Genomic DNA, 144,179 nt, shown 5'->3' on the forward strand with positions numbered 1-144,179 from the left:
TCCTTAAAGTTATGAAGACAACAACATTTAAGTAATCATTTAGTTTAAAACTTAATCTGAGGGATGCCTGGGTGGCTCAATCGATTAAGTGTCTGCCTTCAGCTCAGGTCAGGATCCCAGGGTCCTGGGATCCAGTCCCACATCAGGCTCCTTGCTCAGTGGGGAGCCTGCTTCTCCATCTGTCTGCCACTCCCCCTGCTTGCTCAGTCTCTCTCGCTCAATCTGACAAATAAATAAATAAAATCTTAAAAAAAAAAAAAAACACAACCCTTAATCTGAATGTGAGGCTACTTATAATATCCCTTTTTCTGCACTGTGTGAATGATCACATATTTTACTAAAGTAATATTAGTGTGTGTAATTCTATATGTTAATATGTAATACATGGTATTATAAGCACCATGTTATCTTTCTAAAAATATTTAAAAAGATTTTATTTATTTATTTAAGAGAGAGAGAGAGAGCAGATGAGCACAGGGAGAGGGACAAGCAAACTCCGCACTGAGCACTGAGTCCCACAGTGGGGCTCAGTCAGACGACCTTGAGATCACGACCTGAGCCAAAATAAAGAGTTGATCACTTAACTGACTGAGCCACTGAGGCGCTACTTTAAAATTCTAATAATATTGAATCCTGAACATGTGGCTCCAAAGGTTTTGCCTGAGGAAGGCTTATATTAACTCCATCATTATATAGAATAGAAAAAATAAATATTAATTTTAAAGTTTTAAATATATTTTTTAAAGTTGTGATTGTCTTAGATATCCACTGGAGTAAGTAGTATACATCACAGAATTTTGAAGAAGGAAATCCAGAAACCCAAACATTTGTAAAATATATTTTTAAAACTATAAAAAGGGAACCACAGCAGAACATATGAGCAGAGGAATAATAACAAATGCATCTATTATATTTAAATTGATATAAGTGAACTAAACTCATATGATAAAAATTTAAAAATGGAATTTAAAGTAAATAAACTAAAGTTGTAAAGTAAATAAACTAAAAGTTGTAAAGTAAATAAACTAAAGTTGTAGATGTCATATCCACAAAACAAAGAAACTCAAAGTTTGTACAAAAAACATTCCAGACAAATGAAAACAAGTAAACAAAAACATAAACATCATAACTTTAATAAGGTGTGTGATTGAATTCAGGATTATAAATAAGGAAACAAATAGTTGTTGCAAAGATGGACACTCTATAATGATAAACTTTGTATCCATAGTGCAGATCTAATAGTTATTACTGTCTAAGTGAGAATAACATAGCATTAATATTATAAAAGCAACAACTGTAGGGATACAAGGAAAATCAAACAAACAAACAAACAACATATTAATTGGAGAAGACAAATTTACCCCTCGATTTTGGCAGATATAAGTGATCAAGAATAAGCTTTTAGAAAGCCGAAAATAATTAAAAATTGAATAACTCTAACCAATATAGTAAGCAAATGCACACATGACCCCAGGAGCCCACACCACTGTACCAGAGCATCCCTTTGGTATATGGTACATGTAACTTGTTTCTAACAATAAAATATGACGAAGGTGATGAGTATCACTTTTGTGATTTGTTACCTTATATAGCAAGGGTGAAGTTATTTTGCCAGTGTAAAAAAGTCCCAAATCAATTGACTTCAAGTTAATCAAAAGACAGGTTACCTTGGGTGGGTCTGATCTAATCAGGCAAGCTCCTTCAAAAAAAAGTTAAGAGGTCAGAGAAGAGAGAAGTCACAAAGACGCTCTACCTCTGGCATTGAAAAGGCAAGCAGGCATGTTGTGAACTTCTCACGAGAGATTAATGTTTCAGCCACCCTGAGTCAACAGAATAAACCCCTACTCAAAATACGGTTTCAATATTAAGACTGTTAACACCACACATGTACCAAGAGAGTATGAAAGTTTTATTACAAAATTGAGGCTTTATGGTGAGAGAAAGGTGGGCTTCCCATGCTGCTCCAAAAATAGCTTAAGAAACAAGGAAAGGAGTCTGGCTGGCTTGAGAATTTTTAATGTGGTCAGGGGATGAGGGCGTGTGAGGGTTGCCATTGTGAGAAGGGACTGGCATCGTTTGACTTTCTCGCTGGTGGCAGAAAATAGGACATGCAGGGTTTCCTTTCAGCTTTCCCAGATTTGGGGCAGAAGGGGACAAGGGAGGCATGAAGCTTAAAATCTGTCAGCAAACCTCAGAAAACCGGAGCCAGACTTAGTAAAATTCACCTGTGATATTTGACGGATGACTGAAACATACTATTACTACGTGATTAATAGTAAACTTGGTTAAGTAGGTCAGTATGGAGCTCTGTGGGGCCTGTAACCTGGGGTTAGGAAGGAAGGTACAGGATCTGTCGACTGCCTCGAGAGCCCAATATTGTGTGTTCTTACAAGTGACACAGACACTTTGATTTCTCTCAATAATGTCTGTAACTCCAGAGGGGGAAAAGGGGTGTCCTGCTGAGGCCTCGTCTTGTGGCTTTAGTAAGTGTCGAGACATGTGGGAACTTGATTTATATTTTGCGTTTCTATAAGGCAAGAGATTCTCAGGGTCTTTGTGCTAATCTTTGGTATCTATTCTTTATCAGGGTCATCCCAGTTAAGGGGTGAAAAGCAAGAGCTTTCCGGTGAGGCCCATCATGTGTAATAAAGAGTGTGAACACCCAGTGGTATTCACTCTATTGATCCTAAGTGGCTTCCAAGGAACCTGAGGGTTCTGGAGATGAGTGACAACCTCCTTAACTGTGGCAACTGGCAAGAGACTGAGGACAGAGGAAGCTACCCGCTCCTGCACGTGGAATATGTCAGACACCCCAGGTGTGGCTCATTCCTCTATTAAGGAGGCCTTAGTAGCTGAGCTTGTGGGATGCTTCTTCTATGGCTTTATGTGACAGAAGGTCACAGGCTCAGGGTCCGTGGGAGCCTGTGTTTCTAGGAGAAACAAGGGTGTTTATAGTAATTACACTCTAATCATGTGTAGCAACGGGCTAAGGACTGTAGTTTCTGGCATCTGATGCCTTTGGGCAACTTGTGCTCAGCACAGAATGTATAAAGAACCCAGAGGCATGAGAGGAGGTTGCAAAAGCCTCTATTATGAAGAATTGTTTAATTGGGGGGGGGGCAATTATGGGAGTTCCTGTTGTATTGCTATTTGGACACATTCAAGAACTTTTTGTTGGAAGGGGCTCCATTTATTGTGGGCTGATTTGCAGGTAACAGCATGAATGGGCTTAAGTAAAATTTGTGAGTGAGGAATAAGTTTCCCCCAGAACCCATGCCTAAAAAATGCCTTTAAAAAGTTGTGAATGCTGAGAAGGTCAACAGCTGTTTCTTTTCTATTTTTCTAAAGATTTTATTTATTTGAGAGAGAGAAGAGAGCATGAGGGGGGGAGGTCAGAGAGAGAAACAAACTCCCTGCTGAGCAGGGAGCCCGACGTGGGACTCGATCTGAGGACTCCAGGATCATGACCTGAGGCAAAGGCAGTCACTTAACCAACTGAGCCACCCAGGTGCCCCTCAACAGCTGTTTCTTGACAATCTCAGAGATTGAGTAGCTCTTGATTTACCAAGTAATTTTTAGGAATTTAACCAAGTTAGGGAACCTTGCACTATCAGGCAGCATTTATTCTTTCCAGGTCAAATTGGGCTGTTAGTTAGAGAAGCCATAGTCATATCACCTTTTCACTAAAGAGGTCTTCTATAAGACCTAAAATTGTAGGGAGTACCTTATTTAAATTTAGTGACATTACAAGTGAGCTCTGATACTAATTAAGGTCGTCAAGGTTTGCCATTGATGCATCAGAGCACATTCTAAATCTAATTCAGAATCTATGTCATACAGGTGCAGCAGCCAGTAAGAGGCCTTGTATCTCTTTATTCTCTTAGTAGATTGTTTTAATAAATGTTGGGTTGGATATATTTCAGAGTATTTTTCCTCTGCTCTATTTGTAAGTTTCTCCATCCAAAGAGCCTCAAATGAGTATCACAAGGGTTAAAGGTGTCCCCCATGACAATGGCTACCTTATAGGGTTGAAGGGCCCTGGGCTTAAGTCAGATTTTCATTAACCCCTTTGTTGTGCCACAGGATGTCATGGGTGTTTCCCTCTATGACCCTAAGGATCAGGATCTAGGCATGGACAGCAGCAGTAGCCAAAATAAGTATGGTCTTGGTAAGTCAACTGCTCTGAGGAGTTTGGACCTCAGCATACTACCTAATGACTGCATTTTTACAAGTGGATAGGCCTATATCTCACACAGGGTGAAGACACTTCCCTGGTCACTATGTACACTGAGGCCAACACCTGGCTAAAACACACAACCAGTTGGTCACAGGTTAAAGGGTTTCTCCCCTAAGCCCAGTGTCAGTCAAAGCTACGTTCTGAGATAGTGCATTAGTCAGGGCTCTCCAGAGAAACAGAACCAAGAGGAGATCTATCTGTCTTTATGTAGATACTTGCTTATAGTAAGGAATTGGCTCATGTGGTTATGGAGGGTGAGAGGACCCAAGATCTGCAGAGTGAGTTGGCAAGCTGGAAACCCAGGGAATTGATGGTATAAATTCCAGTCTGAGTCTGTGACTGGAGGCAGGAAAAGACCAATAACTAAGGTCAAATTCTTTCTTACTCAGTCCCTTTGTTTTATTCAGGCCCTCAAGGAACTGAAGGAGGCACATGCACAAGGGGGGGGGGGGGGCACGACGACACTCCTCTTTACTCAGCCTATAGATTAAAATGTTAATGTCATCCAGAAACACCCTCACAGACACTACCAAAATAATGTGTTTGGTTTTTTTCAGAATAATGTTTAACCAGATAATGTTTAAACATAGAATACCCTATGGTCCAGTCAAGTCGCATATAAAATTAACCATCACAGATGCACAGGTTAACTCCAGACCAAGTAACATGGCTCAGGGCCACTTTAAGGAGGGCCCTAGTTCCGTACTCCTGTCCCTAAATACCAATTAACTCCTGCAACCTGTGGTATAAGTGAACTAAATGTACAACACAGGCTTGGTAGGACCCAGCAAATGGAGCGCAGCCCAGTCACAAGCTTGCCATAGGACAGCAGGGCTAATTACTAGCTAGAGCAAGAGCAGGAAGACCCTGGTGGCAGTGGTCATTGACTCAGCATCCTGCGAACAGCACCAATTATTATTAACACCTGAATGAGGGGGACCCAAAATTGGCTTGCATGTCACAAAATGACACACATACCAAGAGAGTACGAAAAGATTTATTGCCTATATAGTGGAGGCTTTTCCAACAGGTGAAATGCTCAAGCTGGTTGGAAAATGGCTTGAGAGAGCAGGGGAAGGAGACGGGCGGGGGAGGGCGGAGGCGGTGTTCTTGTGATTAGTGGTGGGGCTGAGATGAGGGTACTTCATTGGGCAGGGGCTTGAGTGTTTTGAATCTCCTGATCTCCTGCCAGCGCCACAAGGGGGCAGTACCCAGGCTCTCAAGGCAACTTGCTCAGGTGCGGGGTGCTGCGAGAAAAGAGAGAAGCCCTCAGACCCGCAGCCAGGGGAACCAAATCTGCCAACAATCTGAATCAGTTTGGAAGAGGACCGAGAGCCAGACCTGTGATACCCTGGGTGTAGGACCCAGCTAAGCTGCCTCAACTCCTGACCCATGAAAATTTACAGGTCACAAGCTTGTATTGCTGCCAAACTTGTGATAGTATCAGAAAAATGTGATAAATCACAATTCTTGAAAACAAAGGTTAAACCATTTTTCCCCCACAAGCATCCATAGAGGTGTTCACAAAAATGATGATATATTAATCCACAACATTATCTGGTAAAAATGGAATGTAACTGGGAATCGATGACAAAACTGGAAAATAAAACAATTATAGGCAAGTATTCTTTTAACTAAAAAGTTAAAAGTCTTAAATATCTTTTGAGTCAGAAGGAAAGTCAAACAAAAATTATAGACAATGTTGAAAGTAACCAAAATTAGAATATTCTATTGAAAGAGGACTCAACTACCTCAATTTTGACCTCAAACTTTGTAATTAAGTTCTGCTTTCCAGCTTATTTCTTAACTCAGGTAAAAGATCCTGTGGGAAAAGCATCCCCTGATGGGATCCCAAACTTCCCCTTCAACAGGAACTCTCTTGAGCTGAAAAGACCCTGACTGTGATCCAGCCTTAGACATTGGCTTGTTTCTCTGTCTTTGGATTTTGTTAGTGGCATGTGGCCAAACCTGGCCTGTTTGAGACCCCAGCCAGTGCTCTTGCATCCCTGTGCCCCCAGTTCAATTCCAGAGCTTTGGATCCAGATTTTAGGTGAGGTGACAGAAAAATTCATAACCTTAAACACTCATGTTATTAACAGTTTTCAAATGGAATGAAAATAATCAAGCTCCAACAGAAGAATTAAAAAATAATAGAACAATGAAATAAATCTAAGGAAAGTAAAATGATAGATAATATAAGCGCAAAATTTATAAATTCAAAATCATTTTTTAAAAGAGTAGAATTTTTTAAAAGACCACGAGTTAGTTATTTCTGATAAACAACAAAATATGTAAACGTTTACCACACAGTGAATTAAAAAAAAGAATAAAATATTGAAAAATAGGAAATGTAATGGGGATATCATAAAAACACAGCTGATTAAAAGAATTCCAAGTGATTATTTAGATCAATTATATTCAAATAAATTTGATAACCTGTATAAAATGAGTAATGATGATGATATCTGAGAGAAAAGCCATTCAAAGCGCTGCTCTCTTATAACCTCACAGTTTCTAAAAAGCTGTGCTCCCAGGTGGATTTGCTAGGTAATTATGCCAGTTAAGAAATGGATAGTGCTAATGCTGTTAAAATTTTCCAGAACTTAGAAAAAGAAAATTGCAAATTCTTTGAAGACATGGGCCAACTTTAAAGCAAGACTCCAAAATGATATCACAAGGGAAGAAAATTATGAATCAGTTTACAATTAAATAAAATGAGTCTATGCTCAACTCTGTAGATATTTAAAACGCACTTAAAACATCACCATCCATTCTTTTTTAAAGAGCTCTTAAATATAGGAACAGACACATGTTTTTGTTAGAGGCTGTATCATAATGAATCCCAAAGCAAAATGCTTAATGGAAAAACATTGGAAATGTCGCAGTTGTAGACAGACACAAGACAAGGGTTTTCAATCATTGCTCTAAGGTCATTGCACTGCAAGACAGAGGTATGTTTTGGAGAAATATGATGTGAGAGATGTCACCTCCCCACCTTGTGCAATTCAACTCAATTGGACATTTTTATTTGACATTGCTCTGAATGAATTGCCCAACAAAATTAAGAAGAAGAAACAAGATATAAAAATCAGAAAGTAGATGGTAATAATAATTTATTTACAGATGATATATTTACTTTGTAATTTAAAAAAAATCAATCAAAAACTGTTATAAATAACATGAGAGTTCATAACATATCTAGATAGCAAATTAATATACAGGAATCACTAGTCTGCAACACACAAACACAAGCAATTAGAAGAGGAGATGGGAGGATGTGTAATATAAAATAGCTATGAATAGAACCCCCCCCCCCAAATGCAGATCACTGTGAGTAAAAGTTTGAAACACTAGTGAGAAACACAAATAAGGCCATGAGCCGTGGAAAGACACACTTAATCTTGGGGGTAAATAACTCAATAAAAATGCAAATTCTCCCTCAGCATTGAAAGTTAATGCAGTCACAGTAAAATAACAGCAACAATTTGGAAAAAAATAAGGGGACAAAGGCAAGGTTTTCAAACTTTATATAAAGAAATAAGAAAGCAAAAATAAAAAAGAAATTTCTGAAGAAAAAATTATGGAGGGAAAATTGATTCTGAGGAGATGAAGTAGACACATTCCTCCTACTAATTAAAACTAACAACCCCGGACATTACACATAAAGCAAATATAAGAAGTCTCTAAAGAGGAGTGGCTAAGATCCTTAGATCGAAGGAAGAATATGGTGGTGAGTTCCCTGGGTTTTATTTTTCCTTCATATATCTCAAACTGAATACCGAAGAAGTCAGCAACCAGGAAATACCAATGAGCAATAAAACAAAACAAAATCCAAAAAGAGCACCCAAAAATAAAAGCCCAAGGAAAGTCTTCAGAGTCAGGTCCAAAGTACTCCAGATAAAGTACTTTTGATAATAATCATTCTGCAGCAGCCTGCACCACAGAAAAACTGTGGCCCCACCTCCCTCCCTGCCAGCAAAGGTGAGAGGGGACCTGGACTCCCACCCTTACCAGGCAGTCACAGGCACCCCAATCCCCAGCACTGGTGTTGGATAAAGTATTCCAGTGCAGAGCCAGGACATGATGGTCCCCAAGCTCCTGGGAGCTTCCTGGGTGTGATTTGAAACTGGCCTCGTTATTTGGGGCAGGGAAAGAAGAAGAGGCAGGTGTTTCAGATGGGGAAGATGGGGAGGGATCAGGCTCAACAAACACGGAAACTTATGCATAAAGCTTGTCTTGGGCTGCGCAAGAAAAGATGTCTGCAACTGCCTGCCACATTTTAAGTTTGTATAGAGCCCTTGACTGGGTTCAGTCATGTACCTTGCAGCTCTCAGCACCATGTCACCATCTCAAGGCTGTGTCCTTGGTGGAAAGGCAAGCAGAATACACATTCTGAAGATGAGAAGAGTGGGGAGTCTCTGACTGCCTGGTCCAGCTCACAGATCAAACAGCACTCATGTCCTCTTGATGACATCCCCTGACACTCCACTCCCCAGTGACCCACTCTTACAATTGCATATGCACCTCCTTTCCCTCCATTCTGCATTGTGCCCTGAGATGTCAGCAGGAGTTTCATGGGGCTCTGGGTCGCCGTTTGGCAGCTACCTGGCTGCACTAGAGGCAGATGTTACAGCAACAATACAGGCTCATGCAAAACAAACACAGATTAAGACAATGATTCCCAAAATCAGAGACAACTTTTTCCAAGAGCTCCATGATCTGAACCACTGCTACACTGGGGCATTCACTTATGTCCTCATGTGGTTTAATAAAATGATATATTAGCAGACTCATGGGTATGAACACATGCATTGTCTCCTTCTGAGACAGCTGTCATGTTCATCAACATCCTATAATGGAGAACAGTTCTTTTCATCTGTGGCCCCAGTGTTCAGTGTCCTGTTACTATCAGTCAAGACTTATTGGGTGAATTTAGTAAGGGCTTCTGTATATGTTATAACACCCTCCAGGACAGTGGAGGGAACAAAGATGGCAACCAAATGATAAACCAGTGGAAAACAGAATGTGCCCACCTGGCCTTGAGAAGAGGGAGGCTGGCAGCTTTTTGGAATGTGAACAAATGTGCATACCATATATGCTGGGGAGGCAGAACAATCAGGTTTGAGGAGATGGACTGGACGTGGATACGCTAGACAGGACTCACATTTTCTCCACTCTTTCAATGGTGTGTATTCCATTCCAGGTACAGAGCATTTAAACATGTCCAGCTTGTAGCAGGACCGTGGGATCCCAGTGGAGATTGAGTAGTTCCCCCTCATCCAAGGGTGCAACGTAATGAACCCATTGTGAATTCTAGTAGGTAACGCCTTTCCCAGGTGTGATGGGGCTTGGTGTTCTCAGCAGCATAACATGTTGATCCATGGTGAGAGTGGGGGCAATGTTTTTTTTTCCTGTAACTGCTATCCCTTTATGGTATTTGGTGTCTCAGCAGAGGTCCCCAGCCTGTCACAGGGAACAACAGGCTTCACTGGTTGATCATTCAAATGTATTAAAGATAGAACAGTACTTTAGTCCACCCAGCTAAGGTGGTTTTACCTGTTAACAATTTAATTTGCTGCTTTAAATATTCCATTTTTTCCTTTTTACCAACCCTGTTGCTTATTGATTTAAAGAAGATGTTGGGGCGCCTGGGTGGCACAGCGGTTAAGCGTCTGCCTTCGGCTCAGGGCGTGATCCCGGCGATCTGGGATCGAGCCCCACATCAGGCTCTTCTGCTGTGAGCCTGCTTCTTCCTCTCCCACTCCCCCTGCTTGTGTTCCCTCTCTCGCTGGCTGTCTCTATCTCTGTCAAATAAATAAAATCTTTAAAAAAAATAAAAATAAAATAAAGAAGATGTAACCTCATCTAATGCCGTGTTCTTTTGCCCCATCTTACATATCATGACTTCTGAAATGTAACCCCAATCACTGTCTGTTCCATGAGGGTATCCCTACATAACTCAGCTTCTGTAATGCCCTAATGGCAGTAGCCTGGTTTGCACATCGACAGGGGAAAGCTTGGGTCAGGCCGAATGCAATGTCCACACAAACCAAGGCATATTTAGAACCCTCACTCAGAGGGAGCGGGCCAATATAATCAATTTGTCAATCCCTTACCAGTTGGGAACTCCAGTGGATGGTCCCAATCTCCTTTGGCAGTTGCCTTGTGCATTGTCTAAAACACACAAGACATGGTGTTACTACTGCATTAACCAAGTCACCGTACTTCAAGGGCACATCATCACGCTGGCAACACACCACCTTACCTGGGCACTTCAGCGGCCACTCTTTCTATGCACCCAATCTGCGATATCTACTACAGGGTCAGTTGCTACAGTTTGTACACAGCTAGGCATCAGATTTTTAATTGCCAGGGAGTGTCAGTGGCTTATGAGCCAGGATGTGCAAAGCAGTGAGGACTGCCTCAGGTTCTTGCAGATGGACTCAAATGCCTTTTCACATATCTTGACCCTTTTAAGGGCTTATATATAATCATCTACCCCTTGGCTTCTTATTGTCCAAGTCAGACAGTTAATCTTTTTAGAACAGCCCAACTCTCAGTGCAAAGGGGTCATCAGTCAAACCACTCTGAGTTCAGCCCACTGGATGTTGTGGTTCCTTCCTTCCTGAGAGGCCCCACTCAAAGTAGCACTCTGCACACTGCTGGGAGGTGTCACTCTGTAGGGATCTATCAGGCTCCTGCCACCTTCCTGAGCTGGGACCAAAACCCTAGGAGCACTCTCCCTTTTGCTGTCTCAGCCACAGTGCCTGACCCACATCTTCCAGAGTCACAGACACATCTAACTCAAATGGTGGCCCTGCTTGGGGGATGCCCAGAGCTCTAACCTGCTTCACTGGTATTTTTCCTCCTCAAAGGTGGTTTGTTGCTCTATCCCTACTCCCATATGTGCCCTTTCTTTACGAGGTAGTATAAAGAATGGGGCACTAGGAAGGGTAAGAAATAAAATCCCTACAAACCCCAAAATTCCTGCAAAAGCTTGTATCTCCTTTACATTTTTAGGGCTTGGATAGGCTTGTATCTTATTAAACTCACCTTCTGGGACAGCGTGAGTTTTACCCAACCAAAAGACTCCCAAAACCTTATAGTAATGCGTGAGCCTTGAGTTTTCTGTGGTTTCACCATCCATCCTCTCCCTCACAGATGTTTCAGCAAAGTCTGCAGTGTGTCCTACAGTAGGGAGATGTTTTCACATGTTGATATTATATTATTAATGTAATGAGCCCATTTTACTGATGTGGGGAAGGAGCAAGGGGTCAGCTCTCGGGTTACCATCTCATGACACATTGTGGGGATGCACAGGTAGCTTTGGGGAAGGTAGCTGTGGGGAATAAACTTGAAAGGTTTATTACTGTCCCTTCCACATGAAAAAAAAGGTTGATCTTAGCTATATCAGAAATTTGTCAAAGTCTTTTCCTTGAAAATAAAGCACTTTCATGGGAATACTTTTGGTCAAAGCACTGGAGTAAAACAGTGTCAGCAAATGGTGAAGGACTTAAAAATGGTTACGGTTAAGGATATGATGAGTTTACTATAAAGCAACTGACAAGTGAATTTATTTCTGTGACATGCATTTTAAATTTATAAATGATAACATTATATCAAGATATATCATATTTTTGGAATTTTACATAAACAAACTCTAAAAGTTTATCATCACCCCTTATTTGACAATGTTCCCCATGAAATTTAACATATACAAAAATTACTTTAAAAAATTACATAGTTGTAGAAAGCTGCTTTTTTAATCAAGACTCAGTTCCTTGAGTAATCAAAGACCTGATAAAAACAAAACACAGAATCTTTGTTTTCTAGGCAGATTACATCAAAAGTAAAACCAAACCAAACCAAACCAAAAGCTTTGTTATTTTTTTTATTAAATAGCAGGCTGTTAATCTAAGACAACTTTTTTCTTTTAACAGAGAGAAAACCAAGTTCTAAATTTGCACCAGTATACTTTTGGTATTAAAATTCTTTCTAATTTTTTTTTTTTTTTTTAATTTTTAACTCTGTGGGCAGTTATCTCTTGGAGTGTTTAAGACAGGACAAATTTACAAGTTTAAAGGATGGAGAAAGATGTCAAGTTTTCTCCTAGGAGCTTTGAGGTAATTGCTATTTAAAATTCTCTTTTGTAATAGGGGTCGGACAGCATGAAACATTTCATTCATTTCTTCATCACAAAATCTCTTTGCTCTCCTCATTTTTCCACAGACTCCACTGCTTAGTGTCTCAATCAGGTTTTGTTACAAGTGCTCAGACCTTAATCTGAGGCAGATTGTGCCCTCTTGGCTTTGCAAAATAGCATGCTAAGGTCTTCACTTCTCCCACCTTGTTTGTTAACCCTGAAGCCAGCAGAGTAGTGGGACACCCTTCTCTAACCTCAGTTCCTCCAACTTTCTAACCTGAGCTTCAGCCTCTGGTTGAGCATCAGTGGCCAGTGGAACTGCCCACAGGAGAGGCCAGCTCATTGTGTCAGACATGCATTTCCCGGGGCGCCTGGGTGGCTCAGTCCTTAAGCCTCTGCCTTCGGCTCAGGGCGTGATCCCGGCATTATGGGATCGAGCCCCGCATCAGGCTCCTCCACTGGGAGCCTGCTTCTTCCTCTCCTACTCTCCCTGCTTGTGTTCCCTCTCTCACTGGCTGCCTCTCTCTGTCAAATAAATAAAATCTTTAAAAAAGAAAAAAGAAATTATCTTAAAAAGAAAAAAGACATGCATTTCCCTTCTTTGCCACCGTGCGCTAGGTGCAGGTCCTCCAAATGCATTAGGCCATCTGACATTTTCAGGGCATCCCTGTATTCACAGAACAGTTTAGAAGCATCTACATACAGGCCACCCTTCCCACATAGAGGTCATTGCCAAATCAAGAATTGAATTCCCCATGGATACCTCTTTCCCAAAACCCATTTCTTCTGTCACCTAGCTGGCTTGGCAATTGTTGATTCACAAGCTCCTCAGGAATTTCCCAGGTGTAATCTAAAACTAACCCTAATATGCAGGGCAGGAACAGACTGATGAAAGAGGCAAGCCATTCCAGGTTGGGTAGAGGGCAGGTTTAATGAGCAAAGGGAACTTACATATGTCTTGGACAGCTGCAAGATGAGTGGATGTCTGCACCTGCTGGCCAAATCTTAAAAGTTTATATAGTCTTAACTGGGCTCAGTGAGGTATACTGTTCAGATGGCTTCAACACCACATCACTATCTCAAGGCTGTGTCCTTGGGGCAGTTTCTGGGCTGGAAAGGCAAATTGAAAGTAAATTCCAAGGATGGTAGAAGGGTAGGGAGCCTCCAACTTGCCCAGGGTCCAGCTCATGGGTCAACCAGCAGTCACATCCTGACAATGACCTCCCCAATAGATGTCATCCCCACCAGCTCTTAATGAATCTCCTCACCCTTGGTGTCATCGGAGACAATGAGTGGGTCCATACTTCCAACATCATTCAACAGTAACAAGTGGGCTTTCCTGTTCCCCACTGGGTGCTGTCAGTTGAGGCCAGGTGGAGAGTCAGGACTGTGGATCCACTGTGCAGTAACAAGAGCTCCTCTCCTCCCAAGTGTCAAAACAGTCTAGTGGACAGCCTGGATTCCCACATACACCTAGAGATGATGAAGTAGTGCCCTACCACCACCCCTTGGAATGGTGTCAGAGGAGTTTGGTAAAAAAATAAATAAATAAATAAAAAATCTAAATAAGATCCAGAATCTTGTAATGTAATACTCAATATGTCTAGAGTTCAGCTGAAAATCACTTGTCATACCAAGAGCCAGGAAGACCCCAAACTGAATGAGAAAAATTTAAAAAGTCAATAAATGCCAACATGGAGATGAAACAGATGTTGAAATTATCTGACAAGGATTTCAAAGCAGTCATTATAAAAATGCTTCAATGAGCAATTTACAAACATGCTTGAAACAAATTTAAAAAAGAAAAACATAGTCTCAGCAAAAATAGAAGATATGAAGAAGTATCAAATGAAAATTTTAGAACTGAAAGTTATAATAAGCAAAATTAAAAGCTTGAATGTGAGCTCAACAGTAGGAGATGAGGGAGACAGAGGAAAACAACAGTAAACTTGAAGATAGAACACTAGAAACTACACTTCGTGAACAACAGAAAGAAAATAGACTAAAAAAATGGGCAGAATCTCAAGGATCTGTTGGACTCTAACAAAAGATCTAACATTTGGCTCATTTGAGTGGAGAAGGAGGGTGCAATAGACTTTCCTTCTCTTGAGTTTTCTAAATGATGATTATAATTGGAGCAAAAATAAGCACTACACACTTAAAATAACTAAAAGAAAAGAAAATAACTAAAATAACAAAATTGACGACATCAGATTTTGGAATGGATATAGAAAAACTGAATCACTCATGCAATATTTGGGGAAATGTAAAATGGTACAGACACTCTGGAAAACAGTTTTTCAGTTTCTTATAAAACCAAACAACTACCATATGACCCAGCAATTACACTTGAGCACTTATTCTAGAGAAATGAAAAGTTATGCTCACACAAAACACACGTACACTGATGTTTTTTGCAGGTTTGCTTATAATAAACCTACCTGGAAAGATGCCCTCTAATGAGTGAATGATGAGACAAACTGGTACATTTATAGCCTGGACCACTACTCAGCAATAAAAGAAATGATCTATTGACACATGCAGCAACTCGGGTGAATCTCAATGCAATGATGCTGAATGAAAACAAAAACAAAAACAAATTAAAAAGACCCCACCCAATCCCAAAAATTTGTATTGCATACATATTGTATGATTCCATTTATATATAATTCTCTAAATGACAAAATTACAGAGATGGAAATAGATTAGTGGTTCCCAGGGCTTAAGGATGGTGGAGAGGGAAAGGTATAGGTAGCAAGAGGGAGGGAAATAGTTGCCTGGTGATGAAATATTTCCGTGGTGATGGAATAGTTCCATATCCTTGATTGTGGGGGGTGGTTACACAAATCTACATGTGATAAAATGGCATAGGACTGTAAAAACACCTTATATCAATATCGAATTGCTGCATAAAAATTTTATTTGTATATTTGACAGAGAGAAAGAGCACAAGCAGGGGAAGCAGCAGAGGAAGAAGCAGGTCCCTGCTGATCAGAGAGCCCCAATGTGGGCCTCTACCCCAGGATCCTGGATCATGACCTGAGCTGAAGGAAGACGCTTAACCCACTGAGCAATCCAAGAAAGGAAATTATTAGAAATTTGAAAACTTTGTATGAACACTTTCCAACAAAAGTAAATGCTTTACAAGTAATTTCCTGTAATTATTGTAAAATTTTATTCCATTTTTAGGAACCCTTGGGTGAACATAGTATATTTTAGAAATTACACTTTTGGGAAAAATGTAAAACAATTAGAATTTTTTTTAAAGAAGATCATTCTTAAAATACAAACTACATTGTATAAAACCTCGTACAAAAAATAAATAAAACCTCCAGCAATAATAAAATTCATGGTAAGTATATGTTTTCATTTTTTCCTTCTTCAAAGCTATTTTATTTATTTATTTTTTAAGTATTCTTACCCAAAATGTTTAATGGAGCTCGGCAATCTAACTTCCAGTTTTTAGAAAACATGAGGGAACAGAGGAGAAAGGCAGACAAAAGCAAAAGGCAACAGACCAATCCAGAATATGGAAAACACGGCCCATTTATCTAAAAGCCGCTATCATGGGGGAAAAGGAGAGGGAGTGTTAAGACATTGAGACATTTAAGAAACACACCAAATGCAATTCATAATCCTTAACTAAATTTTGGTTCACAAAAAACATCTTCAGAAAATAATTTCGGGATGAGAAAATCTGCATACGAACTGGCTATGAGATTAGGCTATGATATAACAAATTACTGTTAATTTTGTTAAGTGTGATAATAAGATTGTGATTATATTAGAAGAATAACAGTAATTTTTAGAGATTCATGCTAGATATTTATGGGTAAATGTCATGATATCTAACATTCTTTGGAATGTTTCAGAAAAAAATAACAGGTGAAGCAAATATGATTAAGTATTAATTGTTGAATCTAGATAGTAAGTATATGGTTCATTCTATTTTTCTACTTTTCAGTTTGTTCGCTTTTATAAGAAAAAATGAAGAAAAGGAATTAGAAAATGAATTTTTTAAAAACTTATATACTAAGAAAGATCCTACACATTAATACTATTCCTCAAATACTATGCTAAAACAAACAACTCATCCCCTCAGGGCTTCTGCATATGTGTCCTCTCAGCCTAGAACACTCTTTCCCCACATATCCACAGGCATATTCCTTTGCTTTATTGTTACTAACCAGTGAGGTCTTCCGAGACTACTCTCTCACCTTACCTTGATTTTTTTTTCCATTGTCCTTAACACCATCTGACATTCTAGCTATACTGGTTTTGTATTTGTCTCCTGCCACTAGTATATTAGCTTCATGAGGGCAAAAACTTGCTTTTGTTCACTGCTATATCCTCAGAGCCTAGGACTGTGCCTGAAACAAAGCAGGCACACAATAAAATACTTATGGAAAGGATGGATGGATGAGTATTAGTATTTACTGAGCACTTAGGAATGTACTGGACTCTATGCTAATTTAGCACTTTACATTACTCCTTTTAATATACTGACCCAACAACTCTTTAAAGTAGATATTCATTGGTATTATTATTAACCCCCCTTTACAATGAAAAACAAAAAGAGACACAGAAGTCAAGTAATTTTCCCAGAGTTACAAAGTAGGATTTGAACTACGCAGTAAGATTCTATAGCATAAACTCTGAATATGATATTGCTAATTGCTGCCATAGAAAAAGAAATTCTGAAGAACTAATGCAATACTAAAAGATATGTTTTATAACTTAACTACACAAGGCTTGTAATATAGTAAAATGAGCTTACAATACTATATATGTAAGGAGTTCTATACTTTAAAGGACACTCAAACCCTCTGCCTGGAAAGGAAGAGAGAAAAAATGATTTTACAATCGTAGGATGAACATTATTGCCCCGATGAGAAGGTAAAAAAAAAAAAAATTGCACTGAATTCAATAAAGAGACTCATAGAAAAGACTATTCTATCCTTTATAGAAAACATTTTTGCAGAAATAGCTATCTTATAACCTATCTTACCTCATGCTATACAAAATTACTATATTTTAACAATTTAAGACATCAAAACTCAGAAACCAGCATGAACTTTAATTTTTCCAAAAAACCTATTTCCCAATAATAAATACTATAATGTCTTATTTCAGGATCTTGAATACCGCAAAAAAACAGTTTCAGAAGGTACTCTTTCCATGACCTAGGCAAAAAGCAGAGCATACTAGCCCCATACTATAGTATACACATTGGAACAATACTACAGTTTTCAAAGTATTTTCCTATTTTGTCTTACAAATTTCTTATAAGTTAGAAGGGAAGGTTTTATGATATTTCACAAGTGAGAAAACTAAGCTTGGAGAAGTTAATTTATTAATGTGGTCCCAGAACCAGAAGGAACAGAATCCAAGTCTTCTGACCCTTGACCTAGTATTCATGCCATAGACTTAGGCAGGAGAATTTAAGTTAAAATTGTCTGGCAGTTCAGGGGCTCCTGGCTGGCTCAGACAGTAGAGCATCCAACTCTCGATCTTGGGATTCTGAGTTTGAGCCCCACGTTGGATGAAAAGATGACTTAAATTTTAAAAAATGCTAAAAAAAAAAAACCTGTCTGGCAGTTCATAAACATATTGGTTGTTTAGCATATTTATATAATATTTTGAAATGTGCAGAATTAAAGAGTTCTTAATAATTGAGAAAAATTTTAAGAAAAATATAAGAAAAAAGGGACATTAAAGAAACTTACAGAGGCAAGTAAAAGGGAAATAAGCCTTTAAAAAATATTCAACCTCGCTAGTAATCAAAAACATGCAAATTAAAACAAGAACTTTGTCTATAGAAAAGATTTTTTTTTTTTAAGATGGTAATGCTCAGCAGAGGCAAACACGTATGAGAAAAAAGGAATTCTAAACCTCGCTGGTTTCTGGAGGGCAATTTGGTATTCTTTTTTTTTTTAATGTCTTTTATTATATTATGTTAGTCACCATACAGTACATCCCTGGTTTCTGATGTAAAGTTCCATGATTCATTACTTGCGTATAACACCCAGTGCACCATGCAATACGTGCCCTCCTTACTACCCATCACCAGTCCATCCCATTCCCCCACCCCTCTCCCCTCTGAAGCCCTCAGTTTGTTTCTCAGAGTCCATTGTCTCTCATGCTTCATTCCCCCTTCTGATTACCCCCCCTTTCTTTATCTCTTTCTTCCCCTACCGATCTTCCTCGTTCTTATGTTCCGTAGATGAGAGAAATCATATGATAATTGTCTTTTTCTGCTTGACTTATTTCACTTAGCATTATCTCCTCCAGTGCCGTCCATGTTGCAGCAAATGTTGAGAACTCGTTCTTTTTGATAGCTGAGTAATATTCCATTGTATATATGGACCACAACTTCTTAATCCAGTCATCTGTTGAAGGGCATCTCCGTTCCTTCCACGATTTGGCTATTGTGGACAATGCTGCTATGAACAATGGGGTGCCTATGGCCCTTCTCTTCACTATGTCTCTATCTTTGGGGTAAATACCCAGTAGTGCAATGGCTGGGTCATAGGGTAGCTCAATTTTTAACTTTTTTTTTTTTTTTAAGATTTTATTTATTCATTTGACAGAGAAAGACAGCCAGCGAGAGAGAACACAAGCAGGGGGAGTGGGAGAGGAAGAAGCAGTCCTCCAGCGGAGGAGTCTGACATGGGGCTCCATCCCGGAATGCCGAGATCACGCCCTGAGCCGAAGGCAGATGTTTAAAGACTGCGCCACCCAGGCGCCCCTCAATTTTAATTTTTTAAGGGACCTCCACACTGTTTGCCAGAGTGGCTATACCAACTTGCATTCCCACCAACAATGTAGGAGGGATCCATTTCTCCACATCCTCTCCAGCAATTGTTGTTTCTTGCCTTGTCAATTTTTGCCATTCTAACTGGCATAAGGTGGTATCTTAGTGTGGTTTTGATTTGAATTTCCTTGATGGCTAATGATTTTGAACATTTTTTCATGTGTCTGTTAGCCATTTGTATGTCATCATTGGAAAAGTGTCTGTTCATATCTTCTGCCCATTTTAAGATTTGTTTATTTGTTTCTCACGTATTGAGTTTGAGAAGTTCTTTGTAGATCTTGGATACCAGTCTTTTATCTGTAGTGTCATTTGCAAATATCTTCTCCCATTCCGTGGGCTGCCTCTTAGTTTTTTTGACTGTTTCCTTGGCTGTGCAGAAGCTTTTGATCTTGATGAAGTCCCACAAGTTCATTTTATCTTTTGTTTCTCTTGCCTTTGGAGATGTGTCATGAAAAAGGTTGCTTTGGCTGATGTCGTAGAGGTTGCAGCCTATGCTCCCCTCTAGGATTTTGATGGATTCCTGTCTCACATCGAGGTCTTTCATCCATTTGGAGTTTATCTTTGTTTATGGTGTGAGAGAGTGGTCAAGTTCCATTCTTTTGCATGTAGCTGTCCAATTTTCCCAGCACCATTTATTGAAGAGACTGTCTTTTTCCCACCGGATGTTTTTTCCTGCTTTATCAAAGATTAGTTGCCCAAAGAGCCGAGGGTCCATTTCTGGGTTCTCTATTCGGTTCCATTGGTCTATGTGTCTGTTTTTGTGCCAGTACCATGCTGTCTTTGTGATCACAGCTTTGTAGTACAGCTCAAAATCTGGCATTGTGATGCCCCCAGCTTTGTTTTTCCTTTTCAACAGTTCCTTGGAGATTTGGGGCCTTTTCTGTTTCCATACAAATTTAAGGACTATTTGTTCCAGTTCTTTGAAAAATGTCCTCGTTATTTTGATCGCGATAGCATTGAAAGTGTAGATTGCTCTAGGTAGCATGGACATTTTAGCTATGTTAATTCTTCCGATCCATGAGCATGGAATATTTTTCCATCTTTTTGTGTCTTCCTCAAAGTCTTTCAAGAGTAATTTATAGTTTCTAGAATATAGGTCCTTTATGTCTCCGGTTAAGTTAATTCCAAGGTAACGTATGGTTTTTGGTGCTATTGTAAATGGGATGGATTCCCTAATTTCTCTTTCTACGGTCTCGTTATTCATGTATAGAAATGCAACTGATTTCTGAGGATTGATTTTGTATCCCGCCACGTTACTGAATTGCTCTATAACTTCTAATAGTTTGGGAGTGGGTTCTTTTGGGTTTTCCATATAGAGTATCATGTCATCTGTGAAGAGAGACATTTTGACTTCTTCTTTGCTGATTTGGATACCTTTTATCCCTTTTTGTTGTCTGATTGCTGTTGCAAGGACTTCTAGTACTATGTTGAATAATAGTGGTGTGAGTGGGCATCCTTGTCATGTTCCTGATCTTAAGGGAAAGGCTTCCAGCTTTTCCCATTGAGAATGATATTTGCTGTAGGCTTTTCATTGATGGTTTTTATGTGATTGAGGAATGTACCCTCTATCCCTACACTCTGAAGGGTTTTAATCAGGAAAGGATGCTGTATTTTGTCAAATGCTTTTTCTGCATCTATTGATAGAATCATATGATTTTTGGCTTTTCCTTCTGGGTAAATTCTAAGACACTGATTGATTTGCGAATGTTGAACCACCCTTGCATCCCAGGGATGAATCCCACTTGGTCATGATGGATAATCCTTTTAATGTACTGTTGGATTCTATTAGCCAGGATCTTGTTGAGGATTTTGGCGTCCATATTCATTAGGGTAATGGGTCTATAGTTCTCCTTTTTGATGGGGTCTTTGCCTGATTTGGGGATCAAGGTAATATTGGCCTCATAGAATGAGTTTGGTAGCTGTCCTTCGGTTTCTATTTTTTGAAATAGCTTTAGGAGAATAGGTTTTATTTCTTCTTTGAATGTTTGGTAGAATTCCCCAGGAAAACCGTCCAGGCCTGGAGTTTTGTTTTTTGGAAGGTTGTTTATCACTGTTTCAATCTCTTCATAATTAATTGGCCTGTTTAAAAAATCAATTTCTTCCTGTTTCAGTCTTGGTAGTTTATAAGTTTCCAGGAAGGCCTCCATCTCTTCCAGATTGCTTAATTTATTTTCATAAAGCTGTTGATAAAAGCTTCTAATAATCCCTCCAATTTCATTGGTGCTGGTTGTGACCTCTCCTTTTACATTCATCATTTTATTAATTTGGGTCCTTTCTCTATTCTTCTGGAGAAGTCTTGCCAGTGGTCTGTCAATTTTATTAATTCTCTCAAAGAACAAGCTTCTAGTTCTGATGATCTGCTCTACTGTACTCCTGGTTTCTAATTCATTGATTTCTGCTCTAATCTTGGTCAGCTGCTTCCTTGTGCATGGATTAGGCCTGTTCCTCTGTGGCTGTTCCAGCTTCTTGAGGTGAGAATATAAAAACTGCATTTTAGATTTTTCTATTCTTTTGAGTGAGGCTTGGATGCCTATGTATTTTTGCTTTAGAACTGCCTTTGCAGTATCCCATAGATTTTGGACTGTTGTGTTTTCATTCTCGTTGGTCTCCATAAATTGTTTAAATTGATTTTTGATTTCTTGGTTTATCGAATCATTCCTGAGCAGGATGGTTCTTAGTCTCCAAGTGTTTGAGTTTCTTCCAAATTTTTCCTTGTGGTTGAGTTCCAATTTCAAAGCTTTGTGGTCTGAGAATATGCAGGGAATAATTTCAGACTTTCGGTATTGGTTGAGACCTGTTTTGTGACCCAGAACATGGTCTATTCTTGAGAATGTTCCATGGGCATTAGAATAGAATCAGTATTCTTTGGTTCTGGGGTGTAGTGTTCTATATATATCTATGAGGTCCAACTTGTCAAGTATGGCATTCAAAGCTCTTGTTTCTTTGCTGATTTCTTTCTTAGGTGATCTGTTTATTGCTGATGGTAGAGTGTTGAGGTCCCCTACTGTTACCGTATTTTTATCTATATGTCTCTTTATTCTGGTTAAGAGTTGGCTTGTGTATCTTGCTGCTCCCCTGTTGGGGGCGTATATATTTATAATTGTCATATCCACTTGTTGGATACATCCTTTAAGAATAATATAGTGCCCTTCGTGTCCCTAATAATAGTCTCTACTCTAAAATCTAATCTGTCTGATATGAGAATTGCTGCCCCAGCTTTCTTTTGAGGTCCATTGGCGTGAAAGATGGTATTCCATCCCTTTACTTTCAGTCTGAATGTATCTTTAGGTTCAAAATGAGTCTCTTGTAGACAGCAAATGGATGGGTCATGCCTTTTTATCCAATCTGTAACACTGTGGCATTATGGGGGCATTTAGGCCATTTACATTGAGAGTGATTATTGAGAGATATGATTTTAATGATCCCATGTTGTCAGTAAATTCTTTGTTTCTATAGATTGTGACTTTCTGTTCTGTATCACTCTTGGGGCCTTTTTACTTTTATAGAACCCGCCTTAATATCTCCTGTAGGGCTGGTTTTGTGGTTACAAAATTGGTCAATGACTGGCGATTCTGGAAGGTCTTTATTTCTCTATCAATTCTGAATGACAGCCTTGCTGGATAAAGGATCCTTGGCTGCATGTTTTTCTCTGAAAGACCTTTAAAAATGCCTCCCCAACCCTTTCTCTCATTCCAGATAGGTGTATACAGATCTGATGTAATTCTGATACCTTTGCCTTGGTACGTGAGAAATTTTTTGCCCTGGCCACTTTCAATACTGTATCCCTGGATCTAATATTTGCGAATTGCACTATGATGTGATGTGGCGTAGGTTTGTCGTGGTTGAGCTTGGGAGGGGTCCTCTCTGCCTCTTGGACATGAATGCTTGTTTCCTTTGCTAGATTAGGGAAGTTTTCAGCTACAATTTGTTCAAATATCTCTTCTAGACCTCTGTTTTTCTCCACCCCCTCGGGGATGCCGATGATTCTGACATTGGAACGTTTCACTGAGTCAGTAATCTCCATAACCTACATTCCGGATGTGGATTTTTTTGAGTCCAGATTCTATTTTAGCTTTCTCTTCTACTAACCCATCCTCCAATTCGCTGATACGTTCTTCTGCCTCATTCACCCTGGCCGTCAGAGCCTCTAGTTTTGCCTGCATTTGGCTTATAGAATTTTTAATTTCTGCCAGATTTGCTCTCATTTCCACCCTTAGAGATTCTATATTCTCATTAACATTTTTGTTAATACTTTTTTCAAGTCTACACATCATCTTGACCATTGTTACTCTGAATTCCATTTCTGATAATTTGGTTATATCCATATCCATGAGCTCTGTGGCAGATGCCACAGACTAATTGTCTTTTCTTTGCTGGGGGGGACTTCTCCTTCTCATCATTCTGATGAGGAGAGGTTGCAGGGTTGTCCAGAGCCCAAATATTGACTGGGACCTGGCAGTGCGCCCTTGTTTTATAGGGATCTTAGGGATGTGGGCTTCTTGAGTTTTCAGCCTGCCTTCTGGGGCAGGGGCCTGACGCTCTGATACTCAGGCAACCCTGTTTGGGTAGAGTCTCCATGTCCCCTGCAAGGAGGGATGGGGATGGGTACACTTTGAGCTGGTATTTCCAGGCTTTTGTTCTCTGGCGGCTTTCCCTGGGGGTTTGCTGTGCCTCTTCTGAGAGTCAGAGCAGCAGTAGCCGAATCTCAGCCTCTGTCTCAGAACAAAGGGATTGCGGACCTCTCTCCACTGATGTTCTGGCCACTTTAACTCTGTTTCTGTCGGTGCTGCTCAGCCCTGCAGCGTCGCTGGATGTGCGCCCCACACCCGGCGTCCCAGCCCTCACTTCCAGGGCCAGCGCATTTCTGTCCTTTGTGTTTCTAACACCGCCAGCCGCCAGCCGCCCCTGCGCGTTCAGGAGCTCTTGGTCTCGGTCTGGTTCCAGTGAGCACACCGGAGCTCCATTTCAGTCTGGTCGTGCGCGTTCCCCAGCTCACAGTCTCAGTCTGCTCTCTTGCGGGTGCCGGTCCGCGAGTCCCCCTACTCCCTCATGCAGGTGGCAATGGCTTCCCGGCGCCCAAACGCAGTGGCTCCCTCCCCCTTCTGTTTATCTTCGATATCTGTGCGAGGTTTCACGGCTCCCTGGTTCGTACCTCAATACTCAGCGCTGGAGATGTTCATTTGTAGAGATCCAGATGTATCCTCCTGCATCTTCTGCTGATTCCGTGGATGTTCAGGATGGTCTGGTACCTATCCAACTCGACTCAGGGGAGTGGCTGAAAAAGGGGTCCCCTAGTCCTCTGCCATCCTCTGATAATCCTTTCCAAAGCTATTTTAAATATTACTGTTTTTCTACTTTCTTAAAGTTTAAAGCCTCTGTGGTTACTTTTATCTTCAGCTTACTAGTTATTCTTCCCTTCTACCATTCCACAATCTGGAAACCTCAGTAGCAGGCATGTGGTAAACTCATTCCTTCAGCTCTGCAGGAGAACAAGTGTGAATTCCAGCCTGCCCAAGAGTCACAGATAGAATGTTCTCCTGAACTTGTGTGAAATAAGAATTTGGGACACTGGAGTCTAGCTGAGTACCTGTCATATGGCAGACGGACAATAAATAATCACTAAATGAATACAACAAATATTGCCCCTGGAATGTGCTTGCAAAGTCAGCACAAGTCGCCACTGTGGGTGGTCTTCTTAATCTACAATGATGTAATTCATGGTCGTGTACTGCTATTTTTAAAAATTAAGTGATTTTATAAGCCAGTTTTCTATATTTATTTTGACAGCCATAGTACTATCACAGAATCACAGAAAAAAAATTAAAATTAGATAAGCACTATAGGCGTTTTATGTAACAGATATACAATGGAAATAAAAATTATCATTCTTTTAGACTTCACTTATCTCTAACACAGGTAATAAGTGAATCAAGAACAGAAAAACAAGAAGTGCATTTTAATAAAAAGAATTAGCAGTTTTTGAAAAAAAATAAAAATTAAAGAAGACAAGAATTAATTTTCTGAGGTCGATGTTCACTCCTAACCCTTTGTCACTTGAAATGACTTCTATATTGTGTGATTTTGTTTCAAAAATTACTCATGTGCTCTCTCAGGCCAATTTGAGCTTTTCACATCTAAAAATTACAGCCACAGCAAACCATAAGCTTGTTTCCCGAGTTTGGAGAGAGGGACAGTTGCAGTTTTTGCCAGTCTAATAAAGCATTCTACACACCAGACACAATTTACCAGGAGCTTTTATTAAAGAATGAGATTCCTAGGCCTCAGCTCAGGACCATTGATCTAGGATTGCTGGAGATGGAGCCTTGATATCTGCACTTCATCAAACTCCACACGTGGTTCTTAGGCACCCTGAGATTTGAGAAGTGCAGGGCTGCAGCTTTGCTAAAACAAGCATTTTCCTCTCTAGGCAACAATTAAGGCTCTTACAGAGTTGTTACACTGTTGTAATATACCTCCAAGCATTCTCCATGTACCTGTCATTTCAATTAGCATTAGAAAATTTACCTTTCTGTTTGAAGAAACACAAAGTGCTTCACCCAAGCACTGTAAATAATGAATTACAATAATTAGCTGGAGAGAGATTTGACTTAAAATTTAACATTTTCTTGGAATTTTGAAAGCACAGGGAGTGTGGAATAATGTTAAAAGGTGGCTTTCAAAAGGGAAATATTTGTTCATTGAATTTGAATTAATTGGTCAGTTACAGACTGGTTACAATTTTTAAGATACGTGTAAGAAAAATTAATTCACCTCCACATTTCCCCAAATTTCTATTCCAGTCCTACCCTGCCACTTTAAATGAAGCCTGTTTTGCTTTCAGCTTGGGATCCTGCTTCTGGAGTCCAGAATGCTGGGCAGATTGAGCTCCTAAATTTGCCATCAAGGGACCTCAAATGCGCTCCTACCTCAGGGACAGCAAAGAATGCCAGCCAGAGATAAGGAAGCTAGAAGGATGCTTTCTGCACAATAGAAAGAATAATGTGGTGTCCTTCAGGAATATTAAGCAGTATCAGCAGTAACAGAAAATAAATGGATATGTGAAATCTATCTAGGATGACTAAGAAAAAGCAACATGATCAGTTTATTTTATGAGCTTTTCTGTCTTCTCTCTTCATGGTAAAATTCAGCTTGAAATTTGAAGATGGATAGCTCTGTAAATGTGTTTTTTAAGATTGCATAAATATTTTCAAAGGTGGTTTATTTGAAAATAAAATGTTGGTCACTCTTCCTTGCAAAGGAATTTCAAAATCCTAACCTTTGTAGTCAGTTGACATATAAATCATAGTTCCATTTACTGTTCAATCATTTATTTGAAAACCTCTGCCAGGCATGTAAAAAGGATAAAATATTTATGAAGCTTATATTCTAGTTGGCTGTTAATCAAATAATTACTATAATGCAAATGATTTAACATATTTTGGGTTTACAACCTGGACCCAAATAAATTTCAATCTTTCTAATTAAAAAAGATGAAGCAAAACTTTTATATCTGACCTATTTAGATAAAACTATAACTAAAAAATACAAATCATTTTTCCTGAATAGCTGAAATACATATTTGGTTATAATGAATTTAATTAAAATGTAATAAAAAGTTGAATGAAAGTTGTTAGAAGCACAGTATTAGAATCACATACTTTTCTCCCCTTCCACCTTTTGGAAACCAGGTAATTATACTGTAGCAGGAGAACATTTTTCAGACACCCACACTGAAACAGATTTTTTCTAAGCTATTGAGGAAGGAGAGTAACTATGTAACATTCTCTTTCACTAGTGTTTTTTGTTTGTTTGTTTTGTTTTTATAAAATAGTTATAAGATTTTTTTAAATGAAACTCAAAAAGAATCTTTAAAATAATACCAATCTGTTTATCCCATTTAGTATGAGAGGTGGGGCAAAAATTGATGAGGTTGTGGAATATACGTGAGGTTCAGTGGGGTGGAGTCTGGAGCCGATGACCAAGAAAGAATTCTTTAGGCGTCTTTGGTGCAAAATTGGTGGTTTATTAAAGCACGGGGACAGGACCCGTGGGCAGAAAGAACTGCTACCCCGGGGTTGTGAGAGGTGGCTGATTATATACCATGTGGTTGGGGGAGGTGAGGAAACAGGGAGGCTGAGAAAGCACTTTCATATGTTAAAGAAGACTCACAGGATACGGTAGGCCTTCTGGTTGTCAAGCTAGGGTTGTTTTTCCCTCTAGCAAGGCATTAACATTAAGATGCTTGGGAACTTCCTGGAGTCTGCAGATTATACGGACATTTAATTGTATCTACATTCCCTTCCGGAAGCTAGGTTATTGGTAGAAATGCTTCGTTCTTGTAAACTGCTAAGACATGTGTAAACTGGGGGAGAATTATGGGTCTTGCAGGACTGTGATCTCTGTCAGTTAACCATTTGCTTTTTCCTTTCCTTAGTTTTAGGGCAGCCAGGAGTGACGAGGAATGCTGCATACAGCCAGGGTGGGGGTGGGGGTTGCAGGGTGTCAGTTTCTGCTTTGTCCTCAGCCTGCCTTCTGTTCCCTCATCAAAATGACGGGATAAAACTTAACTTGTAGTTTAGAAAATTATTTCAGGAACTGGAAACACTCATGAGGCTGTGCCTCACAGGATTCAAGACATTCAGAAGAGCTGTGGGAGATATCTGGTGACTTTACATGAATGTTGCTATGCAGTGGGATTTTGGACAATTTATAGGTCACCCTGAGAGACTTTAAGAAAAAAGTACATAACCCCAAACCTGACCAGACCATTTCTCATCCCAGTTTTAGGTGGAAAGATACACAGTAGAGAATTTGACTCCTATAAAGAAAATACCAAATTTTTCTAAAGCAGTTATTTCTAGAAAATTCCAAATTCTTCTAAAGCAGCTGGCTCTTGAAAATAGTGTAACAGGAAACTAGATATACTATGTAGAGCGTGGTATATTGCACTGCCTATTTTTTCTGCCTAGAGTGTTTTTCACAAAACTGGCTGCTTCCCCTCTTTTAGGATTCAGTCCATGCCCACTTCTCAGTGAGGCTTTCCTAACCATACCAATTAAAGAAGCCCTCCCTCAACCTTTGTCCTACCTCGGTCACTCTCCAACAAAAGTACATCATTTCCTTTACAGTGCTTGCCACTGTTGGAAAAGGTTGTCTTTATTGATTTAGTGTTTACTCTTCTTTGCCAAAACATAACACTTCTTGAGAGAGGGGCCAGCTCTCCTTAAAGAACCATTGTCATTCTTTTGACAAATATTTGATATGTCAGAAGTTGGGTATAAAATGTTGAGTAGAGAAGACATGATCCTTGCCCTCCTGCAGTTTATGATGCAGTGGGGACAGTGTATTATAGTGCCGCAGAGAAAACAAACACCTAGATAAACAAATATAAAATTATAACTGTGATCAGAGTTAGAAAGGAGAGAAAATGGGCTATGAGAGCCTACAATGAAAAATCTAATTTATTAAGTAGATCAGAGAAATTTTCTCTGAGGAAGAGACTTGAGCCAAGATTTAAAAGAGGAATAGGCATTAATTTAGTGAAGAAAGTCCAAGCTGAGGGAATAACCTGTGGAAAGCCTTTGTGGCAGGACAGAAGCTGATGTATGTGAAAAACTGAAGGAGAGCTGGCATAGCTGGAACACAGGACGCTTTGGAGAGGGAGGTACAGAATAGATTATGGAGATATGCATGGGCCAGAATACATGGGGATTTGGGTGAGTTGTGACTTTAACCTGAGTGTAATGGAATTATTGAATATTGTGGGTGTGCTAGTGTGTTGGGGGGTGTGTGTGTTCACAGGGGAGTATAATCAGATCTGTGTTTTGTTAAGATACTTATGATTGATCTGTAGAGGACATTCAATTGGAGAGATCTAAAAAAGGGTGCAAGTAGACCATTTAGGATATCATGGCCATTCTCTTCAGGAGAAATGATAAAAGTCTGGGTTCAGGTAGTGCTGGTGGGAAAGCAAATAAGTAGATAGATCCAAAAATATAAAATATCAAATCAAACGGATTTGGTGTTGGCTTGAATATAAAGGCAGATATCATGGATAATGAACTTGTTTGAGCTGATGAATGTGTCACCATTTTCTGAGAAAGGAGAAGCAACAAGGAGATATTGTGAGCTATTCGATCATGAGCTGGGTTTTGGCATGTTCATTTGGAGGATGTCATTGGGAGGATGGATAAATTATAACTCCACGTTTTTTGAACTTCTATGAGCGAGAAATTTAGCTACTCCATTTGACTTAAATCATTATTTTTCATCATCACTTTTTAATGGGCAAATGGAATTCCTGATTTTTATTTCCTACAACCTAAACTTCTGCATAATGTATAAAGCACCAAGTAGGCCTAAAATCCAGCTAGAGGAGTTTAACACTAGTGAGAATTGATGAATTGGCTGTTGGTGGTTTTACCTGTAAAAAATGTGGGTTCAATAACTTGGAACCTGCTATCAAAATCATATCTCCAAAAATTAGTGGAAACTTAACATACAATTTCACAGAACCGAGCAGAAATAGTCAAAACTTAGCTGCATTTCATATAGACATCCCAGCCAAGTCAAATAATATTTCATAATAGCAAATTAGAGTGATTATAGCATATCTCAAGTCAAATGGAGTTATGACACCCCTGTAATATATTTAGCCTCCACTATTTGCTATCAAGCCAATAGGCAACAAAGCCAGGCAGAGGATGTTTGAACTAAAATAACACAGTTATGCTGAGATATACGTGTGAAGTACTTTTTAAACACAGACCCAAAGTGTCGGAACTGTAGGAAAACTACATTAGAAGCAATTAACTAGAATTTAGCTAGAAGACATTTTGTTCTCTGTATTTATATCATCCTCATTCTGTACAAACTCTGGGATAGCACACAGGAATCCTTTCAATTTTTTAAAAAATTAACTTTAATGTTACTTTTCTGAATGGTTCCTTATATATATATTTTTAGGATATCTATCTATCTATCTATCTATCATCTACCATCTATCTAATCATTCATCCATTCATTATCCATCATTTATTTTCGTGTGTGTGTGTATTAGCCACTCTAAAGTGCTTAATAACTATATATGCTCATTATAATATGTTTGACTAAAACTCTTATGTAAAATCCAACTACTTTAAACAATAATAACTTTCAGCAACAGTAACACTAGTCTAAACTACTATAAAAGCAGTAATTTAGACATGTTCAAAATATACAAATACATAGGCAAAAAGATATTATTTAATAAATGCTGTCTTTCTGAGTAAATATCAACTTGATAACCTATTTGGGGAAATTCATCAAATAACCCAAACAAGCAATCTGTTCATACATATACCAAGAGGCTAAGAAAAAGGAATTCATTGATAATCTTAAAGAAAAAAACAAAACCTCCCACAATTTACTGTATTTGTTTCATCATAATTTTCTCCCACTTTAGAAAAAAAGATTAAATCTTCCATCATTGTAATTTAATTTTATACTAAAGCCAAATGAGATATATAGTCCAAAAATTTAATCAATCTCTACAAATTTATAACAAAATATAAAGGCAAGCAACTACCAGAAAAGCAGTAGCATGTAAATAACGATGTGCTATTGGGCCAATATGATATATGAGTCCCTTCATTGACAGCAAAGTGATAGAAAAGCAAAATTGAAGGAATGCATGTCCCATTTGGAAAAAGTAGTAAATGATTGGTCAGTTGTGTCCATCGCTGTGAATGGTCAGTCCTGATTATCTCATGGTTACACAGTTGGGTAAGAAGACAGTCCTACTAACAACCATGTGTGCTCTGCTGGATGTTTAACACAGCAACAGTCACATAAGACTAGTGACATCAACCTGACTTAATTCACTGTCCCTAATTTCAAAAGCCTCACATCTTACGTTGAAAAATATTTGCAAGCAGCATATAGAAACTTTTCAACTGAAACTCATTTAGTATTATCTACCTCATATTGAGGAAAGAAGGGAATATTCTAGCCAATCTAAGGAATAGTCATGTTCACAAAATGTGTCCAATGCTTCTTTTTATAATAGCATCTATTATTTTCAAATTATACACAAAAACATCATATTAGAAAATTTGAAAAGATATGGGAAAAATATAAAGAAGAAAATGAAAACCACCCATTATTCTATCTCCAGAAATAGACACTATTACCATTTTGGTATATTTCTTCTCAATCTATTATTATGAATATATACATATCTAACACAACTAAAATCACACCATATATAGATTATTCCATATTGTTAAATATTATTTAAAACCATGAATTTTAAAGTCTACACAATAACGAATTAATTCTGTATATAGGAATATATTTTAACAAGTAATAAATTTATGGGGATGTTTTTTCTTTTCAATGTTCATGATTAAAAATACAGTTTTTGCAACTGTTCTCTACATTTCTGAATTCCTTAATGTTTAAACCATTCTTAGGCATCAATGTTTCACTTTAAAGTATAATAAATCAATCATTCAACAGATATATACAGAGTCTAACAATTTTTTTCAAAATATAAACAAGAAACTTTTGAAATTTTTGAAAAATAATGTGGATTAAAAAAAAGGCTACTTCATACATATCACTACATTTGAAGTCTCTTATTACTTTAAAAAGGTGTATATATTTTCAAAGGCATACTTTTCCAGTATTCTCCATGTTGCGGATGCCACTTGCAGCAACAGTCTGTGTAATGAGGAAAATGCCTGATCTGCTGTATGAGTGGCTGCAGAGATCCTATCTTGTAAATGGGTTCTCCAGCAGGTTTGTCTTCTTATAATGAAGAAAAGTCATCTGGAATAGCTTAGTACTGAAAGGTGTGGTTCACAAATATAGCACCTTGGCAGGTAGAATCTTCCTGATTGTCAGAATCAACTATTAGTGCTGTATAAAATATTACAACAATGTTCATTGAATTGTTGAACACAGATCATTAGCTGAGAAATGCTTAGCTGTAAATTATCTTTATAGTCAAAGTAAAGTGGAAAAATAAGTGAAACAATTACCTAGATAATTCAAATTAATATACTTGATAAAATAAATGATACATGTTTTCAACAATTAACCTCACTTTGATTTTTAAAAGTATCAATATTTAATTGATTCTATTTCAAACTTATCACATGTAAAAAATTCATTAAAACCCTAATGTTTTAACATTAGGATCTATGAAATCCAGTATTATTTACTCTTTTTTATTCTATTTGGTAACTAGTCATTAGTTAACTGTCTAAAAAAACAAAATAAATATTTTAGAAACCATTAGAATAACAACTGTGCTATTCAGTGTGTTAGGGTTCAAAATATGTAGAAACATTTGTATGCAAAAGCACCAATTCAATCTTCTCTCTAGTAATTGGCACCATACAGAGGCCGATCAAAGCCACCAGTGGGACTAAAGTGGGTTGTTTAGGACAGGAGCCAAATAATTGTTTTCTGTTTGTTTTTCTTAAGGTGGTATCTGATAGTTTGCTCCATTGGAAATTACTATTTTCCCCTTTGTAATTCATAAATAGTTATGGGGAGACACTCTGAGAAGAACTCATTTCTCATACTTGACCCCATTTATTTTAGTTCCCATAGATAATCCTTGCCTAGAATAATGATTACTGTAATATATATCAAATGGTAATTCTCCATTTCCATCATTCTTTCTACATTTATTAATTAGAACACTGCAATAAAGAGCTTTCCTTTCTCTCTCATTTCTTTATTCATTTATTTATTTATATCAATAATAATTAACAGGTTTTATTTTATTCAATGGGCAATTATCTGTTACAATTATTATTTTGTTGCTGAAATTGTCCCAGGTTTGGCCAATTGGGTCCTATGTCATTTTGACATATCTCCAACACTTTTTGAGCTTTTCTTTCGTTCACACCTTTTTTTTTTTTTTCCCCTTTTCCTTCCTTGTCCTGGAGCTGGCTATTTTCCAAGGAGCCACATTTCTTTTTATTAGAATGGATAATTTTGTTTCCTGAAAGTACTGGAAAAACAAATTAAGAACTTTGCCTCTGATTCCCCATCCATTCCCCCTAAACAATGATAAAAATTGGCACGTGACTTTCAATTTCTCTTTAGTGACAGAATTAGAAAGAGTACTCATGATTCGACTGACGGTTAACAAAATGGGGGAGCAAATGTCTTCTCCACATCAATCCCTCGAGTATGCTTAATATTAAAACCTTCTTCACCCTCAAGAAACAACTATTCTTTATCCCTAATAGTTAACATAGTAATTATTACCTATAATGTTTCATTCTGATTAAGGAAATACCTTTATCAGAAAAAACTAAAACGTACCCACTAGCAGACGGATCTTTTCTTCTTACATCTGAAAGCACAGGTTCAGAATGGAAAAAGGATTTAAACCACCAGCTGGATTCTTCCACTTTCGGTAACCCTATCAAATAGAAGTCATATTACCCCCTTCTCAAACACATTTGGAAGATTAGAAACAAAGAAAGTAATGAGGGTGATGCTGATAAGAAATAAACCAAATACCTTGTTGGAATTTGTCATCAGGTATAATGTTAACAGGATCAGCTAAAGACCTAACTGAAGAAATACTAGCCTCTGTAGGAAACAAATGAGAATCAATAAACAAATAAGTAATAGGCAAACAATCACAGACATATCGTTTGTGCATAACTTCCAAGTAGCAAACTTCCATGGTTTGGACTCATTTACTCCTGGATCCTGACTTCATGAATCAAAAAATGGATTAAATTGTCAATTAAAAAGTCTGGAAAAGGCATATTACATTTTTTTTAAGATAACTTTTAAAAGGTAAGTCATAATATGTGACTGTTCACTCCACAAAATTTTGATCATAGAGCTTATGATACACCTAGCTGGCAGTAGCGCTCAGGTTTTCCAAACAGTCATCATTTTTCTCTTGTCTGCATACTTCTCATTAGCTGCCTTCCGTTTTTGCTGCATTATTTCAAAGTCCTTCTGCTTTCTCTGAGAGGCAGTCAAGCTATCTTCTTTTCTTTTTCGCTTCCTAATTTCCTGGGATTTCTTCATGTTTTTCTGGCAGGCAAGTTCTTGCTGATTTCTGTGGGCCATGCTGGCCACCAGACCAGGCCTGGAAGAGAGCTACTTGGAAGAGCAATGGTCTCCTAGCACACTCTTACATTTTCTATTAATAAGGTATGTTTCTTTCTATGGTGGACAACTCTGTCTCTCTCCATAGATATAGATGGAGAATTTAAAATATAAATGTCACCAAATTCAAAATCTTAGTACAAAATAAAGAATGAATATTAGTGTACTACATTAGAAATATTACATGTCTATATTTAAATATTCTACAAAAGTTACAAATAGAAATAATGGAATTATTTTTAAAGAATAAATATTTTATTTGTTTTAACATACTTGTATTTTAAACCTGTAAGTCTTTTAAACTATCAGAATATAAAAATAACTTCTATGGATATAATAACACTAAGTAAATGGAAATAGTTTAACAATTTTATAAAAAGAATAAATCAATAGATATTTCCAACTTTTATCTACAAACAAAACTTGAAATTAGAATTTTCTACATATGGGCATATTTTCAATAAATGATCACTTGTTTCTGAAATGATTGTTTCATTCTACGAAATTTCCAAATTTTCCTTAAGAAGCTACACCCTTGTATTCAGCTATGAATATTCACAGATGGATAGATAAATAAAAATAAAAGTGGTGAATAAAAGCTGACCTATTATCCAAGAGAAAATGGAAATTAAAGAATCCTTGAAGCAGCCATGCTACCCCTTCTTTTCTAAGAAATAAACTGTTTTCTTTATGTAAAATTATCAGCTTTTAATGTATTCTATTAAATGCAAGATACATGAAATTAAAACATTATTATGAAATATGACCTTATTTTCACTTATTTCTAAGTGCTAATGGTTTCATCAATATGATATAATATAACATAGAACAAAGAGAGAAGCCTTGACGATATTGATTCAGAGAGGTCTGATTCAATTTGTTCCTATTTTCTTCACTATCACAACCAATTGTCAAGTCTTGTCCCTTAAAGTTCTGACCAGGACAAGATATGCAGGTTACAATATCTCACAAACATCACCTCAAATCACATTGTCTAGGAATATACTCTAGTGATGATACAACTTACTTCGATAATACTGATTTTTGGTCAGCAGGCAACCAATGGAAGGTACCGATGCCATTGTTTTCCCTGTGAACAAACACCAGAGACACAGTGAACAGCAATCTGGAAACAGTGACAGGGAAGGAGAGGCTGTTCATCGCTCAGAGTTTCCTTTTCTTATATATATATATATATATATATATATATATATGCAAAGCAACATAATTTACCATGTAATAAATATCGGATAGAAAGAATTAGAAAGCTTACACAAAATTGTAATCGAATACACTACAATAAACCAAAAAATGCAATCAATGTGTATATTTATTTGGAAAAGCAAGAAAAAAAAATACCCAACTATCCAACTACAAACAATGCCCACAACTTGTTCCATCTGATTAAATCTAAAGGTCAGAGAAAAAGTGTTAACACAGCTGTGATATAGTCACTCACATTCGTTTTCTCCAATTTGTTCTTCTAAAATAAACGTGTTCTAAGTTTTCCTCAGAAAACACACTGAAAGAGTGGACGTGATCCAGGAGGGGCTGAGTTCTGCAGGCCAGGAGCACTCTGCAGTGAATGTGGCCGTGCTCTGGGACCCCTGGGCACACCTTATATTTAGAAGGCTGAAACCTGAGCTGTCGGTACAGCAGAGGGAGGTGAAGCTCTCCGCCTGTCTGCCCTTCAGCACATCAGAGTGCCAACCGGGCCTGCAGACAGCAGGGACAGAGTCTGTAAGGTCATAGCTTATGACTGTTGGTTTCTGCAGGGTGGGAGGTGATGCCCACGCATCCCCTCGGCCTTCTGTATGATCTCACACTGGGGAATGCACCGTGCTAGGTTCCGTGGGGCTTGCCCCGGAGTGTGTGTGTGTGGGGGGGGGGTTATGCGGGGGGCGGGGGGGGGGGAGCGGTGTGTGTGTGTCACTGCAGCCAGCCTGCAGACCAGCTGAGGGAACTGGTCATACCCACAGACACGGTGATGCAAAGCAGAGCCACAGGAAGAGCTCACAGAGAAGAGCTGCGTGAATTGCTGATGTCCTATGGGAAAGAACATGCACTACAGAAATTTACGGAGGGTGAGTTAGAAATTCCAGTAAGATTCATAAAAGACAGATGGCAATCATGGGTAATGAGGGGAAATTAGTGACTTTATGACATTGTATTGATATTATTTATTGATTCAAAAGCTATATTTATATCCTATTTTTGTAAAGTCTCTTAATGTGAACTGTTTGGCCGTTTTATAGACTCAGTGTGTCATGGATCAAATTATGGCTCCCTTTTTCACAGGGGTGGGGGGATTCTCAGTCCTGTTTCAATTTATTTAGTAGCTATTGGTTTAAACCCACAAAATTACTTATGTGGCTAATTTCAAATATATTTGAAACACTGATTTTTGTATGCCATCGTGGTTCTTTCTAATTATATAGTCCTTTACCTTGCAAGTATTATTTACTTAGGTTCTTCTATTCCTGTCCTGGTTAGTTTTGTTAGGGGTTTCCCTATTATACTAGATTTGTCAAAGAACTATTTGTTCTTCTTTTTGTTTCTTGATTTTATATTTCATTACTTTCTGTATTGTTTTTCCTTTTACTTACTTTAGGATTATTCTTATTGTAATTTATTTCAAAATATTTTGTTAACTGCCATTACGACATTTCTTGAATATTTGATGTAAAGATGCTTTTCTTTTTCCAAATACATACATTTTAAAAATATCTTTTAGTTTATTTCTTTTTTTTTTAATTTTTTTTTATATTATGTTAGTCACCATACAGTACATCCCTGGTTTTTGATGTAAAGTTCGATGATTCATTAGTTGCGTATAACACCCAGTGCACCATGCAAAACGTGCCCTCCTTACTACCCATCACCAATCTATCCCATTCCCCCACCCACTGCCCTCTGAAGCCCTCAGTTTGTTTCTCAGAGTCCAGAGTCTCTCATGCTTCATTCCCCCTTCTGATTACCCCCCCTTTCTTTATCCCTTTCTTCTCCTACCGATCTTCCTAGTTCTTATGTTCCATAGATGAGAGAAATCATATGATAATTGTCTTTCTCAGCTTGATCTATTTCACTTAGCATTATCTCCTCCAGTGCCGTCCATGTTGCAGCAAATGTTGAGAATTCGTTCTTTCTGATAGCTGAGTAATATTCCATTGTATATATGGACCACATCTTCTTAATCCAGTCATCTGTTGAAGGGCATCTTGGCTCCTTCCACAATTTAGCTATTGTGGACAATGCTGCTGTGAACATTGGGGTGCATATGGCCCTTCTCTTCACTACATCTGTATCTTTGGGGTAAATACCCAGTAGTGCAATGACTGGGTCATAGGGTAGCTCAATTTTTAACTTTTGAAGGGACCTCCACTGTTTTCCAGAGTGGCTGTACCAACTTGCATTCCCACCAACAATGTAGGAGGGATCCCCTTTCTCCACATCCACTCCAGCAGTTGTTATTTCTTGCCTTTTCAATTTTTGCCATTCTAACTGGCGTAAGATGGTATATCAGTGTGGTTTTGATTTGAATTTCCTTGATGGCTAATGATTTTGAACATTTTTTCATGTGTCTGTTAGCCATTTGTATGTCATCATTGGAGAAGTGTCTGTTCATATCTTCTGCCCATTTTATGATTTGTTTATTTGTTTCTCACGTATTAAGTTTGAGAAGTTCTTTTTAGATCTTGGATACAAGTCTTTTATCTGTTGCATTATTTGCAAATATCTTCTCCCATTCCGTGGGCTGCCTCTTAGTTTTTTTGACTGTTTCCTTGGCTGTGCAGAAGCGTTTTATCTTGATGAAGTCCCACAAGTTCATTTTATCTTTTGTTTCTCTTGCCTTTGGAGATGTGTCATGAAAAAGGTTGCTTTGGCCGATGTCGTAGAGGTTGCTGCCTATGTTCTCCTCTAGAATTTTGATGGATTCCTGTCCCACATCGAGGTCTTTCATCCATTTGGAGTTTATCTTTGTGTATTGTGTGAGAGAGTGGTCAAGTTTCATTCTTTTGCATGTAGCTGTCCAATTTTCCCAGCACCATTTTTTGAGGAGACTGTCTTTTTTCCACCGGATGTTTATCCCTACTTTATCAAAGATTAGTTGCCCAAAGAGCCGAGGGTCCATTTCTGGGTTCTCTATTCTGTTCCATTGGTCTATGTGTCTGTTTTTGTGCCAGTACCATGCTGTCTTTGTGATCACAGCTTTGTAGTACAGCTCAAAATCCGGCATTGTGATGCCCCCAGCTTTGTTTTTCCTTTTCAACAGTTCCTTGGCAATTCGGGGCCTTTTCTAGTTCCATACAAATTTAAGGACTATTTGTTCCAGTTCTTCGAAAAATGTCATTGGTATTTTGATCGGGATAGCATTGAAAGTGTAGATTGCTCTAGGTAGCATGGACATTTTAACTATGTTAATTCTTCCGATCCATGAGCATGGAATATTTTTCCATCTTTTTGTGTCTTCCTCAATGTCTTTCAAGAGTGATTTATAGTTTCTAGAATATAGGTCCTTTACGTCTCTGGTTAAGTTAATTCCAAGGTAACATATGGTTTTTGATGCTATTGTAAATGGGATGGATTCCCTAATTTCTCTTTCTTCAGTCTCATTATTCATGTATAGAAATGCAACTGATTTCTGAGCATTAATTTTGTATCCCGCCACATTACTGAATTGCTCTCTAACTTCTAATAGTTTGGGAGTGGGTTCTTTTGGGTTTTCCATATAGAGTATCATGTCATCTGCGAAGAGAGACATTTTGACTTCTTCTTTGCCGATTTGGATACCGTTTATCTCTTTTTGTTGCCTGATTGCTATTTCAAGGACTTCTAGTATTATGTTGAATAATAGTGGCGAGAGTGGGCATCCTTGTCATGTTCCGATTCTTAAGGGAAAGGCTTCCAGCTTTTCCCGTTGAGAATGATATTCACTGTAGGCTTTTCATAGATGGTTTTTATGTGATTGAGGAATGTACCCTCTATCCCTACACTCTGAGGGGTTTTAATCAGGAAAGGATGCTGTATTTTGTCAAATGCTTTTTCTGCATCTATTGAGAGAATCATATAATTTTTGAATTTTTCTTTCTGGATAAAATCTATGACACTGATCGATTTGCGAATGTTGAACCACCCTTGCATCCCAGGGATGAATCCCACTTGGTCATGATGGATAATCCTTTTAATGTACTGTTGGATTCTATTAGCCAGGATCTTGTTGAGGATTTTGGCGTCCATATTCATTAGGGAAAACGGTCTGTAATTCTCCTTTTCAATGGGTCTTTGCCTGGTTTGTGGATCAAGGTAATATTGGCCTCATAGAATGAGTTTGGTAGCTGTCCTTCGGTTTTTAATTTTTGAAATAGCTTTAGGAGAATAGGTATTATTTCTTCTTTGAATGTTTGGTAGAATTCCCCAGGAATACCATCCGGGCCTGGAGTTTTGTTTTTTGGAAGGTTGTTTAACACTGTTTCAATCTCTTCATAATTAATTGGCCTGTTTAAAAAATCAATTTCTTCCTGTTTCAGTCTTGGTAGTTTATAGGTTTCCAGGAAGGCCTCCATCTCTTTCAGATTGCTTAATTTATTGGCATAAGGCTATTGATAAAAGTTTCTAATAATCCTTCCAATTTCATTGGTGTTGGTTGTGACCTCTCCTTTTACATTCATCATTTTATTAATATGGGTCCTTTCTCTATTCTGGATAAGTCTTGCTAGTGGTCTGTCAATTTTATTAATTCTCTCAAAGAACCAGCTTCTAGTTCTGATGATCTGCTCTACTGTACTCCTGGTTTCTAATTTATCGATTTCTTCTCTAATCTTGGTCAACTGCTTCCTTGTGCATGGATTAGGCCTGTTCCTCTGTGGCTGTTCCAGCTTCTTGAGGTGAGAATATAAAAACTGCACTTTAGATTTTTTCTACTCTTTTGAGTGAGGCTTGGATGCCTATGTATTTTCCCCTTAGGAGTGCCTTTGCAGTATCCCATAGGTTTTGGACTGTTGTGTTTTCATTCTCGTTTGTCTCCATAAATTGTTTAAATTGATTTTTGATTTCTTGGTTTATCGAATTATTCCTGAGCAGGATGGTTCTTAGTCTCCAAGTGTTTGAGTTTCTTCCAAATTTTTCCTTGTGGTTGAGTTCCAGTTTCAAAGCGTTGTGGTCTGAGAATATGCAGGGAATAATTTCAGTCTTTTGATCTCAGTTGAAAGCTATTCTGTGACCCAGAACATGGTCTATTCTTGAGAATGTTCCATGGGCATTAGAATAGAATCAGTATTCTTTGGTTCTGGGGTGTAGTGTTCTATATATATTTATGAGGTCCAACTCGTCGAGTATGGCATTCAAAGCTCTTGTTTCTTTGCTGATTTCTTGCTTAAGTGATCTGTTTATTGCTGATGGTGGAGTGTTGAGGTCCCCTACTATTAACGTATTTTTATCTATATGTCTGTTTATTGTGGTTAAGGGTTCGCTTGTGTATCTTGCAGCTCCCCTGTTGGGGGCGTATATATTTATAATTGTCATATCCACTTGTTGGATACATCCTTTAAGAATAATATAGTGCCCTTCTATGTCTCTAACTATGGTCTTTAGTTTAAAATCCAATCTGTCTGATGTGAGAATTGCTACCCCAGCTTTCTTTTGAGGTCCATTGGCGTGAAAGATGGTACTCCATCCCTTTACTTTCAATCTGAATGTATCTTTAGGTTCAAAGTTAGTCTCTTGTAGACAACAAATGGATGGGTCATGTCTTTTTATCCAATCTGCAACCTTGTGTCGTTTATGGGTGCATTTAGGCCATTTACATTGAGACTGATTATTGTGAGATATGATTTTAATGATGCCATGTTGCCAGTAAAGTCTTTGTTTCTATAGATTGTGACTTTCTGTTCTGTATCACTCTTGGGGCTTTTTCACTTTTATAGACCCCTCCCCCCCGTAATATCTCTTGTAGGGCTGGTTTCGTGGTTATGAAATTGGTCAGTGACTGGCGATTCTGGAAGGTCTTTATTTCTCCATCAATTCTGAATGACAGCCTTGCTGGATAAAGGATCCTTGGCTGCATGTTTTTCTCTGAAAGAGCTTTAAAAATGCCCCCCCAACCGTTTCTCTCATTCCAGGTCTGTGTAGACAGGTCTGACGTAATTCTGATACCTTTGCCTTGGTTCGTGAGAAATTTATTTGCCCTGGCGACTTTCAATACATCCCTGGATCTAATATTTGCGAAATGCACTATGACGTGACGTGGTGTAGGTTTGTTGTGGTTGAGCTTGGGAGGGGTCCTCTCTGACTCTTGGACACGAATGCTTGTTTCCTTTGCTAGATTAGGGAAGTTTTCAGCTACAATTTGTTCAAATATCTCTTCTAGACATCTGTTTTTCTCCACCCCCTCGGGGAATGCTGATGATTCTGACATTGGAACGTTTCATTGAGTCAGTAATCTTCTGTAACCGACATTCTTGAGAATGGATTTTTTTTAGCCCAGGTTCTATTTTAGCTTTCTCTTCTACTAACCTGTCCTCCAATTTGCTGATAAGTTCTTCTTCCTCATTCACCCTGGCTGTCAGAGCCTCTAGTTGTGGCTGCATTTGGCTCATAGAATTTTTAATTTCTGCCAGATTCGCTCTCATTTCTGCCCTTAGAGAGTCTATATTCTCATTAACATTTTCATTAATACTTTTTTCAAGTCTACACATCATCTTGACCATTGTTACTCTGAATTCCATTTCTGATAATTTGGTTATATCCATATCCATTAGTTCTGTGGCAGAGGCCACACTCATTGTCTTTTCTTTGCTGGGGGGGATTTCTCCTTCTCGTCATTCTGATGAGGAGAGGTTGCAGGGTTGTCTAGAGCCCAAATTATTGACCGGAACCCAGGCAGTGCGCCCTTGTTTTATAGGGATCTTAGGAATGTGGGCTTCTTGATTTTTCAGCCTGCCTTCTGGGGGAGGGGCCTGCCGCTCTGATACTCAGGCAACCCTGTTTGGGTAGAGTCTCCGTGTCCCCTGCGAGGGGGGATGGGGATGCGCACCCTGTGAGCTGCTATTTCCAGGCTTTTGTTCTCTGGCAGCTTTCCCTGGGGGTTTGCTGTGCCTCTTCTGAGAGTCAGAGCAGCAGTGGCCGAATCTCAGCCTCTGTCTCAGAACAGAGGGATCGTGGACCGTTCTCCACTGATGTTCTGGCCACTTTAGCTCTGTTTCTGTTGGTGCTACTCAACCCTGCAGCGTCCCGGGATGTGCGCCCCACATCCGGCGGCGTCTCAGCCCTCACTTCCAGGGCCAGCGCATCTCTGTCCTTTGTGTTTCTAGCACCACCAACTGCCAGCCGCCCGTGTGCTCCCGGAGCTCCTCTCCGTCTGGTTCCAGTGAGCGCACCGGAGCTCTGTTTCAGTCTGGTCGCACGTGTTCCCCCGGCTCATGGTCTCAGTCTGCTCTCTCGCGGGTGCTGGTCCGCGAGTCCCCTCCACTCCCGGCGCCCAAATGTAGGGGCTCCCTCCCCCTTCCGTTTATCTTCCGATATCTGTGCTCGGTTTCACAGCTCCCCGGTTCTCGTACCTCAATACTCAGCAGTGGAGATGCTCATTTGTAGAGATCCAGATGTATCTTCCTGCATCTCCTGCTGATTCCGTGGATGTTCAGGATGGTCTGGTACCTATCCAACTCAACTCAGGGGACCGGCTGAAAAAGGTGTCCCCCACTCCTCCTCCACCTTAACTCCTGATCCTCTTTTAGTTTATTTCTAAATCCACTATATTGTCAAGAGAAAATGAATCATGAGGGACTATGGACTCTGGGAAACAAACTGAGGGCTTCAGGGGTGAAGGGGGGGGAATGGGATAGGCCAGTGATGGGTATTAAGGAGGGCACATATTGCATGGTGCACTGGGTGTTATATGCAAATAATGAATCATAGAACATTACATCAAAAACTAAGGATATACTGTATGGTGACTAACATAACATAATAAAAAGGTATTATTAAAAAAAAAGAGAAAATGTGTTATTTTGTTCATTCCTTGAGAGTGTTTTTAGAAATAGCTTTCTGTATATTTGAGAGTAGTAAATATTCTTCATTTACTGCATATAATCATTTTATTTTATTTTACATTAAAATAATTTTTATTTTTGTATTTCTTTAATTTATATTTTTATTAAAACATATTTAAATTGCATTTGTTTCATTTTATTTTTTAATTTAAACACAACTAATTAACATTAATGTATTATTAGTTTCAGAGGTAGAGGTCAGTGATTCATGTCTTATATAGTACCCAGGCTCATTAAATCACATGCTGTCCTTAATATCCATCACCCAGTTACCCTATCCCCCCACCTTCCTCCCCTCTAGTAACCCTCAATTTGTTTCCTATGATTAAGATTCTCTTATGGTTCATCTCCCTCTTCTGTTTTGTTTTTTCCTTTTTTCCCCTATGATCCTCTGTTTTGTATCTAAAATTCCACAAATGACTGAGATCATATGATAATTGTCTTTCTGTGATTGACTTATTTTCCTTAGTATAATACACTCTAGTTCCATCCACGTCATTGCAAATGGCAAAATTTCATTTTTTTTTTTTTGATGGCTGAGTAGTATCTCATTGTATATTCATACCACAACTTCTTTATCCATTCATCTGTCAGTGGACATCTGGGCTCTTTCCATATTTTGGCTATTTTGGACACTGCTGCCATAAAACATTGGGGTGCAGGTGCCCCTTTGGATCACATTTGTACCTCTGGGGTAAATCCTTAGTAGTGCAATTGCTGGCTCATAAGGTAGCACCAAAAACCATAAGAGAGATACCTAGGAAGAAACCTAACCAAAGAGGCAAAGGGTCAGTACTCAGAAAATGATAGAACACCCATGAAATAAATTGAGGAAGACACAAAGAAATGGAAAAGAGTACACTCATGGACTGGAAGAACAAATATTGCTAAAATATCTACGTTCCTTAGAGACATCTATACATTCAATGCAATCCCTATCAAAATATCATCAACATTTTTCACAGAGCTGGAACAAATAATCCTAAAATCTGTATGGAACCAGAAAAAACCCTGAATAACCAAAGGAATGTTGAAAAAGAAAACCAAAGCTTGGGGCATCACAATGCCTGACTTCAAGCTCTATTACAAAGCTGTAATCATCAAGACAGCATGGTACTGGCATAAAAACAGACACATAGACCAATGGAACAGACTAGAGAACACAGAAATAGACCCTCAAATCTATGGTCAACTATTCTTTGGCAAAGCAGGAAAGAAGAGCCAATGGAAAAAGGACAGTCTCTTCAACAAATGGTATTGGGAAAATTGGACAGTCACATGCAGAAGAATGAAACTGGACCATTCTCTTACACTATACACAAAGATAAACTCAAAATGGATGAAAGACCTCAATGTGAGACAGGAATCCATCAAAATCCTAGAAAAGAATACAGTCAGCAATCTCTTCAACCACTGCCACAGCAGCTTCTTGCCAGACCCATCTCCAAAGGCAAGGGAAACAAAAGCAAAAAGGAGCTATTGGGACTTCATCAAGATAAAAAGTTTCTGCACAACAAATGAAACAGTCACCAAAACCAAAAGACAACCACCAGAATAGGAGAAAATATTTGAAAAATGTCTTATCAGATAAAGGGCTAGTATCCAAAATCTATAAAGAATTTATGAAACTCAACACCCAAAGAACAAATAATGCAGTCAATAAATGGCAGAAGACATGAACAGACATTTCTCCAAAGACTGTAAGTGGCCATCAGACACATGAAAACATGGTCCACATCACTGAACATCAGAAAAATACAAATCAAAACCACAGTGAGATACCACCTCACACCAGTCAGAATGTTAGCCACTCAGAAAATGACAGATGTTGGCGAGGATGCGGAGAAAGGGGAACCCTTTTATACTGTTGGTGGGAATGCAAACTGGGCAGTCACTGTAGAAAACAGTGTGGAGGTTCCTCAAAAAGTTGAAAATAGAACATATAGTCATTATTTATATATGTCCATTAGGTTATTACTTAGCTTTGTTAAATTACATACTTACTAACGTGTTACTGCTTGATGTACCAGTTTCTAGTATGATTGTATGATTGAATTCTATCATTTTTAGTTTCTTATGTTTTGAACCTATGTGAATAGGTGCACACAAAGTCATGATTGTAATATTTTCTTGGAAGATCTTTGTTTTTATCTTCCTTTATCAGCACTAATGTTTTAGACAACTTTGGTAGTTTAATTTCCCTAGTTTTTTTTTTTCCCCTGGATTCTAGCAGGTCTGATATTAATATTGCAGCACCAGCTTTTTGTAAGTAATAGGAAGGTGTATCTTTTTGATTCCCTTTAATTTCGACTTGCTGTTCTGCTTCATCTTATAAGCACCCTTTAGCTGTTTTACTTTTCCTAATTTTATATATATACTTTCTGCCACAATTATTATATCTATTGGTTGTCTTTCTTACCATTAGATGTCTTTATAAGTTTTAGAATGTGTGTTTTCAGGTTCGTTTTGAGTGGGAAATAACTTGCATTGTTTTCTCTCCCTCTGTATCACATTCATCCACTACACCATTCCCCCCTCTCCTGGTTAGTGGTATCAAGATTCTACCTACCTGATTCAAGTTTTTATATTTTTCTATTATAACACTACTCACATTTTATAAAGCTATTGTTTCTGTCACACATTAGTATGTGAGTTCCTCAAAGGCAAAGAATACTCTGTTCATTTTTGCTTTAGCAATACCCAGCACAAAACCTGATACATATAGTAGTCCTTGTTCTAAAAATCTGACAAAATCAGCATATTCCTCCTGTGCATGGTAATAAGGATTAGATCCTTGGCTACTAATTTAAATATCATAACAGGGCTCAGATTTCCATGCTGTATCTGTGACATAATGAGACTAATTTTTACCCAATTATTTTCTGACTCGTGTTTTTTTTTTCAATATCTATGTATTAAAATTGGTTATAACCATATTTTCATTGAGATTTTGTCCTAGATTTAAGTTATGCTAATATGTCTCTTTGAGTAAAATAGGAGTGCCTGCTTAACTCTGAGGACCCACTACAAACCAGCGTGGAAGATGGAACTGTCATTCACAAATTTCTGTTCAGAAAGTTGAAAGATGCTACTAATTGATGTCTCATAAAGAGAAGAGAAAAATAGATTTAAGAAAAAAATAAGTACTAATTAAAGTCAACTGTAACCTTTGTGAAAGGTGATTTATTTATCACATTTAAGATAACTATTAGTCTTTCTAATTTTATGGACATTGAATGAAGTAGTAAATAGATACCAGACTGCTGTTTTGTAGAGCATAGAAATTTATGGCAAGAAAAATGGTTAAGCTTGCAGATAATTTATCATGACCCTGTGCTGTCCCAGACAAGTGACCAAGTATGTAGCATGAGATCAATATCTGACCATCCCGGAAGACTTAAATTGTCTATATCTAATTCCAATCTGCAGTTATATAATATCGGAGTGTGCACACAAGATGTCAGGGATTTTAAATATGTAGTAATATCTAGACCAAGAAACATGATGTATTGGGCATAGAGTAATCTATGCTTAATAAGTAATGCTACAAACAAACATGTAGCAGGTGTTTTAAAATGGCATGGCACTTCGCATTAAAATACTGTTTCATTTAATAATTTTTGTGGGAAAAATTACCAATGAGTCACTGAATATCTCTGGGCTTCCACCACTGATAGATAAAGTGGAAATAGTAATATTTTACTTTATTTGAAATCCAATCCAGTCCCAAAGTATATAAGTCAATTGTTTGTTTAAATTTTATATTTCTCTGAATTACATATGGTCTTTCAATCAGTTATCATGGCTCTACAAAACAGAAATCAATCTCCATCTAGAAGCAGAGAAACGATTTATTGGGAGAATAGCGGTCAGTTCATTAAATCAATAGGAAACGGAAAGAGGTGTGGTCTGAAAATCAAGACCATCCAGTGAGATCCTGGGAGCTGACATGGAGTAGTTTTGTCCATGAAACACCTGAGTGGGGAGCGCAGCAGGAGGTGTGACCAAACTGAACTAAAATTGCCACAGGTGCACATCCCAAAAGGCTTTCCTAGGCAATTCCTCTAAAAAGTGGGCACCCTAAATTCTGCCGTCTAGCAAGCAGTGTTTAGTTCTGCACTGAGAAAGTTGTTCCTACTCCCTAAGGGAGAGCTGCTAGAATGAGGTACTACAGCACGTTCACCAGAAAATCCTGGCCCTGTATGCTTCTTACAGGAATAATGAGAACTTGGGGCTAGGATTGCCTTCTTTCACTGACTGTTTGCTCCTAAACTTTCCCAACAAATCCTATTTCTCAACCCATACTATGCAACATTGAACACACTGACCTAAGGGTTATTGCACTACTGGGAAGCCACCCAGAAGGAATCAGGCTTAGAATGTGGCAGGAACTAGGTAACTTGAGCAGGGAAGCACCTGCTCAGGTCACACCCAGGCAGAATATGCTAAGATGCCTTCTTTCCGCTATGACTAATCCTCCAATCCAAGGCACCCAGCGGAACTGCCCTTATTGGCTAAGTTTAGGTCATGTGCTCACATCAAGCTGCATATAAAACAACATATCCTTGCAGCAAAAATTGCTAACCGTTCTTCAGGAACTATTATCTCCTTTTCTTTTTAATATTTATTGGGCATAGTCTACCCAACTGGAGACTACATTTCTCAGCCTCCCTTGCAGCTAGGAATTGGTGTGGGCCAGTAAAAGGTGAGAAGTGAGTGGTTCAATCTCAAGGTCATGTCTTTAAAGACCAATCCACTTGCCCTGGACTTCTTGTGCAGAGGTAAGGGTCATAACTCAGGGTGGCACAACTGTTCTTACATTCGAATGAAATAAAGTTCTCTTTTTAGTTATGTATCTTGTTACTGTTATTCAACTTAATACTGTACCCTGACCCTTAAAATCACTCTGACTTCTGTAGTGAGTGGTACAGAGTGCTGGATCCCCCAGATAGAATGGTTCCTCAGGTGCTGGACAGCCAGGTGCAAAGGCTGAGGTCACCAGCACACTCCATTGTTCCCACTCCTAACAGGGAACTGGCTTTATTGAGCAGTTTTAGTCTCTTTCTTCCAGTAGAGCAATCTCACCCCCACCACCTGCTCTTATTTGTTTACCTGACCTGCAAGTCTTTCTTTTCTGCTCCTTTCCCTGATCCCTTGAAGCAAAGGAGAATTAAGTTCAATGACTTCTTCATGTCTGTGTAACTGCTGGGTGAGATAATGAGTCAGTTGCCAGTTATACAGATAGTCAAACATTTAAAAAAAAAATCAGTCCCAGTCTTTATCTTTCTTACCTTTGGCCCACTTTCTCCTTGATCGGTCTCCAAACATTAGTCACAATGTAAAAACACTGATTGATCACTTATTAATAAGCACTGGTCTTGATTCTTCAGGTTCCCCTCACCGTCTGCAAAGCCCCTGGGCAGGTGAGTATCATCTGTAATAGGCAAATCTGTGAGGGCAACAACCAGAACCTTCCTCAACACTAACTCATAGACAGGAGAAGATGGCTGTCTTTCTTGGTGCAAAGACCATTTCTCAGTAGGCAATCTCTTCAGGATTCTCTTAGTTGCCAGTTTCCAAATTGCGGTCAGCATTTATCTTCTTGTGGTAAGGCATCTAAATGAGCATAATAACTGGCAGAACTTCCCAAGGCTCAGCACCTACATTCTCCAGGACTGGCAGGGCAGATTCTAGAGAGCTTGTGAGGAGATTCATGACAATTACTTCATCAAATGCTTTTGTCTTCCTAAATGCTGAGATATTTAGGTAATCAAATACACTGAAAGTAATAAATACACTAAAGCCAAAAGGATTTCATTTCAATTTTCTCTTGGTTTTATGATTTGAGGCATAAATAAATATTCATAATTATCTAAGTCAGTATTTCTGGCTTATGAATCCTATGCTTGCTGAGTTAGGCAATGATCAATATAACAACTACTTGGAGCCCTATGAAACGGTTTGGAGACATGAACACACTTTCTTTCATGTTTTCTCTAACATCTGTAAGAGCAATAAATAAATAAATAAATAAATAAATAAATAAATAAATAAATAAAGGGATTCTATTTTTTTTAATTTAGATTGCTTTTAAATATCAGATCAAACTCCTAAACATCATTTTTCTTTGTTCTAATCTAATTGCTTCCATTTCCCACAAATCCCAAACCTAAATATGAGGAGGCTACTTATTTTGATATGCACAAAATCCTAATCTAAATGCATGGAGTACCTGATGATCTGACTCAGGGTGACTTAGGCTCTGCTCTCAGGAAAACAGATACATCTGCATACAGTTTTACTGGAGATTTCTCATCCTAACCCCCCCCCCCAAAGACACAAAAGAATGGAAGGGGAGCAGTGAGAAGAGGTGACCTATGACCTTGCATGGGCTGATTTCATGAAGAAAATAAGATGATGCTTCTACATTGTTCCTAACTGAGGCAAGGCACCGGGCCTTTGCCCCTATACATCAATGAGTCTTTGAATGTGGGCTGCCTCATGGGGACACAGGCCAGTGAAAGGGTGAGTGCATTCAGTTGACAGAGATCCTTGGGGGACAGCTGCAATCTGCCATCAAGCAAGAAGTTATGATTGTTGGGGATGCGCACCTTTGTCCTAAAGGGAATCTGGGCAGCGCAGTCAGGTCCCCAGAGGCCACCCCTTACATTGCTTGAATCAAGTGCTTTCAAGACTAAGTTCATCCTGTTTGGGGCTTCTTTTCCTGGGAAAACTTACAAGAGAAGGGGGAGTGGAATGAAGTGTAATTCTTGCCAGGGCAGCTGGACTTGTCACATCAAGAGCTATGCTCCCATAATTTGCTGTGCATCTTGTGTTCTCCTCAGTCTTGGCTAGCACCTCTGCTAGTCCAAATGCTCTACCTGGAGGACTGACCCAAATCTTCATCTTTGATTTTTATAAGCCACTGAGTTTGGGAGTTTGTGTGGCGATGGCATCTTAAGCTGGGGATGTTTGTGTGGGGAAGGCACATTCCCCTGAAAAACCTATTTTTATGACTGGCCCTTGGCTGGCTCCTGGGAACTGAGCTCCTGGAATGTTCTGTTTCATAGGAGTGTTTTTGCATTTTTTGGCCTTGAGTCAAGCTGCACCAGTTGTCTAGAGGATTTACTCTAATAATGTGATTTATGATAGTCTGGGGTTTCAGTAACTGAAGTAAGTCATGCGGGGACTGTATGTGACTGACTCTCAGTAAAAACCCTGGACTCTAAGGCTGCGATGAGCTTTCCTGACTGGTAACACTCCACACATGTTGTCACATCTTTACTGGGGGAATTTAATATGTTCCAAGTGAGGCTATGAGAAGGGACACCTAGAAGTTTATGTCTGGTTTCTCCAGACTTATCTCAATCAGGGGAGTTTTTGGAAGTCCGTCATCATCTTCAGGATCTAGCCAGTTTCAATAGGGACCAGACAATTAGACTAAATAGTTATATCATGGTCACCACTACTCATACATTCTTCATACCTTTAAAGTAGAATTAATATCAACAATTCCTCCAAAGACACAATTTTAAAAGTTTACTATGTTAGCCATGGTATGTGGGGGGCCCGTGTTGGAGGCTTCCACCTGGCTTTTCCCACCAGTAAATCCAATACTACAGGATAATGACTAATATGGTGGTTCTGTCAACCAAGAAAATGACCATTAGGTCCAGTGGACAGAGCAAGTGTCACCCAGACCTGGGTCAGGGCTCTGTTAATGACCTGGATTCTATACCTTTCATTTTAACAAGGATGTCATGAATGATGTTTCTGATCCCTGGGAATCAATTTCAACATAGTCCTTTTGTTTAGAAGTCCTCAAAATGTGGGGCGCCTGGGTGGCTCAGTAGTTAACCATCTGCCTTTGGCTAAGGGCGTGATCCCAGCATTCTGGGATTGAGCCCCACATCAGGCTCCTCCACTGGGAGCCAGCTTCTTCCTCTCCCACTCCCCCTGCTTGTGTTCCCTCTCTTGCTGGCTGTCTCTCTGTCAGATAAATAAATAAAATCTTAAAAAAAAAAAAAGAAGTCCTCAAAATGTCTATGTATTCCCATCTCATGGTGTATGAATGCCCCTTAGGTTCCTTTAGGGAAGACCTAGGGGGGTTATTTTCAGATTCTATGATGTCACGGGACCCTAACTGATGGGAACCCAGCACTCCTTAGATCAATGAGTTCCAGATATGAGAACTATCTAGGATCCAGGCACTAGAATAGGGATAATGAATATTTATTGATGAGTTGCTGTTACAATCCTTGATTTTATCTTAATTGTATAAATTAAGCAAGATTCTTGAGCCTGTTTACCTATATTGGCCCTAGGAGCACCATGTTGTACAAGCCATCTCACTGTAGATAAGGCTCCCTTTGTGGCTACTCTGATCTTACACCTGTTCTGATGGTTACATTCACTGAGCTTTTAATGGTTAAGTGCTATCACCCAGCCTCCTTTTGGGGATCTTGTTATCCCCATTGCAATTAGGGAGTCAATTCTAACAGCACCTTTTATTCTGAGTCTTGAACTGTAGAGAAAAGTCCTCATTGCACTTCTCAGTGAGGCTGTTGCTCCTCTCTCCAATGTGTTCCTTCTCATTTTGTGAAATGGGAAATCTAGTCAGTTGGGTCTTTTGGCCTTAAGTAGGATATCCACTCTAGCATGCCCATTTCTATCTTAACCATCTTCCACAGCAATTCTGGAATTTGTATTTTACTTTGTAGGGGCCGTTGTTGCTTCCAAGAATCGTCCTGACAATGTATTAACATTGTATGGTGGCCTTGCCAGGGTGTTAGATTCTATATCATGGGAAATGTCATCCTTATCAATAGACTATCCTGTTAGCTAACTTCATAACCAGTATTCCTTGACCCAGTACCATAAGGACCTAGTTCCATTTGTATTCGCCCATGTACATGTTGGAAAATCTTGCAGCTCCTTTAGAGTATACTCCTTTTGTACCCAGTAGGCCCAGCTGCCTCAGCTAGCTGACATACCTGACCTGAGTTATTTGTCCAATGACTAGAACAGGAGTTAGAGGGAGATCCTGATGAGGCATGTAGTGTCTTGCAAGCTAGAGGCCTATGCATCACCTTCAAGCAAAAGAGAGACTCTGATTTTAACAAAGAAGTGTTGGCCATTTCCTTAGACACAGAGTTTTGGGATGATCTTGACAGTCAACATTTTTTTAGTGCATTGGCTCAGATGTCCCTATCACAAATTTCAGTGTGGAATTTCTTTCCAACTGGAGCCCTGAGCTTGAAGAAGCAGGCTTGCCAGGGTTGGGAATTCAACCTTCTTTGAACTCCGACCCCCTTATAATTAAGTGTTTGAGACTTCACCTCAGTTTTTTCTGTCTTTTAGTTGCAGGAGATAATAGTCCTTTTATATGCTGCCAAGGAGCCATCTAACTTTCATCATTTACCCTACATCAGTTAGGGGTGCCTAGGTGGCTCAGTCTGCTGAGTGTCGGACTCTTGGTTTCAGCTCAGGTCATGACCTCAGGGCCGTGAGATGGAGCCCAGCAATGAGACCCGCATCAGGCTCTATGCTCTGTGGAGAGTCTGCTTGAGATTCTCTCCCTCTGCCCCTCCCCCACTTGCACACTTGCTCTCTTTCTCATTCTCTCTCTCTCTTTCTACCTTGCATCAGTTAATAATCACTCGCTTCCTTTCACAGATTTTCTCCACTCTGTCAGCGGTATCCAGCTACAGACAGCTCATCCCGTAGCTCTATTAATTGCTACTTCCTCTGACCTTCTCAGACACCTGAGATGCTGCAAATGCTAGTCATCCCCTTCCACCATTATCCTATCCCAGTTCACTATCCATAAACATTTAACAGTAGTCCTGTGTATTCATTTGCTAGGGCTGCTATAACCAAGTATCAGACTGGTTAGCTTAAACAACAGAAAATTATTTTCTCACAGCTGTGGAGTTAGAAGTTCAAAACCAAGGTGTCTGCTTACTTAGTCTCTTCTGAGACCTCTCTTCTTGGCCTGTAGATGGCTGTCTTCTCTCTGCATCTTCACATGGACTTCTGTATGTGTCTGTGTTCTAATCAACTCTCTTATATGACTCCAATCATATTAGATTAGGGGCCCACTCTAATGACCACATTTGAACTTGGTTACCTCTTTCAAAGGCTTATCTCCAGGCAATAAGAGGTACTAGAGATTAGAACTTCAATTTTGGGGGAACACATCGCATAACAACTTGCTTAGAGCATGCTAGGTACTATTAGCCCTCCACCTATCTTCAATGACAGGGTCCACATCAACAGCCAGCTGAAGGGTGATCCAGCTCCAAAATCTCAGCTCTGCTGTCATATTGTCTTTGGCTGGGTTCCCTGGGAAACAGACTCTGAGATGCCCTTGGGGAGGTTTATGGGTCATGCCAGAGGGAAGCCTTAAGCATCATCTGTTCAAACCATCTAGCTCTTTGGTAATTACATTATAATATCACTCAGACAACTTAACTAATAGAAGTAAGACCTCAAACACCAATTGTACACTAAGGATAAAAAATTTAATTTTGGACATGAGTTATCCATTTAATTGAATGTCCTGAATTATATAAATTTTGATTTATCTTTACCCATAAATATAGGCATTGCTATAGCTGGAATGTAATATACATAGTTTCTGCCATAAAACTTCACACACTGCAGTCATTTTTTCACTGATCTTTTGACTAAACTTGCACAAAACAAATTCTTGTTCTGAATTAAAACCAGACAAAACGAGCTTTAGAGATAGAGATACAAGATGCATTTTTAATAACCTCTTATAATTATCAAAGAGCCCAAATCAAGCCAATATGTTGTAAGCATTAGATTGTACATCATTTATCTGAAATAAAAATTTTAAATGAGACCTACACATAAAAAGAAAGAATAGTTTTAACAGTGGTGTTATTTTATTGTACTTTTCATTCTTTATGCCTGATTGAGGATATAATTTTCAACTACAGTGTTATTTCACTTCCCATCCTTGTTTTTTTGTTTTTTTGTTTTTTCTCTTATGGAAATAAATACTGCTGGACTTTCAGGTTAAATATTAACTTTTATAGATAATCCAAAGCTCAAGATGGAATTTGAATTTCAACCCAGGGAAAGCCCCGTATCTTAATGTGTTTCATCATAAGAAAGGAAGGGGGAAATTACCTTTGGCAGTATCTTCACAAGCAATTACCAGAAACCATAGGAAACTCACTTGTATTGCAAATCCATTATGACATTTGTAAAAGTTTTTTATAAAACTTTTACAAAGTTTTATCAGTAGTTCAAAGTAATCAATAATTACTTTGATCAGTAGTTCAAAGTAATTATGTAGTTAACTATAGAAAGGTACAAACAACTAATGTTAAGTTACTGATAGAGCACTTTTCTAAATTATTATGTCTATATGTATTTAAACACCTGTGCTCAATTACAAAAAAACTGCAAGGAGACATGGAATTTTAGATGTTTCTATAATAAATGTTTGTAAAACAACCGTTGTACTTACAATCTAGGGAAAATATTAGAAAAACACTTGCTGAACACAGAGTTGTCTCAACACATGGCACAATCTTCTATATGTACATCTAGAATACTGAGCTCAAAGGTAAAAACTGATTTTCTTTCATGATTCCACACTGATTTCAAATTATTAGTGAACTTGTACAAATATTTTGAGGTTTTAGCATTTCTTGACCAAGCCATATTTCCCTCCCTAACACATTCCCTTCTACAACTATGATTACCTAACACTTATCCCCACTTTATTTAGAGTCACAGATGTTTGGGGTTTTCCTCTATTTTATCCTAACACCCCCGCCCCCCACCGTCCCAACCCTGAACAACATGGAGTACACCTGGGCCTAGAACCTGGAAGCAAGAAAATAACATTGAAGGACAAATGAAAGAGTAAAACAGTGAGACAAAATATAGCTTTCTTGTCTGTAGTGTTTTCATTCACATTAAAGAAGGGAGAGACAGACACTATTCTTGTGGAATGTGTCCATTTCTAATGGAGTCATAATAGCTGTTGTTTAGTCCACATCATTATTCTGACTGTACAATATTTCTCAAGCATTGTGTGGAAGCAAAATAAACATCCCTGACATTACATTGTTTACAGCCCAATGGGTGGAGATTATTTTACACACAGTCACCTAGAAAGAAGATACTTTGAAAAGAATCTGTAGGCCCTAGTGGTAGCATGCAGGGTACTGAAGGAGAAGCAGAGGGGGAGTCGCAGTATGGAACTGAGCTGGCAAATTTCCTGGAGTAATATTTCTATAGTTCAGATTTCTTTGAGGCTCTTTATTACATTAATAAACCAATCATCCTTTCTGGTGACTTTTCTTATGGTGAAATAAGAAATCCTCATAGCTAAAGTAATTTTTTAGGTATCCCATTGCAAGCAGTATGCTAACTGTAAAATATGGAACTAAGGGAAATAAGGTGTTTCAATCTTTGTCATATTGTTATTCAGACTGCATTTAAGCTGTAATTAAAACACATTTTTCTTTGAATGCACATTTAATATGCTCAGTAAGATTGATTAAATACCTCGAGCAAGCTGATCTTTTACTGTTTGGTTTCCAATGCATTGATTCAGTATCTCACTTGGGATGCTTTCACCGTCTTCATCTCTCGCATATTCCAAATGAAGACCCTCAAGCAACAGAAGAATGTCTAAACACAGAATTTGAATAACACATCATAGAATCGCAAACTCTAATAAATTATGTATACTGTACCATTTAATTATAAATTGCTAATCTTTTTAGTAGAACTGTTTACATTTCACAAAATTGGGTAAAAATGTAATTCAGATTTCAGGATTGAAAGCTAGAAGTCAGAGGTTTCAGGTAGAACTTTAAGTTAATCATATAAACCAAGACAAATATCCTTGTATTTAATCCCCACAATACAAAATTTTCATTTATATCTGTTGGTAACGAAGGCTAATGAAATTCAGAAGCCAGTCCATTGGGTCTGGATTTTGCTTAAATGTGCTAGGGTAAGCAAGACACAAATAACTACCCTATGTCTTTATTTCTTCTTGTGAATATAGAGCTATTAAAATTTAAATATCTTTCAAAGCATTATGTATAAGAATCTTTAAATTATTGTATGCTTTTGGAAAGCATGACACATTATACCACTTGTTACCAATTTAACCCAATTAGTGTTCTCCTTTTACTTTTAAATTAATCTCTAGTTGTACATTAGACATCTGTGGAAGATCATGAACTATTCTCAGCCTCTTTTAGCAAATCCCCAGGGACTAGATCTCCTGGAGTTGGATTACCAGAGTTTATAATCATATCACAGGACATGAATGGCTTCCTTCAGCAAACTTCATTAAAACTAACTTCCCTGCATCGTTAAAATACAGTTTGCCTCTGTAGCAGCTTTTCTTGGTGAATGTAACACTTTTCTGAGGCATCCTACAATGAAATTTGAGATTTATTTAGACTTGCTACTAGAATTAGCATATCTTTTCCGCTGCGCTTATGCTAACAACACATATAATGACTTCAAATTCACTATTATTTTATAAAATATAATCTGTAATGGGTTTAGAATAAATATAACAGAATCCACTCTCTCATATCTAATGGGAATACTCTGAAAGAGTTTGTTTTAACTTTTAATTAATTAAATTTTCCATACAAGGGATGAAGTGTTTATGATTTTTCAGTAAATATTTATGAAAGCTCATTGTCCAAAATTCACAAGGCTTCATGCAGACTCATAAAAGAGTTTATGAATATTTCATCAAAAACCAAACCAAAATGAACCACTTTGTAATCCTTTCAACAGCCACAATAATGTCCATGAATTAAAACCATACATATGTTGGCAAGTATTCTTTTTTTTTTCTTTCAGAAAATATATTACAAATGCCTACTTAGGATCAACAGTGCTTGAGATACCATTATCATTTTAGGAGCAGTACTAATGGCTCCATAACTCCCACTTATTGTCAAAATCTTTCAAAAAAGTTGAGGGAAAAAAACAAAATTCTCATACCAAGTTTAAAGATAATAAAGATAATAATTACCAAATCCTGAAACAGTAGTGGGGAACTAATTTTACTATCTAGAAACCATGGATCTCTGCATCATCAAATGACAGACTAAGATTAGAACAAATTTTCCAACATGTAGTAGTTATGTAGTAGTTATTTATAGAGTGGTTGCTATGTGGCAGGCAGTCTGTTGCTGTTTTTGTCTCCAAGAAGCCTGTAGACTTTAAGAATATTGACATTTAATAGAGTGTCACATCCCTATCTACAATAGAATGGAAAGGTAGGGATTGAAATCTTGCTTTTGTTTTGTTTCATGGATATTGTTCTACAAACATGGTAAAAGCCAGTATTCTATCTGTAAATTCTCAGGACCCTTTGAATATTTGGGTTCTTTACCACACAGATACTAATGATCATCAATCCATCCATTCATTCAAAGGTATTTTTTGAGTGTATACCATATACCAGGACTTGTTATCATGCAGATACCTAAGGTTAATAAGACAAAGTCCTTGATCTCATAGAGTCTAGTTAGTAAATAAATTAATAATATAATTTCCAGTAGGAAAACATGCCACAAATAAAATAAACCAAGCAGAAAGAGTGTTGAGGGAAATCCAATTTAGGTATGGTCATGAGAAACAGTCTCTCTGAGGAGGGTTCCTTTGAGTGAACTCTAAATGAAGGAGCAAATTCATATATTACATCAGTTTGAGGAAAATTCCAGACACCAAGAACAAGTATAAATGCTCTGAGATAGGGCAAAGCTCAGAAACAAAAAGAAAGATGATTGTGGATATAATTGGGTGAATGAGGAGGAGAGAAGTAGGGAAGTAATAGGAAATGCAGTCAGAGAGGTGAGTGGAGACCAGTTCATTTGTGGACTGGCAGGACTTGAAGAACATTGATTTTGTTTTATTGTGAACATAATGGGGTGCTATTTATACATTTTCAAAAGAGGCATGACATATCTGATTTTCATGTTTAAAAGCTATTATATAGAATAAAGACTGAAGTTGTCAAAGTGGAAGCAGGTAACTAAGTTAGGAGGTTATTGAAAACCTCTAAGAGAGAGAAAATAGGAGCTTGGAAAAAATGATTGTGTTAGAGTTCAAATTTTATATTTTAAAGGTGCAACTGATTTAAAAAATGCTTACTAGCATTAGGAGAAAATGGTTAAAAAACCAAAACAAAAAAAAAGGAGTACAAGGTCTTAGCAACTGAGCAACTAATGATGTCACTGACTGAAATGGAGAAGATGACAACAAATTGAGTCTAGTGTCTTGTGTTTCAGAGCATAGGGACGAAAGGCTCTATTTTGGATAAAGTCAAAATGCCTATTAGACACTCAAGTGGAGATGAACACAGTTATCTGGAGTTCAGAATAGAGTCTAGAACTGAAGTTGGAGATTCCAGTTCTGGGTATTACTAATGTAACATGGTAGTTAACACCAAGAGCCTGCATGAGATGATCTAGTGATATGGTGTACAGAGACATGAAGGGACCATGGAAAGCTGAGTCCATGGCAGGCTAAGCCAACGCTTAGAAATCAAGCAGAAGAGCAGGAGCCAGCCAAGGAATGGGGTCTGAGCAAATAGTACAGTAGATTTTACAAACTTGGCATCTGAGGAATAAAGTAAGATAAAGGTGGGAAGGAGGAATATCTGCCAATTGCTTCAAAACAGAATCCATTAATTTGCAATATGGAAGCCACTGATGGCTCTGATAGGAGATCTAGGTGAGGCATGGTGAGGACTTTCAGTAAATGAAACAAGAGAATAGCAACGAGGATGGACAGAAGGAAATAATATGGACATTATTTAATAAAACAGAACTCAGAAGCCAATTGACCATAAAGTCAAGGATGACTTGCAGAATGAGACCACAGTGCTATTCTCTAAACAGAAAACACAAAGAATTTATCTCTTTTTAGGAAAATTTGATGTGTTCAGTTTTAAACCTATTTATATTGAGGTGCTTGAAGCACACATGGAGCTGTGAAGAAATTGGGAAACAGGCTTCAAGCCAGGGTTAAAAGATATACACAAAAAAAATAGAACTTTAAGGAACGCCAACACCAACATTTCAAGAATGCACTGGACAAAATGAGCCTGCCCTGGAATATAAGAAAGAGAAGGTTGAGAGAATTAATTGACTTATATTTGATATATATGCTTCTTGAATGGTGATGATAAGCTATTTTAAACTTCCTTATCTTAGTCTTTCCCAAACTTCTTCAATCTGGCTCCAAATCTGTGCCTGGAGGACAGGTAGAGTAATCTGTAGTTCCCTCTGCTGTGGTAAGAAGAGAGAGAAAAGGCAAGCATTCTAAAAGGGTATTCATATGTACTTTTTTTCTTGAAAATTAGTTTCCTTTCAAACACAGAATTCCAACAAATATTGGTTATTTGAGCATGAAGGAACTATAGCTCGATTTAGTGGAAAGGAGATAGATCCTGAACAAACTTATCTGAGGTTGAATTCTGATTTTCCCTCTGGTTAGCTGTATGGTATTTGGCAATTGACTCAGTCTCCTTATCTGTTGAGTGAGGATCATTAAACAAACTTCACTAGATTCCTGTAAATATTACTTATGACAATGTAGATAAAACTTCCACCATAGCACTTGGTGCACAAATGCTTAAGAAATACTAATTCCCTTACTGTCCCTCCCATAGGGTATTTTGAAGAATTTTCACTCCTATTAAATCTAAGCTCAAGAATTATGTTTTCAAACCTATTTTAAAATGTCAAGTTATAGTTGGGGAAAGTTGAGATAACACATGTTGTTCTAGTTATTTACAATTTCATTACTTTTTGTTGCAGTAAAATGTACATAGAGTGGAAGGCACATATCTTAAGTGTATAATTGAATGGGTTTCAATAAATTTATACACCTGTGTAAGCCACCATTCCAGTCAAGGCATATAGACTTTATCATCCCTTTGTGTCACCTCTATCCTCCCCAAATAGCCATTGTTCTGAATTACATCACTACAAATTAGTTATGCCTGTTTTTAATTTCATATAAATGGAAAATACATAAAGTATTCTTTTATGAATGCTTTTCATCACTCATTTTATATCTATGTGTACATACATACACACACACATACAACTAATCCATGTTGTATGTATAAGTGGTTTATTCTTTTTTTCTCTTTTTTATTGCTGAGTAGAATATTCTAGTATATGACTTCATCAACCTGTTTATCCATTCTTTTGTTGGGTCATTTGGGTCATTTTTTTAGCCATTATGAGTAAAGTTGCTATAAACATTCATTTCCAAATCTTTTTGAAGACAAGCGTTTTCATTTCTCTTGGTAAATACTTAGGGGTGGAATTGCTAGGTCATGGGATAGTATATGGCTTCTATCCTCCCTGAAATTTATCATCAGGGTTTTTAATATCATCCATTCTGATGGATATGAAAAGGTATCGAATTATGCTTTTAACTTGTGTTTCCCTAATAACTGAGGATGTTGGGCACCTTTTTCATATGCCTGTTGGCCATTCAAATAATTTCTTTTGTGAAGTGTCCAAGCTTTAGCCCATTTTTACTCAGTTGTTTATCCTTGATTATTGATTTGTAGGAGCTCTTTATTTATTCTAAATACATTTCTTCTATGTGAATATTTTTTTGACAATATGTGTACTCCCTTTTCATCTTCTTCATGATGTCTTTTGATGGGCTAAACTTTTTTTTTTTTTTATCAGGAATGATGCAGCATTTTAATGAATAGTATTGACTTATTCATTGGCCTTTTTTTTTTTAGAATATAGTCTCTGCCCCAAAGGAAAAAAAGAGTCAGTTTCAGCAACAGCAGAGATTGGAAATTTTTCTGGTATGTGTGTTTTTGTGAGCTGGCAGATTTGTTTTAGGAAACTATTTGCAAAGCCTGGAAAAAATGTGCTCCCTCTGTTCCTTAAAAAGGCGAAGAGGTTGGTTCATGTTTGTCATCCACGTGATAATTCTGGCTGGTGGTCTCTTAAAAAATGTAGCCCGGTTCTGATTTGGCATCTAGACAGTGTCTTTAAACTTGAATTTTAAGTCTTTTATAAAGGATGGGCTAAACTTTTTAATTTTGTCAAAGGCCAATCAATCATTTTTTAAAAATTATGTGTAATGTCTTTTGTGTTTTCACTAAGAAATTTTTGCCTATCTCAAGGTTGCAAAGATATTTTATATAGATGTTTTATGCCCTTAGATTTCATGTTTGATATATGATCCATCTAGAATTATTTTATATTAAATATTAATATTAAACAATGTGTTTTCATATATTCTGGATTTTCTTCAGTGGTTAAATTTTTAAATGTTTTACAGTCAGATGATGTTTATGACTAAGTGTGCAATTTTGGGGTTCAAAATATGATCTTTCTTAGAAGCAGACACATTTCTAATCCTACCAGTTTGAGTAGTTACCTTGTAAACGGAGATGTGATTCAATTAGAAAATACTGCATTTTGTATCACTAAAATAAAAAAAAAAAGCAAACTGTGTTTCACATTAACACTCATCAAAAATTACAACAACAATAATATGGGCAAAGTGCTTCAAGGCTTTCGAAAAAACACATGAATATAAAGAAGTAATGATTAGTAATTAGTAATTGTATCTCTAAGTGCTCTTTCTTTGAATCTGTTTACAGCGTCTGAAGAAATACAGATTCAATACCAGAATTCGTGATCTGAAATATATAAAACAATCTACATAATACTTCTTATTTTACACCATAATGGAAACATAACCAGGACCTCAAATTATTTTTATATTAACCTTTCAGAAGATAATGATTTCTAACTTTGAAAAGTGAGAGGAAGTCCATTTTATATCACTCCATAATGAAAAGTGCTATTCCTCTAAATTAAAGTAAGAAAATGACCAATTTAAGTAGTTTGACCATTGTCATTTTGCATTATGCTCCCCACAGTTGTAGTTCATAAATTGTGCCAGTTTTATAATTGTTTTTATTTATAAAAAACTGTATATTGAGCAAGTATCTGTAATTTGACATCAATCTACATACACACTATTAAAACAATGGCTTTTTCTCGCTGTCTACATGATTTTATATATTTTAACTTGGTGTTAGTGATCTACTCAATTTTATCTATCTACCTATCATCTATCTATCTATCTATCCACCTCTGTATTTACACGTCGGTCTCAAGCAGACATGAGTCCAGAAGTCAACCCTCCTACTTGCTCTGACATGATATGGCTTGCCCATACTGGGGTGCAGAGGGAAACTATGAGGAGGCAGAGGGCACCAGGATATGCCCCACGGACACCACATCTGTTTCTCTTGACTACCACGCAATACCTGCCTAATTTCTATTTTTCCTAAAATCTAGTGGATTCACATGACCACGCCTGTTGCTCCTGAAACAAAAGAAGAGCCATTCTGTCCAAGTGTCCTCTCCCTCTGCCAAGACTCAGGGACTCCAGACGCCCACTCCTTGGTACCAAGGGTGTCAGTGACTGAATATGAGGGCAACTGCTGCAGAACCACTAGCACCATTACTTTCAGCACACCGTCTGGGACTCCAGACGCCCACTCCTTGGTACCAAGGGTGTCAGTGACTGAATATGAGGGCAACTGCTGCAGAACCACTAGCACCATTACTTTCGGCACACCGTCTGGGACTCCAGACGCCCACTCCTTGGTACCAAGGGTGTCAGTGACTGAATATGAGGGCAACTGCTGCAGAACCACTAGCACCCATTACTTTCAGCACACCGTGGATGAGTGCAGCAAAGTTGCACTTTTAATTTTTCTGTACTTTTTAATACTGTCTTCCCATCCTGATGCATGCCTTGGTTCTATAGGAGCTCAGCCTGAGGAGACTATGCTCAGAACCAGCACTTCCCTTTGCTCTGACCACTGTCCTTACCCAAACATGAAAGTGCCTTTCTTTCCTTTCCTTAGGATTTGTCTGTCCCAGAAATCTTTGTCAACACCTGTAGAAAGGCCACTGGGGGACCAATGTCACTAGATACACAGATTGTGATCATGGCCAGCAAACTTCCTGGGACTTAAAGGACATCCTGCCCACATACACACCTCTAGAAATAGGGTGTTCACTCTCTCCCTCCAAACCTGCTGGCTTAGTCCTCTTTCCCTGGCTTTCTGCACCCCCTATTCCAAGCCCCAGCTGCTAACACCAGTCTCAACCTCTCTGCTTTTGCAACATCTGTGGATGCTCTTCTGGCACAAAGATGCCCAACTTGTGATGGAAAGGAGGGGAGTAAAGAGATTTGAAGGGAAAAAATGTCTGCAGGATAAATTTAACCTCTCAAATTCATTTTTCAGTGAGAGGGTTAGAAGCTCCCAGAGAATGTACCATTGTCAAATCACTTCAATATGCAACTCAGTGAATTTGTTGTTTTAATTCAAATAGAAAAGGACCAGTAAAGTTATACTTCTAAAACACCATGCAATTCAAAGTAATTATGCTTCATCTTTTCAAATACGTTAAATACTCTCTTCAATTATAATTTCTTAAAATAGTGAGATAGGATTATTGGCTGGTGCAGTCACACCAGGCCTAACTCACCTAAACAGATGAAAGCTTGGTGGCACAGCATTGCTGCTCTGCTCACACCAAACCACCTGGTACAGGCTTTCAGTGACCACACCTGTGATGGCCCCTGCCTCAGGACTCACACAGGTTAGCTAAACTTTCCTATTTACATGAGAATAAATTATATACAATAACCATGAATACCACACAATGATTTCTCTTAAAACTTTAGTTCCTCCTCACTAAACCCAAACCAAAGAGCCTAAGAAAATAGTTCCTGCCTGGCCAGAAGTCTCCTGGTGAAGGCCCACTGCCTCTGGGTGCCTCACACACTCTGACTGGGGACATTGTTTTTTGTCCCCTGTCACTTTCTGAATTTCTCGGTCTCTCATATCTAAATATTAACATTTCGTTTCAGTATAGGCTTTACCAATTCAGAGCTTTAGCCTCTTTGAAATGTTCCCTTGAAATAGGGCTGTTTGCCAGCTTTACCTGTTAAACTAGGGATTATCATTCAAGAATCTGTGTTCTCTGCTGTGATGCACATACTTGTCCATGTGCCCACCACTCAGACTGTGTGAGGGCCTGTGGTGGACACCCTCTTCCTCTGCTGTGTGTCCTCACTGCCCACCCATGACTACAGCCATTGCTCTGACAACCACTTTCACAAACGGTCCCAGGTTTTCTCAAGCCCAGCCCTGTGAACACTGGGGCCAGGTAATTCTGTGTTGGGGGTGGGAGGTTGGTCTGTTCATTGCTGGATGTTTAGCAGCATCCTTGATCTCCACTCTCCAGAAGCCATTAGCACCCCCTCCCATCCTGAGGACTGACCATGTCTCCAGATACTACAAATATTCCCCAGGGAACACAACTGTCCTGGGTTGAGAACCCCAGGAATAAACTAACAGCACCCCACCTGAGCTCCATCATGCCTCCCACTTTCTGGCACCACCATGCGGGATGGCATTGAGAGCCCACCCTCCTGCATCATAGCCTGTGCAAGCAAGGGCTGTCTGGAGGGGGTTCCTAACCAACAGGGGATGGTAACCTGTGGGCCAGTGTCTCTGCTTCTTTTCCACTGTTGATCACTTCTTGCTTGAAAATACTTGCCTTGGGCTTATCATCTTGTACTGCTATAATTCTCCCAAAGAAGGTAGCTCAGAATAGCATCATTATAGGTTTTCCAACCACTATTAGGTGGACTACATTCTGCTAAAGCAAGCCGTTACTAAAATCCTAACTCACGAAGTGATGCGCATCCTACCGATCAATAAGGCTTGATCTAATATCGATCAATAAGGCTTGATCTAATATCTTCAGCCGGAAGACATGAAACTTATCATTCCTGGATATTATAAGTTAAATAGGATATGGATTCTAAAACAATTTTTATTCTCTATTTCTTACAGCTGCCTATATGTTGTCAATCATTTTAGGTTTGGATGAGATTGTTTGGCAGCTAAGCCATTGAATACCCTAGCTAGACAGTTACACATTACATTCTATATATAATAGAAAGATTTTTCTTACTATTCTTGTCACTTAAATTGAGATACTCGCATGTATGCACATGCACACAGGGACACACATACACTCCCATGCACAGATGATGACAGAGAACCCTAGGGAACTCTGCCTCCAGCAGCATCCCATACCCAGGTGGATTTATCTCAGCCACTGGGAGGATGATAGCTATGATTATTATGCTTTTTCTCTGACCATGATCCAAATTTAGCCAGATACTAAGACAGCTGAATGGCTCGTCCATCATGATCAAATTGAAAAACATAGTGGAAACGTGGCTTTTTTTATCCTCAAATGTCTAGTTCTCCTTCCAAGTGGCCTCACTTATTCATACTTATGTAAATGAGATGGACATGAGGATGTATTTGGAGATTCACAATACAGTTCCAAATTTAGCGATGCTGACAAGCCAAAAAAGGTTTCCAACTACAAAAAACAAACAAACAAAAAAACCCAACAAAACAAAACAAAAGTCTTAAAAGACCAGAAAGCTTTTAGCTTAAAAATATCTGGGTTCCCTAAGGCAAAAATATCTATTTTATTAGGTAATGGAACTATGTTTCAGCCTATCAAAAGAAGATATACTTACAAATATGTAAGCGAATATATGTAAGAGAAGATAGAAAAAGTTGTGATAGGAGTGATTGCTAACAGGTAGACATGGAAGCATAGAAAGAAAACGCTGCACATTAGCTCATTACTAAGATACTTTTGCTGGCACAGATGATGTACGTGCAGACAAATTAGATTGCCCATGGTGGGAAGCTGTTCACGTCTGCCCACCTGCTTTACCTTCCACCCCATTTAGAGGGGACTGCAGGATAGTCGGGTACCACTTTTACTTACATGGCTGCTTTAGAATCCCCTTCAGGGCTTACTGTGAGTTGGGAAGGATGGAGTTTGGTTTGTTTCCTTTGAACCCAAGAAACCAAAGTGGTCACTTTGAATATGCCTTTCAAACACAGCCATCTTTTTCAAAGATGATTTTCAAATGCTGTATTCAACAGGTGGTGGCATTTTTACACCTGTCAGGCTTGGGTCCTTCACTGGGTTTTCTCCCTCTGAGGGAGGTCTGAGGGAATCACTCCCCTCTGGGTATCAGCAGGGCACTCACATAAAAGAATGATGTCCATTCCATTGGTCTCAGAAGGAAGGCAGGCTTACTTTGCCAAACCAAAAATTCTGGCTGGTGATACTGAATGAAACCCACATGGTGAACCATTTTGAAAGCCCAAAATTTCCCCTGCATGCTGGCTGACTTGTGGAGAAAACATACTTCTGTTGATAATATCAACAACTTTTACTTTATACAGATGCACTGGGAGTACTTCATCATATTCGAAAAGTTAATAAGCCAAGAAAAGCCTTTGATAATGTAGCTCTCAGAGCTGGAATTTCCCCTGTTCTTTCTGACTAGGCCAGCACAGTGTTTATTAACTTGACTCTAAGCCTTACAGCCTTATATACTTACCATGGACTAGCCATAGAGATGATGCCTTCTGCTATGTCTTTGCTCCCAAGATAATCTGTGCACATGACAAAGTTCAAATATCATTATCTAGGTGCTACTGGAAGGAAATAAAAGGAAAGTTGGAATCACATGACCAGCAAACATTTAACAAGCGTCTTCTGCACAGGAGGCCTTGTGCTAGAGGCAGTGTGGGAGAGACAGTAGAGAAGCAGCACTGGTCTCAGACAGAACAGGGTTTGAATCCCGGCTCTACCACTTGCTGTGATAAGCAGGATGCTTCATCTCTCGAAGCCCAGCTGTCTGCAACTGTAATAATACTGACTTCCAAAGACCTTTATAAGGATTTAAAGATTAAGGCATATAAACCATCTACTCAGTGCTGGCACTAAAATTTATTTCCCATTCTCCTATCTTAAAAGATGGAGCTGCAAGGAGATACAGCAGCTCCTGGGTTGGAGGAAAGTCACGATTCCTTAGGAGGAAGAACACAAAAATTGAGCTCTTAAAATTCAAAGCAATAACAGGTCAGTTACATTAGAGCTAGAAATTGGAAATATTCAAATACCAATTGCAAACTTAGGCATATAATTATGCCTTTGGCAAGAACATTGATTTAGGTATTATAGACCCCCTGGGAGAAAAGGTTTACGTGTGTTTACCTGGCTCCTGGGTATAGGCATGTGTTTACCCAGTGCTTCACACGTGTTTTCACCAGCACCTGCTTCTTGATATTTAGTACATTCTGAATCTTTTATGGAGTCTCAGGAAATGCTAAATTTAAAAAATGTATCTTGTGAGTAAATTCATCCTCTGGCCCAGAAGGAAACTGCTGAGGGTGCTCCCCTTCCCTCTTCCTCTTATTACTACATTTCCTGTGGCCCAGACCTGTAACGGCAGAAGAAAGCTCATTGCCATTGCAGCTTAGTGAAGAGCAAAGCATTCCCAATGCAAAGAGTACAGGGCAGCTGGCTTCCTTGGTCACATGCTGCAGGGGATCATCCTCGAGCTGCTGGGACTGCAGAGGTTGTGTCACCATGGGCCTGCCAGTAGACTTAGTGGGAACAGGGCCAGTGGTGACATGCACATGTCCTGTTTCTTCTCTAGGTTTTATGAATGTGGGGGAGTCCTCTGTCTGGATATTATTACCTTCATGGTTAGGTTGAGCTATACAAATTACCAATATTTGGTCACTGTTGATGTATAAAAATGACTGCTTTGTGTGATCCAACCTGATCTTTCCCACTTAGTCTTTAAGCCTCGGCTCGGACTTTAGCTGCTCAGGTAGCTATCTCCGACCGGCCCACTGGGTTACCTATCCCTCTTCTGCATTTCCAGCGCATCCTGGAAGCTGGCCATTGAACTTCCCTATGTTGGAATTATTGGTGCTTCTGACTTCCTCATTCTTAGATCACTGGACACAGTATGAGGGTGCTGACTTCATAAAGAGGGTTAGTCACTATTTCAAAATTAGTGATTTTAAAACTACTTAAGGCTGGTTCAACATTAGTGCTCACCGAGACTAAGTAGCTAAAGTGACACAAATAACGCACGCACTTAGATCTGAGCCCATACACATACACGTAACTATGTATAAAGTCTTCTTAAGTAATTTTCAGGTTAGAATTTTAATATTCCTATGTGCTATGAGTAAAAGCCATCTGTACCTAGCAGCTTCATTAATTGGAGAGAGGGAAGGGGAGCATTTAAATATGACCTTAGGTGCAGCAGCCCTGGCTGAGAGCTTATGCTAAGGATATAATAGGAAAACATGTCTGTGACCTCGCGGGCTTTAGCATAAACATCAGAGCACAGAATCAGGAACGCCCGGCTCGCCCGGCAGCCAGGAACCGCCGGCTCGCTCAGGGTGGAATACTGCCCTCAGATAACGAGCGGCCAGGAACGCCTGGTCCGCTAAAGGGCAGAACGCTGCCCCAACCGAAACTTGATTGCTCTTGACAATAGCTGGCGGGGTCCATAGAAACATGTTTAAGAATAGGCTCACTTGCTGGACATTACATCATCGAATCCCGTGACCTTCCCCGTGACCTACTACTATTCACTAGGATCGCCCCCTTGATTGTCTTTGATTGTTTATTGCCAATAAATACGCGAGGCTGCATCTGTTCAGGGCGATCGCACTCTTGGCGGTGGCATGCTTTGTGGTCGTCCCCTGCACCCATGCTCTCTTCCGCAAGCTAACCTGTCTGTGCCTCGTCCTTCTGCCAAATCACGCCGTGGCTCCGCGGCCGTGTCCCAGCACTTAGGCCTAATCTAAATTTTCCTAGAACCTAGCAGCAACCTGTTCCACATGATTGAGGCCCAAATCTTCAGAAGTAACTTCCCTTCACAAATCTGCTTATAACAGACTAATGCTCTGCCCTTGGTCAGACATAGAACCCAACTCACCTCCCTAAGGTTCCTGGATTAATAGAGTATGGGTTTCTGCAAAAAAACCCTCTTTTTTTTTTTTTTTAAACCACTTAGCTAATAATCAGAGGTAAAAGTCACTATATCCTCTTTCTACAACAACCGATTTCCAGGAAGAATGTTTAGTAGAAGTAAAGAAGAGACACAGTGCCAGCCAAATGATAAGTGTCCATTTGGGGAATAATCGTACCAGATTTTCTATTGTTGGTCTCAGGATAGAAACTGGTCTGCAATGGGCTCTCCCTTAGACAAAGGTTCTTAGGGCTTAAATACACACTATCTCTCGGCCAATGACAGTCTGGGGCTTGGGATCTTCTGGGGTTCTGGGCTCTGGGATAAGTCCATGGTTTCAAAAGCAAGGATTTTTACCCCCCCCCCCAAAAAACAAGACACTAATGTGGAAAGATATGTGTACCTCTATGTTTATTGCAGTAATATAATAGCCAAGATATGGAAACAATCTAAGTGCCTTTGATAAATGAATGGATAAAGAAGATGTGATACACACACACACACACACACACACACACACACACACACACATTGGAATATTACTTAGCTATTAAAAGAATGAGATCTTGCCATTTGCCACAATATGGACATACCTAGAGGGTATTACGCTAAGTGAAATAAGTCAGACAGAGAAAGATAAATGCCATACAATTTCACTTACATGTGGAATCTAAAAAACAAAACAAACATTTAAACAGAAAACAACCAGAATCCTAAGTACAGAGAATTGGTGGTTGCCAGAGGGGAGGGGGTTAGAGGGAGAGCAGAAAAGCTAAAGGGGATTAATATGTATAAACTTCCAGTTATAAAGTCAATAAGTCACAGGAATGAAAAATACAGTATAGGGAATATAGTCAATAATATTGTAATAACACTGTGGCAGATGGTAACTACACTTTCTGTGATGAGCATAGTGTAATGCATAGAATTGTTGAATCACCATGTTGTACACATGAAATGAATATTACATATGTCAACTGTAATTCAATTTTTTTTAAGTGAGTGTTACTTAAAATAGGGAGCCAAGAGCCGAGTCTTTCAGTGAGACTTCTTGGTTTGAATTCTGGTCTCATCATTTAATAGTTTGTGACATTAGGAAAGTTGTTTAACCTTCTGTGGCTTAGTTCTTTCATCCATAAACTCAAGAGACCAATAATAAGACTGTATGAGGACTAGGGGCCATACTTCCTGTAAAGTATCTGATATGTTGCTTGACACATTGCAAGAGCACAATTACTGAAAGCTATATTAAATGAAAAAAACACTTAAGCACTTAATAAAGGTGGAGTATAATTGGGATGTTGGCCCACTCCCTTTGTATAATATGACTATACTAGTTAACAGAAATTAGTGACAACAGGTGTTATTGTTGCCATAAAAATATAGAAATAATGTTAAAAATTCTTTCCTGCTACAATGAAATTCAGTACCTTCATATAAGACATTCTTCATATAATAATAAAAACATGCATTTTCCTTTTAGTTTTGAAGTGACTTTTGCTGAAGTCTTCTATGTTTCCTGGACTTAAATTTATCTACACTGATTTCTTCACCTATATAACTAAACCATTCTCTGAATAAAAAAAAATAAGAATAGCATTCATCGGCTGCATATTTCATGTGTATTTAATCCTCATGACAAGCCAGGAGGTCCATGCCATTGTTACTCCCATTTTATAAAAACATAGGCATGAGCTGGTGAGTCTTACAGTCGCACAGCTCATGGGTAACTTGAGCACCAATGTGACCATCCTGTATGATCACACAGTACCTTCCACTCTGATTTCAGTCAAAACACCACATGTTCTGCACTGTCTGCCTTATGTTGTCTGATTTCTTCATCTGCATCTATAAGTCAGGAATATGGAGAACAAAGATTTTTAAAGATACCTCACAGAGAATCATCCTGCAAACCAGGGAGTTTTATTTTGGTGACAATGTGGTAAAATATGGTTTGACCAGGAAGTCCCAAAGTTGGAATTTGACTCCTCCACACTCCCTCTAACTGTGCTTCAAATGTTCATCCTTAAAACTCTCTGTGGATCTTGATTAATATGTAGTTATGGGGTCTTATGCTCTGAGGGGAAAAGGGAAATCAAAACCAAAAATTTAGGACAGAATATTTCAGGCTAATCCCTCAATCCCTTTCTACTTGTCCTAAAATTATATGTGTTTGATATTTATAGTTTCTTTTGCCCTTCCTGAACCCGAGTCCTTTGTCTATGTCTGGCAACTTTCCACCTATGGTATTGTAAGGATATAACTCCATTCCCCATGATGGAAACAAAATAAAGATAATTATTTTCCCAACCCCCCTTGTATCCAGAGCATGGAGAAGTGGTCTCAGTCCAGTAAATGTGATGTGCCAATGAGGGCAAGACCAGTGAAGCATCTATTCTGGGAGTTGCAGAAGCAAGGTAAAAGTAACTTTCAATTTTAAACCAAACTGTGGCAATAATAATAGGTGTCATCAATAGAGATGCACTGGCTTCAGCATCCAGTGGTCAGAAGAGTGATGCTGTCATTGAACTGATTCTGATTTTAACTGTAACTTTGACTAATCAATCCATCTTTTATCCTGCCCAATTATGCCTCCTTATCTACACCTTATTCTCTAAACTCCTTGGCAATATTGTGACCTACCTGTCCTTTGCTTAGTCAATTGGACAGATTCTTTGCAAAGTAGGCACAGTTACTCACCTTGGATATCCATATCTCCACTATATGAATTTGCAGTTCTTCCCATCATGAAATAGAATGTAATTTCCCATCCCTGGAATCTGATATGGCATTCTGACTTGCTTAGGCAAAAAGAATATTTAGAAATTAGGAAATTCTCACTTTCCAGAGAGAGTTAGTTGCAAGAGGCCTTACAAGTTTTCTACTAAATATCTCATAATTATTTCCAACCACTATATCAGTGGGTCTTGAAACTCTGCTGGAGCAGTCTTGCAGTCCAGAGGTGAGCCTCCCAGTCAGGCAACCTAGACATGGCAGCTGACTGTGGTATAGCAGAAACCAGAAAGCCTACCAACATGAGTCCAGCACAAATTGTTATGCCACAATATCATGAACCAAATAGCTGGCTCTTTTTTAAAGACACTATGTTTCAGGATGGTTTATTAGACAGCAAAAGCTAACTGATATAGTGGACCTTAGTTGGTTTTTATTATTTACACCTAAAAACCTTGACTACCCTGGCTTATGTGAGACCAATACACAATAATTTGAAGTGGCTATAAGCAGAGGTGGTATCCTCAGGAAGCTTCCCTGTAGCTCACTAGATCACCAGTAAGCTATTTAAGGGCAGTATTGCTCATTTCTAGGAAAGAAGATAGCCTTTGACAGGTCTTCGATAAGAACAGATGCACACATACCAAAAGGATTCTAATGGCCTAAGATAATCGAATGCTTTATTTATAAATACTAAGAAATCAGCTGTAGTTTAAGATTAATCTTGTGTACTTAATGTTATTCAATTTTCAATATTACAAGAATAAAATGATAGTTATCTATTATTACCTACATTCTCAGATGAGGGAGTATTGCTTTCCTTTTTTTTTTTTCTTTTTCAGAAAGTTGATGTTTATAAAGATATTCAGTCAATTATAATTATTCGTGGAATCCATATTTGTGAATGCATTTATTCACTAAATTTATCTGCAACACCCAAATCAATAGTCATGGCACTTTTATGGTCATTTTTGAATGTGCCTGGAGAAGCAAAACATTTGAGTTACCTGATGTGCACCTTCCCAATGAAGTCAAACGAGGTGACTCTCTGCCTTCTTGTTTCAGCTTTCATACTCTAAACAAGTATCTTCTTTGTGGTCTATTAAGTACCCTGTTCTGTTTTGTTTTACATTTTTGTGCTTTTGATTAAAATATTTAAATATTGTGTATTTCAAATATTCCCTGAGCATAGTGCTTAAGTGTTTTCTGTTTAAAATATTCCCTGAGCATAGTGCTAAAGTGTTTTCTAGTGTTCCTAAGGACAAAATTGTGACGTGCTTGTGAAGAAATTATGTGTTAGATAAGTTTTCTTTAGGCATGAGTTATGGTGCCATTGACTGTGATTTCAATGGTAATGAATCAACAATATACATTAAATAAGTTGTCTTTATTTTTTTTTTTAAGATTTTATTTATTTGTGCAAGAGAGAAAGAGAGCACGAGTGGGGGTGGGGGAGTGGAGGGAAGGGCAGAGGGAGAGAGAGAAGCAGAATCCCCACTGAACAAGGAATCTGACACAAGGCTCAATCCCAGGACCCTGGAATCATGACCTGAACTGAAGGCAGAAGTTTAACTGACTGAGCCACCCAGGCGCATCCCACCTACTAGTCTTAATGCAAACAGAATACTGCTTATTCACCTTGGAACTGCCTTCAGTAAATCAAACGCCTCTCTGTTGTTCAGCTGAGAGCCATTCATAAGGCACTTGGTTCTGGCAATTCCTCAGGTAGCTCTAACATTGGTCCTAGAGGAAAAATAGCTACCTGCTCTTTGGTGGGTGCCTCCTTGCATTCTCTGGGCAGCATGCTCCTATATGAACCATTTCCACTGTATTATGGAATTCTTCTGAGCACTGCCTTCCTTATTAGAATGTTTCTCTGACATCACCCAAGACATTAAATGTATCTCAGGTCTCATGATTATTTTATGTCCTTCAGTCATTGAGGCAGTCTCAATTAATGTCTAGTTATTGTTTCTTAAATGATGTGTTCCCAGCAGCAACATCTGGGAATTTTCTCATCTAAAACCCAGTGGTTGCTGTTGGGAAGCATTTATGATTTTTTTTTTACCAAAGCTCTGGTCTGCATGAGTACGCAGCAGACAATTCCAAAATCAAATCTGAATGGGGGTCAAAATGGCCCAATGGCATTGAGATAGCTACCACTTTTTGTAATTTAGACATGGCCTGAAATATAGGCCCCCACTGAAACATAACTTTCTTTCAGGTAATCTTAAAGATAGGAACTAACAATATTCCAAAATGTTGAAAATGTGTTCTCAAAAATCCAAATAAAGATAAGCAAATGCTGGGCTTCTTGTTTGGTTCTGGGGATGGTTAGTGATAGCGGTTTATTTTTTTGTCACTTGTGGAATCTCCTGGGTGGCTCCTGCCCAGGTTATTCCTAAGAATTTTGCCATTTGGGTAGGCCCTTGTACCTTTGCTGGTTGCTTTAAGCAGTTCCAGTTGACCATGTACGTCATTGTATTCAAATCAGTCCCAGCTTGCTCTTCAGTTTCTGATATTATCATACTGTCACCAATACAGCATATTATTGCACTTGAGACCTGCATGAAGCTCAAATCCCTTTGACCAAATCACGACAGTAAATTGCTAAGTTGATATAACACTATGGCAGCAAAATACAGCAGTCTCCCCTTATTATGGGAGATATGATCCAAGACACGCAGTGGAGCCCTGAAACCATGGATTGTACCAAACCCTATATATACTATGTTTCTTCCTATATATACATACCTATGAAAAAGTTTAATTTATAAATTAGGCACAATAAGAGATTAACAACAATAACTAATAATAACAGAACAATTACAATAATACACTGCAACTTAAGTGACTGTTGTTCTCCATCTCCCAAATATCTTATTATACTGTACTTACTCTTCACCTCATGATGATGTAAGAGGATAAAATGCTTATGTGATGAGATGAGGTGAAGCATAGGCATGTGATGTAGCATTAGGCTACCATTGACCTTCTGAAAATATGTCAGAAGGAGGACCACCTGCTTCTGAACCTCAGTTCATCTCAAGTACCTAAAACTGTGGAAAGCAAAACCATGGATAAAGGGGGACTACTGTAAAAGTAAATTAGTCTTTCTCATGTGAAGCAAACTGTAGCTGTCTCTTTTCTGAGGCTGAGATAGAGAACGAAGCATTTATGAGGTCAGTAACTAAGTACCAGCCTCGGTTAGCCTGTTGTGTTTTCTGTACTGTTCAGACCACATCTGAAGCTCCTGAAGCTGTGGGTGGTACAATTTTATTTCAGCCCTTGTAGTCTGCTGTTAGTCTCCATGAGCCGTCACCTTTGTCACAGGTCACAGAAGACAACAAATTCATTGATACCACTATTTCTAGCTTCTAATATATCATTAATTGAAGTGGTAATTTCTTTGTGCCCACCAGGCATTCTATAATGTTTCAAGTTAACCACCTATGTGGGCTTGGGAGCAGTTCTAGTGCTTCCCATTTAGTATACCCAATTAAAACTGGCCTGCGGGTGGGCTTACATGTCTTCCGTTTTACAATATTAGGTAGCAGAAGCAACTCCCAGACAGACATCATATCCATCCCAATACTATATTATTAGTAAAGAAGATATAAAGACAAAATCTTTTCAAAAATGAATTTTCACCTAAATGTTCACCTTAATCCCATCAACTGTTGCATCTCTGTATTTTCAGTATAAGCTTAGCCCATTAAGACTTCAAAATCACAGTGCCTTGGGGCTCCTGTGTTAGAGAGCTCCAGAAAAATCTCTTCTCCCCACCCCAGCCATTCTATCCACACATGCACATACAGCCTTGGGCCTTTACATAGGTCTTTACCTTGATTAATTGGCTTAACCATCATGGCAGTTGATTTCTGTTCAGGGTTCTCATTGGAATCTGTGCCGACGTGTGAATTCCTCCAAACTAGGATAAATAGCACAAATTACTCAGGACTCTTTAATGCCAGGGAACAAAAATGGGGTCCTTCAGTCCTCCCAACCTTTAATAGCGCTATATCAACACAGCTCCACTGATGTCTACTTTATTCATCCCATTTCTCAACAGGTACCTAAGGACTTCCACCCTGTACAGTCAGTCTCTTGACTCTCCCCTTTATCTCTTCTCATTTTCTTGTTAATTAATTTAATGTTCTTGGTATCAGTAAGACCCATGTGAGAAAGCTGAGACAGCAAATTTCATTAGGCTTCTGGAAATGTTAGATTTTTGTAACAGTAAAGTTACATGGGGTACCCATGCAAAAGGGGCTGCCTTAATCACAGCACTTACCCTAACTTGGGTAATAGGCATTTCAGGGTATGAATATCCTATTCATCATAAAACCAATCATACTAACAAAACACAGCTGCTGTATCATACCACTGGTGACCACATAACAACCCAGGAATCAAAGATTCCTCATCCTTGACCCTTTCATCCTTTCTCTTCTCAAAGCACATGTTTCTGTGAGCTAGGGACAGTGTAGCAAATTCCACTTCACTTACACAAACTACAATTTTCACACCAATTATACTATGTGTTTTTTCCCCCCACACACCAAGTAATTCTGAAACACCAGCTGGGTGTCCCAGGATTCAATTCAATTCTGAAATTACCTCAAAATAGCATCAGATCCCACCAATTAAGGGGTTCAGTCCTATAACCCTGCCCTATCACCCAGTGTAGATGCCAATCATAGGCCCAGGTTGTCACACATGCCCCGACCCACTGGTTTAAATCAGCGGTTCCAACATTCCACTTTTTGGGTTTGATTAATCTGCTAGAGCACCTCATAGAACTCAGAGAAATATTTTATTTACCAGATTATCTGGTTTATTATAAAAGGGTATAACTCAGGAACAGCCAGATGGAAGAGATACAGAAGGGAAAATATGTGGAAAGGGGCACAGACAGAGCTTCCATGCTACCTGAAGGCACCACTCTCCCTGAATTTCCATATGTTCACCATCTGGAAACTCTCCAACCCTGTTCTTCTGGGTTTTTATGGAAGCTTCATTATATAGCACAATTGATTAAATCATTGACCATTGTTAATTGATTCAAACTCCAGCCTTTCTTTCCTCTCTGAAGGTGGGAGGGGTATGGAATTGAAAATTCCAACCTTCTAATCTCAATGCCACTCCCCTGGCAACCTGCTCTCATACCTAGTTGTTTTGCAAAAATCACCTCTTCTATGTAACAAAAGATAGTTTTTATCCCTCACCTCACTTAGGAAATTTTAAGGGTTTTAAAAGCTCTTTCCCAGAAGCTGGACAGAACAAATACATATGTCTTATTATAAATCACAACATCACACACCTCAATAACTTATTTTTTGTAAAATATAGGTGAAAGAAAAAGAGAAATTCTAGTAAGGGATAGACAGCTTCTTAGGAAATGCCAAAATCTGCTCAGCTGTGCTGGGTTATTTTCCTAGAAACAGCATTAAAAATCAATGAATTAGGGGGAAAAAAAGACTTTCCTTATGAAGTAGAGGAAGATCCATGAGGATGCCTCCAGTCTTCAAAGATTTGCATTATGAAATGAAGTGTATTGTTTAGAGAATACGCTTTAAAAAGTTATTCATAATTCTAACCAATACTCCTACCTTTAAAGTAGCATGACACCTTACATCTAAAGGCACACAAACACTAAATGCCTTTTGAAACTATATAGAAAAATTTAGAAAATGACAGGCAAAATTTCATCTAATGGTTACTTCATACAGTGTAACAGAGAGAATCCAGGATGTTCTGTCCTGCAACAGATGGTGGACATATGGCCATTGATTCATTATTATTTACACCTTACCCATTTGTTATAAACCTTATTTGTAAATTTTCAAAACTTCATTAGTTTTTTTAAAAAAGAGTTTATTGAATGAATAAATTTCAAAAGGATAGCCAATGCCTTAGTATCTTGCTAATACTTGGGCTTTTTGATTTTTCAGCAAGTTATTTTAAAAATAATTAATATTTTTATTTTTATTAACTCTCAAATCCTATGTGACATAGAAGAGTTCAAAATTTAGCAACTTTTAAACTCAATAAAACTAAAGTATAAATACAAGTGACTTGCTCAGGGTCACCTACCTAGAGAGTTACCAAAGTCAACTTAAGTTGTGTTAGTTATAGGCCACTGAATATTCTTGCGTATTAATCACCATGAACTTCACTGAACTTCAATGCTGTCCATATGAGTGACTAGCCAGCAACTCCAGCTTGGTCCATGCATGGAATATCAGGTGAAGAATTTTATCTTTATACCTATCCTTAAGCCAAAAGAGTCACCGGTGTATATAGTGTTTAGATTAATAGAGTAAAGGTATCTTAGTTATAAAGAGCTGTTTTTCAGTACTTTGCCTTTAGTGTCCATAAAGAGCCATGGAGCTTTATGAAGAGTTATTCAAGGCTGAATTACGTTTGGTTGTTTTTAATCCCAAATCAGTTTTGCCAACAATTTTATTTTACTTCCCAGGATAAATCATTTCTTTGCATTCAGTCATAGAATGAGGTTTTATTGGCCTCTTTAAATGAATTTAGAGCAGTCCAGTGCTGTTTCAGTGTATTTTAGTCAACTTCAACTGAGTGTAGGCCAACAAAAGATAAGACTGCAAGCTGCAAAATAAAATGTGTACATTTATTTAGAGTCTTAGGTATTGCAATCTGGGAAACACAGAGTCTACTGAAATCAAAAGCATGCTCCAGAAAGACAAAGGAGGCTAGAGCTTTTAAAGAGGAAAAAGGGAATTTACTTAAGTTGTTTTGAATGAAATGTGATTGGTACTGACAGCTATAGTTACACTATCTATACATGACTGGTTGCTAGGGCTAGGCTGGGCAGAAAGTCCATTTCTGTCCATTCTAACTTGCAGCAGACGCCTTGGCTTTTAGCTGAGTTCAGCAATTCTGAGAATTTGAGGCAGGAGACAAGGTGCACAAGCCCTAAATTTTCAATGTCCTCCTGGCTCCATTCTAAATACTCCTTTAGCAATATTTACTCAATTTTATTCCTCCATTATTGTAAGCTAAGAACTTTATTTTGTTATTTTAATTTTCTTTTAAAAATTAGGGTTTATCTGCAAGGAAGGGAAATAAAAGTGATATTGAGAAAGAGATTCTTAAAATTGTTGATGACACTTGTTTTCAGAGGCTGTCTTCTCTAACCTTCTTTAGACTTCCTTTCTTTGTACACATCACCCCTTAAAACACTTAAGCAAGGTAAATCTAGTTATTTAAAAATAAGGGAGTAGATTAATTTTAAGAAGACTCTAAGTTCTGATTAAGAGCAAGCACAGACCACAACAGGCAGAGTCAGTGCAGACAACTGCACTGAACAGAAAACTGACTCAGACACAAGAACAGGGCAGAAGCAACACAAATAGGATACTCTCCTGAAGTGCCAGGTTCTGATGAACAAGGGATCCTGCACTGCAGGGCATCCCAGGACCTCTTCTTCATAAAATCACTACTAACAAAAATGTAAGACACAACTAACTTTCTTAATACAGAGAAGCAGACACAGAGAGGTAGACAAAATGAGGAGACAGAGAAATTTATTCCAAATGGAAGAACAGGACAAGGCCATAGCCAGAGATCTAAGTGAAACAGATATAAGTAAACTCCTTGATAGGGAATTTAAAGCATTGATCATAAGGATACTCACTGGACTTTAAAAAAGAGTGGAAGACATGAATGAGACCGTTAACCAGAGGTAAAGAATAACATAGCAAAGATGAAGGGCTCAATAAAAGAAGTAAGAAACAATGCATGATGGAATGAACAGCAGGCTGGAAGGAACAGAGGAATGAATTAGTGACCTAGAGGCCAGAGTAATGGAAAGTAATCAAGCTGAACAAAAGAGAGAAAAACAATTACAAAAAACAAGAATAGACTTAGGGAACTCAGCGATTTCATTAAACATAATAACATTTGCATTATAGGAGTTCCAGAAGAAAAAGAGAGGGAAAAGAGGGCAGAAAATTTATAATGAAGAAATAATAACTGAAAACTTCCCTGATCTGGGAAAGAAAATAGATATCCAGATCCAGGAGGCACAGAGATATCCATCAAAATCAAGAAAAGCAGACCCACATCAAAACATATTAAAAATCTTAAAAGCGGCAAGAAAAAGAAGTCATTAACTTACAAGGGAAAACCCATAAAGCTACCAAAAGACTTTTCAACAGAAACTTTGCAAGCCAGAAGGGCATAGTTTGTCGTATGTTTAAAGTGGTGAATGGGAAAAATCTGCATCCAAGAATACTCTATCCATCAAGGCTATCATTCAGAATAGAAGGAAACAAAGAGTTTCCCAGATAAGCAAAACTAAAGGAGTTTGTGACCACTAAAGCAGCCCTGTAAGAAATATCATAGGGAACTCTCTAAATGGAAAGGAAAGACCAAAAGTGACAGTAAAAAGATAGGAAACACAAAAGCAGTAAAAATGAATATTTCTGTAAAAAAAATCAGTCAAGGAAAAAAGGGATATAAGATATAATAACATACACCTACAATGTGGGGAGGAGAGGAGAAAAAAATGGGTTCAAACTTAACTACCATCAACTTAATATAGACTGCTATATGCAGAAGAGGTTATATACAAACCTAATGATAACTGTATATCAAAAACCACAAAGAGACATGCAAAAAATAAAATTTAAAAAAAAAGAAATCCAAACATATCACTAAAGAAAAACAGGAAAACATGAAAGAGAGAAAGACAAGAAAGGATCAGAGAAAATCTACAGAAACAACCAAAAAACAAGTAATCAAATGGTAATAAATACATTTATCAATGATTACTTTGAATGTAAATGGACTCAAAGCTCCAATCAAAAGACATAGGATGACAGAATGGATAAAACAAAACACATCTACGTTACCTACAAGTGACTCATTTTAAACCTACAGCCACTTGCAGATTGAAAGTGAGAAGGGGATGGAGAAACATCTATCATGCAAATGGATGTCAAAAGAAAGCCAGAGTAGCAATACTTATATCAGACAAACTAGACTTTAAAACAAAGGTTGTAATAAGAGACAAAGAAGGATGCTATATAATAATAAAGAGGACAATCCAACAAGAAGATATAACAATATTTATACACCCAGCTTGGGACCACCTTTCAAATACATAAAACTGTTAATAACAAGCATAAAGGAACCAATCAATAATAATACAATAATAGTAGGAGACTTTCACATTGCATGCACATCAATGGACAGATCCACTAAACAGAACATCAACAAGGAAGCAATGACTTTGAATGATTCACTAGAACAGATGTATTTAACAGTTATACTCAGAACATTCGATCCTAAAACAGCAGAATATACATTCTTCTTGAGTGCACACTGAACATTATCCAGCATAGATCACATATTAGTCCACAAAACCTGCCTCAACAAAAAAAGAAGATTGAAGTCATACCATGCATCTTTTCTGACCACATGGCAATGACACAGGAAGTGAACCACAAGAAAAAATTTGGAGAGACCACAAATACATGGAGGGTAAATAACATGCTACTAAACAATGCATGGGTCAATCAGGAAATAAAGAAGAAATAAAAAAGTACATGGAAAAAATGAAAACCAGTGGTCCAAAATCTCTGCGATGAAGCAAAAACAGTTGTAAGAGAGGTTTATAACAGTACAGACCTACTTCAAGAAACAAGAAAAATCTCAAATAAACAACTTAACCTTGCACCTAAAGGACCTAAAAAAAGAACAATAAACAAAGCCTAAAACCAGCAGAAGGAAGGAAATAATGAAGAATAGAGCAGAAAAAAATGATACAGAAACTAAAAAAAAAAAAAAAGCAATAGAACAATGAAACCAGGAGCTGATTCTTTGAAAAAGTCAATAAAATTGATAAACTTCTAGCCAGACTTACCAAGAAAAAAAGAGAAAGGACTCAAATGAAGTTGCAAACAAGAGAGAAGAAATAAAGCTAGTACAATAGAAATACAATCATAAGAGAATATTATGAGAAACAATATGCCAACAAATTGGACAACCTAGAAGAAATGGATAAATTCCTAGAAATATATAAACTACCAACACTGAAAAAGAAGAAATAGAAAATTTGAACAAGCTGATAACCAGCAAATAAATTGAGTCAGTAATTAAAAAAAAAAAAAATCTCCCAACAAATAAAAGTGCAGGACCAGATGGCTTTACAGATAAATTCTACCAAACTTTTAAAAAGGAATTAATACCCATGCTTCTTGAATTATTTTAAAAAATAGAAAAAGAAGGAAAACTTCCAAATTCATTCTATGAGGCCAGTATTACCCTGATACTGAAACCATATAAAGACACCACTAAAAAAGAGAACTACCAGCTAATATTCCTGATGAACATAGATGTAAACATTCTCAACACAACTTCTTTCTAGATACATCCCCTGAGGCAAGGGAAACAAAAGCAAAAACAAACTATTGCAACTACATCAAAATAGAAAGCTTCTTCCCAGTGAAGGAAACAATCAACAAAACTAAAAGACAACCTACTGAATGGGAGAAGATATTTGCAAATGATGTATCTGATAAAGGGTTATTATCCGAAATATATCTGAGATCAGCCTGACACGTAGAGGAACTTATACAGCTCAACACCCCCCAAAAAATAATCCAATTAAAAAATGAGCAGAACACATGAACAGACATTTCTCCAAAGAAGATATCCAGATGGCCTACGGACACATCAAAAGATGCTCATCATTAGTTATCATCAGGGAAATGCAAATCAAAACCGCAACGAGATATCACTTCATACCTGTCAGAATGGTTAAAATCAACAACACAAGAAAGGGCAGGTGTTGGTCAGGTTGTGGAGAAAAAGGAACCCTCATACACTTTGTTGGGAATGCAAACTGGTACAGCAACTGTGGAAAACAGTATGAGGTTTCCTCAAAAGGTTAAAAATAGAACTACCGTACTATCCAGCAATTCCACTACTGGATATTTACCCAAAAAAATACAAGAACATTAATTCAAAAGTATGCATACACCTCTATGTTTATAGCAGCATTATTTACAGTAGGCAAGATAAGGAAGCAGCCCAAGTGCTCACTGACTGATGAATGGATAAAGAATAGATGTATGTGTATATATGTGTGTGTGTATACTATACCAGAGGAAAGATGGGTGGGGGATGGGTGAAATAGGTGATGAAGATTAAGGCGTGCACTTGTCATGAGAAGCACAGGCTGATATATGGAAGTTTTGAATCACTATATTGCGTACGTGAAACTAATATTACACTGTATGTTAACTAACTGGAAGTAAAATAAAAACAAAAAAGAAGACCCTAGGTTCTGAAACCAAAAATCATGTACTAATGTAATCAAAGATGCCATCTGAATCTGAGTTTTTGCTCCCATGTTTAATTTATTCTGTCACATAAGGTTTATTTTTTCTTTCTGTTTCTCCTAATTTAATTATTTTTATGATTATGAAACCTCTGTAATATTTTTTAAATTTTATATCTAATAAACATACAATATGTTCCCATTTATAATTGAGATTGTTGGACATGAATTCATATGTACTTATCATTGTATACGGAAACTTGGCAATGTGACACTAGTAGAATTAACAGAAAAATGTGATAGCTCTTGTTTATTATATTTAAAATTTACTGCTGATTGGTCTAGTTACATACACAGTGAAATAAAACTCCATATATAAACTATGTTTCAAATATTTAAGAATGTTTTGTGATCTCATTTATAGAACCTACAGTATTCTTTTAGAAACTTCTGGCAGAGACAGTGAAGGTGCCCAATGGTCCTGCATGGAGATCAGCCTGACACGTAGAGGAAGGTGGCCCTGCTCCTAATCTCACCTTTTATCTGACTTGACTCATTTTGGTATTAGATATAATTAGCTTCATAGGTTTTGGGATTTTTGCTTTTGTTATTACAATAAACCAATGTACACTTAGCATTTGTTTGGTTTTGTTCTATCAAACTCTTTTTGTCTTGTTTTTGTAGAAATGAAACTACTGTTCCATCAAATGTTGAATCCCCAGGATACGATTATTTATAGGAAAAAAAAAGAAAGAAAATAAGGACTCTTATTCCATGTTCCCAAATACTCTGCAGATACCCAACATGTTGGGAGTAGGCAAGCCAGTTGACATAAGCTTAAAACACTGTCCAAAAACACTATCATTGTCCAATGTTGAAAATGCTTAAGCTCCTCTACAATTGTCCAAAGATCAAATGCCCCCCACAAACTATCTATCATTTTCTACCTTTTCCCTACAATGAGTAGGGCCATTCACCATCATCCCAGGACCTGTAGACAACTGTCTTCAGGGACAGAGCACATTTTGCCTTTATTAGGAGTCCCCAGAGACCTAACAGGGATGAAGTTTCACTCTTCCTGGAGGCAGTGGGAGCAGGGTCAAAGGGCCAGCTCAGAAACCAAGGCCTACTGCTTAGAAGCTTATGACCTTGGCAAGTGCTTAGCCTATCTACACCTCAGTCTTCTCATTTGTAAAGAGGAATACCAATAAGGTTGTTTAAGAATTTCATTAGATAAAGCATGTAAAGCATTTAGGGCACTAAGTATTCAATAAATTATTTGATAAATTACTCAATTTATTGGATAAGCACTCAATAAATGCTAGCCATAAATCTAATTATTACTAACATTAAAATTATCTATTGCCATATTCTTTATATGCTGCCTACTATATTTACAATTTGAATTCATGATTTATAGTTTTTTCTTCTCCCAGGCTTTAACAAACGGAAGGCAATGCCATACAATATATCTAAATGCCCAGTCAATTTTACAGAACTGATCAGTTGCAAACCAAATGAATATGTTCTGGAGAGAAATGTATAGGTGTAAGATGGTAATGATTCTGTAAAAAGAAAATAATTTATAATCTCAGAGTAGAAAAGGTTTTTCTAACCCTGCCTCACAATCTACAAGCCATAACTGAAAAAAAAATAAATTAATAAATTCTACTAAATCAAATAAAAATTTTTGCATGGTATAAGACACCAAAGAAAAATCAAAAGATACTTGATAAACTGGGAAAAGTACATTTGCAATTCAATCACAAAACACTAATGTCCTTGATATATGCTTTATTACAGAAAAGACCAACAAGTCAATGAGGGGAAAAAAAAGGAAAGGGAGATGAAACAAAGAATTCAAAAACCAAAAAATACAAATGTGTCTTACACTGAAGGATTTCCAGCTCAATCACAATAGGGAAATTCTGTTTAAACTACCTCAAAATACTGTCTCTTGCCCATCAGATTTGGAGTGTCTGAAGTTTGATGATGTATTCTGTTGAAGGCACTTTCGAGCGTTGTTGGTGGGCTGGATATTTGTATAACCCCTGTGGAAGGAAATCTGGCACTATATATTAATTGCAAATACATATTCCTCTGTCCCAGTAATCCTACTTCTCTGTACTTAACCCACATATATGTGCAAGAATAAAAATTGACATACTTACAAATTTATTCTTTCAGCATTTTAAATAAGCAGAAAATTAAAAATTATTCTGTGTCCATGAATAAGGCACTGTGTAAACAAATTGTGATCAAGCCACATAATAGTAAAATTATCATGTAGCTGTTAAAAAGAAGAACATCTCTACTTAGTAATATGGAAGGCATTCGAAATACGTAGAGTGGAAAAAAGCCAAGTTTTCTAGAGGGTGTATGGTATCTCATCACTTGTTTAAAGTAATTGGAGGAAGACTATATATTATTAGTGTTTTTATATGCATAAAACTGCTCTGGATGGTTGCATGAGACACCAAGAACTCTGACCAGAGCGGTCTTGTCAGAGAACTTGCAGTGAATGAGGGTCAGCTGGGTTCTTGGTTCAGGTGTTAAGGCCAACGACCAATCTGAACAGTACAGATGCGTGGGAGCTGGCGAACATTTTGAATATTGTTCCTGAACTTGGGGCGAGAGGCGCTGATGACAGAAAGGAACGAGAAAATCACCACCCCATAATCCTGGCCCAGAGGAGGGCACCCAGCTTGCAGTACTGAGCAGCTATGTGCCCCCAACTCCTGCACCATCTCCTCCCAGCTCAGCCTTGGTGAGTGCCTGCAGCCTGAACCGGCCTTGGTGGGAATATTTACACCACAGAAACAGCAAACACCACATATCAGGGCTCTTTCTTTTCTGAAAGCTGGTAGCTCAACATTTAGCAGCACGGCCCTGGAAAAAGCTATCACAGGTCTCCAGGCCTTCTGCTGAGCTAGGCTGCCTACTGCTGCAGAAATCCAATCTAAAGTATGAAAGGGGTTCTACATATGCTGGTTGCAAAGTAGTGATGCTCTGCCGAGTGTAATCGCAGGAACTGAAGATACCAGTCAGCACCCAAACCACAAAACCCGGAAGGATAAAGACAGGAAAAAGGGTCCTGGTGCATGCAGAGTGGGGAGCTCTGGAGCCCATGGGACCTCTGTAATGACAGGATTGAGGGGAGTTTATATCCATCTGGCTTTAAAGTTACATTCAACAAAGACATGATTGCTGTGGTCATACCCAGAAACACAACAGTTTTACAAGATATGTCTGTCTGTCCCTAAATTTTATAGCATTGTGAACATTTCCTAGTGGACAACGTTTCTGAGTGTGTTGTCATTTCAGTGATTACCTTAGATTATTACATTTCTTCTTGAGAGAGGAGAAGCCTGAATCCCTTATAGACTGTCACTGAAAACAATTTGTAAATCATGAACCCAAGTCATCACCAGTAACTCCCATGGACAGCTGCTGCACTGTTACAAAGCTACCACACAGATATCCAGGTTCCATTGAAAAGGAAATTCAGTATCTTGAGAAAATTTGCTCTTTGAAAGCAGTAGTTATACTATTACACTAAAACTTCAAAGAAAATTGTAAGTTAGCCAGAGGGCAATGTATGGTGAGTGATTTTATTACTTTAGTATCAGGATGAAACAGAATTCAACTTTTACTGCTAACATTTAGGCCATATATACAAAATGAGGTGTTACTTTAAAGTAATTATCTGGATAATTTCAATCCAAATCTCCAGTAATTACATCTGGAATTACACAAAAACAATCTTTCAGAGCACTGATCTCCAAACTGAATTCTGAAATATGTTGATCGTATACTCCCAGTATATATAAAATTATTCATAAATTAAACATGTTCAATGCCATACTGATTGTACACATTATTAAAGATATGCAAAACATAACCACAAGTGGGTGCTTGTGTAAAATGCACACTCACACTCTAGGATAAGATTCTGCCTACATGCTGAAAGGGAGCCAGGAAATGCATTTTAACACCCTGGGTGGTTCTTACACCATGCTGTGAGAGGCAGTGTGGAGTTGGGTATTTATTATGTATCATGTTTGGCTCGTCCTCCACTGACTTTTTATTTTGTACTTATAATCATTTGTCTGAAGAACTATATCACTCAAATTTCTTACTACAAGAAGGGAAAATTTTAAAAGAATTTATTTCCCCCAATATTTATAATGTTTGTTACCTGTAATCTTTTCATTAGGAAAAAAGAAAAGAGAAAAGAACCTCTATGGAATATTTAAGCAAAAAATTGCTCTATTTTAGCCTTTGTAGCTAAAGAAAAAACTAATTTATTTTCTTTGGCTTTGTTTCCTGAAAATATAAGGTGTTTTATTAAAAATTTCTTAAAAACAAAAAATTTTCCAAATGCAAAACATTTATTCAAAACAGAAGAGACAAAAAGCCACCAAGTTTTAAATAAATAAAATGATTAAATGTCCCCTGGGAGATATAAAATATGCCTAAATCATCCAAAAGAGATTTTATATATGTTTAAATCATCTTGTATTAAGTTATATAATTCCAGATAATTTGTAAAATGAATGATTACTTAGTTTTGGCAAGTTGTGACATATTGTAATGTGTCCAATATCAGTATAAGCTCTTTTATTTGAATATATACATTTCATAAAACATGTTTAAGTCTCTGTTTCAACATCTACTTTTAAACTTCTAAGGTATATATAGCCATATCCTTTGAAATGTTCAATTTCAAAAAAAAAAATCAATACTTGAACCTTTTATTAAATTGAGGAGAAATGAGTCTGAGAAAGTAAAAGGGAAATCTTAAATATTCTTTATACATTGAAAATATCTTTCACATGGTAAAAAATTATCAGCAAAAATAGTTGTTTTTCTCTCTGATGTCTCTGCTTAGTAAAGATAAATGGAAAGAGAAAGAAAAAAGAAAGAAAGGGTATTAGACCAAATATTCAAACATTTAAATAGGCTATTTAAATATCTAAAGAAACTAAGATCTTCCAAATAATTCCTTAAAAAACATTTCTTCTAACTTTTAAGAAGATGAGAGGGTTTGTTTTATTTAATTAACTAGTTTTCTATAGAGAGACTACTAGTTTTAATTCTGATTTCTCTCTTAAAAGAACTGAACATTTTACTGGGCTCCGTGGAAACTCATTTTAATTTGGGAATTTTAAATATTAATGTATACAGTCTATAACACTTGAAATGATTATAATATCAAGTAGTTTGAATATAAACTTTGACTTTATTGGTAATCTTTTCTAAGAAAACTACAAAATTCAGAGGTCATAAAAGAAAATTTTGATAAATTTGTCCATACAAGATGTAAGAATAAACCTCTGTATCACATAAAGAATATCAATTAAAAATAATTTCTGCTAAATTACAATGTGTTTATTATGTCTTTATGATAGCTATAGTATTTATTATATGCTATGTGCTAAGCAAATATTAAATTATTTAATCCTCACAAACAGAAGTATAACAATGTTAAAAGTGAAATAGGTTAAAGTTCATTCCTCATTAAGGACATTCACATTTTAAAAAACATATCAAAATTTGTAATCTATCAAGTTAGCAATGCTGTACATTAATATTACACAGTATTAAGGTAGAAAGAATACACTTGCTCATGTACATGTGTCACCATTTTGGAGGAAAATTTGACAATACCCATAAAATAGTTGCATGCATAGCTCTTTGATCCAGCAATTCCAAGTTCAGGAATTTGTAAGACTGATGTAATCACATGTATGGAGCAAAATAAATAAATGATGAAAACAATGAAAGGGAAAAAAAATCCACCTTTTGTGTCCCTCAGTAAGGAACTGGATAAGTAAATTGTGTATGCTCACAGAATTGAATTCTACAAGGGCACCTGGGTGGCTCAGTTTGTTAAGCATCTGCCTTTGACTCAGGTCATGAATCCAGAGTACTGGGATGGAGCCCTGTGTTGAGCTCCCTGCAGCCCGCTTCTCCCTCTCCCTCTGCCCCTCCCCGCCGCTGTGCTCTCTTTCTCTTTCTCTCTCTCATTCACATAAATAAATAAAATCTTTAACAACCTGAAATTCTGTTATATCTATTGCTATGAAAAGATTTCTGGAGTACATTGGATTTTATACAGTACATAAAAACCAAAGTGCAGAACTGTGTGCTGTCAGGCCCAGAGGCCCAGGATCATGCTGGGCACCCAAGCATGGGCACAGACACTATGTGGCTTGGGCTTTATTCCTCTACGTAGGACCAATGTTCGAACATGGAAGGCACATTCATTTTTCATATCAACTCATGTACTGTTTGAAATTTCACAATTGACACGTGTGATAGTAATAAAAACAAAGCAGTAAGAATTGCTAAGATGCTGAGGGGTGTCTGCTCTGTGATAGTGTCCTACCTCCCCTTCACTGTGGTTGGACTCAGGTCATGGTTGTGCTATTTGACGAAGTTGACTGAACCAAGGGTGTATGCTTGATTCTACCTGATCCAAACAAATTCTCTCCTCCAAGGAATTTGTAATTGAGACTAAAAGAGAGCAACTGGTGAGTGTGAAAATTTTATTTAAATTGAGCTGTATAACTGGGAGAAAGCAGCCATATTATTTCCTGTCATGGAAAGAAGCAAGCTAACTGGGAGGAAGGTGGAGGCAGAGAGAAAAAGTTAAGATACATGATGAGGGAGAAGGAGGGAGGGAGAGAGAAGGGAGAGAGGGAGGGAAGAAGGGAAAGAGAACCAGCATGTAGGATATAAGCAGGAAGCAGAGGCCAGGCACCTCGTTTTCTTGTTCTACTCCATGTGTCCAGTTCCTCAAACGTGACTCCCTTTCTTTTCTATGAGTTCCTTTTTACTCTTTTAACAAATTATTTTTCTGTTTAGACTAATGCAGGTGCATTTCTGTTCTTTGCAACCCATGTCCTGAAGATCAAAATGAAAATATAGCAAATTTTAGATCCTGAGGACATTAAACATCTCTCTCTCTTTCTCTTCCTCTCTCCCTCTTTCATACACACACACACACACAGCTATGATTAGATGTGGGACACTACCTAAGTGAGTTACCATAATATTCTGAATGTCACCCTAGGTTTTCCAGTGTTTTTTCACAGTGGAGTAATGGATGTAGCATGGATTCCAAAATCAGGTGTGTGATGTCTGGCTAGTAAGTCCCTGGTCCTCAGTTTCCACACTTTTCACTGGGGGGGGGGGTAATCCAACTTGATACATTGCTATAAGAATCAAATATGACAAAGTGTATTTTAGTCTGGTCAATAGCATATGAATGTGTAAAATCGAATTAGTAATATGGCATTACCTGAGTACTGAGAGGCATAATGCATACATACGCATACACATGAATAAATACATCTGTTTTATTTATTACATATGTCAAATACAAGACAACAGGCTCAAAATGGAGTCACTTATGCTAAGCTCCATGTCACCAAATTGAGACTTAATTACAGTTTTGGTTGTGCCAGAAACGGAATCTTAAACCAGTTAGTCAGAAGTTGCCTGATCAGAGATTTGCAAATGACACTACAGATAAAGGACTGGTATCCAAGATCTACAAAGAACTTCTCAAACTCAATACACGAGAAACAAATAAACAAATCAAAAAATGGGCAGAAGATATGAACAGACACTTTTCCAATGAAGACATACAAATGGCTAACAGACACACGAAAAAATGTTCAAAATCATTAGCCATCAAGGAAATTCAAATCAAAACCACACTGAGATACCACCTTACGCCAGTTAGAATGGCAAAAATAGACAACGCAAGAAACAACAATTGTTGGAGAGGATGTGGAGAAAGGGGATCCCTCCTACATTGTTGGTGGGAATGCAAGTTGGTACAGCCACTCTGGAAAACAGTGTGGAGGTCCCTTAAAAAGTTAAAAATTGAGCTACCCTATGATCCAGCCATTGCACTACTGGGTGTTTACCCCAAAGATACAGACGTAGTGAAAAGAAGGGCCATATGCACCCCAATGTTCATAGCAGCAATGTCCACAATAGCTAAATCGTGGAAGGAGCCAAGATGCCCTTCAACAGATAACTATATTAAGAAGTTGTGGTCCATATATACAATGGAATATTACTCAGCTATCAGAAAGAACGAGTTCTCAACATTTGCTACAACATGGACGGCACTGGAGGAGATAATGCTTAGTGAAATAAGTCAAGCAGAGAAAGACAACTATCATATGATTTCTCTCATCTATGGAACATAAGAACTAGAATGATCAGTAGGGGAAGAAAGGGATAAAGAAAGGGGGGGTAATCAGAAGGGGGAATGAAACATGAGAGACTATGGACTATGAGAAACAAACTGAGGGCTACAGAGGGGAGGGGGGTGGGGGAATGGGATAGACCGGTGATGGGTAGTAAGGAGGGCACATATTGCATGGTGCACTGGGTGTTATACACAACTAATGAATCATCGAGCCTTACATCGAAAACCGGGGATGTACTGTATGGTGACTAACATAATATAATAAAAAATCATTATTAAAAAAAAAAAAAAAGAAGTTGCCTGATCAGCAGTAATTAAACAAATCTGCCTGATAGACCTCTGGTACCCCCTAGAGGAAAGTTACCTTGCCATAACCAATACACACTTTCACCTAGTATAACTTTCTTGTTTCCACTCCTTTCTGCCTATAAGAGACTCATTATCTACATCTCCTCTGGGCTCCTTTCTCTCTGCTAGATTGGATGCTCCACAGTTTATGAGTCATTGAATAAAACCAGTAAGATCTTTAAAATTTATTCAGTTGAATTTTGTTTTTAACACATATAATTTAATTTATTATTTAAAAATATAAGTTAGAATACTATTTATTAATTTTGAAAGAGTTATCATTCCTAAACCTTTAAAGAAAGAAAATAGAATTGTTTTGGGTATAAACAGGGCTTTATCCCTGTAGAACCTACTTATATGAAGACAAGTTCAGGAGCTAGAATTTCTTGGTTATTACCAAATCTATCCAAATAAAACTTCAGAACTGTCGTGTTTGTCAACAGAAAAGAAACCCTATCTATAATAATTAACCTTTATTATTACTTTACAATTTTATTCGTGATTTCTACTGAAAGTGAACTCACTTGTGCATTATCAATAGTAATATGACAATGAATACTTCTCTTATTTTAAAATAACATATCAATATCCCTGATGAACATGGATGCAAAAATTCTCACCAAGATACTAGCCAGTAGGATCCAACAGTACTTTAAAGGATTATTCATCATGACAAAGTGGGATTTATTCCTGGGCTGCAAGATGGTTTAACATTCACAAATCAATCAAGGTGATACACTACATAAATAAAAGAAAGAACAAGTACCATATGATCCTCTCAATAGTTGCAGAAAAAGCAATTGACAAAGTACAGCATTCTTTCTTAAAACTCTTCACTGTATAAGGATAGAGGGAACATACCTCAATATCATGAAAGGCATATATGAAAAGCCCACAACGAATATCATTCTCAATGGGAGAAAACTGAGAGCTTTATCCCTAAGATCAGGAACACAGCAGGGATGTCGACTCCTACCACTGTTGTTCAACATAGTATTAGAAGTACTAATCTCAGCAATCAGACAACAAAATGAAATAAAAGGCATCCAAATAGGGAAAGAAGAAATGAAACTCTCACTCTTTGCAGATGACATGATACTCTATGTGGAAAACCCAAAAACTTCACCCCCAAATTGCTAGAACTCATACAGGTAGTCAGCAACATGGCAGGACATAAAATGCACAGAAATCAGTGGCATTCCTATAAACTAACAATGAAATGGAAGAAAGAGAAATTAAGGAGTTGATCCCATTTACAATTGTACCCAAAACCATAAGATACCTAAGAATAAACCTAACCAAAAAGGCAAAGGATCTTTCCTCAGAACTAACAGTAGAACACTCATGAAAGAAATTGAGGAAGACATAGAGAAATGGAAAAACATTCCATGCACATGGACTGGAAGAACAAATGTTAAAATAGCTATGCTCCCTGGAACAATCTATACATTCAGTGCGATACCTATAAAAATAACATCAACTTTTTTCATGGAGCTGGAACAAACAATCATAAAATTTGTATGGAAACAGAAAAGACCCTGAATAGCTAAAACAATGTTGAAAAAGAAAACCAAAACTGTTAGCATCACAATCCCGGACTTAAATCTCTATTACAAAGCTGTAATCATCAAGACAGCCTGGTACTGGCACAAAAACAGACACATAGACCAATGGAACAGAAGCCAGAAATGGACCTTCAAGTCTATGGTCAACTAATCTTTGACAAAGCAAGAAAGAATAGCCAATGGGGGGGGGGGAATCTCTTCAATAAATGGGGCTGGGAAAATTGGACAGTCACATGCAGAAGAATGAAACAAGACCATTCTCTTACACCATACACAAAGATAAACTCAAAATGGATGGAAGACCTCAATGTGAGACAGGAATCCATCAAAATACTAGAGGAGAATACAGTCAGCAATCTCTTCAACCTCAGCCACAGCAGCCTCTTGCTAGACCCATCTCCAAAGGCAAGTGAAACGAAAGCAAAAATGAGCTATTGGGACTTCATCAAGATAAAAAGTTTCTGCACAACAAATGAAACAGTCAAGAAAACCAAAAGACAACCACCAGAATAGGAGAAGATATTTGAAAATGTCTTATCAGATAAAGGGTTAGTATTCAAGATCTATAAAGAACTTATTCATCTCAACATCCAAAAAACAAATAATGCAGTCAAGAAATAGGCAGAAGACATGAAAAACATTTATCCAAAGAATATATGCAAATGGCCAAAAAACACATGAAAAAATGCTCCACACCACTGGGCATCAGAAAAACACAAATCAAAACCACAATGAGATGCCACCTTACACCAGTCAGAATGGCTTAAATTAACCACTCAGGAAATGACAGACGTTGGTGAGGATGAGAAGAAAGGGAAACCCTCTTCCACTTTTGGTGGGAATGCAAGCTGATGCAGCCGCTCTGAAAACAGTATAGCAGTAACTCAATTTATATCTTTAGCCCAAAGATATAAATGTAGTGATCCAAAGGGGCACCTGCACCAGATATTCATACCAGCAATGTCCACAATAGTTAAATTATGGAAAGAGCCCAGATGTCCATTGACAGTTGAATGGATAAAGAAGATGTGAGATATATATATTATAGATAGATAGATGATAGATAGATAGATGATAGATAGATAGATAGATAGATAGATAGATAGATAGATAGATAATAGATAGATAATGGAATACTACTCATCCATCAAAAAATGAAATTTTGCCATTTGCAACGATGTGGATGGAACTAGAGGGTGTTATGCTAAGTGAAATAAGTCAGTCAGAGAAAGAAAATTATCATATGATCTCACTGATATGTCAGATTTAAGAAACAAAACAGAGGGTTGTAGGGGAAGAGAGGAAAAAATTAAACAAGACAAAATCAGAGAGGGAGACAAACCATAAGAGACTGTTAAGCATAGGAAACAAATTGAGGGTTCCTTGAGGTGAGAGGGGTGGGAGGATGGGGCAACTGGGTGATGTACATTAAGGAGGGTGCATGATGAAATGAGCACTCAGTATTATATAAGACTGATGAATCACTGACCTCTAATTCTGAAACCAAAAATACATTGTATGTTCACTGAATTTAAATAAAAATAAATAAATAAAAACATTAATAAAAAAAGAATGAGTCAAACGTACTACAAATTCTAATTCTTTCATGAAGTAAAAAAAAAGTGTCAAGCAAGAAGTTTTATTACTTCTATTTTTAGTGAAAAGGTAATTTCTATAAACATGCCAGTTAATATACTTTTAAATGGGCATTCATTTATCTAAATAATACACAAATAAACAAATAAATATATAAATAAAGGGCCAATTGCACATAGACAGCATGGAGGCTCTCAAGTCACTGCTGAATGGCATCAACAGTTGTTTTCATAAGTAAATTAGGTTTTGAATTGCTCTCTACCTGGATACAAAGTTCAAAAACAAATCCTGGGGGCGCCTGGGTGGCTAGGTAGTTAAGCGTCTGCCTTAGGTTCAGGTCATGATCCCAGGGTCCTGGGATCCAGCCCCTCATTGGGCTCCCTGCTCAGCAGGAAGCCTACTTCTCCCTCTCCCACTCCCTCTGTGTCTCTCTCTGTCCAATAAATAAATAAAATCTTTTTAAAAAATCCCGTAAGGACCACATTTTTAACTATTTCAAATGGCAAAGATTAAAAACAATCAGATAAATACAAAATTACTCCATTTCTTATTTCAGAAGTGTGAAGAACAGTACAGGATTTACCCAAAAACTAAAAAAGAAGGAAGGAAGGAAGGAAGGAAGGAAGGAAGGAAGGAAGGAAGGAAGGAAGGAAGGAAGGAAAGAGAAAGAAAGAAAGAAAGAAAGAAAGAAAGAAAGAAAGAAAGAAAGAAAGAAAGAAAGAAAGAAAGAAAGAAAGAAGTCTGACTATAGAATGTATCATCATATTGTTATCTGAATTATAAACATAAATTAAGCCCAACATGTCTATATTTTATAATACGTCATTCATTTGTATTCTACATTATTTCCTTTACATTTTATTGCTTGCAAATCAGAGATAATTTAAGTTTAGGTACTTAAGAAAAATATGAGCCCTTTAATTATTATACTTCTTGAGCTTAAAATAATTACTGCCTTGCTATATTCATAAGCAATTGCAATACAACTATATATGGAAATGAGAAGAAGAAGCCTGTGAATTTTTCCTTCTGGAAATTTAAAACATTCTGAAGAAAAGTCTTACCTGGAAATCCTACAACTCTTATGAAGCAGAAAAGCTTTCCTGGCAATTAGGAAAATGGAAATTGGTTTTAATTTTATCTTTGATATTATTTTATCCCATTTCAACAAGTATTTTTCAGATGTGCTAAAAATTATTTAACACAGTATTTTGAAAACATTAATTTGGTATGGCAGGTCTGAGATTTCCTGGGTGAATTCCTTAACTTGTCACTTTCCTTTAATAATAAGTGATCACCGCTGTTTGCAGACCATCAGAGCTACAATATAGTTGAGGGATGGGTTAGAAACTTTAAAAAAAGTTTTGAGGGAGAGTTCAATAAAAAATATTTAAAAAATTAAAATGTAGTCTATTAATTGGCAGAACTATATTTCTTATATTTACTAAAGAAGTTTGGAGGGAATGATTTTTTTGGGAAGAAAAGCATTGCTTTGAGAAGAAAGGCGTCTTTAGAAGAGAAGGAGGGAATTTTGTGAGGAGAAGGGTTGTAGTAAATGGGGCTTGGAAAGCATGTCTGAGACCACAGCACACAACAGGAAGGAGGCAACCTTGCAGGTACAGGTTTGAAAGGAGTAAATGAGAGATCAATGCCCCATTTAACTTGCATGACCTCAGAGTCCAGTATCAGCACAACTTAGAGCCTACTGCTCAGTAAGGCTGCCCCAGAAAGACAACTTGGAAGAACAAAAACCTAGAGCCACGTTTCCTTCACCATTTAGAGAACTGCATGCAATGGAGAGCTCAAGCAAATTCAGATATAAACCCAGCAAAGAAATCTGCTAGTAACTCAGATGAAAGTACTTACTATGTGAGTGTCTGGCCCTGGATTACGAGAGTAAAACATACCATCTCCTTGAATCCTGACATAAACAACACATTTGTTACCATCACTTGAAGTTAGAGACCTTTAATATTTAAGAAAAGTGGAATAAACCCTGTAAATAAGCAGGGAAATCAGAATTCTCTACCCATTCTCCCTTTACTTTTTATATATTTACAGTTATCTTAAAAGCAGAATGGTATCTACCTAAGAACAATTTTGTTTTTTTCTAGTTCAGTAGTTCTCAAACTTTATTTTGCATAAAAATTATCATAAACAAAATCATATATTCCTCACTTTCTATGTGATATAATTTGTTTTCATGAGCAATTTTGAGAACACTCAATTTTTGCCATTATGACTTTGGAGCACAACAGAAGCTTGTGTTTCCATCACCATGAGAAATAAGCCCGTGAATGCACTTGCAGCAAAATCATGAGGGGCTGAACTGTCATATTCCCTTTGGTACTGAAGAGATTTAAAATGTTTTTTGAGAGGGCATGAAATGTTTTCAGACAAAAAAACATGGTAGCAGATTTGAAAGGAAAAAAAGAAAGAAAGAGAAAAAGAAAAAGAAAAAGAAAATCACAATCAATCCAGAAGAAAGGAAAGCAGAATGCTATTTCTAAAAATATGTGAGTATGATGGTAGGAACAAGAATGTGATGGAAAGCAGGACATTTCAGGAAATTACATTTCTATAGGGCTGAAAGTAAGTGCTCACTGACAGTATCCTAAATCAGGCACTTATCTTTTCATACTGGATTAATATAGTCACCCAAAGGGTCTTCTGCATATGGTTCTAATTTAGTCAAATGTCTACACACACCATCAGAGTTACTTTTTTAGAATATAATTCTGATCCTTTTACTCTGCTGCTTAGAATGCTCTGTTGCAACCTTACCTTCCTGGGACTAAATTATGCAATGTTCTGCCTGATCTCACTCTTTCCTCTCTCCCTCACAGCCATGTTTCAGTCATTCCTAACCATATGAAGACACTCAATCATGCACTCTCTCTTATACCTCTAGCTTTTGAAGAAATGTGTCCCAGATGTGGAAGGGATAGGTTAGGTGGTAGGTCAACCCTATATTTAGAGAACAAGGAATAGCCTCCATTGGCATCTTAGATATAGTTTGTTCTCAGAAGAACCTGTGCTCTTCCAAGCTTAGAAGCTGTCTTCCTCTGCTGGAACGTTGGTTATTCTCTACAGTATGTTTGTTCAGTGTTATCTTCCCTGGTAATTTATGAGCAACTTGAGAAAAAAAAGAAGACTATTTTTTAATTCATCTTAAGGTCCACAGAATTCAGTATCAGTTCATAGTAGGTGTACAATGTTTGATTAATTGAATTCAACTGAATGAAATTAAATACAGTTAGAAGAACAGTAAAAATCTTGTTTGTCTCAGAATCCTTTGCTCTACTATTAAATATTTAAAAGAAACATTTTTAACTGAATATTTTTATAAGATATTTTGTGAAAATCTATACCTTTATGTAAGTATTATAGTGATTTTAGAAGTAATAATTTCTATGTCTTAAATCAGTCTTTACGGCACTAAATTGAATTAACTAGGTCTCTGCTTGCCTTGATCAGTTTAGCTGTTCTCAGCCATTGTGGTATCTGGACCCACTATTCTCTTAAAACTTTTGAATTCCCTAAAAAGCTTATGTTTCTGTGGCTTATATCTTTAATATTTATCATATTTGGTATTTAAAACAAAATTTTAAAATATAGATGTACTTATTCATTTAAACTAACAATAATAAATTCACTATATATTAATGTAATATATTTATACAAGAAATTTCCCAAATAGAAATAAGCATTTAGTGATATGAGTGGCAGTTTTTCATATTTACAGCCTCCTTACTGATAGGCTTAATGGAAGACAGTTGGATTCTCATATATGTTTCTTCATTCAATCTGTTGTGTCATGTTTTTATTGAAGAATATGAAAAAAATTTGTCTTCACATATACATATAGTTGGAAAAAATCAAACATTGGTAGACCACTTGATCCCTATGAACTCTTAGACAACACTTTGAGAATTTGTGCCACTAATTTGTTCCTTGGAAGAAGAGCTCTAGGGGCACCTGGGTGGCTCAGTCAGTTAAGCATCTGCCTTTGGCTCAGGTCATAATCCCAGAGTCCTGGGATCCAGCTGTGCCTTGGGCTCCCTGCTCACTGGGGAGCCTGCTTCTCCCTCTCCTCTGCCATGTCCCCTGTTTGTCTTCTCTCTCTCTCTTTCTCTGTCTCTATCAAATAAATAAATAAAATCTTTTTAAAAAGGTAGAAAAAGAGGAGCTATATTGCACTTTGTTTAAAATGTGACCCCTGACTTCTGATCCTGACAAGAAGACATACTCATTTCTTTCCTCTCCTTCCTGCTAAGTTGCAACTATGAGCTCTGGAAATGGACCTAAGACTCCTCTCCCCAACCCAGGTTTATGGAGGCAGCTGGAAGGGAATACCAAGAAGGATTTAGATATAAGTGCCCAACTCTAGAAGCCTTTTTGACCCTGTGGGCCTGAGGATCGCATCCTGCACCCAGAGAAAATAAGGAAGCCAGTGGCAATGGCAGAGGAGATCCAACCACAACAAGCACCCATCCATAAAAGCCCACTGAGGCAATCAATCTCAGACTCCCCCTCCCTCACAGATAGATACCTGAGGTCAGCCCACAGAAACCTCTTCTGTCCCCTCAGGAAACACTAGCAGAGTCCACTAAAAGCACCAACACCACCACACAAATAAAAAAGACTAAAATGGCATTGCAAAGAATCTGAAAATTAAACTACCATTGTAACCAAAGCCCACAAAAATACTTCAAGATCCGTGTGCTAAACCTAAAGAGAATGACAGTCTATGAAAATAAAATATTGAAATAGTACCCAGAAACACCTAAAATAATAATTAAGTGTATAGGTTATGATAGAAAATCACCCATTATACTAAAAATCAAGAAAATCACAACTTGAAATGAAAAAAGATTCAATCAACAACAACTCAACAAATCAGTTGGTGGGGATAATCTGAAGGTTTTAAAAGCAGTCATCACAAAAAGTTTCAACAGTCACAGATTCTCTTGAAACAAATGAAAAGACTATGTGTTACCAAAGAAATAGAAATTATAAAAAAGAATCAAATGGAAATTATAGAACAAAAATACAATAACAAGTAAAAACAAAAACAAAACAAAAATCTCAACATACGGGCTCAACAGAAAAATGGAGGCAACAGAGGAAAGAACTAATGAACTTGAAGATGAACAATGGATATTAGCCGATATAAACAATAGATGAAGGAAAAGTGCATGGAGTGTCATGGCCCTGTGAGATAATAATAAAAGATCCAACACTCATATTAACGCAGTATCAAAGAGAAAGAGAAAGAAAGGGGAATGAATGTACATTAGAAGTAACAATGGCTGAACGTCCCAAATTTTCTGAAAGACAAAAATAATTTGAAGATGATTGAACCCAAATCAGATAAATCCAAAGGAATCCACATTAAGAGCCATCATTATTCTTTTAAAAACTACAAAGAACAATGCCTGAAAGTGGCCAGAGAGAAATGACACATTACCTTCATGAGAATACAAATTTGAATAAAAGCTGATTTCTCATCAGAAACCATAAAGGCCAAAAGGAAGTGACACAACATTTTTCAAGTGCAGAAAGAAAAAAATGGTCATGTGTGATATTCTCACAAACAGGAAACCTAAGATATTTGCATTGACATGACTTTACAGATAAAGGGCTGATGTTCAAGATCTATAAACTAATAACTAATAACTCAGTCAAAAAATGGGCAGAAGACATGAATAGACACTTCTCCAAAAAAGACATGCAAATGGCTAACAGACACATGAAAAAATGCTCAACATCACTGGCCATCAGGGAAATACAAATCAAAACCACAATAAGATACCACCTCACACCAGTCAGAATGGCTACAATTAACAAGACAGGAAATAACAAATGTTCATGGGAATGTGGAGAAAGGGACCCTCTTACACTGTTGGTGGGAATGCAAGCTGGTACAGCCACTCTGGAAAACAGTATGGAGGTTCCTCAAGATGTTAAGAATAGAGCTACCCTATGACCTGAAATTGCACTACTAGGCATTTACCCCAAAGATATAGATGTAGTAAAAAGAAGAGGCATGTGCACCCCAATGTTCATTGCAACATTTTCCAGAATAGCCAAACTGTGGAAGGAGATGCAATGCCCTTCAACAGATGAATGGATAAAAAAAGATGTGGTCCATATATACAATGGAATATTACTCAGCCATCAGAAAGGATGAATACCCACCATTTGCACTGGCATGCTTGGAACTGGAGGGGATTATGCTAAGTGAAGTAAGTCAAGCAGGGAAAGAAAATTAGCATATGGTTTCAGTTATATGTGGAACATAAGGAATAGCATGGAGGACATTAGAAGAAAGAAGGGAAAAATGAAGGGGGGAAAATGAGAGGGGAGAAGAACTATGAGAGACTATGGACTCTGGGAAACAAACTGAGGGTTTCAGAAGGGAGGGTGGTGGGGGGATGGGTTGTCTGGTGATGGGTATTAAGGAGGGCACCTATTGCATGGAGCACTGGGTGTTGTATGCAAACAATGAATCATGGAACACCACATCAAAAACTAATGATGTACTATATGGTGACTAACATAACATTACAATAAAAAACAAAACAAAACAAAATGAAAATAAAACAAAAACAAAAACATACCAAATCAAAAAACAACAACAAAAGAAGGAAACCTAAGAGAGCTTCTCACAGCATCCTTTAGTTTCATTAAATGATGATTTTCAAAATAGAAAAGAAATGATAAAAGAAGAAATTTGGGAGCATTAGGATGAGCAGAAATATGGGTACATTCAATAGACCTCCTTTTTGTGAGTTTAAAAATGGAATTTGATAATTGAAACAAAAATTACAACACCACATGGTACTCGACACAATAAAATTTAAAAGTAAACAGACCTAAATAGAAACAATATTTCCATATTTCAGGTGAAGTGGTAAATGCTGATACCAGATGATTGTGATAATTCATAAATATGTATATAATAATGCTCAAAGCAACCATATGAAAATTATACAAATGAGAACTACGCTATGAAAACTATACAAACTATAACTCAAAAACACTGTAAATAACTAATGATGAAATAAAAAAAATTTAAAAAGCAAAAACCCATGATAAGAAAGCAGGAGAATAGAAATGGGAGAATTTGGTCCAAAGCAAACAAAAAGGAAACAAATAATAAAATAGCAGATTTAAGGGAAAACAAAAATAGTGATAATATAATGTTGTTGAAGATAAACAGAAATACACATTGCTTGTGAGAATGTAAAATGATACAGATGAAATGGAAAGTAATTTGGTAGTTTCTTGTAACACTAAATATGCCTTTATCATATGACCTAGAACAGCAATACCTGTACATAATAGTTCACAGTAAGTTTGTTCAAAATAACAAAAAAATTAAATTCTCCAATCAAAAGACATTGAGTGGCTAAATGGATTTAAAAAAAGACACAACTATATGCTATATGCAAGAGAATCACTTCAGCTTTAAGTATACATATAGGCTGAAAGTGAAGGGATGGGAAAAGATAGTCCATGCAAATGGAAACCAAAATAAAGGAGAAGAAGCTATGAGGTCACTATAAAATAAAGTAAAATAAAGAACCCAGAAATAAACCCATGCATATATAGTCAACTAATATATCCAATCAACTAGTATGTACAGTCAACTAACTCCAAGAACACATAGTGGGGAAAGGATAGTTTCTTCAATAAATGGTGTTGGGAAAACTAGATATCCACATGTAAAAAAAATGAAACTAGACCTCTATCCTACACTACTCACAAAAATTAGCTCAAAATTGATTAGACTTAAATATGAAACTAAAATTGTAAAAACCCTAGAATAAAGCATAGGGGAGCATCTTCTTGACATTGGTCCTGGCAATTAATTTTTGTACTTGACCCCAAAAGTACAAGCAACAAAATAAAAAATAAGAAATGGGACTACATTAAACTAAAAAAAAAGTGTCTGCACAGAAAAAAAATTACATATATTAAGAATATATATAATCATATATAAAATCTCAACAATAATAACAATAAATAGAGAGATATGTATATATCAGATGGATGAAAATATTTGTGAACCATATATCTGATAAAGGGTAATATCCCAAAATATATAAGAAAATCTTACAACTTAGTAACAAAAAATAAATAACCTGATTTAAAAATGGACAACCTGATAGATAATTTTCCAAAGAAGACATACAAATGACCAACGTGTGTATGAAAAGGTGCTCAACATCACTAATCATCAATGAAATGCAAATCAAAACTACAATGAGGTATCACCTCATACATTTTAGGATGCTTATGATGAAAAAGTCAAAAAGTAACAAATGTTGGCAAGAATGTAGAGAAAAAGGAATGCTTACCCACCATGGGTGGGAATGTAAGTTGTTTCAGCCATTATAGAAAACAGTACAGAGGTTCACCAAGAAATTAGTAATAAAACTATCATATGATTCAGCAATCCCACTTCTGAGCATATATTCAAAGGAAAGAAAATCACTGTCTGCAAGAGATATCTGCCCTTCTGTGTTCACAAAAGCATTATTCACAATAACCAAGATATGGAAACTACCAAAGTTCCCATCAATGGATGAATGGATAAGGAAAATGTAGTGTGTATATATCATGGAATATATATATAATGGAATATATTCAACTTTAAAAAGTAAGGAAATCCTGCCATTTGTGGCAAAATGGATGCAAATACATTATACTAAGTGAAATTAGTCAGATACAGAAAAATAAATGCTGCATGATCTCAATTATGGGTAGAATATAAAAAGTCTAACTCATAGTAACAAAGTAAAATGGTAGTTAATGCACAGAATGGTGATTATAATTAACAATAAAATGTTCTATACTTGAAATCTGTAAAGACTGTATTTCAGGCGCACCTTGGTGGCTCAGTTAGTTAAGGTCTGACTCTTGATTTCAGCTCAGTTCATGATCTCAGGGTCCTGGGTTGAGCCCCATGTAGGGCTCCATGCTCAGTGGGGAGTCTGCTTGAGGATTCTCTCTCTCCATCTTTTTCTGTTCCTCTCCTGCTGCTTGTGTGCTCACTCTCTCTCTAAAATAAATGAGTAAATCTTTTTTTTTTTTTAAGACTGTACTTCAAGTGTTCTCTACACAAAAAAATGGCAACTATATGAGGGAAAAAATTGGTGTATGTATATTTAACTCTTTATATTTTTTCTTTACTCTTCATGAAAGTTTGTTTTAATCAAAATTTCTATTTTGATACAATTTTCTTCTTCAATGTAATTTTAATAAATAGTACAGAGAAATGCCATATCCTTTATCCAGTTTCTTCAAATGGCAACATCTTGCAAAATTATGGTACAATTTCACAACTAGGATGGCGACATTAATACAAGCAAGATACAGAACCGTTCTGTTACAAGAATCCCTCATGCTTCCCTTCTATAGCCACATCATTTTCCCTTCTGCCACTACTCCTGCCACCACCTATTCCTATCCTTCAGCCCGGAAGCTATTAATCTGCTCTCCATTTCTATAATTTTGTTATTTCAAAAATATTATGTAAATGGAAACATGCATTTTGTAATGCTTTGAGACTGACTTTTTTCATACATTATAATTTTCTGGGGATCTATCCAAGTTGTTGTATATATCAGTAATCCGTTCCTTTTCATTGTGGATTAGTATTCCATGATATGAATGCATCAGTTAATTAATTAATTAATTAATTGGTCAGCTTTATTGACTTTTAAATTAATTTTATTAATTCTAATGACAGCATATTTTCCATTCAAAACCAGAGAGACCAAAGGAAGTGGCATAATATTTTTTTAATGACTAAAAGAAAACTGTCTGCCCAGAATTCTTTATTGGCAAAAAGTCGATTTTTTTTCAGAAATAAAGAAAAAAATGAAGACATTCTCAGCTGAAAGAACACTAAGAGAATTTGTCACCAGCAGATAACCATTAAAAAATTGTTACGAGTTCTTCAGAGATTAATAAAAGAGAGGATCTTGGAATATCAGGAAGAATGAACATTGGAAAGAGTAATAATATGAATAAAAATGTATTTTCTTTTCTTAATGAGTTCCCAAAATTATGTTTAAATTGAAGAAAATTGTAACACTATGTGATGTAGCTCTATGTGTATTTACAGGAAATATTTAAAACAATTTTATTATAAATGGAAACATGTAAAGGAGTATAAAGGAAGGTAAATTTTCCATACTTAACTCCAATTTTTGAAATGATGACACCAGTATACTGCAGTAAGTTATTCAAATGTAATATAATGCCCAGAGCAATCACTAAAAAGCCATACAAAGAGATATACTCAAAAACACTATAGATGAATCAAAATTGAAATATAATTTTTTTTTGCTAACACATAACAAGAAGGAAAATGAAACCCAAACATGAAAACAGAGAGCAATGAGAAAACAAAAAATAAATTAGTAGTCACAAGCTACAAACATAGCAATAATTATATTAAACGTAAAGGGTCAAAATACACCAACTTAATGACAGAGATAGGCACAGCAGTTAAAACACATGAATAGATACTGTCCACAAAAAACTCTTCTCAAATATAACAATCTAGATAACTTGAAAGTAAAATGAATGAAAATTACAGCAAATATTAATCAAATGAAGGCAATAATGACTACACTAATAACAGATAAGGTAAACTTCAAAATCAGAACTATCACCAGGCAGAAAATGCTATTACATGAATATAAAAGGGTCAGTTTACCAAGAGCATACTGCGATCCAAAATGTTTATGAACTGAACAACAGAACTACAAAATATATGAAGCAAAAGTTAGTAAAATTAAATATATACATTTATATATATTGTATGTTTAAATATGCAATCTATATTCAATATATATTCAAAATGTACATACACATAAGTGTGTATATATATGCAATATATGTATATATATATATATATGTATTTCAAATAATTGAAATAATGTAAAGTGTGGTCCCTGATCATAACGGAAAAAATAAAAATAAAGTTAATAATAGAAAGTAAATGCTTCAAAGATAACATACTTTATTTATTTATTTATTTATTTATTTATTTATTTATTTAGAAAGAGAGTGTACATGTGAGCGGGGGTAGGGGCAGAGGGAGAGAGAGAGAGAGAGAGAGAGAGAGTGTCTCAGGTAGACTCCACGCTGTACACAGAACATGATGCAGGGCTTGATCTCACAACCCTGAGATCATGACCTGAGCCAAAATCAAAAGTTGGATGCTCAACCAACTGAGCCACTGAAGGGCCCCCAAGTATAACACATTTTTATATCCAGAAGCATAACACTAATATTCTTCAATAGTGTGTGTGTGTGTGTGTGTGTGTGTGTGCGTGTTTAAAACATATGCTAGAATAAACTTTATTCTGTGTAGCTTACTGCTTTTTAAACTTCATTTGACACTCACTTTCCATTGGATGAGAACTGGATGAAGAGCAAAAAAAGAGCAATGCTGCCAGAAAGCAGAATGCAGACAGAGGCAGGGTTGCAGGACTCTGGAAGGAGGAAGTTCCCAGGTGGCTCCATCCCAGCAACACATCTCTCTCATGTCTAAAATTAAGTGTCCCTGTGGAGCACGTTTATTAGATTTCTTCACCAGCCTCCCATGTTTATTTCAGGGAGCTATGGAGAGTATTAGGGGCTTCCCTGGCAATGAACAATAATGATAAAAGTTGGGCCCTTCTCTGAAAATAAATGCCAATATGGCTAAAAGACTCCTGTTGCCTCTTAGGCACAGAAGCTTGTAGGGGAATTCAGTTAATTATACTTCAATAAACTTTAACTGTAGCAGAAGTTTGACCCATCTTGCTACATGACCTTGGATATGTCACTAATTTATTGTATTTTTTTTTTCTAATTTATAACTTTGGAAAACTACCGACTATGGCATCTTGCCTCCTAGGAATATTACTAAACTATCAAATGTGAGAAAAATCTGTTAAGAATGAAAGAAAGTAAAAAACAAAACAAAAGAAACAAAAATCCTAAGGTATTAATTTACCTTCCAATTAATGTGGCAGTGACTTTTATTGACTTTCTGCTTCACATCTGTACCATACCTTTCTTTTTTGATGCCATACATTTTTTTCTTACTCCCAGTATTTTAAGGTTGATTTATATGTGGTCAAAGTGTTTTTATAAAAAATTATGCAGGTAAAGATCAAGTTCCACCCTGACAGCATAAGAAACTCCATTAATCTGCTCATCAATGAAAGTACTGAGAATTATTTAAAAACAATAATTGACTCCCTCTGGAAAGAATTCTAAGGGAACAGAGCAAATTAAAAAACATCTATTCAATAAAATATAGGAAAATTAGGTAAGAAAAGTGAGTCTGGGGCACCTGGGTAGCGCAGTCGTTAGGCAGCTGCCTTCCGCTCAGGGTGTGATCCTGGAGTTCTGGGATCAAGTCCCACATCGGGCTCCTCCACTGGGAGCCTGCTTCTTCCTCTCCCACTCCCCTGCTGTGTTCCCTCTCTCACTGGCTGTCTCTCTGTCACATAAATAAATAAAATATTTTAAAAAAAAAAGAAAAGTGAGTCTATATTATTGGAACTATGATTAGTCTCTCTTTCTTCCTCCTAGCTTAGCAAGGTAGAAACCCAACTCCAGACTTGCTACAGTCAAGAACACAAGGGTCCCTCTCTGTCTAGGTCACAGACAGAGGACTATCTTCAAAGGTGGGGTAGAACTTTCCAGCATTTCTTATTTTTCTTCCAGCTGCCTGCTGCTAAGTCCAAGTCTCTGGTGAGTATAGTCCAGAAGTAGGCTCTCCTTTCTTCCATCCAGCTCCCACTCATAAAACAGAGGTACATTGAAAATACTGCAGCCCTTAATAACTTATCCCTGGCTTGTGCCTGGCTTTTCCATGGAACATGTTGGTTCCATGCCAGAAGAGGTGAGCTGAGAGGACCTCACACTTCTGCCCCCTCTCCAAGGAGTGATCAATTACTCCTTTGGGAGTGTCACTCGAAGAGAAGTTTGCCTTTGTACCATCCTCAGCTCCAGAGCCCTGGCTCAGGTATTTTGCCTGGATAGAAGCAAATCATAAAACAGAAAACTTCTAAACTCTTCCAAAAGGCACTAGCTTTATTTATAACAGAGAATGGAGAGTTCAGACCTAAGGACACTTTCAAAAATATTGGAGGTTTTGGTGAAGGTAATTGGGAAGCCAGCTAGTTTGAAGAAGAGAAGGTGGGAATAAGACACTGGGAAATCCCTCTTTGGGTCAGAACAAACATCATACACTGGCCTCAGAACTAATGCCTTCAAATTAGCCACAATTTGTTTACATTACATTGTAGAGCAATGTATGCTCAGTTCATTGTTGGAAGCAATAGAGAATCAGCCAGAAATTAACAAAGTTTAACAGCCAAGAGTGGACAAAGCAGTGCTAGGAAAATTTATAGGTACAAATGTCTATATTAATAAGCAACATACAACCCCATATTTATTGTAGCATTATTTACAATAGCCAGAACATGTAAACAATGTTAATTGTCCATCAACAGATAAATGGATAAAGAAAGTGTTGTATATACATATAAAATGGAATACTATTCAGCCATTAAAAGAATAAAATCTTGACATTTGTAACAACATGGATCACCCTTAAGGGCATTGTGCTAAGTGAAATGAGTCGAACAGAGAAAGATGAATATTGTATGATCTTTTATATGTGGAGTCTAAAAAGAAAAAAAGAAAAGAAAAAGAAAACTAAGCTTAAAGATAAAGAGAACAAAACCTTAGTTGCCAGAGGCAGAGTGTTAGAAGTGGACTGATTGCATATAAAAAACATGGAGGATCTCAACCCATGGCTTAATGACATCAAAAGTCATTTTCATAAGAAAATTACTTACAGAACTCGACTTATTTTCTATTTGGATACAAAGATCAAAGACAAATCTTGTAAGGATCACATGTGTGACTTCTATTTTTAAATGGCCAAGGTTAAAAACAATCAGATAAACACAAAACTGCACTATTTCTTCCTTTAAGAGGTGTGCAGAATGTTACGTAATTTACTCAAAAACTGAAAAATGTCTCTGCAGAAATGTAGAATGTATCATCATAATGTTATCTGAATTAAAAATATAAACTAAGCCCATGGCACCTGCTTGGCCCAGTTTGTTAAGCTTCTGCCTTTGACTGAGGTCATGATCCCAGGGTCCTGAGACAGAGTCCTACATCAGGCACATGTTTCCTTTACATTTTATCATGAAAAAGGATGAATTAAATTACTAGAATCAGAAATCAAGAAAAGGTGAGAGATTATTACTTGCCCTACAGAAATAAAAATGATTATACTATGAACAATCACACACCAACAAATTAGATAAATCAGATAAAATAGACAAATTCTTAGAAAGATACACATTTTCAAAACTATATCAAGAAGAAATAGACAATCTGAGTAGACCCGTAACAAGTAAAAAGTTTGAGTTAGTAATTTAAAAATTTCCCACTAAGGAAAGTCCAGGCCCTGTTGGCTTCACTGATGAATTCTGCCAAACACTTAAAGAATTAGTGAAATTTTCCACAGTGTTCTAAAAATTAGAAGATAAGGAAAGGCTTCCCAGGTCATTGTATGAGGCTAGTATTACTCTGGTACCAAAATTAGACAAAGACATAACAAGAACATTACAGATTAATATCTTATGGATGCAGACACAAAAATTCTTAACAAAATACTAGAAAACCAAATCTAGCAACATATAAAAATAATTTGCAACATGGCCCAGTGAGATTTATCCCAAGGATGCAAGCTTTATTCAATATTTGAAAATTAATTAATGTAAGTCATATCAATAGAAAAAAAAGATAAAACTACTTGATACCTCAATAGACATGTAAAAAGTACTTGTCAAAAGTCAATAGCCATTCATGATAAAACATTTAACAAACTACCAATAGAAGGAAACTTTCTCAACCTGATAAAGAACATCTATGACAAACCCATAACTAACATCATATTTAGTTGTGAAAAACTAGATCCTTACCCCCTAAGATCAGGGGGAAAAAAAAAAGAATAACCACTCTTGCTACTTCTATTTAACATTGTACTGGAGGTTCTAGACAGGACAAATAAGCATTAAAAAAAAGGAATAAAAGGCATGCAGATTGTAAAGGAAAAAGGAAAATTATCTGTATTCACAGATGGCATGATCTTGTATATAAATATCTTAAGTAATCCACTGAACTATTAGCCCTATTCTATGTCCTTGCATATAATATTTTATTTCTAATAGGTTTTTACTTCCCAAAATAATGATGACAGAAAAGAGAGTAATTGAGTTCTACTAAAAATAGTTTAGAAATTTCAGAATTAGAACAGTTAAGAACAGCTTTTACAAATTCCATCTTTTTAATGTGTTGCAATCAGTTATGGAAGGCCTAATTCATGGGTGCTGAGCCAGAAAATATCGTTTCATTTCTTAATGAATATTTAATTCATTTATTAATTTAATTCAGTAAGTATTTTGAGGACTCATACTTTGTGTCAGTACTATGTTGTTTTTTGGGAATAAATAACCCTTTTACCCGATTCTCAGAGAGCTTACATTTTAGTGGGGAGACTGACAGATAAACAGACATGCAAATAGCACATTACAGCATTTTGTGGTGGGCAAAATTAAGACAGTGGTCAGTGTGCCCAACTATGCAGAAGACTGGACCAGAGCTGGCATAAGAACATGTGAGCAGGGCACACCAGAAACAGGATGAGGAACGTCAAATTAGAATCATGCAAGATAGATAGATGATAGATAGATAGATAGATAGATAGATAGATAGATAGATGATAGATAGATAGATAGATAGATGATAGATAGATAGACAGACTCCTTTACATAGGGTTTCTTATCATAAATCAAAACTTTCCTTACTTATTTAGAAAAGAAAATCTAACAGGTTATGTCTTATTCTGTTTAGGCTGCCATAACAAAGAACCATAGACTGAGTAGCTTAAACAACAAATATTTATTTCACACAGTTTTTTTGGCTGCAAGTCCAAGACCACAGTGCTGACTGATTCAATGTCTGGTGAGAGACTGCTTCCTGATTCACAGGCTGTCTTCTGGCTGTGTCTTCACATGGGGGAAACGGTGGAGAGCTCTCTGGGGTCTCTATTAAACAGCACTAATCCTTTTCATGAGAGCTCCACCCTCATGGTCTAATCACCTCCCAAAGGCTACACCTCCTAATACCATCTTTGGAATTAGGCTTTAACACATGAATTTTAAGGAGTGAATGTTTTATTCAATCCATTGTGACACTAGTCACAATACTCATTTCACCTGTAGTAGCAAAATTCTAGCATTGCTTATGATACATGAGGACTCTGGAACCTGTGGTGCATAATGAGTCTTCTCCTTTCTAAAGGTATTCAAATTCAATTTTTAATAAAATACCATAGTGGCCAAACCAAACTCTGGCAGACCTAATTCAAGTTCCTTTTAATAATCATCTTGCTTTCAACTGTGACATTTGAAGTTAGTAAGACCTTTGATCACCTTACCCATTCGCACATAAGGTGATTGGTGAATGTCTGGTGAACACTCATCTACTCTCACATCAGAAACAAAAAAGAGAAGGATATGATTCCAGCTTTGAGAGGCTGCCAGGCCAGGGAAGGATGCATGCAAATAATCAAGACAGTAAAATGTAGTATAAAGGGATGTCCAATCTGGACAAGATGGTTCAAACTTTTTCCCTACTTGTTCCCACTAAGTTCAACTATAAACCTTAAAAATGGAACATGAGGCAGCCAATGGAAAGCTCTGAAATGTGCTAAGAAGAAGGTGACCTGGTTCTGGACCCCAGGACTAGAGAAGCAACACAGTGTCAGGGTGTCTTGTGACCCTCTTCCTCCTATTCCACAGAGAAAGGTCACCCAAGGTATAAACTTCTCATCCCTGAACTAACAACAAAAGGCAGTGCAGGCAGGCTCTTGCATCCCTTGAATGGAATGAGAGTCCCTCTGACAACCTCAGGTGAGCATGACAGTATGACAAAGGATCTGATTAGGAGACCCAAAAGAAAGAGTGATCCAGGGAATACTGTTCTCCCTTCCTCATCAAAGTTGAGACTCACCTTGTCCTCCAGATTAAGAGAGCCTACACGACAAACCTTGCTAAAGAGCTTAGATCAGGAAAATTTTTGTCCCTGCAGAGGCAGGAGTCTCCCTTCCCATATACAGTCACTGAGGCAGGCAGGCAAAACAGGAGAAAGGAATCAGGCCACAGCAAGTATCTTAATCTGGGAAGACTCTCTGTTCCCACAGCCTTAAGACCCTCTTCCCCTTCACAAACTCATCACAGTATCACTCACCTCCCCCACTGAGAAATATTAAGAGTTGAACATTTAAAAATTACTATCTATCCCATTAGGGAGCTCCAGTAGGGACCATTGGGAAGTCCAGTAGCAACATATAACTCAAACAAACCAACAAAATCCTGCAAAGGCTCTGAAAATTAAAGTACCACTGGAAACACAGCCCAAATGTAGGCCAAAAGCCATGTGCTAAACCTAAACAATATGACTGTCTGCTGAAATATAGGTGCCAATACACCCCAGAGTCTCCTAACCTAATAGGTAAAATGTCCAGAATTCAATAAAAAATCACCTGTCACAATAGGAACCAAGAAAAACATAACTCAAATGAGAAAATAACTAATCCCAGCACCAAGATGGATCAGATGTTGGACTTATCTAATAAGGATTTTATAGCAGCTATCATAAGAAGATTTCATTAATCAATTAAAATCTATTAAAACAAAAATTTTAAAAATCTCAGCAAAGAAATAGAAGCAAATAAAAACAAACAAAAACATGTACACCTAAGGGGCACCTTGGGTGGCTCAGTTGGTTAAGCATTCAAGTCTTGATTTCAGCTCAGGTCATGATTTCAGTGTTGTGGGATCAAGCCCTGTGTCAAACTCTGCACTCAGAGGGGAGTCTGCTTGTGATTCTCTCTCTTCCTTTCACTCTGCCCCTCCCCCTGCTCACACGTTCTCTCTCTCTGAAAAATAAATAAATAAAACCTTAAAAAAATGTACACCTGAAACTAAGATAACACTGGATATTAACTACACTGGAATTAAAATTAAAAAAAATTTAATTTAAAAAAAGAAATACAAGCAATTAAAAAGTACCAAATGGAAATTATAGAATTGTAAAATAATAAAGAGAAATTTAAAAATCACAATGCTTCAGTGATAGAGTGAAGATAACAGAAGATAGAATCAGTGACTTTGAGGACAAAATAATAAAAATCACCTAATCTGAATAAGAGAAAAAAATAGACTGAAAAATAAAATGAAGAGAGCATAAGACACCTAGAGAAAAATCACAAAACATCCAACACTCATCATTGGAGTCCCCAAAGGACAGGAGAAAGATAATGAAGCTGATAGAAAATATAAAGAAATAATGCCTAAACATGTTCAAATTTGAGAAAAAACTCAAACCTGATGATCCAAGAAGCTAAATAAACCACAGATTAGATGAACCCCCTCGTCAAAACAAAAACAAACAAAAAAACAAACCACAACAAATAATAATTAAACTTCCAAAAATAGAAGATAAGGAAAAAGTTACTGACAGCAGACAGAAAGAAATGACACATCATCTATAAGAAAATATCAATTTGAATGAGAATGAATGTCTCATACAAAAGATGGGTATAAGAAGTAAGTGCTGAAAGAGAATTATCAACCTCAGAATCTATACCCAGTAAAACTATCCTTCAGGAATGAAGAGGAATGAAAACAATCTCAGACAGAAAAAAATGTAACTAGTTTGTTACTAAAAGACTACCAAAGGAAGTTCTTCAAGCCAATAGTAAATGATAAAATAATTTTATAGTTTTATAACATTTTTAAATGACAAAATTATAGAAATGGGTGACAGATTAGTGGTTGTCAAAGGTTAGATGGAGAGGGAGGTAAAGAATTGGGTATAACAGCAATATAAAGAATCCTGTGGTGTTGGAACTATTTAGTACTTGACATTGGTGGTGGATATATGAACCCACAAGTTCATAATACTGTGTAGAACTTAATACACACATAAATAAACACAAGTAAAACTGGGGAAGTCTTTTTTTTTAAGATTTTTTTTATTTCTTTATTTTTGTGAGAGAGGGAGATAGAGAGAGAGAGAGAGGGAGAGAGAGAGAGCACGCACAAGCCAGGGGTAGGGGCAGAGGGAGAAGCAGGTTCCCCTCTGAACAGGGAGCCTGATGTGGGACTTGATCCCAGGACCCTGGGATCATGACCTGTGCTGACATCAGACACATAACCGATTGAGCCACCCAGACGCCCAAATCTGGGAAAGTCTTAATAAGCTTAGTGGATTGTATCAATATCCCAAATGAGATATTACATAACAGTTCTACAAAATATTGCCACTGAGGAAACTGGACAAAGTGTATGAAGGATCACTCTGTATTATTTCATGTAACTGCATATGAATCTACAATTGTTAAATTGAAATTGTCATTTAAAAATACAATTAAAGGACTGTAATTGAGAAAGGAGTAAATGGCTGTAAGAGCAAAGAGGGGGGCCTGGGTGGTTCAGCTGGTTAAGCATCTGACTCTAGATTTCAGCTGAGATCATTTTCTCAGGGTGGTAAAATTGAGTCCTGAGTCAGGCTCTACATTGCGTGTAGGTATTAAGATTCTCACACCCTCTCCATCTGCTCACCACCCCCCACCCCCAGGCTTGCAGGTGCATGCAAGTAGTCTTTCTCTTTCTCTTAAAAAAAAAAAAAAGAGGAGCAAAGAAGAGAGTATGAAATTGTGTCATCTTAATTCAGTTGATTAAATAGGGAAATGTATGACATACAAATAAGATAAAAATGCAGGAGGGAAAGTTGGAAAAAAACTGCACCACAAAAATCACATTCAACAGCAAGACTCTAGAAGGTATTAACATATTTCTCTCTCTTTTTTTTTTTAAGATTTTATTTATTTATGTGACAGAGAGACAGCCAGCGAGAGAGGGAACACAAGCAGGGGGAGTGGGAGAGGAAGAAGCAGGCTCACAGCGGAGGAGCCCGATGTGGGACTCGATCCTGGCACGCCAGGATCACGCCCTGAGCCGAAGGCAGACGCTTTAACGACTGCGCTACCCAGGCGCCCCCTAACATGTTTCTCATTACTATTTCCCCTGTCAGAAGCATGGCTGGGTCAAGGAACTGTTCCATGTTATATCTCAAAGAGGGGAATATGTTATTTTAGTTAATGTTTCTCAGCAGGATTGCTAGATAAAGACCTTCATTTCACTGCTAATGCCTCTTATACTATGAAAGAGCTTCAGAAAAGAATACAAGTTTAAGTAGCTATGGAAGAGTGGCACGCTCTGTGATTTCTGTGTCTCCCAGTTCTGGCTTTAATGAGAACACACCAAACGGCCTGGAATAAATTATACAGATTTGCAGGAGATTGAAGAGACCAAGTATTTCAACACTTGCATATTCTGATGAGGAATCTAATTCTGGAACAGTTAAGTGACTCCTCCAACTGTTAGAAGGAAGAAATAATGGGAAGCATATTTGATGATAAGTTCTTTTCAAATTATATTCAAACATTTTGTCATGAAAATGAACCACAGGTCCATAGGTAGGAGGGCTACTGGGAACACAGATGTGAAAAGAGTTGGCATTCAGTGAATAAAAACAGATCGAGAGCTTTGCTGATTCTCATGCATATTATTTTTTTCAATAGAAAGCTTTCTTTTATTTTTTTATTTGTACTTAATACAAGATTCTGCAAGTACATTTATATATTAATATTCAAAGATAGTCTCTTGGTAGAGAGACACATATTTTCTCATTACACGAAGGACGATTATATTAAAATTTATCCGGGAACTAGTAAATCCACATAGATCACCTTTAGATGATGATATTGATTGTTAGCACCCAGAATTTTTTTAAAAAAGAGAAAAAGGGTGGGGCATCTGGCTGGCTCAGTCAGAAGAGCATGTGACTCTTGACCTTGGGGGTGTGAATTCAAAACCCACGTTAAGTGTGAGATTACTGAAAACAAACAAACAAACAAACAAACGAAAACAAAACAAAACTTAATAAAATAAGAGAAAAAAAAGAAGGAGGAGGGGGAGAAAAAAGAAAAAAAGGCAATAAGATTGGGAAGAAGAAGAAGGAGGAGAAGAAATGCTCTTTTAAAAGCAGTTTTAAATCATAAACTTAGTATGGTGCAGCACTAAGTGTGGATAGAGATGATGCATTAACACTTATGTCCTTTCCAGTCCCCTTATGTGGGGAGTTCCCCAATCCAAAACTATTGTACTACTATTAGTTTTCCAACCATTCCTCTTGTTGGAAATTGTTGGGTTTTCTTTTTTTTTTTAATTAGCATTTTAAAATTGATTAGAAAGCTATTAAAATCAATTCCACAAGATATGTACTATTAGCTAGGCACTGTGTTAGACCTTCTTGTGGAGATTAGCCTAACAGAGTATCCTAGGAAAGTAGAAGTCTGTTAATACATAGTTTAGAAATACATACTATTGGAAATTGAATACAAACTTTGAGTTGGTTCCTGCCTGTTTTTATACATCTGAGTACGCTGAGGTTTAGTATAGTTACTAGAACACTGATAAGTAAATAAATGTTGTGCAAAATAGAGTAAGACTATGATCAGTGAAAGTAAATAGTCCAGTTCTGATGAATTCTATGATACCCTTAAAGAGAAAGTGAAAGCATCATTGTAAATTATATAAGGAGCCTATAGTAAGGAATACACACGAAAAACTTTGTATTTATGCTGGCAGGTGATAGGGAACAGAGAAAGGATTCCAGTGTTAAGGACTGTAACAAAAATAAAAAACAACTCATGGGGCGCTTGGGTAGCTCAGTCAGTTAGGCATTCCACTTTGGCTCAGGTCATGATCTCAGGGTCCTGGGATCCAGCCCTGGGTGGGGCTCCCTGCTCAGCGGGTGCCGGGAATAACCAGCAATCCCTGTACTGATGGATGAAAGATTACTCCAAACTATGCCATGAAAGAGAGGAGAAGACAAGAGGGTCAACGCTCAGAGATAAAGACCCTTTGCTCTTCTTTGCTCCCGCTTTTATTGGTCCTTCAGGAAAATCACAAATCCTATCACTGTTTCTTAAGCATGTGATGTGTCACAAGGGGTCTTACTGAAACTGGGAGGATCTGTTTAACAGAAAGCTACAATAGGCTAATCTGCGTGTTCTGAGTGCTGCTAAACATAGGCTAAGGGACACTGCCTACCTGTCTTAGAGCACAGGGTGGCTGTTGGGGCTGAGAATGCCTCCCCGAGGGCAACTCTCTGCTGAGTTCCAACAGCAGCGTGGTCACACGGGCCTTGGCATTCCCAAGGCCTACTAGCCCTTCTCTGAAACCTTCCATCGCCACCAGCGGCCTCTGTGTCACACTTTAGCAAGCCAGGTATTATGGATGATTTCATGCTCTACATTAACCCCAATAGGCGGGGAGTCTGCTTGTCCCTTTCCCTCTGTCCCTCCCCCTTTTGAGAGCGTGTGCTCTCTCTCTCTCTTTCAAATAAATAAGCAAAATCTTAACAAAAACCCAAAAAACAAAACCTCACGTGTAGGAGTACAATCAAAATCTGGTTTTGTTTCTCCCTGCTGCTGACTACTGTTATCAACATACAGTCCTTCCATATACATGCTTACCGCTACATTAAGGATGAAAAATTAATTCCTGAATGAATCAAGAGCAACGAGTAGATAACAGAGCTACAATTCCAGGTATTAGAACATCAAAAAGAGAAATTTAATAAATAATTGCAGATTCCTGGGTGAACTAAAAGCTGTGCTCCACAGAGAAACAGAAGTGAAGGGTGGAGGCAGCTGTGTTCCAAGGAAACCAAAATTAAACTCATCCATGGAGAATAAAACTAGGGATGGCAGATGTGTTCCCTGGAGAGTGTATGTGGGGAGTGAAACGGCAGCCTATGAGGAGGAGCAGTGGGGTGAATTCGTCTCCTAATCTATGCAACATCTCCTGGAAGTGATAGTGAATAAGAAAAATAGTCCCAAAATAACAAAGAGAAATGAACAGAAGGTGAAAAGTTTTAATCAGTGGATGGTAGTCTTGAACTAAATTAGGGACAAAGCGAAACACTGCCAGAGGGATTGGAGCTCAGGGTGCCCTAGTACAGAAACGGCTGCCCTGGAGTGGAGGTGGAAGTTTGATTTTCCAGGAAGCCCTAGACAGATCAGAACATAGGTGTGAAAAGTAAACCTGAAAACATGAGGATTTATGTTTGTTTATGGAGTAGTCCAAACAGTCCCCAATAACAACCTGCCGCCACCACCACCGCTATGCAAAGAGCTCCTGGAAACCGCATCGCCACAAAATAAAGTGGACAACCATTTCTTAAAGCGTCAGCGAGGAATGGCTTTGTAGCCAAGTGTGGCTCTGGCATCTGAGAATAAAGCCCTCCTTCCACATAGTAGCAATTACGAGTTCCCATCCAGACGGACAGTGTCTACCTGTCTATCCCAAAGTGTGTTCTGCCCTGGCATCAAGCCCAGGACGTTCCCTCAGAAAACAGTTGTTTGGGACGCAGTGCATCTGTGCAGCACTGGAGGATACTTCTGCTCTTAGAGCCAGCCAATGAGGCAGAGACTGCCACTATGCCGACTTTCCAAATGTGCTATGTGTGCGTCCTCAGAGTCCACAGCTACTGAATGTGAATGCACTGGCCGTGGAGCTAAGCGACAGCGTGGTATTACTGCCTCAGCATCCCATTTCATTTGGCCAAGTGCCCTGTAGGACCTTAAACGGACATTAGCCCCCTCGTGCAAGTGCAGCCCATAGAATCACAAACTTATAAGTTCCTGATATGACTCCCCAAATAGTCCCTGCCTCTCAGTGCCTATATGCCTTGTGTGTCCTTTAGATAAGACCCCAGTGGGTCTTACCTGAAACTCCATTCTTCTGATTTGAATTGACCAAACCAGCTCTACTCCAGAAGCCCCAAAGCACTCCGCCCATGGACCTTAATAAAGATATGCACCCCAGGTCCTGTTTCTCTCTCCGTCCACGCTCTGCCTTAACCTCCCTATGTAGCGCCCTTGAGGCATGCAGTGCCCTTCCTCCAGGACCTGTGGATAACACACTCCTGTATTTTAATTTCTCTTGTGCTCTGTTGTTGAACCATGGTTTACCATCTGGCACCTTGTTCTCCACTTAACAAGTGTTAATTTAACAAAGGCATAACAGAGGAGAAGGTCAAAGATCTCATTTGCAGACAATTGACAGCCTAAAAATAATTGTTCTAAATAAACAGAAACAGAAATAATAGGATACAAAAGAAAGAGTTGAAAAAATTCTAACTGCAGTCCTCAATAAGATTCAAAGAGTGTTTGCATTTATTAATTAAGAGAACAAGAAAGGGAATTTGTGTATAAATGTAGGATTGCTAAAATAAAAGTGCCAATAAGAAGGACAGAATATGAAATCAAGATTTAAAAAGGCCGCTAGAAAGCAAAAACATTAAAAATATAAGAGAAAAAATGTAAAAGCTCCATATGGATGGGTCAAACTCTGACTAATAGGAGTTTCCGGCAGAGAAGATGGAAGAGAAGAAATAAACAACAGCCACAAAAAGTTCAGTATTCAAAAAAAAAAAAAAAAAGGATAAACATTTAGATTGAACGGGTGAATAATAAATAGGAAAGATGAAAAAAATGATATACAAACTAAAGAAATCTTTATTAAATTTTACAGAAGCAAAAATCCTTAAATCCTGAGATCCAGAGATAGAAAGAACACAAAACATCTCTCCTACAAAGGAATTCAAATCACACTGATCTGAGACTTTTTATTTGTCAGAATGGATTCTGAAAGGCAATGAAACAGTGTTTGCAAGGCTATAAAGAAACTGATGTGAACTTAAAGTTCTTTATCCACCAAACTATTAATTATGTACGAGGAGAAAAATAAAGACATTTCACCCATCAAGGACTCAGAAATATATGACATTTGGGAATGCCTGAATGGCTTAGTCAGTTAAGCATCTGCCTTTGGCTAAGGTCATGATCCCGCCGGGGTCCTGGGATCGAGTCCAGCATCTGGGCTCCCTGTTCAGTGGGGAGCCTGCTTCTCCCTCTGCCCCTCCTGCCTGCTCATGTCACTCTCTCTCTCTCTCCCCTCACACACACACACACACACACACTCAAATAAATGAATGAATGAATGAATGAATGAATGAATAAATAATAAATAAATAAATAAATAAATAAATAAATAAATAAATATGACATTTGGAATACATTTAGGGAGTAATTTCCAAGGAATTTTAAAAGTGGTATTTTTAATATGCAAAAAATTATAAATAACAAGAGTATTGTCTTTGTTCTTTTTGTGTTTTATTATTGTTTTAAATTGTGAAATATTTTAAGCATAGAGAAAATATCTAAAGACACTTACGTCCCATCTCCAAATATGTTACAAGTTATTGTCTTGACAGAAACAACAATCCAACCCACATCCTTGCCCCTCTGTCCCTCTCAAGTACTTCTGACCTAATGTTTGTGGGTGATTTTCTCTTGAAAGTCTTTATAACTGCACTAAGTATGCATGTATCCATAAATTATACATCAGTATACCATTGCTATGATTTTTAAAATTTACTTAAATGACACCAAGTTGTACATACCTTCAAGTGTTTTCTTTACTCAAGACTTACATAATTTGATACATTTATATCATGCTCATTTGTTCAGAGCATGTTGTTTGGTTAAACGTCCATACCTTCTCATGCCTTTGAAGCACTACCCTTAGTCTGGACCTAGGTCAGGATCTGGAAATGATAAAGATTATCTTCCTTCCAAAGAATCCAAATTTTTTGAAATTCCAGGGTTCGCTGACCAGGGAAGGCTGTGAAAAAGTCCTCAGAGCCTGCACTCCGCAGTCATGATTAATGTATTACTGACGTCCAGACTAAATCCTGGCCCAACCTGGGAGCCCTGGTGTCACCCAGAGAGGAGGGACTGCCCTCTGGCCTTTGGCACTGGGCCCTCCTATGAGTCAGCAAAGGAATTGGTAGCCAACACGGTCTGACCTAAAAAGAATTAGGAAAGTCCCCCCTGTCAAGCAAATCTTTCACCACCGGCTTTCTACTGATCCCGTAAATCTCACTATGAAGGACCCATTCTTGGAAAATTATTCTTTATGGAAATAGCATAAACATTGAGCCCAATCAACCAATATTACCTTATTTAAAATAAATTAATATGAACTGTTTTTTAGAGTAGCTGCATGCTGAATGAACAGGACATAGGTGAGTTTGGACAGAGGAAATGATAGAGAAATATGGAACAACCTGCCTGAGAAATTCAGTGAAGTGGAGGTTCCCGACATCTGAGGGACCCATGGGGTGCCCCCCTTTAAAAGATGGTCTTTGTTTATTTGGTGTGGTTGGGGAAATCTGATTTCTATTGATATAGTTTAATACTTCCATCTTTTAGGATCTAGATAAGAGATTTATTGCGTGTATTTTGCGCGTGATTTTTCTGAGCCAGTTCCATTCCTGAGGGGCAATATTTAAAAGTTTGAAAATTATATAATCATAATATATAAATGGAATTTTTATTGTTTTACAAACATAGAAATATAACAATAGAAAATTATATAGTGTAATGAATCTTTTTTTTCAGAAAGCTGTATTATAGTATGAATTATGCAACTTCGGAATTTCAACTGTTATTATTCAGGTTAGGTAACAGGGAGCTAGGGAATGTCCGGGTCATACAGCCCAATTTGGAGCATCTCCCAGGCAGCTTTCATGTGTGGTTGCTGAAATACTCAAGGTCCAGGCAAGACCAGGATAGTTTTATTGGGTTTTAAAATTTCCACTATATGAAAGGGCAGACAAAAATTGTTTTCATGAACTATACCATTTCTGTGTATGTGTGTGCACACGTGCATATACAAGGAGCATATCAGAAATTCAGAGGAACAGAATTGCTTAAAAAGAAATCAGTTTTATTCTTAGAGTCAATATATAATCTGTGAAATGAAAAAGAAAGATATTCAGATCCAGTTGTGCCTCTTAGGTTTTTGCCAGGAAGGCTTTACAAACAAGCTGAAGTGTTCAGAAAAATAATTGACTCTGTTTGAAAGGAATGGGGTGATTTCTACAATACAAATGTGATCTCTGTAGCCTTGGCCTAGCTTCTTTGTGCTGTGAAAGCAAAGCCTCCTTCCCAGAATGGAATGTGGTCCTTGTGACCTTGCTTGTCCTACCAGGTTGGTAGCTCATGTCTGTCCACATCATCTCATCCCAAACAACTCCCAGCTCTTCATTGTGGGAGGTGCCCTTGGCCTAAATGCCTACAATTCCCCCTTCAAGACTCCACTGTAGCAATGCCATTTCCTCCAAGAAGCCTTCCTTGACTGCCTGCCCCCAAAGTTCGGCATGCTCATCCATGCTCACCGCACTCTCATAGCCCTTTACATCAATCAACTACAAACGTCAGGCTCTTGGCGACATGAACCGTCTTGCTTACCGGTACGTCCTTAGGACTTTACCCATGTCTAGGCACAGTAGGCATGCCATTCATGTGTTTTCACTGAGTGAATAAGTGAATGAGTATCAGGAAAGCATGGGCATCAAAGCCTGGGGAAATAGAGGCGAACCTTATGGAGGCAGGAGGACAGAGGGAAAGGATGTTTGATGGTTGCTTGAGAGATGATGATGCCCAGAAGATGTACCAGCTTAGACAAAGCAAGATTTTAGGAAAGAGAATCACAAGGCAGAGGACACAGTCACCTTCCCTGGATCATAAAGGCACAGGCTGAGCAAGTTTCCAGAGCAGCAGGTCCATTCCAGAAATAGTTTGAGGTAATTCTCCCATTGAAGTACATTAAGAATAAAGGAGAAATTGTAGACTTAAGGAAGTGCAGGTCAGAGGGCACAGGCGGCAGCAGGTTGGGTATCATATGAAGATGGTAATGCTGTCATCCTAAAGCCTGGGAAAGGATCTTGCTCATTCTAGAGAGACCACATCAGGAGATTGAGGTTGCAGGAAATGCCAGACCATGAACTTTGTACAGTTGTGTTTTATAAGCACCAGTTATCCTATCCTTAGAGACTGTAAACTGTGTCCCACCCAGAATACAGCCTTGGCCCAGTATTCCAATACTAGGACCACCAGTGATAGGAACAAATAGGAAGGTGAATTTAGAGACATCAAATTCAGTATATACAGGGAAGAAAGTATCCTCAGGGAAGACCTGATGTCATAAATTTGTCATTTTAGCCAGCAAACAGGAGCTTTCTGGATGCCACTCTCTGAGTAGAAAAAAAGTATGCATTAGCATAAGACTTGTTAGGATTTACTACTTTAGGGAATTTGTGTTTTCAGAATCACTCAGTTTCATAGAACCACTGGTGTAGATTGTTTGGTAACCTGGGAAAGGAAAGTGACCTGTTTCTTCTGTTTAAACTTTTCCCCAAACATGTGATCTATGCCTGAGAGCAGAGATGAGATTGTTAATTATAATAGTTTATATCCATTGAACACTTGCAATATGTTAATCAAATGTAAAAAGTCCACAATGCTTTAAATAAACGTAATCCTCACAACAATCCTACAATGCAGATACTTTTATTATCCTCTTAGTATACAGGATGGAAATCAGAACAGACTGATGAAAGAACTCTCCAAAGTCACACAACTGATAAGAGACAAAGCCAGGAACCAGAGCCATCTCACCATAGTCCAGAACTCATGTGCTGGTGACTGCACTATGCCGCCTCCCAAATTCTAATTTATGTATAAGCTTGTAAGAACACTGTATTTTGACTTTTTGTTTGTTTGTTTTTCTGGGAATTAATGTTGTGGAAGAATATTTAAGCTGTAACCTGCTGATAAGTGTTTTGGGTTGGGGATTTAGCTGTGTATCTATAGTTGCCAAATGGGAGGCCAGTGGTAGTTTCCTTATGAGCTGTATTAGCCTTGCATCTTTGAAAAGGTGATACTTGGAGAGACTTGAGGATGGAGTAATCCAGTGTTGGAATGTCTGTTTTTATTTATTGTTGAATTCCACTTCCTGGCACTCTGCCCGTCACCTAGCTGGAGTTCGATACATATTTACTGAATAATGGACTGAATGAGTAAACTACAGGCATTTCATGTGTGCTGAGGAAAGGTGTCCCAGGCTCAAGTAGAACGTCCAGCCTCACCCAGGTCATGATCTTTCCTTAAACCACCAAGCTGAAAAGGAAAGGGGCAAACTGAGGTAGTCCTGAGCATATTTTAGAACCAAATTGTTCTAATCTCACCTGTGGGGATTCAGGTGCAAGAAATTTCTTACTTTTTAAGACTTAATCTCTGTAAATAAAGATGTACCCTTTCCAGTCTTTCATGGCATGTGCAATTTTGAAAAGGATACTTATGACAATACAATGTTTCATTATATTGTTGCATATGGTCTGGGGATAAAACCGTCCTCACCAGCTTGTCTACAAACTTGGCTGGACAAGCCTATGAGGATCTAACCTGACAAGGAAAGTTGTGGGGTGGGGATGACTTCTTGCAGAAACTCAATCGAGTTAATGGCACAATTGATTTTATTCACTTCTGAATTGGGGTGTGTGTGTGCAGAGGAACGATTCAACTCATTGTTCCCGGTTGGAGACGCAGAGGCAATGATTGGAAAAGCAGCTTCTCCTGCAGCAAAATCCTTACTTATCCCTGCTTCTTACTTCTAGTATGCCTTCAAGGTTGGGAATTAAAAAGACATTTCCTTTATTCCTAGTGACCTTCTCTTTGAAGTATATTCAGCCACCGAGGTTGGTGGCCAGGTAGGACTGAGGATCTTTCTTCAAACGAACAGCATGGTGTTCAGTCTAGTTCATCAGGATAAAAGACTAGGTATGTGGTTTGAGCCTGAGGACTTAGCTTGTAATAAAACTGATCATCTGTGCCTAGATTTATTTTATCCTAATTGCAACCACTGCAGTTAACCGATTAAGGATTAGAAAATTTAGGATTTAGTCCTAAACAGTAACTGTTCCCTTGGGAACTCACATCACACACAAGCCATATGACCTCAAGCTTATTATTTAATCTAAGCTTGTTTATTCATCTGTAAAATGTGTTGTGTGAGCACTTAATGAGAGAATGCTTGCAAAAGTATAAACTGTAATGTGCTCTTGCTATTAGTAACTTTTACAAAGTGTTTGCCATTTGGTTTCATGTGAGTAGTTCCAAAATTTGATGATAGGAGTTTTACCAGCATTTAATGTAGAGAAGCTGCCTAGATATAGCTGATTTGTCTAGAACTTGTTATAGATAAATACCTACTCCCTACCCCACCCTTCACCACCTTTCATCTTGCTAATAATTAAGAGCCTTAAAAAAGTTATTTCACTCACTTGCCTCAGCAAAGATAAGCATTTGATGTTGGAATTATTGCCTAGTGAATATTTGCTGTTTTCTTCCTTCTTTTCTTCATTCTTCAAAAATAAAATGACTTTCTGACAGTTTTTTTCTATGATTTTCCACACACTTCCTTAAGATCACAAAATGCAGAAATTACTGCCACTTTGTTTTGTTCACAGTATGTTATTAGAAATACAGTCATGACTGAGTATAGCAATTCTAAAGCCCTGAAAGCCAGATAAGAGTGAATTTTGACTTGCAGCAATCAGACACTGGTTGCTTCAAGCTCACTCATTTCTTATCTTTTTTTTCCTAAAAAACAGATTATCCATGTTTATTAAAAAAAAAAAAATAGACTGCTATACACTGTCATACTAGGTGGGTAATCAAATATCATGTGTTCTAATTGATACCATACAAATATTTTTAAAGATTTTATCTACCACAGCATAGATTTTTGGATTTAGAAAGTAAGAACACAGTCTCTTTATAGATTTGGATGATTATAAATCCATACTGCCCTCTGGTGGAAACTTTTTTCCCCAAGTTAATATCAACCTTTTAGAATACTTTCTTCCCATAAACAAAGCTTTCAAATTTTAGGATCTCTTTTTAGTTCTTTAATTTTTAAGTAGGGCTACTTACTTAAAGGTGATCTTTGGTATGTGTCTTAGGATATTTTTCTCAAAATATCACTGATATAGAGTTGAGATAATAAAATATGTGAAATGGAAGATCTGTTCTTAAATTATATATATGTAATGTAATTTATATGTTATATATAATTTAATATATAATTTAAAATATATATGTTTTAAGACACTTTTTCCTTTTCATATGGTTGAGGAGGAAACATTTTTTTTTCTACCCTTCTAGTTTCTTTGACAGATTAACAGGAGAAAAAAAAAATCTAATTACATATGTGCAGGAGTTCCATAAGAACATGAGACCCTCAGGCACTCAAGTCAACTGAGGCTTATATATCATCCTGAGCTAAGGAGAAGGGGTAGAGGTCTGGGACTTCAAATGGGATGAAAACAATTCATAAGGAAATGGGAAGAGCAAATTTTGGTAACCAGATGTTTGCTATGTCATGTGGAGAGTGGGACACAGAGAGAAAGGAATTGATCTCCAGGACCTACCCAGCTCCCCCCAGCTTACCATACCTAGCTCAGACTCTGTAGTTATCTCTAGTGATAGCTCTCTCCCTGGACCAGCATTCTATTTAGGTTCTTTTAGGCAGGTGGGGGAGGGGATGGTAAAAGTTCTTCCTGAGTCTTTTGGGCCTTGATTGACATCAGCTCAAAGTAATCCTATGCCAAAGCAGCACATTGTGGAGAGGCTCATTCTGAACCCCTTCATTATGCTTTTATTTTCCAGTTAATATTTTTCCATATATGAAATGTTTTATATACTTTATAGAATTATAAAATAAGGCATATCACCAGGATGTACAATATAGTCCACCAATCCTTCTGATGCATTGCCTCTACCAAAATGATGGAGATTTAGCCCGCCTATTTAGAATTTAATAAATACGTTATGGAACAATTCAAAGAGAAAGTACTTTAAAGAATGCGCTGCCTAGATTTGAAAGTCATGGGTTAGCTTACTTTCTAAAAACATGACCTTGGGCAAATATTTACTATAAATCAGTTTAAACTTCCTCCTCTTGAAAGTATGCATAATATTTACAGAGCCATTAAAAATGTGCACAATAATATATATTTTACAGAATGAGACAATGTACACACAGATCACCCAGACTTTTCTGGAATAAAGTAAGTGCTCACCAGCTGTCAGTTCCTTCATCTTCCATCTCTTTGAGCAATAGTTCTCACAGGATATACCTTCAAAAATTGGAATATATTAGGCACTCAATAATATTATTAAATGAATGAATAATTTTGTAAATGATGGTTCCAAATGGGAAAATTTCAGCATATTTCAGGGTCTGTTTCTAGCCCAAATGCTTTCACATTCAACATATTAAAGGAGTTTAACTGAAACAAAATTTTGAAACTATGAATTTATGTCATTGTTCCTGAAAGCAGTTGAATATATAATGCATCTTTTCTTATTCTTTGTTTGGTTTCCATAGAAACTGGTTTGGAAGGTAAGATTTTTATGTGTTTATCCCAGTTAATTCTATTACTTCTATTTCCTTGACTCAGAAGTATGGAGATTACTCAAGAAAAAGGGACAAGGAGGGGCACCTGGGTGGCTCAGTTGGTTAAGCTTCTAACTTTTTCTTTTTTAAGATTGTATTTATTTATTTGAGAGAGAGAGTGTGTGTATGTGGACAGGTGGCAGAGGGAGAGACACTCTGAAGTAGACTCTGTGCTGAGTTCAGAGTCCAACGTGGGGCTCGATCTCACTACTGGAGATCATGACCAGTCGAAACCAAGAATTGGATGCTTAACAGAATAAGCCCCTAAGCTTCCAACTCTTGATTTTGGATCAGGTCATAATCTCGGGGTTGTGAGATGGAACCCCAAGTCAACATCTGCATTAACTCTGCTCCGGGGAGTCTGTTTCAGATTTTCTCTCTCTTCCTCTGCTCCTGCACCCCTCCCCTGCTTGTGCGCTCTCTCTTTCTCTCTCTCTCTCTCTCTCTCAAATAAATAAATAAATCTCTTTAAAAAAGAATAAGAGACATGGAGAATAAATATATATTTATATCTAATATCCACACTTTAGCAAGATTGGTACGTTTCAGCAAATTATCTTCAGGTCTGTCCTATAGAGTTTCTCCCACTTCCATTTTCAGTTTTCCTTAAATGGTGACTGCCTCCGAGGGCAGGGAACCTGTTTTAGTTGTCTTTGTCCTCATGGAGTCTAACACAAGACCTTGTACATAAGTGAGATTGTAGATGTTCAATGTGAATAATGTGCTCTATTGGGCACCATAGATAATCACTCCCCTTGCTCCTACAGCAAAAGAGATATGCAGCTTCTATTTTATCACATGAAACTGTTACTATTAGCATCGATCATTTGATATCTTGATTAACATCAGTTTATAATGATACACTTGAAATGTAGGAAGAAGCAACTCACAAAGAAATCAGGAACACTCATTATTAAGGCCCTTGAGGTGCTATCCCGATTGGAAAGTTTTATTGCACTTTGGCGATGAAATCATTCTTCCTACATAGGACACTTATTCAGACCATGCTATGTACCAGGCATTGAGTAGTTGCTAGAGATACAAGGATGAACACAACATCCTGGCTGACACCAAGAGTTCTCTGATCTAGGTATGGGAGTAAATACAAAGCAGAGACAAGTACAGCTGTGGGCTAAAAAAGGACAGCTCACAGGAGGGATATGTGAATTGAAATTTAGTTGGGTATACGTTTTTGTCAGGGAAAATGGGGTGGAGGGAATGGACAGGTGGAAGGAATGATCCAGATGGAAAACCAGGGTTGATGTTCTCTAGGGGATAAGAGCAGTGAAGGGGAGGCAGGTTTGGGGTAGACAACCATGTGGTGAGTTTAGTTTAGGATATGGTGTGTTTGAGGAACATTAGCAGGTTGGAGGCATGGATTTGAAACTCAGTGGAGAGAACCATAATGAACATGCTGGTTTGTAGTCAATACCAGGTGGGTAGTCAGTCCATGAAGGCCTAGAGGTGGGAATAGCACTTGGAAGGAATGTGCTGGAGAGAAAAGTAGATGGGCACTGACAATAGGGTTAAAGAAGGGGCATCCTCAAAACAGTGAGGGTCTCCAGGGAAGCATCACAGTGTAGATATTCAATAAATGTTTCCTAATTACATAGTTAATTTGAATTACAAAAAATATATATAACAAAAGCCTTCCTAATCTTCTTTGGAAGCAATAGAGAATATAAAATAGACATAGATAGATGATAGATAGATAGGTATGGATATATTCATAAGAGTGGACCTCACACAAACATAATAATCAATGGCACTGTTTGAGGAGTTACTACATGCTACACACTTCCTAAAAATCCCATAAATATTACCTCATCATCTTATAATGTAGTGATATCTTATTATTTCAACTTCTTCCATGATAGTATGTATCATCAGAGAAGCAATACAGTATGGTTTTTAATAGTATAAGCCCAGAGATAAGAAATACATGGTTTCTATTCCTGACTATACCACTAGCTGCTGGCCATGGACAACTTAAATTCTTTGAGTTTCTCATCTCTCCTACTTCATACACATAGTAAAATCACATATTTTTGCTATATTATTTTTATCATTGGGTAATTTTCCTAAAGTCACAAAGCTTATTATAAATTGAACTAAGATTTGAATCTAAACATAAGAAGGTCCAAACATATATCTTTAATCATTAAACCCACTGCACTACTCATCCTTCTATATCTCAAATATATATATATATATATATATATATATATATATATATATATATAAAGCTTTTATAAGAAATGTTACATAAAAAGTATTAATATTTTCATATGGAGTTCATATAAGTTAATAACAATTGATGATCCTAATAAATAGATGGCATTAAGGCCCTTGAGGTGGCCTTAATTTCATTTCATTAATGAGAAATAGTGCCTAGTAATTTAGCATATGGGAAAAAAGGCTTCAACTTTTCTGGGAATCCAATAAATAAAAAATTAAAGCATGAACTGTAAGTTTTTCATGTATCTAAAGAATCTCCAGTGAAACTATAAGCTTTAGGGGAAAACATAATTGGTGTACTTACAAATTAGTATTTTTTTAGCCTTTAACAAAGCTTCCAATAAATGAACAACAACAACAAAATGGACACAGAAAACATATGACTGGGCTGCTTAATATGGCAATTAATTATTTTATAATTTCTTAATACATCAAAAGATTAAAACAAAATGAAAGAATAAATAAACTAAAATGTAAAAGCAAAAGTTGTTATTTTAAAAATTTTACTGTTTTCTAGCTTTTTAAGGACAACTTATTTCATATTAAACACTTGGGACAGACAGTGTTTAGTCACAGACAAAGTGACTTCCGGCTGAAACCCACTTGCTAGTTTACTTATTTGTTCAAAAGGAAAGTAGGGAAACTCAGTGCTAGTGATTTGTTAAACCCTACCATGCATTCAACTGATAAGCTGAAAATAAATTGGAAAAGAGTTTGGAGAGCTGATTCTTTCTACATAAAACTTATATCCCTTCCGATGGGATGTATACAAAGAATTAATCATTCTTTCAGTTCTCCCTGAGCAACCATCAAAGCCAACAATGTATTAGGATTATGTCTAACAATAGGAAGGGCGAGGTTTACTCAATTTAAATGTAAACAGTTTTAACTCTCTTGACACCAATTCTGAAACACATATCTGGCTATAATATTTGTGTTTGTAACATGGCCTTATTCCTGTAGAAAGATTTTCTTAAGTTCAAAATAAGCTCAAAGTAAACCTTACTTTAACCATGGAAGAGAATATGATTGGAATTGATTCTTCCTGGTAAAGACCAGTAGTTTAAATATGTGTCAGCCAGCCTTTCTACAGGGAGAAGTTAGACAATATGAATAAGGGTTTCAAGTTCAAGATGCAAAGGACCCATTTAATGTACTACAGAAACAAATGTATAAATGTCTTCATCTGAATATTTCTGATTTCTCTTAGGAAATCATTTAAATCCTAATGGAATTTAGTAGAATGTAAATAAATTATAATCAGAATCAATATGTGACTCATTAATGACATTCCCACTGACTAGCAACTGCTGTATATTAGGGAAGTCATATAGGGAAAAGAGTAAAAATGAAACCAGATTTCAGTGTCCAAATTTGGCTTTATGACCTTGGGGAAGTTACTCTACATTTTATATGAAAAGCTCTCTCATCTGAGAACTATTAATACTACTTTGAAGAGCTTCCTAAAAATTAAATGATATATGAAAAGTGATTTGTGCACATGCCTTATCAATTTTAATCATCTGCCTGAAACTAATTCATAAATTAAAACACTTCTTCCCAGAGACTCATTTCTACCAAGTAACAATATACAAAGAAAGAGCAATTAAGTTGGGCTATGACTTAGTAGTACATGATCTTTACTTGATTTATAAAAATAGCAAAGCTAAGAAGAAATTTCTCCTAAGAGAAAGTACAGTTTGGCTTTTTGTGGCTACAAAACACATTTATGTATTGACATAAATGGATATCTCCATCTCTCTATGTGCAGTTAATTTTTCCCTAAGTATATTTCACCTTTATATTTTTACCTAGAAAATTACATCTTATAATTTTCGGTTTATTTTTCCACTTTTTCAAAATTCATTTAATAATCTGATTCTATATCCATAATATTCACTTCAACACCTGCCTTTTTATATCTACAAATGTAGTAAACATATACTGTCATCTACACAATGATGTAGCAACCCCATGCCTAGCTACTTATGCAAAATAACTAAATATATAGATCCACAAATAGATTTGTACACAAATATTCATAGAAACTTTACTTATAATAACCCCAACATAAAACAATCCAGATGCCTATTAACAAGTGAACATTTTGGAGTATATCCACAAATAAAATAATTCTCATTGGTAAATAGATATGAACATACAACATGGATGAATCTCAAAAAATATACTGAGCAAAAGAAGCCACACACTTAAAAGAGTGGATACTACAGGATTCCAGGTAAATGAAATGTGAGAAGAAGCAAAACAATTTTATAATTATGGAACTCAAAACAGTGATTGCCCATTGAAGGGCTGGGACTGTGGACCAAAATAAAGGAACTTTCTGGTGTTCTGGAACTGGAACTGTTCTGAATGCAGATTGTATACACATACACACATACAAACAGTCAGATTTATAGAATTATAGACTCATACACTTAAAAGAGAGCATTTATTGTTTAAAAACTATATCTCAAGGCGTTCCAAGATGGTGGAGGAGCAGGAGACCTAAAGTTCGTCTGGTCCAGGAATTCAGCTGGAGAGCTACCAAATCATTCTGAATACCTATGAATGCAATTGGAGGACAAAGAAAGGAGTAGCAGAAACTCTATGAACAGAAAAGCGACCACTTTCTGCAAGGAGGAGAAAAGAGGGCAGAGAATTAGGGGACCCCTTTCTCAGCTGGTCCCCTGAGTGGAGCTGGATATCTACCAGATCATCCTGAAAACCCACGGAATCAGCCTGAGACGCAGGAAGATACATCTGGATCTCTACAAATGAACATCTCCAGCACTGAATTTTGAGGTACAAAATGGGAAGCCGTGAATCCGTGCACAGATATCGGAAGATAAACGGAAGGGGGAGGGAGCTGACGCACCTGGGCACCAGGAGGCAGTGGCCATATGCACTGGGGGAGTGGGCCACTTGAGGACCGACACCCATGAGAGAGCAGACTGAGACCGTGAACCCGGGAATGCGTGCGTGACCAGACTGAGAACTGGGAGCTCAGGAGTGCGCGTGTGTCCAAACCGAAAACCGGAGCTCCGGAGTGCACACTCAAACTAGACTGAAACTGAGAGCTCAGGAGCATGCACGGTGCTCCAGAGCCCACGCGAAAAATACTGAAACAGGGAGCTCGGGAGCATGCACGGGAACCGGGGACGGCTGGCGGTATAAGAAGCACAAAGGACAGAGGCATGCAGGCCCTGAAAGTGAAGGCTGGGACACTAGCTGTGGGGCGCACATCCTGGGACCCTGCAGGTTTTGTAGCAGCACCGACAGAAAGAGAGTTAAAGTGGCCAAGAGAGCTCAGTGGAGAGCAGACTGCGATCTCTCTGTTCTGAGACAGAGGCTAGGATTCGGCCACTGCTGCTCTGACTCTCAGAAGAGGCACAGAAAACCACGAGGGAATGCCACCAGAGAACAAAAGCCCAGAAATACTGGCTCACATTGTGCCCATCCCCATACCCCCTTGCAGGGGATGGGGCAACTCCACCCAAACAGGGTTGCCTGAATATCAGCATGGCAGGCCCCTCCCCCAGAAGGCAGACTGAAAAATCAAGAAGCCCACATCCCTAAGGTCCCTATAAAACAAGTGCACACTGCCTGGGACCTGGTCAACAATTTGGGCTCTGTGCATACCCACAACCTCTCCTCATCAGAATGACGAGGAGGAGAAATCCCCCCCAGCAAAGAAAAGATAATGAGTCTGTGGCCTCTGCCACAGAACTGATGGATATGGATATAACCAAATTGTCAGAAATGGAGTTCAGAGTAACAATGGTCAAGATGATGTGTAGGCTTGAAAAAACTATTAATGAAAATATTAATGAGAATATAGAATCTCTAAGTGCAGAAATGAGAGCGACCTGGCATAAATTAAAAATGCTATGAATCAAATGCAGTCTAAACTAGATGATCTGACAGCCAGGGTAAATGAGGCAGAAGAATGAATTAGTGAATTGGAGGATGGGATGGTAGAAGAGAAAGCTAAAACAGAAACTTGTCTCAAAAAAATCCAACCTCAAGAATGCAGATTATGGGAGATTACTGACTCAATGAAAGGTTCCAATGTCAGAATCATTGGCATCCCTGAGGGGGTGGAGAAAGAGAGAGGTCTAGAAGAGATATTTGAACAAATTGTAGCTGAGAACTTCCCTAATCTGGCAAAGGAAACAAGCATTCATGTCCAAGAAGCAGAGAGGACCCCTCCCAAGGTCAATGAGAACAGACCTACACGACGTCACATCATAGTGCAATTCGGAAACATTGTATCGAAGGATACAGTATTGAAAGCGGCCAGGGGGAAGAAAATCCTTACATACAGAGGGGAAAATATCAGAATAACGTCAAACCTGTCTACAGAGACTTGGCAGGCTACAAAGTGTTGGCAAGGTATTTTCAAAGCTCTATCCGAGAAGAACATGCAGCCAAGGATCCTTTATCCAGGAGGCTGCCATTCAGAATTGATGGAGAGATAAGGACCTTCCAGGATTAGCAGAAACTGAAGGCATTCATTACCACCAAACCAGCCCTACATGAGATATTAAGGGGGGTTCTATAAAAGTAAAAAGGCCCCAAGAGTGATACTGAACAGAAATTTACACTGTAAAGAAAAAAAGACTTCACAGGCAACATGACATCACTAAAATCATATCTCTCAATAATCACTCTCAATGAGAATGGCCTAAATGCTCCCATAAAATGCCATAGGGTTACAGATTGGATAAAAAGACAAGACCCATGCATTTGCTGTCTACAAGAGACTCATTTTGAACCTAAAGATACATCCAGACTGAAAGTAAAGGGATGGAAAACCATCTTTTATGCCAATAGACCTCAAAAGAAAGCTGGGGTAGCAATTCTCATATCAGACAGATTAGATTTTAAACTAAAGACTGTAGTTAGAGATACAGAAGGACACTATATTATTCTTAAAGGATGTATCCAACAAGTGGATATGACAATTATAAATATCTATGCCCCCAACAGGGGAGCAGTAAGATATACAAGCCAACTCTTAACCAGAATAAAGAGACATATAGATAATAATACATTAATAGTAGGGGACCTCAACACTCTGCTCTCAGCTATAGACAGATCACCTAAGCAGAAAATCAACAAAGAAACAAGAGCTTTGAATGACATACTGGACCAGAAGGACCTCATAGATATATATAGAACACTACACGCCAGCACAACAGAATACTCATTCTTTTCGAATGCACATGGAACATTCTCCAGAACAGACCATATACTGGGTCACAAAACAGGTCTCAACCAATACCAAAAAAATGAGATTATTCCCTTCATATTCTCAGACCACAATGCTTTGAAACTGGAACTCAATCACAAGGAAAAATTTGGAAGACACTCAAACACTTGGAAACTAAGAACCATCCTGCTCAAGAATGATTGGGTAAACCTGGAAAGTAAAAATCAGTTTAAACAATTTCTGGAGACCAATGAGAATGAAAACACATCAGTCCAAAACCTATGGGACACTGCAAAGGCGGTCCTAAGGGGAAAATACATAGCCATCTAAGCCTCACTCAAAAGAATAGAAAAATCTAAAATGCAGTTTTTATATTCTCACCTCAAGAAGCTGGGGCTGGAACAGAAGAACAGGCCTAACCCATGCACGAGAAGGCAGGTGATCAAGATTAGAGCAGAGATCAATGAATTAGAAACCAGGAGCACAGTAGAGCAGATCAACAGAACTAGAAGCCGGTTCTTTGAACGAATAAATAAGATCGATAAACCACTGGCCAGACTTATTCAAAAGAAAAGAGAAAGGACCCAAATTAATAAAATTATGAATGAAAGGGAAGAGATCACAACCAACACCAATGAAATAGGAAGGATCATTAGAAACTTTTATCAACAGCTTTATGCCAATGAGTTAAGCAACCTGGAAGAAATGGATGCCTTCCTGGAAACCTATAAACTACCAAGACTGAAACAGGAAGAAATTGATTATTTGAACAGACTGATTAATTATGAAGAGAATGAAGCAGTGATCAAAACCCTCCCCAAAATCAAGAGCCCAGGGCCTGACGGATTCCCCAGGAAATTCTATGAAACATTCAAAGAAGAAATAATACATATTCTCCTGAAGCTGTTTAAAAAATAGAAACAGAAGGAAAAGACCAAGTAGTTCAATATTCGCAAATGGATCAGTGTGATAGATCATATCAACATGAAAAGTGTCAAGAACCATATGATCCTCTCAAGTGATGCAGGAAAAGCATTTGACAAAATACAGCATCCTTTCCTGATTAAAAGCCTTCAGAGTGTAGGGATAGAGGGTACATTCCTCAATTTCATAAAAACCATCTATGAAAAGCCTACAGTGAATATCATCTCAATGGGGAAAAGCTGAAAGCCTTTCCCTTAAGATCAGGAACACGACAAGGATGCCCACTCTCGCCACTGTTAGTCAACATAGTACTAGAAGTCCTTGCAACAGCAATCAGACAACAAAAAGGGATAAAAGGTATCCAAATCGGCAAAGAAGAAGTCAAACTGTCTCTCTTCACAGATGACATGATACTCTATATGGAAAATCCAAAAGAATCCACTCCCAAACTATTAGAAGTTAGAGAGCAATTCAGTAATGTGGTGGGATACAAAATCAATGCTCAGAAATCAGTTGCATTTCTATACACTAACAATGAGACTGAAGAAAGAGAAATTAGGGAATCCATTCCATTTACAATAGCACCACAAATCATACGTTATCTCGGAATTCTTAACCAGAGATGTAAAGGATCTATATTCTAGAAACTACAAATCACTCTTGAAAGACATTGAAGAAGACACAAAAAGATGGAAAATATTCCATGCTCATGGATCGGAAGAATAAACATAGTTAAAATGTCCATGCTACCGGGGCGCCTGGGTGGCACAGCGGTTAGGTGTCTGCCTTCGGCTCAGGGCGTGATCCCGGCGTTATGGGATCGAGCCCCACATCAGGCTCCTCCACTAGGAGCCTGCTTCTTCCTCTCCCACTCCCCCTGCTTGTGTTCCCTCTCTCGCTGGCTGTCTCTGTCTCTGTTGAATAAATAAATAAAATCTTTAAAAAAAAAATGTCCATGCTACCCAGAGCAATCTACCCTTTCAATGCCATCCTGATCAAAATACCAATGACATTTTTCAAAGAACTGGAACAAAAGCCCTTAAATTTGTGTGGAACCAGAAAAGACCCCGAATCACCAAGGAATTGTTGAAAAGGAAAAACAAAGCTGGGGCCACCACGTTGCCAGATTTCAAGCTGTACTACAAAGCTGTGATCGTAAAGACAGCATGGTACTGCACAAAAACAGACACATAGACCAATGGAACAGAACAGAGAACGCAGCAATGGACCCTCAGCTCTTTGGGCAACTAATCTTTGACAAAGCAGGGAAAAACATCCAGTGGAAAAAAGAGAGTCTCTTCAATAAATGGTGCTGGGAAAATTGGACAGCTATATGCAAAAGAATTAAACTTGACCACTCTCTCACACCATACACAAAGATAAACTCCAAATGGACGAAAGACATCGATGTGAGACAGGAATCCATCAAAATCCTAGAGGGGAGCATAGGCTGCAACCTCTTTGACATCGGCCACACCAACTTTTTTCATGACACATCTCCAAAGGCAAGAGAAACAAAAGAAAAAATGAACTTGTGGGACTTCATCAAGATCAAAAGCTTCTGCACAGACAAGGAAACAGTAAAAAAAAAATGAGACAGTCCACAGAATGGGAGAGGATATTTGCAAATGACACTACAGATAAAAGACTGGTATCCAAGATCTACAAAGAACGTCTCAAACTCAATACACGTGAAACAAATAATCAAATCAAAAAATGGGCAGAAGATATGAACAGACACTTTTCCAGTGAAGCCATGAAAATGGCTAACAGACACATGAAAAAATGTTCAAAATCATTAGCCATCAGGGAAATTCAAATCAAAACCACCTTGTGATACCACCTTACGCCAGTTAGAATGGCAAAAATTGACAAGGCAGGAAACAACAAATGTTGGAGAGGATGTGGAGAAAGGGGATCCCTCTTACACTGTTGGTGGGAACGCAAGTTGGTACAGCCACTTTGGAAAACAGTGTGGAGGTCCCTTAGAAAGTTAAAAATTGAACTACTCTATGATCCAGGAATTGCAGTACTGTGTATTTACCCCCAAAGATATAGACGTAGTGAAGAGAAGGGCCACATGCACTCCAATGTTCATATTAGCATTGTCCACAATAGCTAAACCGTGGAAGGAGCCGAGATGCCCTTCAACAGATGACTGGATAAAGAAGATGTGGTCCATATATACAATGGAATATTACTCAGCCATCAGAAAAAACGATTACACAACATTTCCAGCAACATGGCCGGGACTGGAGGAGATTATGCTAAGTGAAATAAGTCAAGCAGAGAAAGACAATTATCATATGGTTTCACTCATTTATGGAACATAGGAAATAGGAAGATTGGTAGGAGAAGGAAGGGAAGAATGAAGGGGGGGTAAACAGAAGGGGGAATGAACCATGAGAGACTGTGGACTCTGGGAAACAAACTGAGGGCTTCAGAGGGGAGGGAGTTGGGGGATTGGGATAGGCCAGTAATGGATATTAAGGAGGGCATATATTGCATGGTGCACTGGGTGTTATATGCAAATAATGAATCATGGAACATTGTATCAAAAACTGGGGATGTACTGTATGGTGACTAATATAACAAAATAAAAATTATTAAAAAAATAAATAAAAAAACTATATCTCATTAAAGTTAATTTAAAAATATTCATCAGTAAGTGAATGGATAAACAAATGATCATATATTCATACAACACAAGACTGTACAGCAATAAAAAGGAATAGATTGTTGCTATATGCAACAATAAGAGAGATGAATCTCCACCAATTTGCTGAACAAAATAAACCAAGAGAACATTGTATGTGCTTGCACAGGTAGAAAGCTTAAGAACAAGAAAAACTGATTTGTGTGATAGTGGTTTCTCTCAGGTAAATATATTTTTCCAAATGTATTCAACTGTGTACAGATCAGTGCTTTATATCTCAATAAAAATTATATTAAACCAAGAAAAAGATAAAATTTCAAGTTCTGAGAGAAAAACAGAATCAATGACAAAACTTTTTTTTTAATTATAATTTTTATTACATTATGTTAGTCACCATACAGTACATCCCCAGTTTTTGATGCAATGTTCCATGACTCATTATTTGCGTATAACACCCAGTGCACCATGCAATATGTGCCCTCCTTAATACCCATCACCGGCCTATCCCAATCCTCCATCCCCCTCCCCTCTGAAGCCCTCAGTTTGTTTCCCAGAGTCAACAGTCTCTCATGGTTCATTCCCCCTTCTGATTATCCCCCCTTCATTCTTCCCTTCCTTCTCTTACCAATCTTCCTATTTCTTATGTTCCATAAATGAGTGAAACCATATGACAATTGTCTTTCTCTGCTTGACTTACTTCACTTAGCATAGTCTCAAAACTTATACATACTATGCTACCTTTGGTATAAAAAGTCACAAATTTGAAGTTTTACCTATGTGGAGAAAAACAAACAAAAAACAAAATAAAATGCTTCTGAAGCATAGATTATCTCTACTAGGAAATGTGAGAAAATCAGAAAAACTGCTTAATCTGGGGATTAACCTGAGAGGCCCAGGGACGGGGAAGGGAGATAGCCCAGTCACTGTGCTTTTTGAATAATGCATGGTATGTATATTGTGTTTTCAAAAATATAACTAAATACAGTAATTAAAAAGTTGTGTTGAATGCTCCAGAAAGGCTCAGTGAAGGCAAATCACTAATATTAAATTGTGGTGTGGACAAACAAAGGATTGAAGAAAAATCGTATAAAAACCAAGACGCATTCTGATTTTCGTTGCTCCATGGGTCATCTAAAATTTGATCCACTTTAAAATAAGTAAAAGTGCAAATCATTATGGCTGTGTTTAGTGCAATAACCACAGGTAAATGTAGTTAGTCTTATAATACAAAAGGATAATATCTATTGAGAACTCAAATTGTGTCACAAATTTTTCCTTAGCTTTGTAGGTAATAATTATTTATTCCTTATAAAGCAAGTGAGTTACTAGAATTATCCTAATGTTAATATAGGGAAATTAAAACAAAGAGAAGTTAAGTTAGTGGCAAAGGACCCCCACAAGAAATCACATTTAAGCCAAGCTGTGTGGTACTTATCCAATATTGAAAGATTGAGGAATGAATAAATGTTGGTATGACTTAAAATATTATGTTATTGAACAGGGTCAATATTTGTAGATGTCATTAGGGCTCCAATTCACATTTCTCTCCCACTTCTGATCTCACACACAGGGGCAAAGGACAGACCCATGTAGGCCCTGGGTGAATAGGGTCCTCAACTCACATAGCAAGTATTCATTTTACTCTTTCTGTATAGGTACTTTGGTCTTGCTGTTCCTGTACTTCTGCTTCTTAGAAGCACCTCAGGTCCCTAAATAAACTGCTTGCACCAAAAGCCTTGTTACATTTGGTGTATCCTGAGCTTAGTCACATTTGTGAAAAGGTTAAGGTCTGTGCATATCATTTAGTGATTGTCCTCTGTAGCCGATGTTAATTCTTTGTTCTAATTGCACCAGATAAGAAACCCTACTTTTTCTCATCTTACAGAGATTGCCAAATGCAGGTCTATGGACCAATTACGTTAGAATCATTTTGGATGCTTACTAAGAATACACATTTTTCAGGAGGAAAATGTTTTAATCACTCACCATTAAGAATGCTAGCTATGGGCTTTCCATAGATGCTCTTTATGAGGTTAGGAGGCTTTCTTCCACTCTAGTGTGTCCTGTGTTTCTATCATAATAAGGTATTGAATTTTGTCAAAAGCTTTTTTGGTACCAGTTGAGATGACCATGTGGTTTTTGTTCTTTATTCTTTGATATAATATATTACCTAAATTGATTCTTTTCTTTTAAACCACCTTGAATTCCTGGGATAAATCTCACTTAGAATGTATCATACTTTATATGATGCTGGACTTGGCTTTCCTGGAATATAGTTTCTGCCCTCTATGGGGGGCTGTGTGAAGAAAGGATCTCTCAGCCAGTGTTAGGAGGGGGAGCCCTGTGTTCTGAGCTGACTGGCCAAGAGTAGAGCTTCTGAAATGCTGAGCTGATGAGCAGAAGTGGGTAGGTCAGGGCTCAAATGCCACATCCCCTAACTGCTCTTACTGGGATTTAGTAGGTTTGAATAAATGCTTCTCCATTTGCTGAATGCCCTTAAGACAATGTGCAGAGCCTTTAGTTTTTTTTTTTTCCTATCATTTTCACTAATTATGGTTGTTTCACTAGAAAGATGGTCTGTGGGAGTCCTCATGTCAGCTTTTAGAAGATGAAAGAATCATTCCTTTTCATTTTATGTGAAGTTTTGTTTGTTTGTTTCTGGCTTTCCTCTTGGGTTATTTCTTGCATACTGTCCCCCAAGAGCTCTGTTTTGCCTATAAAGTAGAGCATGGGAAATTTTATCAGAACACATTCTATTTTTACCAAAGACAAAGATAAATACGCATTTGTGTTAAAATTTTTCGGTAGAACACTGGTTCTCACAGATTAACCATTTGCTGAGAAACACAAAGACTGAAGATACAGCTTCATCCAAGGAAGTTTCATTGTACTCTAGTTACCCACTTTTCCAAGGTGACAAGTGAAATAAACAAAAACATGCTTCTTTGTAAAATGTGGTCCTCATTTAAGAAATAAAACCTGGCTATTTATAGTATTGTAATGTGCATAAGAAACACATCACTACTACCATAAATATTAAAAGAAAGTCTGTATCCTATAAAACATTTTCACATTCTAGAATTTGGCCTATCAAAGATATCGGGTCAAGCTAATTTTGGCATAACTGGCTGTTTAGTTACCTGCTGCCTTTCATAGAGATAGGATCCTTTGTGAATCTCTCTGAATTTCATATGCCAAACAGAAGTCTGACCTATTGCAAATTTTTATTAAGCATATGTGACAGTGACTTTGTATCAAGGTTTAGTTGGTACAGTACCAATTTTCGACAATAAGACAAACATAGCATATAATCTTCCAATAATGGATTTTTTTTTCAAATTTCAAACCCATTTGTTTCACAGATGACTAAATGTGTTCATAGTTGGTTCTCCCTAGAAGATCTCTCTTCTAAGAGCAAAAATATGTAACTTAGCTTCTTTTTCCATTCTAAAAATTATTTCACAAAACACATATCCTATTATGACCCAAAGAAAATCAATGGTAATTGTTTGTTTAATTAGTAATTTTTCTTAATTTTTTAAAGATTTATTTATTCCAGAGAGAGAGCCATGTGAGGGGTGGGGGGCAGAGGTAGAGGGAAAGAGAGAGAAGCAGACTCCCCATTGAACCCCAGCTCAGTCTCACCACACATGAGACCACCACCTGAACAGAAACTAAGAGTCCCATACTTAACCAACTGAGCCACCCAAGCACCCTATCTTTCTAAAGAGGGTATTATGGAGATGCACCTGCCAACTGGTAATCCCATAGTCTATGAATTGGACACGAACTTGAAGTCCATCAAGCCTATGCAGTTCCTGGGGGGGGGGGGGAAGGCAGTGGGTAAAGCCATGGAAGCTGTGCCTGCCCACAACAAGGCCAAAAAGTGAAGGCAAACAGGCAGACTACCTTCCCAGGACACCCTCCCTGCCCATACCATTCCTCTGCACTTCTTCCCTGCACATGTCACACTGACCACATCTGTAGGCATCTTAAATTTTAGCTGCAAATTGGGACTGGTGGCTCCTAATTTCGTTTAGCCATTTTGTCTCTTCATCCACTCCCTTCATATATCTAGTCAGAATGGCATTTCTGGGGCATGGGCCTCAGGCCAAGCTGAGGGAAGACTCTTATCCAAGAGTAGAGAGTTAGTAACTCCGGGGTTTTTGCTATTGCTTTGTTACTAAGGACCTGCTTTAGTTGGGGAGGAGCCAGGCTGGGTGTGACCAATGAGAAACAAGAGAACCTATTTGTGTTTCCAGGAGTCAGTCCTCTACTACTCTGTAGTTTCTGTAGTCAAATGACTGTCTGGGAGGCTTTTTTTTGGGGGGGGGTAGACCATGTCTTGCTTTTCTTTTTGTGGTCAGAATTCTCTCACTAGCAAGAATACAGCCCAGGGAAGGGACCCAAAGGACAAAGAAATTGCACTCTGTTTATAGCTGGAGAATCAGGGTTCCTGCTTTCCTTCCTGCTTTTCCTTCCTCCTATGCTAGGAGCAGCTGCTTTTCGTGGTCTCTTCTTTCTCCCTGGGGCTGGGCTGGGTATAAGATCTGGTGCTGATGCTTCAGCCTGGAAGACTGAACTTGGCACCTCTATCCATTCAAGTACAACAACAAAGAAGCCACTAGTGAGCACGGTCTCAGGGGAGGCCCAGAGGCAGTGTTCAGCCCCTGGAAAAGTGCCGAGGCCTTCGTGGGGCCATAACGGTAAGATGGGAGCTAGCCTGAAGATGAATATAACATGCATTGTGACTAAAATGATCATTTCACTTCTCACCCCAGAAGAACTGGCTCCAGAAGATTGGGATCAGTCTGAATGTTTTATGTAATACATTTACTTTTACAAACACACACACACACGCACACCCACAAAACAAAACAAAACAAAACAAAACAAAACAAAACAAAACAAAACAAGCAAACAAACAAACAAAACCTTTTCTGGGGTTTCTAGTGGCTGTTGAAATATTCCCACATGTGATCATCCCAAAATAAGTTATTCCTCACACCAACATGGGATAAGTAACTTAACTTCTGAGGCCTAGGAATTCGTCCTACTGTGTTTTAGAATCCCTCTCCCCTGCCTTAATTTTTTAAGTGAAATGCCTCTTGGTCATGTCCAAGCTTGTCTTTCATTGTATCTGTTTCTGACCATGTTCCAGTTGCTTGGCCCTGCCATTTGGACCCAGTTCTCATTTTGAGTGTAACTGTACTAAATCTTTTTTCCAGATCAGTATAATAAAGGAGTGATGTGCAATTAAAAATATATATGTAATATGAATTGTTAAATAATATATGAGGTGCTTGTATCAGAGTACCTATCATATAATACACTACAAATAAATATTACCTAATATTGTTTATTATTGTCATAATGGTAGGTATTCTTGAAGGATCTG

At 37.7% G+C, this 144,179-nt stretch overlaps 1 protein-coding gene and 1 long non-coding RNA gene across 4 annotated transcripts; one reads left to right on the plus strand and one right to left on the minus strand.

The window, feature by feature from the left end:
* Window positions 1–25,099: 25,099 nt before the first annotated feature.
* PPDPFL (pancreatic progenitor cell differentiation and proliferation factor like) lies at window positions 25,100–35,928 on the minus strand. 2 transcript variants are annotated; one of them, XM_045789103.2, is made up of 5 exons: window positions 35,783–35,928; window positions 35,351–35,413; window positions 33,718–33,789; window positions 33,517–33,616; window positions 25,100–32,094 (listed from the first exon to the last, which is right to left on the minus strand). In XM_045789103.2, the coding sequence occupies exons 2-5, from the start codon at window positions 35,403–35,405 to the stop codon at window positions 32,082–32,084; spliced, it is 240 nt and encodes a 79-aa protein (XP_045645059.2). In that variant the 5' UTR covers window positions 35,406–35,413; window positions 35,783–35,928; the 3' UTR covers window positions 25,100–32,081. The 2 variants fall into 2 exon arrangements, with proteins under 2 accessions (XP_045645059.2, XP_045645058.2); XM_045789102.2 differs by lacking the exon at window positions 25,100–32,094 and adding an exon at window positions 32,372–33,199.
* Window positions 35,929–36,030: 102 nt separating this feature from the next.
* LOC148109501 (uncharacterized) lies at window positions 36,031–84,022 on the plus strand. Of its 2 annotated transcripts, none has more exons than XR_015725658.1 (4): window positions 36,031–36,068; window positions 36,303–36,407; window positions 71,680–71,770; window positions 83,831–84,022. It is a non-coding gene; the product is annotated as an uncharacterized LOC148109501 (long non-coding RNA). The 2 variants fall into 2 exon arrangements; XR_015725657.1 differs by having other exon boundaries at window positions 36,062–36,169.
* The last annotated feature ends 60,157 nt before the right edge of the window (window positions 84,023–144,179 follow it).

Source organism: Ursus americanus, chromosome 9 (genome assembly GCF_024610735.1).
Source record: "Ursus americanus isolate L20-20 chromosome 9, mUrsAme1.1.p, whole genome shotgun sequence".
Taxonomy (NCBI): domain Eukaryota; kingdom Metazoa; phylum Chordata; class Mammalia; order Carnivora; family Ursidae; genus Ursus; species Ursus americanus.

Coding starts and splice junctions, on each gene's coding strand:
- PPDPFL (XM_045789102.2), bottom strand. CDS start 35,405: ATGGCATCGGTACCTTCCATTGGTTGCCTGCTGACCAAAAATCAGTAT. Junction 33,790..35,350: donor CAAAAATCAGTATTATCGAA/GTAAGTTGTATC, acceptor TGTTTCCTACAG/AGGCTAGTATTTCTTCAGTT. Junction 33,200..33,516: donor AAAGATCCGTCTGCTAGTGG/GTACGTTTTAGT, acceptor TTGTTTTTCCAG/TACTTTCAGGAAACAAAATT.